At 37.4% G+C, this 144179-nt stretch overlaps 1 protein-coding gene and 1 long non-coding RNA gene across 3 annotated transcripts; one reads left to right on the top strand and one right to left on the bottom strand.

Moving 5' to 3' along the window:
- Positions 1 to 55296: 55296 nt before the first annotated feature.
- On the bottom strand, positions 55297 to 116601 carry AHR (aryl hydrocarbon receptor). The gene is made up of 11 exons (XM_063152554.1): positions 116513 to 116601; positions 108726 to 108913; positions 78245 to 78360; positions 74690 to 74779; positions 72754 to 72877; positions 68515 to 68645; positions 67460 to 67662; positions 65757 to 65866; positions 63437 to 63578; positions 61388 to 62663; positions 55297 to 58128 (listed from the first exon to the last, which is right to left on the bottom strand). The coding sequence occupies exons 1-11, from the start codon at positions 116566 to 116568 to the stop codon at positions 57973 to 57975; spliced, it is 2592 nt and encodes an 863-aa protein (XP_063008624.1). The 5' UTR covers positions 116569 to 116601; the 3' UTR covers positions 55297 to 57972.
- A 159-nt stretch (positions 116602 to 116760) lies between these two features.
- LOC134416185 (uncharacterized) lies at positions 116761 to 141252 on the top strand. Of its 2 annotated transcripts, XR_010027194.1 has the most exons (5): positions 116761 to 116846; positions 128478 to 128626; positions 132846 to 132985; positions 133847 to 133952; positions 135034 to 141252. It is a non-coding gene; the product is annotated as an uncharacterized LOC134416185 (long non-coding RNA). The 2 variants fall into 2 exon arrangements; XR_010027193.1 differs by lacking the exon at positions 133847 to 133952.
- Positions 141253 to 144179: the final 2927 nt, after the last annotated feature.

Here is a 144179-nt window from a genome sequence, read left to right as displayed (position 1 = left end):
TCAATCCACTGAAACAAACTAGAGATAGGCTGAAATGAAAGGTGTCAAAACATTTAACATGGGCATCAGGTCCTCGTCACCAGATGAGGGGATCAGCTACTCAGCAGACCCACAGACCCACTCCTACCAGTCTGTGCTGTTTCCTAATGCCTGATGAGTCAATGAGTCCCTTACATGACTCTGATGTTTCTTGAACTCACGTAAAAAACCTCAAATTCGTAACTTTTACAGAAAGAGTGGCTTGTATTTTAGTCAGCTATAAGAGTGCATTTAGGACACAGAAATTGGGGTTTTGCTGAAGAATTTCACATAAAAGAAGCACAGATAAATAAATACTGAGTAACAGTACCTGATAAAAACTGTACATTAGATAGATAGGCTATAGAACACTAGAAGGGATTACACCTGTATTTAACAATAAAATTTAGTTCAGATATTTCCATTGTCACTTAAGTACCTTAGGAAAGCTGTTGCACCATCGATAGAAATGGAAACACACCGAATACCAACCTGAATTTAAAAGAGACCCTCTCCATTCCCTTGTGACTGTCATAACATTTCTGGATTAAATTACCCTAAAATATGATAAAATAGCCATACTTCTCTTTTTCCAAGACAAAACTGCATGTCTGTTAAAGAATTTTGCATACTTCAAACAATAAACTTAATATTTTATCAAAAATAGTTTGTCACAGACAATAGAGATACAGAAATACAATATTTGGAACAATTATTGAATAAAAATTGGGGACTGGTATTATCATACATTTTAGATAACACAAATGTTTCCTTGGGATCTTAGTACCTATGAAAATGTTTTCTCATTTTCCAACAAGTGTGTAAGGCTTAAAACTTCACACTATTTCAGAACTTGTCTGAAATTACAAGGCTAACATCTGTAAAGAAAAGGCCATGCTTACAAAAAAATACCAACATCCTTATCCTGTCTTTAGAAAATGGCAGAGCAATAGCTGACATGAACACTACATGTAATGTATTTCCTCAAATGCATGTTATGAAAAGCTAAATATATTAAAATCTAATTTGCTTTTCTTTACAGAAAAAGGTGCTTTTTATCAGCTAAGTTGTGCTTTGTGCAGAGACTATATAGGGTACTGCAATTCCTGGAGTTCCAGTAGAAATCAGGACTTCATGATTAAATAATTCCTCTCTCAGAGCCTTCAGTATAAATTCAGTCTTGAAGAAAGAAATCAGTGAGCTGAAGAGATGTGCACAGGGTTACACAGAAGATCTCTTCAAGTGCCAGCTGGAATCCTGATAGTATTCTGACACACTGCAATCTTTGCTATGCATGGAGGGATTGTGGGACTGTCAAAGTATTTTGACAGTAGTATGTTTTTAAAAAAGCAAGATGGCATGAAATACTATCTGTCTTAGTTTTATTTCAGGGATAGAGCTTTTACAAAGCCAACACTGCCGTCTGAAAAAAAAAAAGATAAATCATTATTGAGTACCACCGCTCATTCAAGATGTCCACAATTGAATTTCTGACACTCTTTGAGAACTGTTGGTTTTCTTCAGATCACAAGGTTTTGCTTTGAACCATATTAAAGCTAACAGAATGTAAATGAAAGCATTTATTCTAATACCTTTGGATTGACTTGGAAAACTGTTTAATTAACTCAGTGTAACTGTCTGCATAGTAGCAGCTGGAATGAACAATAATGATGTAATAACAGTAACCAGCTGAACATGGTCTAGCATTTGTCTCTCAGACACCACAATCCTATGCCCCATAAACATCTGCCTCAGTTCAATGCTCCTTAGATGTAAAAACTGTATTAAATATTCTTTAGATCTGCATTTATACTCTTCGATGTTTTTTAACATGGCAGAATTGCACTCTTTGTGTATAAAGATGAGTATTGTTCTTCTTACAGAGAGAGATTGCACTATTTGAGGTGTATCAATTGTCTCTGATGTTCTCTGAGGACAAATGATAAATTTTTCATTACTCTTGACCTCCCAAACTACTCCAGGTTATACATCCCTCTTTTTTGCCACCTTAAATAGGTTTTCTGCCTCAAAGAACTCATGTTCAGACTTGTGTGGGATTTCTATGTATACTGAGTGAGTGTTTGTGTGAATTTTTTCTGGGTACTCCAACAGAGCTGTGTCTAATCACTCAAACCACCAACAATCTACTTATCTATGTACCTATACCTTTGACAGTGATTACCAGGCAATTTGGAAGCTGATGCTTAACTAGAAATTCATTATGATAGTATCTTCTCAGATGCTATCATAATATACACAACCATGAAATTTGTGTTTATGCGTTATCCAAGCCCAGCCAGCAATACGTGCAAAGCAAGGGATAAACTCCTAGAGCAGGGAGAACTATTCTTACTACGCAATTGACTCAGCAAATGTATCTATTTTCTCTTTTTTGAGTTACCTATTGGACCCTGCTGGATGCCTCCCAAACCCACAGAAGTGTTTCTAATAACTACTGCATACCTCTGGCATGAGAATTTCTGTAAGCACGTAATCATGACAGCTTCTCATCCCCAAAATAACTTTGCAGATAAAATGAACATAAAGTTTTAGAGGAAATGAATATAAAGTGACTTTCAGTGCAACCAACTCCATTGCAGTCTGTATCTAACCAACTTTCCTTCCACAGATATTTATGATGTTTATTACCTACAGAATACTAAAATAGTTATACAAGGATCATCCAAAACTTACTCAAGTCTACAAGAGTAAATGGGATGTTGTGGAGTTGCAAATGTCCATGTCTACACACAGCACAGGAGAGTGCATTGGTTAATGTCTCTTGTATTGAAGTAAGGCAATTAAATGTTCTTATTGTGGCCAAATCTTGCAAACCAAATTTTAAAAACAGACTTCAGAGTGGTTCTTTGACTTTTAAACCACAAAGTCTTGTTTCAATGTCAGTGTCTTTATCTTAGAAGTAACATTGAACACAGTGGGCACACTTCAAAGATGTTTTAATCTTTGCCACAGTGGAAAGCTTTTTGTTTGTTGACTGAGCTAAATTCGTTGCTTTGCTCACACAGTAAAAAAAGATCTGTTTTCAGGATATGGCACTAGTTTGGAGCTTAAGCTGTGACATCAGGGTGCCAGGATTTCTGCAATATGATATTGTCTTTTTTGTCTGTCTCTCCCCCATAACATCCTCTCCTTCTCGCCCCACCCTCCACTATCCAGAATTTCTCTCCTGTGTGAGGGGACAAGAAAAATAAAAATAAATGGTAGCAAATGGAAACAGTTCAACTAACCACAAATGTGGCTGATTAGAAGATTAGGGAAAAGTGTCCTACTCTCAGGGGCTTCTGTTCTTGGAAAACAGTGGGGAAGCAGGAGACTGTAGTATGTTTGTTATTCACTTATTACATTAAAATAACTGTCCCATTTTTGTTTGTGCCTCAAGTCCAAACGGATAGCAGAGTACAGAGAATGAAACATGCAACATACAATTAAATATACAAGCCAAGTTGGCCATTAATAGTTCACTCTCAAGCATCTGGATCCTGAATATGCAGTTATACAAGTTGAATTAATATGGTTGTTTACTCACATTCTTCCGGAGCATTTGCAGCCATCAGCCCTTTGCAATAATATTATGCCCAGCCAGGCTGGAGTCTGGTGACTGGTTATTCTTAACCAGATCCCCGAGCAAAGTCTTGAATAAAAAGATTAAAATACAGTATTATTCCTTTTCACTTCTATCTCAGATGTAAGTAATGCAACTTAAAGTCCATTTAACCTTGAGTTATCTGTGTCCTTAATATGTATATTAAGTATAGTAAAAAGTTGCATAGCACAGCAATGGTTTGAAGGTATTTTGATGTTCCTTCAAATTTTAACCCCATGGACTTCTCTAAATACAGTCTGTGTTTCAAATGTTAATTTTACTTGGAAGCAAAACTGAAGCTTATTCTTCACATGTAGAACTTAATTATTTTTAACTTTCCTGGATCTTTAGAAAGTACCACCCTTATGGGGGAAATTCAGTCAAGGCAGCTTTGTCCAGCCTGAGGATTATATTTGAAAACCCTCCTCATGAAAATTAAGCCACTGATACAGACTGTTTTTATTTTACTGTCCATTTTTTATTCCACATTTGAGAGCTTTCTCCAGGACTGTGTACAAGCTCTTGTTTCACTGGGCTTTCCAGCTACCATTAAAATTCTAGTTTCTGTGCTAGGAAGCCCTTACATTAAAATGTTTCACATTTCCCTGGAAGGTCCTATCATCAGAAATGAGTGCTACAATTATTTGCAAACTCAAAAAACTCAAAATTTTGTGATTTTCTTCCAAGTGGAATTTAAATCTGAGATCCATAGAGAACATGTGAAGACCATCTATTTAAAATATCCAAATGCCACACTATGTCATATACCGTGTCACAGTATATGCTTTGATCTATAAAAGGACATAAGATGTTTCAATCAGCACTGAATAACAGCTGTCTTTAATGGTTTTAAAGATAGAATAGACTATTTCAGCTATTACATAGTATCATCTTTAACATCTCAGTATGGAGGTGGTGAGCTGTGACTGTAAGATACATAGTATAGTATGAGGTGAAGTTAAAAGTATTTCTCTCAATACAGAAACAAAAATAGTATTTGAGATGAAGTTTGGAGATTCTGAAAAGAATCTTTATTCTAAAATAATATTTGCGAAAACATTTTTTTTAAATTTTCTAATGAAATTTCAATTTTCAAACAAAAATTATGGAAACTTCAAATTTTCTCATTACATAAAAATTCCAAACTTTGACGTTATGTACTAGGAAATGTGAAAAAAGACAGCTGCATGTCAACTTTCCCTCCAACATTGTAGGTAAGAGAGAAGACAAAGATGTGTGGACAAAAGAATCCCAAGTTGCTATGGTGTTAGTAAGATTAGGACTACAGTGCTATAACCTTTGAGTTTATATTGGGAGACAGAGTTCAGTAAAGTGCTTCTTGTGAGGACCATAATCATAGCAATCTATCAATTTAGTTCAGAGCAGAGGTTAACAGATAAATTAGTTACATGGATCTGTGAAAATCAGGTTTTTTACATGAAGGGGATCTCCAGTACAGCTGATGAGAGCTTATCAAGGTCACATGACTGCAAGGAGAAGCACAAACAATTCAAAGATAAGGTGAAGAAACTTGTAGTTAAGACTGATTATTAGACTGGCACAATTTTGTTTTGGTGCAGTCCCAGAAATATTTAAAAATGAATTTGGAACTTGTCCTGAAAGACATTCTGCACCTTCTTGGTGCATCCTCAAACTGTACCCAAAGAACCCTGGGTACTTTGCAGGCACACTGAGAAAAGCTGAGGACAGCCTTTGCTGTTCTGCTAATCCAAAATTGTCAGGGTATTTCAGATCACTCTGGGGATACTGGAGTGATCACAGAAGGAATTTGTTTTCACAGGGGACTGGTTTGCACTATAGTTAGTCAGGGACAGCAGAAATATCATGCTCTCCCCTTGCTTTTTTCTTCAACTTTTGCTCCTAAGGGAGGCAATTTTTTTTCTCACCAGGTTTGTTCACTGCTTTCTATGTCATTTATGATGAGATTAAAGTTTCAGTTTTTTCTCTTGAAAGCTCCCTCACACATTCCTTCACACTACACATTTTTTACAGCCCAAACACTTGCTCCCACCTTCCCTTCCTCCTGTTTCAGCTCTCCCCTTTTCTATATGTTTTCCTTTGTACTTGAAGAACAAAACACCCCACAAAACACAAGCCTTCTTCCTGTTTGCAGCACCTTCTCCAAAGTGAAGATTATGCCAATTTCTTTTTTTCATTAATTTTTTCATGAATTGCTGCAGCTCTGCACAGCGTAATGCATTTGCTACCCAGGACAATTTCCTGAACAGAGACACACAGCAGGATTTTTTTATGATACAGAGCATCATGCTAATGACATTTCTTCCCAGAGGGAGAGAGAGACAGAGGGAGAGAGGGAGAATTTTCTGTTTTCCTGCTTCCAGCTTTATCTACTTTGGGATCAACCATTCAATCCAAGCTTAATAAAGTAATTAGGTCAGTGCGAGGCGGTTTCCCAAGGGCAGAGCCTTTTAGAATTTTTTGTTCTTTCTTAAATGCAGAGATGTTATCCAAAATAGCATGGTTCCTACAAACAATGTTGTGTAATGTACATTTAATTTGTATATATAACACAGCACTGCAGCAAGTCACGATTACTCAAATAGAACCTGGCGACATTTCAACTCCAATTTCCCTTTCCCATTTTCTTTTTTTCTCTTATTTTTCAGGAGTCAAAGAACTTATTTTTCTTGAAAATATTCTTTTTCTCTATTGCTACCAGCAATCAATGGAATTTCTCTCAGCTCTGAAGAGACTGTATTTGAGCTCAGCTAAGTGCTTTATCACTGTCTAAATGAGCACCTTGTGGCAGCAAGTGACCATCCTCCCTACGCCGTGCACAAAGTTGTATCTGTACAGGATATGACAAAGAGCTCCATATTTAACTCACAGTGCCTTTAATATGTCCTCCTGTTACTAAATCCTATACTTGTCCCATGACATTCTCACACTGCATTTTTGTTTCAACTGTGTTTTTGTTTTCTTGATATGATTAACAGTCAGCCACTGTTTCTGTACTGTTTTCTGCACAAAGTAGAAATGCTACAGTGAAAAGGATACTCCTACGTCAGTTTAGCTATAAAGATTAATTGCTGGAAAGCCATAAAATACGTCTGTGCTAGCTAATCAGTTTAAGTAGCAATAATCTCTCTGAAACTAGAAATTCATTAATCAATCATCCCAACTGTAAATGCAGTCTTGGCAGAAAAATCAATGGAAACCCCAGCTACTCTTTTAAGGTCAGATGTTATCAACCAAAACCCTTCTGTTTTACTTATGCAAGACTGCACATCTAGTTAGAGATAAGGCAACCGCTGCTAAAAAACTCTGCATGTGTGATGAAGAATTTTCATAAAGACCTGGGAAAAAAACATCTTAAATTTTACTGAACTTGCTTTTTACCTCATCTTCTCACACTATTGCTGTTGCATTTTGAGCACACCACCAATAGCAGAAAAGTGAGTGGGATTTTCACTTAGCATAAGGGAAAAGGGCAGTTTTGATCAGTAGGGAATTTGTAGTTCTGGTAGTTACTGTTCTTTGGAAGGACCTGGGAGATTTTCCTAAGTATGAATATAAATTCTACTTGGTGAAAAGTTTTACATATGTTCTGAAAATTCATGAATGATTGAGCAACAAATTATTAACAGTTTTTCATAAGAAAGGATGGGGTGGGGATACTCAAAGATAATAGATGTAAAACTAGCTAAAGACATTATTTTTCACACATATGATTACAGTGTGGTACTCTGTAAGACAAGATGCACTCAGTACTGAATCCTAAATTGCTACCAGATTTAGCTAAATCATAAAGATTTATTTTACATGAGTATTTTGAAAGAAAAATCTATCAAGGATTATGAAACATATTAAGTGTCTCAAAGACAGACATTTTACAGATACATTAGACATATATTCTTACAGTTTTCATGCATCCTTTTCATAAATATCAGCTTCAGACCTTGACAGAGGCAGGTTCTTTGACCATTAGTCTTTCTTTAGCATAAGTATTTCTTATCTCTTGCCCTAGCTTTTGTGCTGTGTGACTCACTCATCCATATTTCTGTCAGCAGATGGCATTACTCAACACGACTCATGAATGTAAACAGAACAAAAGAAGGTTGATTGCTTCAGAAAAGGAAGTCTTCATCAGAGTAAAATAACAAAGTGATCTGATATATTTTCATTTTGGAAATTCCACTTCAAAAGTTAAGCAAAAGAGAATTAAATGGTTCTGAAATTTATTATGTTATGTAAAGCAGGAAACTAATTTTTCAGGAAAATATGTGAATTGGAATTGCAGGATTTAAGTCAAGTCTTTCCTATAAGAGTAAATGTAACAAACTTTCTCAAATTCTATCTCTCAGGTCTGTAATAAAAGTTTCTTCTGGTGAAACTAATATGTATTACCAACTTAAACAATTTATTCCATTAAAAAGGTAATTTTAAAGAATCCACTTTAGCAAATTAATGACTCATTTACCACTCATTTTACAAATGCCTTTCTGTATGAATACACCAGATGAAATGTATGTGACTGCTTTTCCTTATAGTGATGTGTGTAGACTTCATTCCTTTGAAAATTCCCAAAATAACTCTGATTATCAATGAGGAATGGCCATGTGAGGTGGAGTAAATAATCTTTTGGAGGCTTTTGGTTTTTTTCAGCAATACTGACAGAGGTTTTGTGAATATGTTGATTCCCAAAAAACAGACTAACTCAAAGTCCAGAAACACAATGGCAGCTGAACTGCATGAAGGATTGCGTTCGAAGCAGTGCTAAACCAGTGTGGCTCACCTCTGCCTAGACTGGCACAACAGCTTGTGGACTTTGAAAGAGAAACAAGGAAAACTTACAATCAACCAACACCCTTTTATATAATGACCAAGTGAAGTCAGTACTCTGTTTGTGAATCATTCCCAGACATTCTGATCTCCTCTGATATGTCAGAAACCTTCTCAACAAATGTGCAAGCCACCTGCAAGTTTACAGGTTTGCATAAACTGCCTTTTTTTTTGAGCATAATACGTTCATAATAAGCTTAAATTTGCTTTCAATCTGTGTTTCATCTTTAGTACTGCCTTCTTGGGATATTTGCATTTGGCTGTGTTGAACACTGTCAGTGATTAAACCATTTCAAACACCTAACAGGTACCACTGCTCATCCTGCCCCTTTTCCTCTCCCTGCCCTTTGAAAGCTTTCACATTTTCCCTTTCACTATGAGGAGAAGAAAATCTTCTGTTTTCTGAAACACACCTAAGCTGCACACTTAAAATGAGATAATGATCATTTGCTATGAAAATATTCTCCTTTTTGTAAACAACCAGTACAGAAAAAAGCATAGCAATTGCTTTTGAAAAATACACCATTAAGAACTGACAAATCTCTCTCATATCTCAACTCTCTCTCTCTATGTCTCTCTGGTCCCCTAAAAAAGAATTCTTTCATAGTGACAATTTTTCCAAGCAGCTTTTTTTTTCCTCATAAAAAGACCTCACTGAAAATTTAATGGAAAACTTTCAAAGGGATTTACTTATTTATGTCTTTTCAAACGTTTTCAGAGAATGAGCATGTTCAACAGCACAATGCCTACAAGAATGATTTTAAATTCCTGGGAAAAACTTTATGTGACAAATCATTAATGTGCTGTCATGTTTAAAAGCAGAAAAACTCTGATACCTTATCTTTGCTTCAAGCTGGAGTTCTGCATCTACAGATGTTATGCTATTCATAATGCAATTTACTTTGTTGTTAAAGTACTCCTTGCACAACTGAATGCATTTAAGGCTCCAGCTGGGCAGGATAATTTCAGTCTTCATTTAAACTTCATAAAAATTTGCATAAAAATTGCATCCTTACTTTGAGAATTTCTTTTTGAAAAAGTTTTTTCATTGACTTTGTGTCTAAGAATGAGATATATTTTTTTAGATTAGTAGAATGAAAAGAATTGTTGCTCTGCTTTTACATTTCTTAAAAAAGAGCAGTTCATTCAGATGATAATTTTATGTGTGTTTTGTTAAAACTGGAAACACATTGAGAATTTTTATTGCACCTACTTCTGTGCAGTTTAAGGGAAATAATTTTATAGAAATCTTTTTCATCAAGAAATAACAAAGAAAATTAATTCCATTGAAACATCTGCAGCATTTCTGCGTATTCCTAATTTGGCAGTTCTTGCAGGGGTGATTTTCATAATGTGCTTAGCACCACCCTCAGGAAATCTTTTAAGATCTCCCACATAAAACTGGAGAAATATCATATCATTACTTCCTAAAATATTTGCTTATTTCTTTCAGGGAAAGATAATTATATGTGACATATGAACAAGCATGAGAACTCATGCATATTCCAAGTTAAAAGAAATCTATAGCCTAAAAAAAATATTTCCACAGTGGGTAAGATGAGCAGCAGGTGAGAAAAAGCTGTATGAGGGAGAATCACATATTATAGCTACCCATAGCTAAGTGCTGTTTAGATGAAACATGTGCATCTGTTTTCAGCAATTAGTGTGGAGATCAATAGAAAACATATATATTTAATTAGACATATGGTTCATTTTACTATAATTGGAACCCCATGTCACTTCTGGCTCTCCATATTCAGTATGGTCTAAAATGTTTTCTGGGGTGTGTTTCCATCATATGGAAGGTGAAACTCAGACACCAGCTGATACTCAGACCTCATTGTCTTGTGGTGCTGTTAAATGTAGGCATTTACGGTGATTTAACCAGAGCAGAAACCAATAAAACTTTGATTTTGAATGTCATTTAACCCTTTCCCTGATGACTGACCACACTGCATGTCTTGTAACAATCACAACTGTTAACACCACATCTGTTTGCCTGTATTTTGAATTAGGCCATTTCACAAATCACTAAAAATTAAAGAAACTTTATAACTTCTGACAAACAGATGCATTCAGAATAAGGAATAACGGTCATGGAATGATGAAATTTTACTCACCGAATATCCTTTATTCAGTGATTTCAGTCTAAACCTCAAATCAAACCAAAAGAAAAAAAATCACAAAAATCTTCAAGCAAATTCTGAATTGACAAACCCACCCCAGCTCCCCAAATATGTGTATTTATATAATACTTGTTACTGTATGTCAGTCTCATATATATTAAACTGTAAATGAGGGGAAGCTTCCTCTGCAGATACAAACAGCAAACAGGAGGGAATTAGTAAAGCTTATTCTCAATGCCCATACTTCCTGTAAATGTGTGATATCATAAAATGTGTTCATAAGCATTTTGAGTGTTTAACTTCAGTGTTTATCCTAGACTATTTTATATGCTCATTTAAATATTCCAGGATTGCTTACCAGATTTCTTTAATAATTTAGCAGATATAAAATGAATTAAATGGGAACAATTTAGTGAAAATCAGAACTTTCATGTAGTTCTTGCTCAGAATGCCTCACATTGTAAACATCTGCCTGGCACAGGCTAATGGATCTATTTTAAGCAGAACTAGCTAACAGACAGAGCAAGAAAACTCTCTTGGAGGGGGTAAGGGAAATGGCAAACAGAAAGTTGCATCAACAGTAGTTGACTTACATGTTAAAATTCTGTGTTAAGTCTAATAAGAGATGCAGACACCAAAAAATGCAGCAGTGAAAGTACTCTTTGAAAGACAAATGGGTATGTATGACCTGTTTAATGACCCCATATCTAAAGCATACAAACAGAAACTAAGAGCTGAAGTAAATCAGATCTTTCATCTGGATGAAAGATTTCAAAACCACATTTCAATCGAGCAATTTTGCAACCAGATATGGGATATTCTGGGTGAGGGAATTTCCTGTTTTATGCTCTGATAAAGTCAGGAAAGGATTGGAGTTTCATGTGCAGAGAAGATGAACAAAAGCATTAAAGTACTGAATCTTAACTTTGGATCCCTTATGTCTGCATTTTCTAAAGTGAAAAATTCAATATGCATAAACCACCTTTGTTTCCAAGATTATGTTTCAGGAATGAGTATCTTTGAACCGAATGTTATAAACACAGGAGTCAAAAATTAATATTTCCACCCAATGCACTTCACTAGAATTTGACCATATGCACTAAAAATGTTACTTTTCAGTCTAGCATGAGTATAAACAAACAAAGCCTTCACTTTTCCTTAATGTATTTGCCTAAAAACCTCAGCAGTTGCTATGCAGCCTTTTTATATGAGGTAGAAGATAGAGATTTCACTCGCCTCAAGCTGAGGAAAAATGTTAACCTTTCTTTCCGTTTTTCAGGGAAACATTCTAAACTAGTATTAGGCAACATCACCACTATTTTTGAAGTGAAATCCGGTTTTGCCAGAGGAGGTCTGGGAAATTGTTACTCTCAGGAAAATTAAATTAAAAGATCTCCCTAATTAATTTGGGGAGAAATTAGACAAAACACTCTTCAAAGCAGAGCAAGGTTGGGTTTCGAGTACGTGAAGAATGTTAAAGAGCAAAGCAGTTGTGGATGTAGAACAAGTTTATCACAAGCTTCTAGGCTGCAATCTTGGGTACAGATCCTGAAACTCTGTCTATATCTCCTTTAAAATTTTAATTCCTTTTCTTTTTCTTATACACATCCCTCTTCAACTATACAAGCTCCCTAAGACATTTTTGGGCTCCCTCTTCCCTGTCTTTATTCACTCCATATTGTTAGAGGAGTCCATTTACCCAAGAAAACTTTCTTCCTAAGGTAATAGCTGTATAAATACATATTTCCAGCTAACAAAGGACTTGCAATTTTTTTGTCAGAAAGTTGTTCTTTATCTTAATTATATAAATGGGTTCAGAATAGGACAGCCAGAGAACAAGTGCTAGAAAAGCCAAGGAATATAATGTTGTTTCTTTCTCATGCATTGCTTCAAAGATCCACTTTGTCCTGCTTAATACTTTTTCCCTTCTTGACCCTTAAAAGTGAAAGTGTCCAGAACAAAAGTATTATTCTTGGACTGATGCCTATGTATATTGCCAGTAATTGCAGGAATTAATGGGAATTTCTAAGTATTGTTGCCATTGAATAAATTGACATCATTGTCTTTGTTTTACAGGGGGAAATTTCTCTCATCAGTATCTGAGTTCTTGCTTACCTCATGCTGCCTCGGATATTGGTACTGGACAGAGGCCTGGGCATGGAGTGCACCGAAGGCCAAAATAAAAAGAAAAACAAAAGAAGCAAAAACCCTACCCTGGTCCCTCTAGAAATCCATTGAAATTGAAACAGATTATGAAGCTTTGTTTTTGCAGAGTTGGCAGAAGCGTGGCTGGTTCAGCCAGGGAACAAAGGGAGCTGTGCTGGACTCTGGTGTGATTTCTTGTCTGCAAGGGGAGGAAGGGGACAGCTTGCATGACAGTACCAGTCCACTTTTTGAGAGATGCTAACAGCTGATTTCATCCTTCCCTGCTTTGTTCAAACTCAGGTTGAATAACTCAGGACAGCATCAGACATTTTGGCTGACAAGGCCAGGTTTATTGCAGGGGACACTTGGGATGCCTTTGCACCAAGGGCATGTCCCCATGCCCAGTGTTTGCTGGGCTGCCCAGCTGCATCTTGGCTGCACAGCAGAATGTATCCCACAGCTGGTAGATATTATAAAAAAACATAATCAGGCCAAGATACATGAGCAAGAGTATTCTTCCCAGACCTCAGGTGGTGACTAGCTCAGTGGTTTTGATGAAAGCACTGCACTATTTTGGAAGCTGTTTCCATAGCAAGCCATTTGGCAAGGCAGAAGGGCAGTTTCTGTGTGAAGCAGCACTGCCAGTGTCTCTCTGTTTTTGCCAGGAGCCTAAGCCCTCCAAAGACTGGTTCAACACCTTCTGTAGGTTACCACTCACACAGAGGTTAAGCCTCTATTCAGACTAAAGTGATTATGCTTTATCCCACACTCTGCCACAGAGTAGGTGTTGGCAAATAACTGATTTTTGTGCCTAGCCTTACCCTTAAGAATCAAAGAGAAAATAAGTCTAAATAAAAGTTTGTAACACAGTCATGATTTTTCACATTTTATGTGTGAATTATAAACTTTATAAGGAGTAATGAGCTTATCATCTTCTTTAGACTGATTTTCAAGTAATTTTGTCATCAGGAGAGTAGGTCAAGGCCAGGTGCATGTTTATGGACAGAGCTGCATTGCCTGGAGATCAGAAATCAGTGCCAGGGAATGCAAAACCCCGGCTGGCAGCTCAGTGAAAAGCCCACTGCTTGTAACCATCTCACTAGCAACTTCTTAGCTGCTCAGTAAAGTCTTAGCTGCTCCAGAGAAATGGGAAAATGCCATCCCCTCCCAGCCTGCAGTTATTTAAATGTTCCAGTGTCAAGCAATATTATACTGCTTTTATATTTTCTCCATTAGACAGCTGCTGGATCTGCCTTTATGGGAAAGCCACCCTTGAAGTTCACTTGACCTCTTGGTGCCTCAGTCAACACAGATGGAATATTGAATAACACCAGGATGTTGCTAGAAATCATATGACTCATTTGAACCAGGGAGGGAGGCATTTTTGGGAATTGGTTTTTTTTTTTCCTCCTTGGGCAAATAAGAGTTTGGCTTATCTAATTATATGCAAAGGTACACAGATTCTGTTTTGCAAGAATGTATTTTCACAGTCCAGCAGTCATCTTTAAAAGGTCAGCAGTTGTATAAGGAAAAGCAGCACACATTTTACTTTGAAGCAATATCCTGTACTTCTATTCAGATCACTGGGTCACAGGATCACTGCATGGGAAGTATTAGCATATAGATGATATCTGCTTTATGTATCAAGACTTATTTTATAAGTCTATTTAGAAGCTGAATTATTGTTACATATAAAACAATTTAAAAAATTGAAAATACAATTTTTTCTCAGAGTCAAGATGCCACAATCTACAGTGATGACTTTTTTGCTATCATGATCCAGCAGCCTCCCCAAAGAGCTGCCAGCAATTGCCTGAAGGTCATGAGCTTGTTTCCTTCCCTTTTTTTCTGGCCTTCTGCCAAAGCAGATTTGTTCAGACATCAAAACCAGCTCTACTTGCTGCTTCAATATACCAACAATACCTAATAATCATCCTGCTCTGCCAAATCATGGAGTGGATTTACTAAAGTACCATGGGAAGTAGGACTAAAGATATCATGTTGTAATGATAGTCATTCAAATCAAAAGCCCTGGCAACACAGGTGGAAGCAGTAAAGCTTGAAACCTCAAACTGGAAAAATGAGTACATTATCTATTAATCCATCAGAAGGACAGTTTATAACTGTTTTTCTCTCATCTTTTTGATTTATATCACTTAGGCATTTCATTATAAAGTACCTTACTGCAAAGCAGAGGCATTTGAACATTCAATTTATACGAAGCTGTCAAAAAGCGAGCAATCCCAGGAGGCTGAGTCTTGCATTTAGTTGTTTGCAATGCAGACTGAGAAATTTTGGAGGAGTATAACAGGAATTCTAGTACAACCTCAGTTTTATGTATCTGGAAACACAATATCTCTGCTTGCAAGCAAAGATCAAAGTGGTTTTGACTGGAATGCAACACTCTACCATTCTTCATTATTTAGACACACTGCAAGGCAGTGCACGGTCAGAAGTTTCCCTCTCAGGATGCTACAAGTTCTTTCTTTAACTTTGGTGAAGGAAGCCTTTTCCTCACCACTCCTGATATTTTTATTTAGCTTTCACATTTAATTTCAAGATCAGCAAAGATTACATTGAAACCATGACATTTTTACAGCTGCACATGTTTTTTAGGACTACTAATACATTATGAAAGGTTTGTGAGCTTAATGGGTCAGTTGATGGCCCAAGTCTGTACTAACTTCTGAACAGGAATAGATCAAATGAGGAGGATCTCTGGATACCAAAATATCTCTGATGCCATGGGCCTCTTAAAATTCTGACATCCATTTATTGGGAGAAATAAACTCCCTAAGAATGGTAGTAAAATAAATGTCTGCACACATACTATGAAAAAACTACATATACTGTATAACTTGAAAGTTCACAAAAGCAGCACAGAATAAACAGATGCATCAGTAAATCAGGAAATAAAGGGGAACAGTCAATTCTAGAGGATGGGATACAAAGGCAGTTGAAAGACATGGCTGGAAGCCCAAATTATAAGAGAAAGCCTTTGTAGAAAGGGTGACATTAGTTAGCATAGCTATAAAGTAGGAGCTGTGTTCAGTCTTGGGGTCTACTGGCTTCTGCTCACAGAAGGTGTTGATGGTGACACTGAGAAGGGACCAGCCCACTAAGAGGGACAGAGAACAGGCTTGCAGCTGGTGCACACTCCAAGTTCACACCACAAGCTCTGGAGTCTTGGGAAGCATTTTAATCTTGCCAAACTCCTTCAGGGAAGGTATAACTCAAGATGGAGTGGTGCCTAAGCACAACAATTAATCTCTGTCTGAACATGACAGATAGTCTTTAAGTTAAACATGCAACACAAATTGTATGGATAAGGCTGCTTGTTATTTACAGTGCACTCCTCTGAATCCCAGCTTGTCTCAGTTAGTGATGTGTCCTGCTAAGTACCCTATTCATAAGGCAAATAAAGTTATATTGACTATGACCACGTGTTTGTTTCATAACCCATTGCCTATTGTGTAGCACTGGTAGAGCTGTGTAATCCAGAGACCTCCCTCTTGACCTACTTCGGTGATAGCTGCTTTTTGTTCCATCCTTTGATAAACATTATTTCACATCTGGAAGACAGTCCCAGATATTTTAGTATCTGTAACAGATGTTTTGTATATAATTTAAAAATAGTGCTTAAGTGAAAGTTTAAAGAGCTGCTGCATATCAGTTTTATTGTTGCTCTTATTTAAAACAAATAATTTGTAAGTTTGCTTCCTCCATCATTACAGCAATAGAAAAGTAAAATGAAATTAATTTAAGTACAATAGAGTTTACCAGCTAGCAAAAGTAATTTAAATTAATTTTTTTAAATACCACTATTATTAATTAGCAATGCAAAGTCCTGCTGCAAAACTGCACCCCACACACATATTAGAAGTAATTATCTCACAATAAATCTCCTTGTAAGTTATTAAAAGCATTTGTACTGCTCACAATCTGTAGGTAACCAAAAGCAATTGTTTATTTACAAATTTCAAAAGCTGCTTAAACTCTGATGTTAATACTGTTCAGGGGTATTTTGTGTGCAGACATACACTCTGTATGCATAAAACCTCCAGTAGATTTCACCCTCCATTCTCTTTCATTTATATTGTCTCTCAATAACTTTTAAGCCCTTTTTTTTGTGATTTTGCTTCAATTTGTACGAAGGTATAACAGAAATCATGCAGCAGATGATGCCAGTAGGCCTTTCTGTTTGAAATCTCGAGGATGGGGTAAGTGTGGGAACAGCAGTACTATGACAGACCTATTTGGTCTCCATAAACCACAGCTGGATCACACTAATCAGTGGCTCTGTTGCATCTGCTCTGGCTTTTGAAAAGAGTTTCAATCCTCAGTGTGCTATAGGTGACAGACATTTTGAGTGAACTTTTTAGGAAACTCATTCTCACCCAACAGTGTAAGAGTCAAGAAAAAATCCTCTCTCCATGTTAGAAGCGGTTAAACTTTGTTACCAAAACACCAAATAAGTTTGTTCCCTTTATCTGCATCTCTGTCTCCACCCAAACATATGTCTGCAGAAATTTCTGGTTCATAAAGCTGCTGCATTGTTCATTAAATTAGTCAAAGTGATTCTGAACTTTATTGCTAATGGGACTGAAATATTCACAATCCAAATATTCACTTCCTCAAAAAGAATAAGAAGAATAATAAAGAAAGAAATCTTAATTTTGCAACAATAACAGCATGAATATATGCTGGGAATTTTATTACACCATAAATTGCGGTTATAAAAGAGTTTTCTTTGGAACAGTTATAAAATAATTTAAAAAGATAAACAGAGTGATTCATATGTTCATGTGAACTCTGCTAAGCTACTTATGAAGTGAATGAGGATTAGTGGTTTGTAAAAAGTCTCTGCTTTCTTAGCTACGAAATTTTGGTGTTTGACAGAAGACTCTGATTGAAAATAATGACCTCATCCACTGACTTACAATTGTCCATTCTGTTATTAGGGGTATAAAGAGGCTTTCTGGTAATTATAGCTTATTTGGCCTCATTAGGTAGAGACTGACATTTCTCATACAATAAGAGGGTATGCTGGAGGCTTGTATGTCTCAGCTACAGTCTGGAATTCTGGTATCATTTGAGGACTGCAATTTTGAAAAATAACTGGAGACCTCATGGGCTGCAAAGAGGAGGAAGCAGACAGTATAAAGGCTGGGCACTGTGCCACAGTAAATACAGAAGTGTTTGCCATCCATCACAACACTGGTCTGGGCAGTACCCAGAGAAATGTCTATAGGCCAAACTCAAAATCAGGTTTTGTGGCTCTCAAAAATAATTAACTGAAATAGGTATATTTTAACAGTTTATTGCTTATGGATCTTATATGAAATGTGTCCATACTTGAACAAAATCCCATGTACTGACTGATATTCATGTAAACTAAAGAAATTGGAGTGCAGAAAATGTTCAGATTAAGAGCTGTAGTGCTGAAAAATGGTTTTTCCTACATGTGGGAAGACAGAGTTAAAAAAGCAGAATTTGATCCTGAAATATTGCAAAGAGCCTCCTATAATCTATTACAAAAATGGTGTGAGGTTTTCATTTAATCTTCTGATTTCATAGGCACTTCCAAAAGCGACACACTTCCAAAAGTTCTGCAAGCCTGGTGAAGTCAATGAAGTTTCTCAGTTAGTTAACTGCTTTTGAAAAGAAATCTTTTTGAGCTTGGTCATAATTTCTCTTTTGAGAATAAACATAGACAACCATGATTATAAAAAAATTCTTGTCAAACTATTTGTATATTCAAATGTTTTTGTAATAGTTGCAAACAACTCTGTGAAGTTTTGGGCCTTCTTTACTTCTGATGTTGAGGAATGGTGCATACATAAGGTACAAATGTATCTCTCCTTCCTTGCTTCTGAGTAAAACAATGATTAACTATACATTCCTTTTCCTAACTGTGTAGAAAGAATATCTTGGCAGATTTCCCACGTTCAAGAATTTGTATGTCTCAGAGGAGGCATGTGGTCTGAGAGCACCTTTTAATATTAATATAAGCCTTGCCATAGCAACGTGAGCGTTGCCACAAAAAGGTCACTGCAATCACTTAGAAAAATAATTTGAATTACTGTGGGGAAAATTACAGATTAAAACCAGCTTCCCAAAACTGTTGTAACACACAATTGTTGTAGTCTCACACTCTGGCTTGGTTTTGCATTCTCTGTCCATTTACAAGGAAACTTGTAAATGACTTGATTTTTCATTAGATATAAATAGCAAGAAGTAAAATATACAGGACTCTAGATTTAGTTGTCAGTAATTTGCAGCACTAAGCAGTGATTTATACTGAACACAGATAATCAACAAGCTTTGTAGTCCCAGACCCTCAGAAGATGTTCTTTCCTGTCATGGCAGCTCTCAGGAAAGCGTCTGTAGGTGTGATAAACTTCCTCCAAGTGTTCAGGACTTTGGTGAAGGAAGGAAAGAACTCATCCCTCAGAGTGACTTCAGTCAGATGCAGAAATCAACTGGTTGCAATTGTCAGTGCATTAGGCTGATCCATCTGATCCACTGTAGGACACAGAAGACAGAATTCATAATGAATGGAAATTTATTGGGCACCAACAAATCTACCAGTGCAGAGCTGAGATTTGTGGCAGGCAACAGACAGCTTTTGAACCCTCTAAGTGTACCTGATTTTCTCCGACATGAAAGAAGGGCACTGATCTTCTCCTATGTGAGTCTGGCCACATTTCCATTACAAAAGCAGTAATTATAGTGAAAAAGGATAGCACAGGTAGATAATGAACAGTTAACATATTTATTTTAATCTGTCCCTTCATTCACTGTCTATTCTGTAAATCGCTGGCACAAGATTTTCCACAGGAAAAGCTGAGTTAATAGGCAAATTCCTTGAACTGAAGAAAATAACACTGAAATTTTCCAAACCCATCCTACACACTCCTACACACTCTGTGATACCTTAGTTCAGGCCAGAAGACAGACAGAAACACAATGAGAAACCATCTCTGGTTAGGCCACACTGTCATCCCTTCTTCAGACCACACTGTGGTACCATAAACTGGAGTATGGTACTGGAGTACCATAAGCTAAAGTAATTTCCAAGGAAATATTCGCTGTGTTTTTGTCTTAAGTTGGATCATGTATTAAAAACAGGAGCAAAGGAGATATAAAAACCCATAATGCCACTCCAGCTGTACTCTGAGATGTTCTGCTCTGAGGAAACAAGTCTTTTTGTGCTTTTTCTGGGAGAAACCCAAAGAAGAATGAACAAACTTGTTTTTAAATGAGAGGCACCACACAATTCAGCTCTTTTTTTTAAGCTTTACAAAAACCCAAATATCTTCATAAAGATAGAAAAAAATCTGGGTTTCTCATGTACAGGGAATAAGTTTAGATAAATTATTAGGAAAAAAATCTTCACTGTGTGTGTGATGATGCACATGAACAGGCTGCCCAGAAAAGTTGTGGATGCCCCATCCCTGGAAGAGTTCAAGTCCAGGTTGGATGGTCTTTGAGCAACCTAGCCTGGTTGAAGGTGTCTCTGCTCACAGCAGAGGAGTTGAACTTGATTTTCATGGTCCCCTTCCAAATGAAACCATTCTATGATTCTGTGAGTCTGTCCCCATTGCAGTAGTCAGCACCACGGAACAGCCAATTGTAAAAGCATTATTATCCAAGGTAATATGTGGAGACCCTTCTTTGGAGGGACCTTGGTGTTGAAAATTGTCCTAAAATGACCCTCAAATAACTAAAACAAAGTATCATCCTGAATCTGTTATATCACATAATCAAAGAATCACAGAATAAATTAGGTCAAAAAAGACCTCTAAGATCATCAAGCCCAACCTATGACTGAACACCACTGTGCCAACTAGATCATGGCAGAATGTCACATCAGGCTTTCCTTAAACCTCTAGGGATGGTGACTCCACCATCTCCCTAGGCAGCCCATTCCAATGTCCAATCACTCTTTCTGTGAAGAAATTCTTCCAATTATCCAGCCAAAACATCCTCTGGTGCAGCCTAATGTCCTCTTGTCCTGTTGCTGGTTACCTGGGAGAATAGATGACCCCCACCTGGCTGCACCCCTTTTTCAGGCAGTTGTAGAGAGTGATAAGGTCACTCCTGAGCCTCCTTTTCTCCAGGCTAAATTGTCAGTGCTCCCTCAGCTCCCTCACTGCTTGTCATCCAGGTTTGCTTCAGACCTTCCCCAGCTTCATTGCCCTTGTCTGGACATGCTTCAGCACCTCAAAGCCCTCCCTGAACTGAGGGCCCATAATCAGACTCAGCTCATAAGGTGTGACCTTACCAGTGCCAAGTACAGGGGTAGCATCACTTTTCCAGTCCTGCTGGCCACACTGTTCCTGGTACAAGCCAGGATGAGATTGGCCATCTTGGCCACCTGGGCACACACTGGCTCATGCTCAGCTTCTCTCTACCAGCATCCCCAGGTCCTTCTCCACTGAGCCACTTTCCAACCACTCTGCCCCCAGCCTGTAGTACTGCATTGGGTTACTGTGTCTCAAAGTTTTGTCCTGAAAAACAAGCAAGCTAGAAAATTACTGAGCTGTGATGTTATGAAGGACGCCAAATGAATCATGCAAAAGAATATAATGCAAAACACACACGTCATCACTGAGTAGGGTAATAGGGATTTTAACTAACTAGCTTAATTGCTTCCAAGAACTGATGACTTGACAAGTGTACAGGATAGCAATGAAACAGCTCTGCTGAAGTTCAGATCCCCCAATATCTTGTCAGTTGAGACTTAGAGGCATAGAGCTGCCTGTGTGCTCCTGCTTCCACTGAGCTGGGAAATATGCTGAGGGATCCTACATAGCCACTGTGGTCCTAGGGAGTACAGGAAAAAACAAGGGAGAAAAAACCAATTCTGTCTTGACTAGAATTTAAACAGTTTAAAGTAAAAACACTGGGGATAATACACAGAAGAAACTGATTTTTATAAACCTACTTACCATTCATCCTGAGCCCAGGACAGGGCAAGGGTGGTCCAGGGTCCTATCTTGATGCATAGGCACAAAAAAGCTAGATTGTTGTCACAAAGATACCTCTTAAGTCTATTCCCTAACTTCTGAATTATCTAGCTTTAGATATTTTGGTTTTTCAAGATAGGCTGTGTGTTTATAGTTTTACTACAGAGCTGCCAAAGAATGCAAATGAGCAGATCTAGCCTTTCTATAAACCTACGGAGAATTTTTCTCTTCATTGAAATGCACAAGAGTCTTTGCCATAATTTTTTGTTTGTTTGTTTCAGTGTCAATTTCTCTCTAGAGAACATGACTAAATCAAGACATCTTTTTCTGCTACATCTTCAATCTGGGAAAGTTTGGAGAGATTGATAAAACTTACCTTTCTGTTCATTCACCTCATACTCCTCCCTGACTTGCCTTTGATACTCACATTTTCCAGGGCATAAGTTCTTGCATATTTCTGCCTAAATCTTGACATCATAAAATGAGTCTGTAATTCACGACGAGGCTCTAGCATGTTACAGAAATATCTTGGTTTGCCTTCTCTCTCCGCTTTTAGGACCGTGGGTGATTCTTTTCAAACAAAGCACTCTGATTCAAGTCCATGCCTTCCCCGGTCATTCACCACTGAGAAATCAATGTTGGGAGGGCTTAGGCAGGGTGGAATATCCAGCTAGAGATCTTTCCTCTGTCTGATCTGTGTGTATAGGATTTAAGCCTAGGTCATCTAACCACTGCAAAGCAAAGCTAGATGTGTTCCGTTCTGATATCCTCTCAGTCTCTCTTGTCCTACTGTGCAAAACCACTTAATTATTCATTGAGCTTAGAGAGAGTGTAAAAATTACTATATTTAGATCACAATCTCTGCTCATACATCTACTAATGTTTGTGTCAAGTGGATCACCTTCAACAAACACAGACTTTGCTCAGCCTATTCTAAGTGTAAGGCAGCTCTCTTGGGAGAAAAGCAATTTTATTTCAAGGTGCTGCTCTAAATCAAATTTATGGGGACTTTAATTTTAGGAGTCACTGCTTTGAATTCAGCTGGGATAACAGACTTCCTTTTTTGGCTTTTTTTAACATTGCTTTTGCATCTACCCTACTTCTGGAATTGATTTGTAGCTGTGAAGTGTATGTTAACAGAATCCTCTGCCCCTCTATTAAAAAACCTGCAGAAGAACTACCATTTAAAAGTGAACTAAATCCTGCTCTTGCCTGGGAATCCCTGCTGGCCAGCTTAAGTTACCTCACATACATCTGGGTGTTTTTTCTGAGCCTCCTGGCTTCAGATATTTAAATGCACTCTATCAATCGCCTGGCACTAATTTAGCTGTTGAGAATTGCCCGTTTGTGCAACTGGGATCCATTTCCCTGTGTGCTCAGGCCAAACAGGAGGAAGGGTGATGGCTCCAGGGACTCTTTGAAGGTTGTGGGGACAGCAAGGGGGAAACTGCCTCCCTGGTGGGGTGGAGAGCCTGGAGACTCTGGGAAAGTTCCACTGGGTCCCAGGCCAGGGGATGGGCACAGCCAACCTCTCTCTGTGACACCACTGGGGGCAGAACCCAGCCCTCAACCTTCAGGCAATTGGCAAAAGCCCAGAAGAAAACATATGGAAAGAATGAAACCAGGGAACCTTATAAAAAGGCTGCATTTAGAAAGAGGAAAAACATGGAAAACAACCTGAGAGGCTTTGCCTGAAGCAAAGGCTGTGGGTACTGCCAGCCTTTTTCTGTGCAAATAGAAACCCTTGGCAAAGATTTGAGATATGAGGTAGTTGTTAGCAATGTTATGGTTAACCAGTATCAGATTGGTACACTTGCAATATTCTCATTTTAGAAGGCTGAGTTTTAAGAAATGGAGTGAGACTTCCAGAATTTCTTGCACTTGATAAATCTAGTGAAAATAATTTGGATTCCTCAGAACTGAGGTATTAACAGTTTCCTCTCCCGTTCCCATCCCTTCACATTCCCATAACAAACTGTGGTCTCCTAAATAATTTTCCATATGAAATCTTCAACTCAGCCCAGGTAAACTCTGTCAGGATATTAAGTCCCTGTTTCACTTGTTATTTCTCATTCCCTATATTTAAAGAGTGAGAGGAATGTGTCCCATGTGTCTTGCCCCAGGGAAGCTCCCCACCACAGTACAGCAGAAAGGCAGCAGTACACCTGAACCTGAATTAAGTTCTTCTCAAAACAATTTGCTGACCCATCATTTATGGCAGTGTGTCTTGCACCTTTTATGGTGATCCCTGGCAAAATAAGGGATGGCAAATGCAGTGTGCTGTTCATGGCACATGGGCAAGCACAGCCATCTCCTGTGTCCATGAATGTTTGTTCTGTGTGCTTATTGCGAATATGGGTGAGGAAGTGTCCTTCTTTGAATATGATTGTTAGTCATCCTTCAAAGCATAAAAATGTTTTGGGATGGAGTAAATTGTAAGCATGCAATTAACTGATTTTATTTTTTTTTCAGCTGAGTTACTGGTGGGATTTCATCCATGCTTATATTGCACAGGCTTTCATTATTTTGCTTCCTGGTTTATCTTTGCTTTATGTTCTGTAAATATATCACAAGGAAGACTGTTGCCAAGGGATACATCAAACTAAGAATTTCTAATCAATAGCAGGTTATACCTAATCTTTCTGAGAATTTGACTTGGAACTTTAAAGTTGCTAAATGTACAACATCAGTGAGCAAAGCTGACAATGATTCATTCACTTCAAATAAATCCTGTTTCTCTTCCATAGGCAAATGTAAGAACTTTGCTTATATAATAAGAACTAAGAGAAATTATTTATGAAAAAAGATTAGTTTTTGATAAAATACCACACACAGATTAAACAAATGAACTCATAAATTAACATATGTTAAAGAAAATGCAGATAAATTACATACTCCACCCCCGCTTCCCCAAACTATTAAAATTGATAATAACTTGTTCAGGCCAAAATATATTTCAGTCCTATTCTGTAGCAGACTTTAAAAGAACTGGGTAGTGTCAACATTCAACTTTCAGCTGTTGCACCTGAAATGCAGAAAAAATATTTTGCTATTATCTGTACCTGTCTGAACTTGCTGTACTTGCTACTCCAGGGCTGCTTTCCACACTACTATGTCTGATCTCTCTGCTCTGAAAGAAGCAGCCTGTGTTGTGGGAAACAAACAGGTCTGTGGCACACCTACTTAATTCTTTTGTTATGCCTGCATAATTGGAGAAGGAATGTACACATTACAACCTGTCCTGTTCTATGTTAATGTAGAGTGACTATAGAATTCTTTTTGGATTATTCTGCAATCTGCAAGAACAAGCAATTACAGTAGGTACAAAGTGTTACCTTTCAAACACCCTGTACCTATCGTGTAAGCACTGAAGGCTTACATGATCGCCATATTCTCTAACTTACTTATCTAAAGCCCTGTTAAATGTTTTAAAGACCCTTTCACAGGGTTCCCCACCAGTATAAAAAAAGTAAAAAATAACTTCAGCAGATGATATGTCACAGCCACAGTTTTAGCAGGACCGGGCACTGAAAAGCATGAAAGATAATGGTTTCTGAGAGAGACCTAAAACAACTCTTCAATTAAAAGCACAGTGGCCATTCTATTCACTCAATCAAACTAAAACAAAAACATTTGCATCAATAAAATAATTTAAAACATTTTTAAAAAGGCAAGTTAGCAATGTAAACTGAATGCAAGCCATCTTTGATTCTCAGTTGGACAGTTTAATTCTGATCTAAATTATACTGGGACACTTATTTTTTTATACACTCTACTGTTTTTTTCAATTAATTAAAAATAGTCATTAATAATCACTTTACATGTTGAAAGCTGAGTATTTATTCTTGCTTTATAACCAAATCTTTATTCATGATAGAAGTTTACCATTTATGCTGCTGACCCTTTGTTGAATTAATATTAACTCATTATCTTTAAAATATTTCTCAAAGGGTATTTGATTATTTATAGGCTATTCCATGATTTTTCTCAGCCACCTGAGAAAAAGCAATCATTCAGCAATCATATTTTTGTCTGATAAATTGAGTTTAATTTTCCATGTGTTTGAGATACAAATAGTTTAAACACAGTGGACAGACATGGGGCATGCACAAGAGATCAGACTCATGTAAAATCACTTTTCTGCTGTCCTAGGAATTGTCAGAGCCTTTTCTGCAGCATTTGTAACCCTTTAGAGCTGGGACTGACTAATCAGTATTTCTTCACACAGGTGTTTGTGCTCTGGGACTGGCAGAGGATTGGGCACAAGGAACTGAAAGATGTTCAGACAGAGAAGAATAGAGTGAGGACAGTTTACCACATTGTCAGCAGCTGACAGAAAGCTTGATCTTGCCCAAGGAATTCTGTGTCCCCTGTAAGGTGCAGGCATAATACCAAATATAATAAAAAATGCATAATTTTCAATGGCATATGATGCATAAAACACCTATTCTTGAGACTCCATTGCATAAAATTCTAAGATCAGCATCTCATCTTTATCTCAGATGAGATAACATCTGTCCTTCATTATCTTCACATACAGACTTCCCTCTGATGTGTTTGTGAATAGCTCTTTTTTTCTCTGATAAACCTGACATTACAGGACTCCCACTTAGATTAGAAAACAAGGGTTCTTTTTGTTGAATTACTAGTAGTGAGTCTTTCAGAGTTATGTTTTTAATGAAAGTTTCCATAGATGGTGGATTTTATTTGGATGGCATTACACTTCCATAAAAACAGTAGGTCTTTATTGTTTCCATATATACCTCTTATAGCTGTTTTTTGAGCTGGTCACAGGGAAAGCTGATGTCATGTAAAACTTCTATGAAGGGACCCTTCCAAAAATTTTTGGATCATTATCACAGAAACAGAATCAAGAACAAAAGTTTCTGAGAGGCCAGAGGAATTTTTACCAACCCACCTTCCTCGTATTGAGGTACAAGGCTCAGCTTAGCTGTTCTTGGCCATCCTTACACTCACATGAGCCACAGAAATACCAGTGAGTGTGGTGTTCTGTAGCCATGATTAATTTTAGAGCTAGGCTTTAATTTCACCTGTAGTGTCTCAAGATCTCTACACATAAAACTTCCAGTCATCTACATATAATGATTTCTAGGACAATGTGCAGCACAAACATAACAGAGATCTAAGTCCCATCAGCTTCCTATTCCCTTGACTAATCCCAGCACGAATCTCATCTGTAGCTTCAGCTGAGCACTAAGTGGGTGTCAACTCAACTCCATGTATCTGGAGAGAATATTAAAATATTTTCAAAAGTTTCTGAAGATACTAAAACAGCTGCATAACATAATTTTGATGTTATTAAGCAAGGATAAGAATTGTCACAACAAGATGAAATAAATGACATGAAGGAGGCAAGTAGAAATACTGAGTATACCTTTTCCCTATCCTTGAGATGATGTTATATACATAAATAAATATGTGTATATTTCAGCAGGAGTGTTCATGGTACTTTGCAGACATAAGAGAACTCTTTGACAATTTACCATTTAAGTTTTCTTGTCATTGCTTTACATGAAACTACTAAACTTGGCAGGATCCATATTATTTTCTAATATTGTGAGGGATAAAATAAGCAGCCAGGGATCCCATAGCCTGAGTAATGCTAAAAGAAGGTGTTTTATACTGTAAATCTGGCACCCTCCACTTCTGGATCTGGATGCATCTGGTCTCAAGATGGGCTGGAGTGGAAGTGGACATCATGGTCCTGTAAAAAATTCCTCAGCTTGAGAACTTGGCCGCTCCCAAGCTGCAGGTGGTCCTCTGCTGGGGACACTGTCTCTTGCCAAGAGCCCTTAGCTGAGATGGGAGAAAGGAAAGCTCCAGAGTTTCCTGGTTTTTTGAACTGAAGTGTCAATGACCATTATTTATTAACTGACAAAGGGGCCTTTTTTCCTCTGTTTTAATTAGAAACTACAACAACTTGCTTTTCAAAGCTGAAAATACTTGAAATGATCCCAAGTAATATTCCAAAACCACTAGCCTAAAGCTGGCAGTTAGAAACCTAATGAAATCTGATCGACTGGCTGAGCCCTCCTTTTCCTACACACATACTCACATGCACACACACGTTCCCCTTGCTCCAAAAACACAAAAAAAGACCCCAGACAAGGCAAGTGCATTCCTTTTTAACAGTCATCTAAATTTGTCACACATTTAGTGGACATTTTGGGATCTATCCATGAGAGATTACACTTACTGCTTTGAGAGGCAAAATCTCCTTCATGAAACCTCCCAGAGCAGAGTAAGAAAAGTGCATTCATTTCACAGGCTATATTTAATTTCATTTCAGGCTCATCACAGGGTTTTATAATCCTCTTCTGTGCAGAATATCTTCATGGTTTGAACTCCTCTTTAGCAGGATAGATTTAGCATTTGCTGTGGGAGGGGGGGAAATCTAAATGAAGCTGTGCTCGTTGCAGCAGCTGCTCCACCAGAGATTCTCTTCTTCCCCATTTAGCATGATCTCTATTCCAGCTCAGGCCTCTGCAGCACACACAAACACACACACCAGCTCACAAGATGTGAGGGGTTTGTCTTTTAATGGCAGAGTTTGACAGGCAGTTGCTGCTGAGGTTCAGCCAGATGCAGCTGGTCAAAGCAATGCTGCTCATTTACATCTGTCTCCCACACACTGAATTCTGTCAGGGTTTATTTGTCATGGATGGAGTTAATTGTGAAATGCTCAAAACTGAGAGAATACAGAAGATGCAACATAAAACAAGCATCTGTTCTGTGAGAAAAATGAAATGCTGACAAAAAGCAGAGCAAAAGCTCAATCAGTTTAAATGGCTGCATAGGTCTCATGTATTTGAGGGCTCCAGGATTATTTAGTCTGTCTCATTCAGTCCCTTCCCCAGTAAGTTCTTCTGTCACATCCTGCCCACAGAAACAGCTTTTGAGTCTGTATTTGCACTATTTTGCATCTCAAGGGGGATTGAACATTGTGATTGGACAGAAGTAATTACGACTATGTCACAGGTGTATAAAGAACAACCAGTTTAGAGATGCTGCATGACTGAAATGGTTTGAGGAAGGAGGACTTGGGATGGGGAGTGGGCAGAAACTGGGGACATGGGAGACACATCAGTAGTGCAGATGTGAAGTAGGGACTTCTTAAGTTTGGCTTGAAGAATGCCCACATCACCTCAGGCCTGTCTGGTATTGCTGGCCTGTGCTTCTTCTGCAGAGGAAGGCCTGTCTGCAAAGTGCTGATTTAAACTCATCACATCAGCTGTGTGTTGTCCACCTGTTCCTCTCCAGCAGCAGCAGGATCACTTGTTAGCTGGTCACAGAGCCTTCATGATATATTTGCCACCAAGCAGAAACTAATGTTTAAGACTTTTCTGAAGACATTATGGTGCCCAGAAGTTTCCACTGAGAAAATATTTCATCTCTCTGAAACATGGGGAAAAAACTCTTCTCTATAGATCTTCAGAATGAAATTGTGCTGGAGTATAAAACTGACATGTGGTGCTTTTCATGCAGTATAGAAACTTTTTTCAAAAGTATAGAGATTTATGAGAAATCATGTTTCATTTCCATTTTCACAATGTTTTATCATCTGTTCTCTATAGCTATGTTTGTTTACTTATTTGATGTCTCCTCCCATGAAAGCAAATCTCAAAAAAGAAATTTTCAAGGATAACCCTACTCAGTATAGTTGGGATATACTTTTTCCTAAGCTAGTTTTTATATAGGCACAAGAACATCAGTGTTTTCAAAATATTCACAACACATATTGCAAATGCAAAGAGATACACTTAAATCTTGTTGATTCAAGAGTGACTTCAGCATTGTAAGTTAAACACACACTTAAACTCTTTTCAAATGATGCCTCAAACAGTTGCTAAAACCTCCCTTTTTCATACCAAAGGGTCATAATAACTTGGAGTTAGTGCTGCCACTCTGAGTACTTTGATCTATGCAACAAACTCTTGTTGTCTGCTGCCCATCTGTTCATCTCCTCACCCTAGTTGCGCTCCATGAAAGTCTGTGGGCTTTCTGAAGTCTATCCCATTTAGGTGGGATACAGAAGAAATTCAGTCCTGATCTACCAGGAAGGCTAAAACATTGACATTTTTGAGTCAGGAGTGAGAAACCTTACCAAATGTGAAGAGGAACAAATTGCAGCTAATTGTAGAAAACTGCTAGCAACCTGTGGGAAGAGGCAGAACTCAAACAAGAAATTCTACAAATTTCGGGAACCCCAGAATTCCTCTTCCCCGGGATGTCCTTACAGTTTTTCTCTAAGCTCTTCCTCCTATCCTTTCAATGGCCAGTTAGCTCGCTCTTTGCTCCTTTTGTGTGCATCATTCTTTGCCTTTTTTTCACAATACCTTTCCCATCCTCCTCCTTACCTCCAACAATATACGAACAGATAAATAAGCAGTGACTGTGACCTCTCCCTGACTTTGCTCTGCTTCCAATAGAAACATGGTGCAGATTGATGCTTGAGCAGAATTCATGATAATTTTAATCCTTTTGAAACAAATGTTTCAATGTTTTTGTCATCTGGAGCCCTAGGGTAAACTTTGGAACAAGAATTTTCTGTCTATATTTGTTTGCATAATTTTCAAGATCTTTATGTCTATTTGGTTTTTATTAATATGCAGTATGGTGTTCACTACTAAATAGAGACAGTGAGGTCTCTGTGGAGTCATAGCTATCTGTGGAAAGTCATTCAGAAATTTGGACCTGTCTTCCATGTTTAGAGAGTCAGACCACTTCAGCAGATCAGCATCACCCTCTTCCAGGCCATAAAAAGCATAATTAAACCTGTCATGATCACTAACTTTTCTAACAAGAAAAGGTTTGTCCTTCTTCTTTGAATTGTCATCATATGGATGTCTGTATAAAGAGTAGATTTTATTTCTAAATTTTCCCATTCCTTTATGTCAACTATTCTCCATCCTTTGTATTTATACTATTTCTCTTACATCAGCAGTTCCAGAACAACAAGATCTGCCTATTGATATGAGAAATTTTGCTTTATCACATCAATCAAGCACTGGATACATGGTAGGTAGACAGTGCAAAAGATGTCACACACCACAACCCTGTGACTGAGCAAAAGGCTACAAATATTTCCATTCTACAGAATTCAGAACTCCATTCCAAATGCAATGAGTAATTAGTTTTGGACAATCTGCCATGTGTTTTCCAAAGGATCTTATAGATTTGCCTGGAAGAAGTGAACAGAATTGCTAGACTACATAAATTATTACTTTCTGTAATCCTTCACTGGAGTCCACATTGTGAGTCTATGCTTACAGGTTCTACTGTAAGATAAAGGAAGGCTAGGTCTCAGCTTGTCCAGCTGGTAAATGTCAGTATTTACACCTTTTTCTCTGCATTAGGAATTAATAACATTTTCATTTAGAGAACTTTAACGTAGGTACCCAATATGTACTGATTTCTTTGGGCCCATAAATGCCATTTATTTTAAGAAAACAGAAGGATTAAATAAATACAAATGTATAAATGTGTTTGAATTTCCCCATGCTTTAATAGTTGAAGAAAGAGCTTCAAACATGTAGTTATTTCTAGGACTTGAAATACCAAGTCTGAGATTAAGCAATTTTAAAGAACATAAAATTTATTGGAACCACGTTCTGCTTGTTCTTAAAAAACAATATTTTGGCTTTTTTTGTGGGAAATTAATGCTCACTGCTAATAAGTGGATACCATTTCTAGGAAATCCAGGAACAGCCTTCTGATAAACAATTGAAGATCATTTGTGAATTTATCGCATGGCCCAGATTTAAATTTGATCAGGCTCTCTACTGTCTTCCTTTACATTATTGAAAGTTAATTTTAGAATTAAGTGGTTTAGTTAGTTGCAAATTTTTGAAGGACAGTGATGATGTTGATCATTGCATGAACAAAGCCTAGGATTTTTGAAGAACTTAGGGGAATTAAAGACCCAGTTTACAGTGGAATGTAGACACCTAAAGCTCCTAAAGCTTATTTATGACTAAAAGATATTTTATTACAGAGTTACCTCCTTACAGACTGTAGTGCTAACTCTTGGTTTAGTTTTGACCTAAGACCTCTGTCGTAGGCAAGAACATGAGAAGTGCATGGCCTGCATGTAGCACCACCCTTCTGGACCTCCAGCCGCCACCAATTAATAAAAAATTTCCAGGCAAGGCAATGTGAAGAAATATCCTGTTTCAGGGAAAATCTCCTTCTTTTCACATCATGCTGTCTTAATAAATCACAGATATGAGCAGAATAAGGATATCAAAGAAGATGAAAACTCATGGTAATGGTCAGTGGCTGAACATGTCTGTTTCTGCCACCTCAGTAATGGTGTTAATAGTATCAGTTCTTAGAACATGTTACTGATATTTCTCCCATCCACCAAGAACTGCCTCAAAAAACCTTGGGATGGGATAGAAATGAGAAAATTACTAGGTTAAACAATTAAACATGAGAGACTGTATAACAAAAAGGCCTTCAATTTTCCTTTTTCATTTGACATGGCCTTGTGAATCCTTAAGTGTTTCTTTTAGCTGAAAACATGGCACTGTGCAGTCCTGTGACTTGGGTATTAAAAAAAAAAAAAAAAAAAAGGTGTTTTTTAATATCAATTTTAGCCAGTTTTAGTAAATCAATCGGTGGCATTTCTGTCTGGAACGTTACTGCAACAGCCTTCTGCATACGAGTTTGTGGTGCCTTTCAAAGCTCTAAAACACCATTCTCCTAAACTGTGCTGGCCAGGGCAGTGGGAGATGCAGGGTCTGGAACCTGATAATGGCTAGCAATGCATGTGGATGGACAAGACTAAAAGAATAAAGGTGTTCTTCCAGCTGTTCCTCTGACTCTTGGATAGCCAAGAAGAGACACAGCTTAGGGAAGTTCAAGGTCAGGCAACATTTCAAAATGTGGGGATCTGAAGTAGAGAGGGCAAATTACTTCCATGGGAGAATAAATTTGGTGATTGCAGGCAGGAGTGTGAGATGAGTCTTCCCACTGCCACTTAGTACAAAACTTTTTGAGGAGGGCAAGCTGTGCAATGTATTGCTTACTGCATTAAATTTAGTGCTTAGGTTCGCTAAGGTGTCATATGTAAACTTATGGTATTACTCAGCCTACACTCTCCCATAAAAAGGGACTTTTTTAGGTGTAACTAATAATTATAGAGCATTAACTTGGAGCTCCAGATGACAAGGATCTGCTAGCAGTAGCACCTCATGATTTGGCCTGGTCTGTGTCACTGATTGAAAGAATGAATAGGCACAACCAGTGTTTTAGACACATATTTAGATCATGCTTGGAAACCCCCAAAATGGTTAACATACACACTCTCACTTCAGATTATGTTTCAAATGGAACTGACACCTCTCTCTTTCCATTTACTTTCAAAACAAGTAAAACTTATTAAATCTTTGACTTCTCAAATGAGAAACTGGCTAGCCTTATTATTTTTCTTGAGATGAAAAAACCCCCACAAAACAAAACCTAATAACCAAAACAGAACTAGTTTAGTTGCAATACAATGAACTAAGTTTTTGGCTGTAAACCCTACTTGTGGTGTACTACGCCAATAACTTTCTTGGATAAGACAAAAATGTGTATGGTTGTTCTGAAGCATATACACACAGATAAAGTCCCAAACCTTATTCACTTTGGCTGTATTTGTGCTTATCTAACCATAAACTATGGTTAAAACTATTTTGGCAGTGTTACAGTGCATTATATAGTTTATTGCTTTTTGTTTTGGAAACGGAAAGCTGCTAAGATATTGTGGTTTGGAAGCTGCTTGCAGAGCATATACAGTGCTTCTCCCAGGCACACACTTTCACTGTATTTTTGTTTTGTCAATGGATTACAGACATCTCATACAGTTAGGCTTTTATGTACCTTTTCAAAGACCCTTAAAAAGCGTAGGTGGACTTTCCACTCAGTTTAATTTGAATCACTCCTATGGTATTAAGAGAGTTATGTGTTATAGTACAATAAAATATGCATTACACCACCCCAGAAGTTGTTGGTTTTTATGGACTATTGTACCAGCTTTTGATTTCTTACTTGCTAACTTAATTTTTATTCACTTTGCCTTTCCTTAAGGACGGTTTCCTACCTATAAAAATATTTCCCTTTCTGAAACTTATTGAATAAATAAAAGAGAATGGAATTCCACAGTCTTTTTTTTTTTTCCTATTGTGTGTACTGTCGGATGCCAAGACACACACAGAAGTAGTAAATAGATATGTAGGTGAATAAAGAAAAGGAATTAGAGGGGAAATTATGTCAGGGTGTGTGATGGGTGCTGATTCTGTGGGATTGCAACAGCAACAGCAGAACTAGGTTTTATATTGAGATGGATCATAGTGTTTATGGCTTCGGTCATTTTTTGTGGACACTGAATGTACAGAGAGATATGAGGGATAGTATCAGGATAGAGGTGGTGCTTAACATTTAATTGGAATTGAATCGAGAAGTTTGTTGAGTAGCTTTTCACACAGAGACACTGGGGCCATCAGAGTTGCACCAGAGTCCTGTTTTACCTGGAGACCTGAAAGGTGGCCTGAGGCTACTACTGCAGTGTTAATGGATTGTATACTCTGTTCTCACCAATACTTTCAGCTCTTACACTTGTGTTGTAATTACCTCTCATCTTTAAATCAGGATTGTTCCTACATCCACTGTGCTGGGTGGAGAAGCAGAAACTCCTTCTCTATTTTGCTGAAAATGAAACCAAGTGTGATGAGATTGCAAGGATTATTAAGGTAAAACCAAAGTGCTTCTGTCTAAAGGTTACAGCAGAGATACAAACTCTCTCAGGGGTCCATGGGCCAGATCTCTTAATTTCCAAATATTCTCCCAGTGGTAATTCCTAACTTGGCATACATAAGTTAAATTTGAGGAAAATTTCACTGAGATTTCTCTGTTTCCTCCCGTTTACAAATAAAATGGTGAACTATCATTTAAGTCCATCTCAGTGACTTTTTCATCCTTTTTACCTTCCACTTGTATATCACTATGAGAGGAAGAGTAGCTTAAGTATAATTAACAGCCTCTAAAAGGGATAAAAAAATTTCTTTCTTTGTTCACTTTTATCTCAGGACAGAAAAGCTGATAGAAGTACAAGGAAATAAATGACTAACTTATTAAAGAGCTTGTCAAAGAGAGAAGAGGTTCCATTTTGTATGGTCCAATTTCTGAGCTGAGAGGAAGTAGGGAAATATTTTACTAGTGGAAAAATACTGTCTCCAAGTAGTCATGACAGTGGGCAGAGGCTGAGTGGTGCCCAGGTTCCATCATCCTCCCACCACAGCCATGTCTCACAGGCAGCTTGCCTGGCTATGCCTGGCACTGTTCAACCCAAGCATGCTGGGGCAGGCACCCCAGATTTTGGGCTCCAGGTATGCCTGGAGCCACATCTGCAGGCACATGGCACATGGAGAGGAGTCTGGCCATGAAGAAAATCCTGATGCAAGACATGCACAGCAATTCAGAGCTAGAGGAATCTACCTGATGACGCAGTTTTTTAAAGACCACAACACATGGTGAAATACAGATTGCATTTATATTTGGTGAAGTAAAGCACGTACTTTATAACATAATCAAGGAGCTATTGCAGTGATTGTACCCACAGTGGTTCTCACACTATTCCTTTTTTATTGCCTTCTGTTACTTGTAACTATGCATTGACTTATAACAAAGATATGTTGGTGTAATAAATATTAGGATGCTCTCATTTATGGCATGCCACTGAAGGGAGTAAAATCAATATAGAAAGAGATAAAAAAGCAAATTAAAGGCTGAGGCTATAAATCAACATTGTGCAAAGTACTGGTCAGACTGATTTCATGCTTTTACTGTAAAAATACATAGCAATAGGAATTGGCTTGCATGGGACAGAATAACAGGTAGGGCACACACCCACATCCTTTGCTTTTGCTGCCAAGGTCTACCCCTGCCAACACAGCTGTGCTCTGACTCCTTTTTTGGAGTCTCCTTTTTTATATTAATGCATCTTCCATCACCTTGACACCTGCACCAGGGAGAGTGTCCCTGGCTGTGCGTGGGGGCCAGCAGAACCCTGTCAGACTGCAGAGAAGATGGTCTCACAGCAGTGCTTGCAGGCCATGCTGCCAGCCTGGTTCGCCCTCCATTTCCCAAGAGCCTCCTCCTCCCTGTCTCCACCATGGTGTAGATGTCCAGATTCCTCCAGGCCTGTACCACACACTGCTCCAGCTGAAGCCCACCTACTCCTACAATCGGTAGGGCCCACATACTCCTACAAACTGGATGCAAACTTATTTCCAGCACCTTTTCCTGGAAATATAGTTTTCCTGCTGGCTTGACAGGAAAGATAAGTGTAGGTCCAGTCTGGGTTCCCAGATCCTGCAGATGGCTGCTGGGGAAGCAGAGGTGCTGCCCTGCAGGTGGGGTGAGCTCTTTGTCCCCTCAGCGAGCACGAGTGCACTGCCAAGGGCCCCTCTGCTGTGGCAAGGTTTGAGGGGAATTGCCAGTCACCAGGGCCTTCATCCTGCTCTGCAAATGCCTCTCCAGCCATGGGATTTAGGGGGAGGAATGCCTCCATCCTCAGCTCCCAGCTGCTCAGCCCTGTCAGAAATGGGCCCGTTCTGGCCACGTGCTGAGATGTGAGCCCTGGCCCCAGGGAACTGTGGCAAAAGAGGAAAGCAGCTCTGGTGTTTATGTGTCTGCAGCTTCTGCAGCAGCTGTGTGCTCTTATTTGGTGCCTCAGTGCCGCATTCACCACTCAAATCCTGCTTGAGAGCCCCAGGGTGAATCCAGGGTCTGGATCAGCTCCACTTGGGGTGCATTAAGTGGCACACAGGGTAATCCCTGCTCTTTCTAAAATGGAGTTTTCTAAAATGAGTCTTTTCTTCTCTGTTTATCTTCATTTGTCTCACCTCTTGTTGACTCCAACCCTTCACCCAGCCCCTAAACTGGCCCTCCTCTTTTGACCTGCAGGTCTGGTCCCATCCTGACAGGTCCCAGTCCAGCCTGCCAGCACCTTGCCCAAACCCAGGTTTTTCACTCGGTCACCATCTCCAGGGCCTTTCTTGGCTCTGGCCAGGCACCACACCTGTGGCTGCTCTGCCTCAGACTATTCCACAAATATCTCCAAGTTTCTCTGAGGCTGTAGACAGGGTCCTTCCATGATCTACCAGTCCCAGTGACAACAGCTGCTCTTCACCAAAACAGTGGGGCAAACTTTAGTTTCCATAAGAAGAGGATGATTTTATGCATGAAGTGTAGATATTTTTTAAGTATTTTTTTCCTTATTACTTCCTTCCTGAAAGTCTTCTCTGTGAAGGTGCCCACAGGTAACACACAACGGTGCATTGCATAACCTGGTGCAATAATGTGTTTGATCTGGTAAACAAACAGGGTGTAGAACCCAGGCAGTTCCCAGATTTCATACTCCCCCCAAATGTTTTCACAGGAAAGAATTCACATTTCACTTCCTCTGTTATTGCAAAGGTTCAAAGCATTCATACTTGGCATATGGTTTTATTTTATTTAGAGCTTTATTTATCCTTGTTTTCCCTGAGTATAGAAGCCACCATAACGAAACTGTTCTGTAATTCAAATATATGTATAACTACGTAGTGAAAAAATGAGAAGGGAATTTAAACAAAAAGGAAGTGAACTCAGTACTAAACCACAGCATATTTCCAGACGAAACCCTACAGAATCATTACATTGCCTGTGTGGTGGGATAAAAATGAAAATAACCTCCATGAATGTTTTTTAGCAAAATGACAACCACAATATAAATATATTTATAGACATATATATCAATATATAGGTGTAACATAAAATTGGCTAATATCACTTGAACTTTATCCCTCTCTAGAATATCCTTGTTTACACAGTGATCACCTTTTATTTATATCAATCAGAATGAGAAAAGGCATACCTACCACTTACAGACAGTCAGACCATCATAATCTTAAATGCAACCTCTGTAATAAGCATATTTTCCATTAATTTTTTCTTTGTATATTGAAAGCTTTACTTTGTATTTATCTCTGGATTTTTTTTTTTGTTTCAAAAATTATTCTTATGTGTGAAGATTGACTGACCTAATTTCAACAGCTGTTGAAATTTTCAAAAGTAGAAGAATATTCATTATGTATTGTTTGGAAACTGTGTGTAGCACAAAGATATCCACTTCAAACAAGATCAAAATAGATAATCCCACATTTTACCTTAAATTTTAAATTTAGGGGAAATCTCTGTGTGAAGTGAACTCCATACTTTAGAAAGAGAATGCTTTTTGGTTAAAATAACATTTTACATGGGATTTATTAGTGCAGGCAGATATCAGTCACTTACCCTAGCTGTTATTACTCCTTTGAAACTAAATGCTCAATGTAGATTAATAGACTTCTTAGCAGTCACAGAAACCACCACTCTGCAACTGGAGAAGAAAATGTTAACAAAATATAGGAGTGTCATAGTTAATCTTATGGAGAACAATGAGTTCTTCAATAAAAAAGGGAGTATCTGCACTGCAGTAATTTTATATCCCCCATTTAAAATGAAATAATAATCAAACAATTTGCTGTGCAGATGCATTCTCCTTGCATTAATTGTGGCAGGGTGAACAAGTTCTAACAATATGGTAATTAAAACTGATCATATTTCAATCCAGAGCTGGAAGGTTTCAGTAGATATGTACTGCATCTTTCATCTTTTTGTAGCTGGCTGGAGTAACCCAAAGGTTTTATTGTCCTGAATAAAGATCTGCCAGTCTGTTTTCTCGGCAAAATGAAGCAACAGTTTCAGTTCCGTGTACCAGTGCAGCTCCCACTGTCATCAGGGGCTTTGTGGCTGTCCCAACACACTAGCAGGAATTCAGCATGCAGAACACTGAATTTAGACCTCACCCCTGGGAATATTCAACTGAAGGACAGGTTGGGAGAGCTTGCTGTGGGAATGTGTGAAGGAACAGACACTATTAAAGTCACCCAGGGTAAATTAACATGAGAAATACACAAATTGTTTCAAATACGTGTACTTTTTTAATTTGACGTGTTGACACCTGCTACAGAGCTGCTGCAGATTCGCTGAGCATCTTTAGAGGCTGCAGGAAATATGCTTACTCTAAGGCACATGCTGCATGATCTTAACATCAAACTGCAAAGCATAGGAAGACTGCTTTCTCTGCATCTTCTGCACTCTTTTCGTTGGTTGGTCTTTTGTAAGAGTTATATTAACACTCAGTGACAACCTTATACTGCTTGTGTCTGAATTTGAACCAGTCAGGAAAAAGTCTGTGCTATATTTAGAGAGAAAGCCTCTCTTTCTTTCTTTATTAATGTAAATGATTTTGCTCTGAGTCAGGAGCTGCCAGACTTACAGGAAATGATAATTAGGCCTCTGCTTTACATGCAGGAGAAAAAAGCAAGAGGGAAAACCCCTCTTATTTGTTTGTATGAATGATAGTATATCTCTTTTGCATAGTGCTCGAGATAGTCTCGTTAGGGAGCTGATGATCCAGTTTTGGAAATGACACTGTAGTGAATCTAGGCAGATCTACAGAGATCTACAGAGCTGGTGGCAAAGAGAAGGATGGCAGTAGTGCAGATCCCTGTGCAAACAGGTACAGGACTCCTGCCTCAGTAAAATATAGTCTTGCACATGGTGGACTCACTGAAACAATTTTTTCACCTGATCTTGAATCGCCCAGGGCTATGTAGATGTTATTGCTCCTACTGAGAGCTTCTCTGTGGGACTGCTCAGGCAATGACTGAGTTAATGAGTTAAATCTGGGAAACTGAAGCATATAGTCAATGCAACAGAGAGAGTGCAGGTCAGACTCAGCCTGCTTCGTTGAGTAGTCTAGACAAAGACATATATAAAACCAGTTTGGTGTGAGGGGGAATTATTTTCTGATTGTTCTGCAACCAATCAGTTAAATTTTTGAGCTGCATGCCTGGTACTCACTTTATTCTAGCTTCAGTTTCTGTAAATATCTTCCCAAACAAAACAAGCTTGTATTCCCACAGATCTAAGGATGCTTTCAAAAAATTACTGTAAAACATCACTTGTGGAAAGAGCTCTTACGACCCTCTGCCCTCCAACTTCAATTTGAATTTAACCCTGCAAGATTTTCCCATGTGCTGAGAAAATCACAATGTTCTAGAGCAGACTGCAACTTGCCCTTTTGCTTTTGTCTGTGTCACACCACACCATGTGCCCTGATGACCAAAGTGGGGCAGCTACAAAGTTAATTCTGTAAATAATATATATCTTGCAAGCATCAAACTTAGGAGCTTTAGAGACAGATTTTCACTTCTGCCCTTGAACAGTGACAAAAGAACAGTTTGGAATAGATGATCTACTTGACTACTTTCAAAGTTCAAAATGTATTTTTGGAGAGTTGGGAAAAGAATAATAATAACTCCAGGTTCAAGAAATTTAATCTTTTGGAATATAAGCAAAGCCCTGAAAGTCTTGAGAAACAAAGATGTTTAAAAGAATAAGCCAAACTGATACAGAAACATTTTTGGAAAGTTGCTTCTCGTGCTACCAAAAAAGATAAGAAAATCAGGAAGTCACTTTGCACACAAGACTATGTCACTTTCTAGCAAGAAACTGCAATTGATGAAGACTTTTCAGTCTGAAGGCAGGAGTCTGAAGATGCCTTTTTATTGTGAACACAAGAAGCTTAACCTTGGCAAGCATGAATTTGATTATAAGAAAGCTGACTAAAAGGCAATCAGAACAATTAGAAGGACACAAATTAGAACTGTTCTTGCTGCAAATGAACTACAGTTTGAAACTCTAATGGATTCTGGTTTGTCCATAGTGTTGTGAGCAAGCTTGAATTGTAGTGTTTTATGTACATGTAATGGTAGGTTAAAGTCATGCGTTTATTAAAACAAAAGCTACAAGGCTTAGCAAATATATGATCATCCTAGATAAAAGCTGATTCACTTTGGCCCAAGGGCAGAATCACTGGGCTAAATCCTACTAAGCATTAAAATCAGAAAGAATCAAAGCTACAAATCTGGCATGCAAGAGCTTTAATCTAGAAGCACTATATACATTGTGTTATAGTTTTGATTTTAATGTACTCATTGCTTGAGGAAAAACCATCTGCTTTACATTATGCCTGCAGCGCAGAGTACATTGATTTCATCACATCTCTGTACAGAATAATAATAAATGGACTGTGAACCATTCTTCAAATATCTTCTTTAAGAATATAACAACCAGTATAATATTTCAAGGTTTGAAAACGCAAAGAGAATGAAACAGAATAATTGCAAAAATTCACTTTGAAAGAATGTTTCAGAATGGTTTTGGTCATGTTCCCTTTATTTTATTGTCCATTTTGACAGTTGGCCATCTTCAGCTGTCACTGAAAAGATAGATTCAAAACTTTCACTTTATTCTTGCTTTAGGGATAATAAAATAGTAAAAGAGCTCTTATATTTGGAAGATATATTTATCTTCTGAAACATGAAAAGTGCTGGACATGTTCTGTGCTTTTTTTTCCCAAGAAAATTGTTAGTTAAAACACTAAGGAAAAAATGTACAGAACTTCAGATTTTCAAGAATAGATTAAGACAGAAAACTTTTCTAGTCTTTACAAATAGCTGGGTTTAGTAAAAATTGCCAGGCTGATTTCTGGAACGGGACTTTCATAACAAAATAAAACAATCCAAAACAAACAGAAAGCATGGTGCTCACAAGTGTTTTCTAAAAGAAGTTAGTAACCTGTTTTTACACATAAGTAAATCTATCAGGAACTGTCAGAAAAGCAGCATGGATGTGATGATGATTATAAGGCTACACAAGCAATATAGCTGTGCAAACATTATCTACAGCATGAAGTGACATACATGGTTATTATGGTCACCAGCCAGCACAAAGAAAGTTCAAAGGATGAAGCAATGAGGTGAAAGTAAATACAAGTCAGCAGTGCAGTTTTCTGCTGTTTTGGTGAAGAATGTAGGCTTGCTCCATGCAGTGCAAGGCAACAGTACTACAGCAGGAACTCATCCAGAGCTGGTGTCAGGTAAGAGCCTGAAAGATCAGTAGCAGCCAAAATAGAACTGATCTGGGACTATGGGACTGCATGCTGAGAGGAGCAGGCCCTTAGGTCCTGTTCTTCCATCAGTGTGTGATTCCCCTGCTCTGGAGGATAAATGATCATTGCCCAATCACAATTAGGCCAGTAATTAGAAAATTTGTCCTAACTATCAGAAAAAATGCAGTGGTGCTTGATAACTTTGTGCGTGGGATGACATGACCATATTCCTTTACCACCAAAGATCTAGTGCTGGTGACCTGGAAGTCCTTCTCAATTGATATCAGAGAGTTTTCTGATTACAACAGACCAGACTCCAGTGTCTGAATCACTCTCCAGACTTCACTTGACTGTAGGTTGAGTTCTTTGCTAATAATAATAATTGAAGTACTGACATTGAGCTCACAAGTAGATTCTAAAATTAGGCTGGTGCTGACTCCACACCCTTTCAGTCTGCTGTTGCACTTTTTCAACATGTGAGTCAAGATAGAGCTAAATAATGGCCATGCAGACTAGCTGGCACAGATCATTCTGATTCACCCATGAATCTGTAAATCAAAAGAAGTTTTAAATGCTCAATAAAATAGTCTCACTCATATGCTGAGGTCTGCATACATAGAATATGAAAACATTTTTTTTTTAACTCAGCTTTAATTAAATGGAAGGGATGCATATTTAAGCAGGGACTCTAAAAGGAATTACATTTTATCACTGGGATAATCTCCCCTGCTTTGGGCCAGCCCCATTACATGACTCAGTGCTTCACAACTGAGCAAGCAAGAATGCAGGTCTCCATTTCCATCGAGATCTAGTCACACTTATGGGAGAAGGGGAATGGATCACTTTGGAACAAAATCTGCCATTGCAAATGCAATGCAAGAAAACAAGTAACCTTTTCCATGGAAGCCCATTCATTGTCCATGCTCAGATCAGAAAGATCCATCTATAGCAGCTTCTATGACTGCATCTGACTGTGTCAGGGGAGAATGGACTGGAGCTCTTGTGTGAGTGCATCAAAGAAGTTACATTTCTTTGAGTCTATTTTGACATATTTGCCAAGACAGAAAAACCAGGAAATGCATAGCAAAAAATGAAATACAGGAAATGGGACTCCAAAGTAATTTACATTTACATTTATTTTTTACATTTTATTTTGGTCTGGGACTGAAAATTATTTGGATGCAGGAGATCATAGAAACATATCATATCTCAGGTTGGAAGGGACCCATAAGGATTATGTTATATCCTAAGCCTTCATTTTCCTGTTTGTGGACAAAGTACACTTCTTCCACTGCAGTAAGCAGAGGAAGTGACCATACATTCTAGTTCCCTTTTTGGTACCTAAAAGAAGACTATGAAACTAAATGAAATCATGCTAGCACTTTGTCTGATGTGACATTGTGTATATTCTTTTCTTCCTCAATGTAATTCAGTGGCTCTTAACATACAGCATAATCCAATTAAACGTAATAAATCATGATAAACATAGATTCAAGTAGAAAAGGGGGCTCCCCCAAAACTAATCAAAGCAATAGAGAAAGACTACTAAATGGGTCAAGGGAATAAAGCAAAATATTATGCTAAAATTACACTAAATATAAAGAAGATGTCAGAAGACCTGACCATACCTGGCATCTGTTGGGACTCAGCTGTCAGAACATATCTGTAACGTTCTGCAATGTTTAGAGTCTGGCACAAGTGGTCAGTGGCTCTATGACTTCAAATGACAGTCATCCCCAAGCAAAGTATGTTGTACAGGAAAAAAACCCTTAAGTAAATGACCTTTCTGGAAAAGATCATGTTGGTATTTCAGGTAAATCAGACAGTGTTTATAAAGAAAAAGGCAGTAAAACTTTATAGAATGCCTCTGCATTTGGCAAAAAGCCAAAGAAAAATGCTGCACCATTGCTTTTCAGAGAAAGTGAAGTTATTATTCTCTTCATGGGTGTGGGATAATTGCTCTGCGCTTCTTTGAAGCCAAACTTTTTCATAGGCAATTTAAAGCATCAAGTAAATTGCATGTGTTTTGAAAATAAAATTCCTCTTTTATTGACAATACAGACATTTGGCCAGGAGGAAATCTATAAAAGGAGCAGATTTATTGGAAGAAGCGATAGGAGGATTTTCTAAATATTAGAACTCTATAGCATACAATTATTTGTTTTTGTTGATTCTTACTGCAACTATACTAACAAGATTATTTCAGCGATAATTTGGTTCTTATGTATGTATGTATCTATCTATCTATCAATTTATTTAAAACTGCCTAATTCCCCTATTAGCCCAGACCTAGATAAAAGATAATTCTTGGCCCTATTCACTTCATAGTGGAGATTCTCAGTACACTCTTTGAAACCTCTCTGCTCATATTTTAGTTTTATTTAAAGTTTTCTTTTGGATAGATAGTCTGAATTATTTAATCACTTACAACAGCTAATATAAGAGTTTACATTCTGCACATGTCCCAGGTGAGTCTTTTCACATGGTTCTCAGAATTTTTTGAGTCATAGATCAGTTAGTTTGTAAAACTGTGAAGAACTGTCCACAGAAATTTTGGCCTGGTCAGCAAGCTTTTCTTTAGCCAATTACCTCATCTGCAAACAGAAAGTCTCTTTAGAATGAGAAATAGGAGATAAGAGGGGAACAGTTATGGCACAGCTTCTATTGGAGAAGTGGATGCATCATCTGTGAAAAATATCCAGCACTGTCCCAGCTGGCTGATGCTGCCCAGAAACATGCAAGACATATTCTTAAGGGATTGCAATCAGCTTTAAAAGACTTAGCTTGAAAAATACCTCTTAAAAAATGTTCTTCCTCCTCACCAGGCCAGAGATCTGAAGAAAAAACAGTAAGCACAGAAAAGTGAGCAGAGTGCCAGCAGTTCCAGCAGAGCTGAAGTGCTGGGATCACTGTATCTGGCTCTCATGCCTGCCTAAGGCAGCCTGTGCTGATTGCTGTAACACCCACTGGTACTGGCAGACAGCCTCATCCCTGTCACTGTGAAAGCTTTCAACTTTCATATCCCCTGTCACAGGGAACAGGCAAGATGCCACTGGCAGCAACAAATGGGTGATTCCCAAGGACTTCTGCTCACAGAATACTTAGAAGCAGGATGCAACCTAGCTGAATGTGTTGGGTAATTAATAGAGTGAGCTTATATCGAAGGTTGAGCTCCAGAGGCCAGAACAAACACGCTGTTGTGGGGTCATATTTGGACATGAATTCTACATTTTCTGTAGGAAGGGGAGATTTCTTGTACATAAAAATATATATTGCTTCTGCATTCCAGATGCTGTGGTGATACAATTAAGTCTTTCCAATTTTAAAAAGTTTTATCACAACAATATTGACCAGCTACAAGCAAAAAAGGATGGTGACCTGGGGGTGGATTAGAACTAATAAGAAATTAAATTCAGTTTTGCCCTCCTGATTTCCATGTCTATGAGATGGTTTGTAAATCAAACTGATTGCCTATTAACATGTTTAAAAAATCCACATATTGATCATGTCAGAATGAAAAAGGAATGTAACTATTTATCAGCTTTTTTTCTCCTAAGTGCTTCTCAACAACATGCAGATGCCTCAATGTGGTGGTGATTCTTATATCTGGAATAGGCACCAATCTCCCCTGGCCTACCAGCTGCTTCTGTAAAAGTCATGGAATTGCTTATGTAGATATTTTGGATAGCCCATAGCTAAAATGGCACTAGATATCTGTGTTTTAGTCCTTGAATATCTTCCAGTGTGTCATTCATTGACATGCATAGGAGATTGAATTTAAGAGTTCCGAATTTTAAGATTTGTGTAACCACTAGCTATGTATACTCTGAGTAATTAAATAGCTGATCTTGATCTTACACCGTAGTCATGCTCTTGCAATTCTGTAAAATACATCTAGCATTACATCTGGTAACAGATCTGTTCCATTTCCAACAGTGAAGTATTTCAAATAGTCACTTTTCATTACTCTGAGTTAAGAGTAAAATGGATGATGACATTATCGCTGAGTGAGGAGGAAAAGATGCATACCAGTAAGACTGTGTCAGTAGATTGCTAATTGCTGTGTCAGTAGATTGCAAAGATTTCAGTTTCTCAGTGAAGGGCAGGGATTACATTCTTTGAAACTACACAGATGCCAAGGAGAGGCTGAATAGTTGAGAAAAAATAAAATAGAAAGGAAGAACAACACAAAAGCTGATTTCTCCACCTGTAGAAAAGATAATCTTCCAAAGGTGTTTAGAAAATAAACTACATTTTTTGTTCTATTGCCTCAACCTCTTAAAATAGTATATAATAATTTATGAAAAACATCTGCCAATTAGTAGCAGGAATGAAATGTGGAAAGATCTCTGGTTTTGTGCTATTGTCATTATTTTCTACCTTCCCTTCTTTGATGCCAGAATAGTTACAGCACAGGTCAGAAAACTAAGATAAAAAAAAAAAAAAACCCACAGTCAATGCTTTCAAAGCTATAAATATTGATTTTTAAAATAGGCATAAGAGCTTTTCCCTGTTTTGCATGAATGACAATCATCTCCAGCTTCAGAGGCAGTAACCATTCCTGCTGGGATGGGAGGAATGGTTACTGCCATTCCTCAGTATGCAGGAGGAGACCCAGAGGTGACATTCATAGCCAGAGACTGCCAGAATTGTTTTAGGTGTATATGGACTGTACAGTTATTTTTGCAAATATGTTCTGTATTTTTCTACATGAACAGGCAGAAGTGATCTCTATCCTGAGGCACAGAGTTCCTAAGTATGGTAGGCCACTTCTAAACTCACCTGACAACTTTAAACAAGGTAATTTTCTTACTTTGCAGACTGAACTAAATCCACTGTGACTGGGCCTCCAGGTGGGGAAGAATAGTCAGGGTATAGACACTACAGAGACAGAGGGGAAGACAGAAAGTGAGAGGGTAAATATATACTTATCTGTTTGTTTGTTTCTCCCATAGGCCAAAAGGATTCCACAAAACATTGTCAGAAATATTTAGATGTGGCAGATACAGGATTTCCCCGCAGTTTTTGCAAACAAGCCCAGATAACTTATGCTGCAATTTGACAAGTTCCATAAGGTAAACGAATATCATGAGCAAAGAAATATGTGTGTTCAGCTGCTGTGAAAGCATCTTGATGATAGCTGAGAACACCTGCTGCAGGCTGAGATATGACACACAAAGGCTGTCAGCTAGGGAGTAAACACTTTCCTTTTCCAATTCTTCTGGATGGATTTTGAAATATTTGTGTGAGTCATTTCCAAAGGTTCTGTAAGAATTTCAAAAACACATGAAACCAAAATGAAAACTCAGTTTGGCAGGCAGCTATGGGCCCTTTAAAAGCACACGAGCGAGCATCCACTCTTGAGCTGTGCACACATGTTTCTCCCACAGAATGAAAGGCCCCAGTCATGGACCAAGCAGAGTCATGAATAAAAGATGGGAGAAATCCAGTAAGTTATATAAATTGTTTGCAGAGTACAAGCTAGCTCAGTCTAGATCCGAGTGTCTGACACAATGGCACGTCGAACTAACCCCCAAGGGCTGGATGTCCTATTACTCCCAAAGCTTCCTCAATATTTTGGTCTTTCTTCCACAGTGTTATCTAGCAGCTCCCTGTTGCATCCTCTTCAGTTAGAAAAGATCTCCCTTTTAATCTCATTTTTTGGGAAATGCAGACTGGCAAGTCTTTCAAAGTATGAATAAAACAAGGAATTCTTAGTGATGGAAAAAGAGACATTGGATAGGCATTTGACATGAGTTTTCAACATAATGTTTAGCAAAATCAAACCAATGTAAATCTAGCATGCATAAGGAATTATCTCATACAAAAAGGAGGCAAGAGATTTTCCCATATATGCATGCTTCTAATATAATAAACAATAAATTCAACTAATGTCTCTTTGTCCAGCGCTGACATAATGGACTACATTCACTTTGAGAAAAAAATAAAAACAAAAACCCCAACGCCCCTGAAGACCCAGCTTGTTGAAAGAAAAGGACTTCAAAACACAATAAAAACAATGGGTTTGTGTTACAAAGGGAGGTTTTTATTGAAGAATTACCTTGCCAAGAAAAAAATAATAGCCGGTGACCCACCACTTCTGCTGGATCATTCTATTTCTTTTTAAATTTTCTCTTCATACAAATTATTTTATAGCATGGTATATGGAAATACCAGTCCCTGAATACAAACTGTTCCAGTTGACTAAGGGTGATCATCAAGAAATATTTCGTTGTGAGCCTCTCTGGAAGGCACCTTCTTGAGATAACTGTATAAAGACTAGAAGGAAGAAATAAAGAGGAGAAAAATTGAGGATAAATGAAGGGAAATCCTTCTCACAGGGAGAGCTTTTACAGGCCTACTGAGATCTTGCATGAACAGGATGTACCACAATCACCCTAATCAGACAGATGAAGCTCTTCTACAACAATGAGGAACCCTGTTCTGTCAGTGTGAGGAGAGAGATGACGTAAGAGATCTTTGAATCATTCTGTGATCCATTGGTAATGTTTCTGTTTACTGATGCAGCTGATTGAAGTTAGTCAGATGATGTACTTCTACTACAAGTTCTGCAGTGAAGTAGCCATTTTGAAGGTTCCTGACTGATAAGCAGAGATTGAACAGTTTGATCACAAGCTATGGAAAACTCTGGGTTCATAGCTGTTTATGCAGCTCCCCAGGAAACACTCAGCAGAATGATGACATGACTTTTCATGAGCAGGGGAAAGAGCATAATATAGCTATAATTCACAGCACTAGGCTATTTTTAGTTTCTAGTGCTTAAAAAGCAGGCTTTGAGACATTAAGAATCAAAAAATCAGAACAGGATGCAATTTATCCTGCAAGGCCAAAAATGTTAGCCTAAAGATCGCTTTAATGTGATCTTAATGGCACTGTACTGACATTCATCTCATGTGAATGATTTTATTTAGGCAGACTAACAAAAAAAATCTTGAAAGCCACAGAGCCTTCACTGTGGTTACAAATGAATATGATCCCAGAAGCAGACAAGTAGCTGATTTGCTCCCAAATGTGCAGGATCTCAAAATACATTAATGGTGTGTGAGACTTTTTTAATCTCCAGCCAAGAGTTACTATTTTTTCTCCTTCTGCTACCAGGCAAAATGTGCCTGGACATTTTACAGTGTGTCATAAATTAAAGAACACCAAAGGGACCTTTTTTCTTTATTATAGCAATCTGCAAGAAAACCACAGTCAGATTTTTTATTGTAAATAGAACAACATATCTGGTTTCTAATTCCAGCAAGCTGAGCAGCTAGTTGTTAATGTGGCACTCAAAAAGCATTTCATGCATGATTTAAGAAGCTGAGTGTAGGTAATTGTATCTGAAATTATACCACTAAAAATATAGTATGGTAAATGAAAGGTCAAATAGTAGCTCTTGAAGGATGGAAGAAGGCTCCTTCATCATTTATTGCATGCAATTTTTCAAGAAGTGTTTCTCAAGTTTTAGGTTACAACTAGGAAGTTATAAAAGGCTCCAAAGACATAATGGGAGGAAGAAGTATGTACAAGTTCTATTCCTCTAATGTGGGGAGTGACAAGGGAACATGAGTGGGCTGTAATACCTGGCTGGGTATGTTTATCTTAGCCAGGGAACTGCTACCTACCTCTCACTGCTGGCAGTGGCTTGATTTCCCTGGGCAGGACAAATGACTCAGGGCTGCATGAAGATTGACAGCCCAAAATGTTGAGAAAGATTGCTTTGAGGGAAGATGTGACTCAGAAGAAACTGGAAAAGAGAGAGCAGAACTACTGCCATGTTCTTAGCATGCAGGGGGCAGAGGAGGAAGAGTGATGACAAGGGACAATCCCAAGACAGGTATCCTACTTGCCAAGTCTGCTGTAAGACAGATGGTCAAGGCCTAAAAAAATAAAAATCAATCTCTCCACTAAAGCAGAATAGAGGACTGACATGAGACAATTCCCTTCCTGCTGCAAAGCAGGAAAAGCTGTTTAAGCTAACACACATAAACATGTATGTTAGTTATGTGTGTTATTTTCAGGGCTCTGAGCTGTTGTAGCAGGAACCACTCACTAATGTGCCATGGGTAAAGACAGCAGCCAGAGCAAGGAACAGAGAGCAATGAGAAGTTGCAAAGAATGGTAGCAAAGAGGATTGGAAAAACTACAAAAAGCAGATAAGCAACTTAACAGCTGTTCAAATTGGGTCATGTTACCCAACAGATTTTATCAATTGAGGGCTGCTGCTTAAGTTGTACCTCAAAGTGGACGAGAGCTGACCTAGCAGATGCCACATCAGACGAAAACAGATTCTAAAATAGTGTGGTATTTGCTTTAGGCATTAGGTGTTATAAATCATCCTGTTTAACCAACCTGTTGGAATTTTCTTTCTCACCTCCCCTCCCCCTTCCCCTTAAATAACAACGGCTTGGTGATCTGTGTCTGCCAGCATGGGAGTCAGCTCATTTGGAGCAGTGAATAATTCCCATGAGTTATTCCAAGTTCCTGGGTGGAAGCTCAGCTGGTGTATTAGTTGTGAGGATCCACATTTGCATGCAGTCCTTCCTGCTGCCAGTTGGGCCCTGGCAGAAGGCTCATCCTAGAACGACAAGGCTGTTGCATAAGAAGGAGTCACCAGTCAGACAAGTCTGGTCTAGGAGCTTACAGTTGGCTCTAGGCCCTGTAGTGTGAAGAGCACTTAGCACTGCAGATCTCCCTGCAGTGCCTGTACAGGAGTTAAGAGTCTTGGCAGCAATTCTGAGCCATATTTGTCCTTTGTATATCCTATTAGTAACTTCAGCTACTGTGCAGTGCTGCTGCAGGAGTCTGGATACCTTGTTCTCTGACGAAACAGGCAACTGCTCCAGCCATGAAGCAACTGTTCTTGCTCTACAGACTCCCACAGGCTATGTTCTTCACCTGCCTCTGCCATCTGTCAATGAGATTTCAAGAGTATATTTCAGCCCTTACTGCAAAAGCTACACAGTTGTCTTTCTTCAGAACCAGCAGCAACTAAAAACTACTATCTATATCTAAATAATATCTAAACAATAAAATCAAATCAGTCTCATTCTACTGGTATCTGTTGGAGCAGGTTCTGTAAGATTTATATGACCCCTGAGAGTGGGTAGGTAAGTGTGTCCATTAATACAAAAATACTCTAGTTCTAAAAATAAATAAAAGCAATGAAAAATGTTCCAGTGGTAAATCTACTCAGATCTGAATCTTTTGCCACATATTTTACTTTTGTCCAGATTCTAGCAATGGGCATGCTGACTTCAAAGCACTTTGAACTTCCACAAGTTTTGAAGTCACAGCTGAGTCAGAAAATCTGTGTACTTCTCATCTGTAGCAAAAAACATTTTAAATGCTGGTTTTAGATATCTGCAAAAAAAGGAAGGACTGGAACAAACTTGACAAAGTCACTTCAGAGTTATATTTGAGGGGAAAAGCCAGAGCTTAGAAGCATTTGATGAGGTTTATCTACATTCTTTAAACTGATCATTTCCACATTTTTGCTGCTTAATAATAATATTCTTGGTCTGAAGGTCTATGATTGTTATTTTACTTTGCAATATTAAAATTGAAATACAAAGTTAGCAAAACTTTTCTTTGCCTGAGAACTTCCTTTTATTTATTTTATTAAGAACTATTGAGGGACTGAAAGTGGACTTGAGCCACAAAGCTAAGTACATAAAAGCTTATGTACTGATTATAAGTCTAGGTCTGAAGTTTAACGCAGATCCTTCTTCATACTGAACGAGGTGTCACAGGCTCTTATTAGCCTTTCAAGTTCTGATTAGATGCCAGTATAATTAAAACATTCCTTGGCACATGATCATGTGCCTTCACGATCACAGGCTGCTCTGTGTGCATGCATGTGCACGTTACACAGCGCTGCTGCCACCCCCCACCAGGGACTCACAAATGCTGCACCGTTCTGTTCCGCAATTTTGGGCACTTCTGCCAGCAAAGGACTGCTCTATTTTTTATAGCGATTGGCAGTGCTGTGAAGTCCTGACCAGCTCTTGGCACCGTATTTGGAGCTCCACTGGCAGAAAATCATTCTGCACTTACTCTACAGTTCCATTTATAACTTGGAAGAGCAACTTGCACGTTCTGTAAAAAAAACTTCTGGGAGACAGTTATGATCATAATGCTGAAGAGAACTTTCAATATTTGTGCTTTAAAAAACATGTATGTCAGGATGGACAGCTAAAATCAAAGAGAATAAACTCTCCAATAAGGCCATTTGTAACATATTTCAGTTGCAGAGATCCTTCATCTACTGCAGATGTAAAACCAAGTATGAAGCTAGGATTTTTTGTTTGCAGGCTTTTATGTCTAAACCTCCATCCAAAATTGATTACATTTCTCCCCTCAAGAGAATGAAAAAGATGTTGATGAAGAGCTGAATGAATGTCTTAATTGCTGGGCCACAGACTATCCTGGGAATCTAGCATCTCCTCCTGAGGAATCCAATTGTCTTAAGTGCATGTCCTAGATGCTAGACCAAAGGATACATCCCTTGCTCTCTCACTCTCTCCATTATTCATGAACTACTTATTCCAAGTGGAAGACCTAAAAGGAGAGACTTTTTCGTTTCAGAATATCCTACAAACCACTGTGGAGACCATTTGTTTCACATCCAAACTCCAAACAAGGTAGATGATGAAGCTAACATTCATGTTTGGTTGCACATTAGCTCCTTTTGACAGATTTTCTGGCTGCTTTCTGTTGGACCATTTTTCTCAGTATGTTCTGAAAACGTGTACTGGTTTGGGCCGCACAGAGATGCAGGAAACACCTGACGTGCAACTTTGAGGGCTTGGTAGCCAAGTATCTTGGTATTGCCAGGATTTGAGCAGTTATGGAATAATCAAGGCAGCCAAGTAAGGACGCTGAAGATTTAGATTTTGCTGTTTAAAAAAGCATGGATTATCATTTAGAAAGTAGAAAAGAATACAAATACCTTCAAACATCTTTTAAGTCCACTGAGAATGACACCATCCTTTCTCCTCCTAAACCTCCCCCTCAAAACTTTATGACAAGTATCATTAATTAATTTCATAGTTTCTTCTAATTTAGCTCTTACTTTTACAAACAAGGAGCTGAGTTCTTCAAGTTGTTCATACCAGGTACCAACAGATGCCCAGTATTGTGTGTTGTCTGAATGTCCATAACCAGGAAAAACGAGAAAGTTTGATCAAAAATTTTCATTCTGTAAAAATGGGAGGAACTTTTACATTTATTACTCCTGTTATGCAGCATGAAGGATTCCCATTAGTCCAAACATCCCTCAGGCATCCTCTACTGTTTTTATGATATTTTTTTCAATACTGAAACTTCTCAAACTTACTTTTTATAGATTTCAGACATCCAGATGATTATGATCATATACAGCCTTCAAAATGTGTTAAAATATATGTTGAAGTTATTAATTTTTAAGTTAATTTAGTAATTAATAAAAGCTATAAGCAACATTGCTTATACTTTTATTTTCATCCAGGCCAGATTCAAATGAAGATAACAGTCTGTTACCTTCAGCATAAATCATAAAAAAGTTTAAGTTTGAGGGAGCTCTTCTTTTCTCAAAGACTGCCTACTTTGGAAACTAAGTGTATATAACTTTACTTAATACTAATAACATTGTGTGTTGGACATCAAACAGAAAAGTCGGATTATTAAGAAGAAAACTCATTATCTCACAAGACCCATCACATTTTTGATTTCACATATTTGGTTGGATCTTCAAAATTTTTCCACTTAGATACTGATGCCTTACTACTGTAGTTCTTCTTCACTTGTCAGGAAGACAAACTTCAAGAGATAAGAGGATTTATAGAATGTGGGTTTACCAGAAAAATCAATGCACCAGAACTTACTAGACTGAAAGAATGGATGTCTCTCTGCAGACTTGGATCAGATTCATTGACGAGCAATCAAAGCAAGCATTGCTTCCTGAACGGAGCAGGAATGAAATGGGTGAAACTGAACAGAGCCCCACACTGGAAATTACATGTTGAGATTGTTAAAAGTATACAATAGGGGGAATTTCATTTTTAGTTTTAGATGTCAACATACATTTGGATGTCTAAAGATGTTTTGGTCTTGTATTACTTAGTTAGAACTACAAGTGTCAGCTAGTAGGGAAGAATGCCTGGGCAGAGATGAAAGAAGGCAGGAAAATAATTAGCTAAATTAATCAACGACAGAATAAAAATTTTAGGTGTAGAATCGGGCTCTTACTCTAGCTAGTAGAATTAACTCTACTTAAAAGGCCAGTTCTCAGATAAACAAAACCACCCGAGAATAAAACAGCTCTCAGATTAAGTGAGTGAGTGGGAAACATGGTTCCTCACCAGGAAGATCTCCAAAATAGCTATTTGGAAAAGCTCTCCTCTGACAGAGCCTTGACTAAGATTATGACTTCTATCAACAAATTGCCTGAGCTTTCAATGCGGCACCCTACTGCTGGTTTGGTATACCATGGTTGTTAACTTTCATGCTGATTACAGCAAAGAAAAAACTTCATAAATCTCTAAGAAAATGGCTTTCTCCAGAAGAAAGTATCTCTCCTTCCTTCAAACAAAAGGACAGTAAGGTCCTATGCTGCTGGGAACAGGTTGATATGTGGATTGAAGGTGTACTTTTAACAAATGCAACAGACTACAAAGAAAAGGATAATCAGTGTTCCTTATATTATTGCTTGATTATTTCCAGATGTTACCTTATAGATTTGCAGTCTTGTTGAATTATACTTGTACCTTAGCATGTCTCTTTGTGCAGTGCAAGAAAAGTCAACAATAGTACTGACACACAGAGTTCATAGCCTCGTATTGATTCCGGATAAGACATTTGTCTTAATACACTTTACAAGACAATGGTGTAGTTCCAGCCAATTAAATTATTGCCCATCATGTCACTAAACTGAAAAACTATCGTAAATTTGGTAAACTGCATAGGGAATTACAGTGAAACATTTGCTTTAGCATTACAAACAATTTAAAAGATTATCATGCAAAGCCAAAAGAGCACACAGGAAACAGTAATATTAGCAAATATTATTAGAAATAAACAAATTGTTTTCTTAACTTAATGTCATTTTGAACTAGCAATAATCAGTAAATACCAGTGTAATGTAAGTACTAATGGCCATCTCCAGAATCACAAAAAAGAACATGCTTCTTTTCAGCAGCATCAATGCAGAAATCTGTTCCTGCCTCAGTACTGTTCAACTGTGAATTTACTGTGAGTAAGCAATGAATATAAGAGCCTTCCAACTACTAATTGTGGCTTGCTATTTACAAACTTTATTTATAAACTCATTTTCATGCAAGTATAAAATACTAATTCCATGGACAAATACACATTTGTTCACCACTCTAAATTATATACATTGTATTTGCATCTAATATTCAGAGAAGTGCAAAGTCCACAGTGACGTAAAGAACAAGTTTTGTAAACTATTTTAGATGACAAGCTCTCAAAAGATATTAGTAACCATACGATAAGGTATTTTTTGTATACTGCTGAAATCAAACATTTTTGTAGTAAAAGAACATACATTTCAGCTACATTCAAGTGAATATTTTATTACCATGTATTATGTCTTACAAACTTCAGTGGAGATGAGCAAGAGCGCTACAGAACCATACCTTAACGCAAGAGGTGTATTGCATGGTATGTGCAGGCATAGCCAAGGAGAGAGGAGAACTGGAAAGGAAAACAAGGTAAGAAAACTTGTACAAAAATGGACAGTAATACTGACTAACACTGGGTTATAATCTTACTTATAACAGACCTGAAGGGCTAATAGAGATCCAATTCAGAAACACCTGTGCACTGTAGGTACAGTTTGGTGCAGATCAAGAGTGCACTAATACAGTCAATGTTGTACGCATAAGATAATGCACAAAAAACGCTGATATGCATATAAACAACTAACTTGTTTACATTAAGTAGGGCAGCACTGTTGTAGTACTTCATCCTTGGCACTTAGTGATAGGACAACATGTATTTGGTTTAACTAAATTCATTAACAGGATATATAATGGTTTGTAAGATGGAACACGTATATTATCCCTTTCAACCTTCTGGTTTTACAGCATTTTTCTAATTTTCCAGTTCAAATGCAAACATGACACATTAGCTAGATATGGAAGACATTTCAGATGTTGGCTTAAAACATCACCTTCAATTAAAAAAAGACAAAATCAAGGATTAATTCAAATTATAGAAAGTGAATTTTTTAGTATTGTCTTGTGCAGAAGACAAAATTGGAAACATGGGGAAAAAAGTGACCTTATAATAAAACCCACAATGTCTTTATGGGCTTCTCCTGAATAGTAACTTCTTCCTTAATGTCCCTTTCATATATGCTAATTTCACTTAAAAGAACTGCTGAATTTATTAATCTGAAAAGTTGTAACTGAGATAGAAGTTTGGCATCATGTATCACATCACACAGAATGGAAGAAAATATGGTCTTCTTCAAAGAAAGCATGTTTCAGCTAGGAAAGGATTCCAATTTTAAGTGATTGTCCTTTATTAAACAATATTAACAACTATCTGGAGGGAGTCAATTTACTTTTGCCTGTTTCAAACAAACTGGCTAAATTGCCATTTTACATTATATATAACAAATGTAATAAAATTGTTCTTAACATATAACGATGTAATACTTTAAAATTAGCTGTTTAAAATATTTTACAAAGACATTTTATTATATATGAACTATACAACACACAAAAGTATGACATATTTTGAACATATACACATTTCTGTATTTTTCACATAGATTATTATTTTGCACCAAACATTGGTGTCTGCAATTTTACAGTCCTCAGTTAAAAGCAAAACAAAACCCCAGAATGTTTAGTGGATATGTTTAGTTTGGGTTTTTCTCCTGAAAATAAAACCTATTGCAAGGAGAATTTCTCTAACGATTTTTTTCTTTCCCCAATTTCATAGTTTACACAAAGCTTTCCAAATGGATCAACATACACAAGAAGAATAACTTCTCTGTTCTTTGCAGTGCAATTTGCCAGGGATAAAACTGAAACCAAACTGACCCTTTCCCCACTATTAACATTGAAAATTGCAGTCAAAATATATGTCAATGCCAATCACTATTGAGACTCCCTTACCCCTTTTATTGAAAATGCAATCCTTTTCAATATCCATTTTAATGAAAATATTTGCATAGAGCAGTCTTGTATTATTTCTAAAGAACATTATGAGCGTTTTAACACAAGATAAGGCACATGTTTTTCAGCATTAATAATCTAAAACTAATCCTGAGGATCTGCTCCTCCCCCTCAGCAAAATCTGCTTTTTTAATATACCCTGTATTACCTGAAGAAAGCAGAAAAGCAGTATAGAATAAACTCAAATTCTTTAGCTGAACTAAATTCAGAACATTAACAACTCCTGATAATAGTGTAAGAAATCCACAGATGAATTAAGTCACTTTCTAAACAAATAATTTTAGAGGGAAAGAAAAAAAGATGCAGCCAGTTGCACTGTTGATGTTAGCTAAAAGTTCACATACTAGAGATGAAATTTATAGTGAGTTTTGCTAAAATAAGCTCCCATCAGAAACAAGGTAGCTAAATTGTGAGGCACTTAAGGTTGACATGAAAAGGAGGAATGCAAGGGGTCTGTTTCATAGGAAACCTGAAGTTGCATATCATATCCTTGTATTAAGCCTTCTATTAAAGTGCTAGAAATGGAGACTTAAAACAAAAGGATTCAAATATAAAATAAGTGATTACAGAGCTTAGTATGCATTAAAATTAAGTGCTTTTGATTCTCATGAATTTAGAGCTTTTTAATAGTTTTTAAAAAATAAAGTCTGGAAATAATCCACATGTGAATCACCTTCCTTGTGCCATCAATGCTATTTGTAAAGTGCCCAATTATTTTCTAAACAACAAAACCATTTGCCTTATCTTATGTTGTATAGCATGACATAGTCTGTAGTATGTATGTAATCCATACTGCAAGGACACAGTCAGCCTGATGGAAAACAGCACATGCATACTTTAAATCAGAAGATTTAATTCCACCTGTCATTCTAAGAAGCCAGGTCTTGAATTACATATCCACCCGTATATAGTGCAACCAACCTCATATTCTCAAAATGTAATTTAGCTGTTCAAGTCTGACACTCAAAGAGAGACATATCAAGCTTTTCCTCAGAGCAACCTGATGCCCAGACAAAATCACAGATGGAGCTCTAGGTCTGAATCACATAAATCCACTAGATGCCAAATCTGAGAAGGATCTGGGTTCTTTTGGATGATGAAGAGGCTGAAGATGTGTGGCAGTCTGTGCATTACTGATCACATCTAACTGAGAGGGATATGATTCATTTACATTTCCTCCATTGAAACCATTTTGGAACTGGCAGGAAAAAAAGAGAATATAAATGGTTAGTATAGGAACCTAATTTATTAATAAGTATTTAAAAATCCTCCTAAAGACACACTGGATGAAATAACCTTTAAATATATTGATTCGCTTTGTTTTTTTAATGATGATTAGTGATAATATCATTTGCATTAAAATATGGACTGAATCATCAGTGAACTTTATGCATGTTGAAGTCAATGGGAGCCCTACTTCTGGCTAAGCAAAGAAATAATTCTATTATCTAAAGTGCAATAGAGTTTCTATTTCTAGAAACTACAGTTTGAGAACTCCTCATTGTCACATCCAGCTGTTACACTTTAAAAGCAACCTATTTACATCTTTCCGTGCCTGCAGTGGGATCCAGACATAACAGCTCCTCTAGGAATGCACATGCAGTCCCATCCATAAGCTGAAGCACACTGTGTGCAATCCACTGGCTGAAATGTTGCAGGGTGGGCTTTTTGACAATCTTCATATTGACAGTGCCAAGTAAGAGCAATGAATGGCTTTCATCGGTCTTAACATAATTGTTCATAGGATTATTTTAATCACCTAATGTAATGCTTCCTGTCATGCTGTGGACTTTATCTACAAAATACTCCATTCGGTCATGCAAAGAAAATACAACAAAGTATTTTAAACATTTCCATCATCTCTTTGGGAGTAGCTTATATAATAAGTACTCATTCCTTCAAGGTTTGTCTTTAAGAACATCTCTTATACATTCATTCATCTATTCATCTATCAAATTATGCTGGGTATTAGCTCTTTTTTCCTTCTATGCAAGCATTGAAATTTGACTAACTGCACAGTTCTTCTAACTTTTTAACAACAAGGCTATAGCCATGTGAATTATGTTTTTAATCAAAGCTGACATACTTTTAAGTGTACACACAAGGATTGTTTCTGACAGAAGCAGGTTATTTCAATATTCTTCATTAATAAGATGATCATACTCATAAATATTTTTAAGAATTAAAAATATAGAATCTAGAACATAGATCTAACTATACAACAATAGAATCTAACTCCCATTGATTTCTCCATGAAAACACTATGGAATTAGAATAATAAGATGACCATAGTACTTACTTAGGAAGGTTTCTTCTGCTTAATAAAGGAATACTGATTCTAAACAAGCAGCCAAATGATCACAGGCCTTTCTGTTGTTCTCCATCACTGAAAGTGATTTCAGACTGCACTGGCTATGCTCCTACCACAATTACATGATAGGCAGAAAGTCAATGCACATGAACACAACAGAACCCTCTGACTTTCTAATTCCATAGTCTTTTCATAGAGAAATCAATGGGAGTTAGAGGTCTGAAAAGATAACAATCAAGGCTTGTATAGTGACATCTGTCCTCTCTCTGGACTCCAGCCACTGACAGGGATGTGAGTGTGCTAAACCCAGCCACCAAGGCTGCCCTGCTTTGGTGTGTCTGTATGAATGTGGGCTCAGACAGCAGTATCCTATCTGCTTAGTCACATGAGGCTTCTGCTCATGCAGTGGTGCTCAGCCCCATGGAGCACAGGAACCTAACAAGAGGGGCTGAATTTGCCTCTGAACAGCTTAAGTAAGCACAATATTTCCACAAAGTGGCCTTTGATAATTTTTCTTTACAACAAACTAAAAGTCCTATTATTATTTCAGCACAGCATTCTAGTAAATAGGAAGTAATAGACATCATTTTTTCAGAGGTGCTGTCTTAGTCATTAAACTTTGTATAGATAGATGTGAAGTAAATGCAGGGAAGAATATAAAAAAAAGGGTCATAACAAAAATTATTAAGGAAGTGTAACAACAAAATAATCTGCAAAATAAATGCATTTGAAACCAGCCATTAAAAATAAAAAAATGGAATTGCAAATGTAATGGCTGTTCAAAACTGATGCATCGCATTAGCACAGCTTTTGTGTAAAGAGTAATGCTTTGTTATTGTAAAGACAAACTTGGATGGCCCTGGAGCTGCTCTGCAGCCCTATTAAGAAGCACTGTGAAAGACTAAACATTGAGCACAGCCAGGCAAGGCACAGCCAAGTCGTGCTCTAGTTTGCACATTGCAGTTTCTCAAAGTCACTTCATGCAATTTCAACCTCAGGAAGAATCCATTCATCATGCTGAACTGTGCTATAATTTAGGTAAATTTCTGCAATTGCATTCTTTTCAGCAGTGAAGCAGTTTTAAAAAGGGAATATTTCATACTTGTATAAAGCATGTAAAAATGGATATGCTCTAATTGCATTCCTCACCTTTGTCTTGCATAGGTTAAATGCCACTTTAATACTTTAATTCTGTAAATGCTTATGCATGTGCATAAGCATTTGCATGATCAGTACTTCAGAACATTAACTCATTGAGATACAACAACAAAAAATAAGAATTGTGAGTCTGTACTGTAGAAGCTTAACAGAAATAAAGGGTACAACAAAAATTACTGCAACAAAGATTATTCAGAATCAGGAACTAGCAATTGAATTTTGTTTCTAAGTTCATTTTACCAATGAAGAACAGTGATTACAACTGTAGTCTGCACTACAGCCAGGATCCTCTCTTCTATGACTTTTATTGTGCATTCTCCTTGGTGAAAAAGGACCAGATTATTTTACTGCAGCTATAACTTTTTCTTATTTCTTCTGCAGTTAATTTAGACAGCAGCTTCAGGAACAAGGTGGCTTTCACTCATAGCAATATATAAAAATTTGATTTTGCAGTAACATTGTGTATAGGAGTGAAACAGTTCATATTTCAGGCCATTTTTATGATACTATAATCTAATGCTTTCACTAATCCTAAAATCATTGAGGAATCTGAGTAGCTAGACAATATTCACATTTCAAAACCTTTTTTTTTTTGATCCTTACAACATATTTAATGAAAATGAAATGAAATAAGCAAACTCAATTCCTCTATAAAGGGTTTATTAGCAAATTCCAAGACTTGGAATTTGCTAATATATTGGCTCCTATCAGGAAAATTACTGGTATAGTACCACAGACTAGTTAATTCATTCTTGATTAATACTGCTAAAGAGAGTTATCAGACTGCAGGTATACGTATATATAAACTTGACCAAATGCACTTCTCTTCACTCTAATGAACAAATAAAGCAAAGACATCCACGCACTGCTAAGCCATCCATGTCAAACTCAGCAATTCAGTCAAACCAACTCTGCCCCCCAGCAGTCACCCAAAACAATATAAACTCGATTCAAAGTGCAAGCAGTGTAGCAGTGCTGTTTACCATACCTTGTTCCCCAAGGGTTGTTGCTGTTGATTTGTCATCACAGGATCATACTGCATTTGATCCACGCAGCTGGGCTGTGTCTCCTGCGTGCACGGGTACATGGAAACGGCGCCTGCATAGCAGGTTTGAGGAGTCAGCATAACCGACTCAGAGTTTATCCCACACTCAAGGCTTTCAGGGACTTGCTGCAAACGACTGAGAAAATCCTCAAAGTTGGAAGAAGCAGAATAGGTCGATCCATCAAAACCTGCTGCAGGAAAATCCATTTGAGAAAAATTAGAGAGCTGTGGCATCATCGCTGTGGGTTGCTTGTAAGGAACAAAGTCTTGCCTACACTCATAAGGGGAAGCGTTAACTTCTGACTTGTAAGAGAACTCAGATGTACTGGCATGCATGCCAGGGAACATGTATTGCTGGGGCTGCTGCTGTGAGCAGCTAAGAGGCATGCCAGAGCTCCAATTTGTGAACATCCCATTGACTTGCATATGTTTCATCTTTTGACACAGCTGCTGTTGCTGCTGCTGCTGCTGTTGTTGCTGTTCCACAAGCTGCTTCTGGTGCTGATGAAGTTGATGTGGACCTAAGTCTTGCTGTACCATGCAACCTTCATTCTGGACCAAGGGCTGCTGCTGGTTACAGTCTGAATATAAGAAGTCAGATTTATTTAAGGAATCCTGAACATAAGTCAGGATTTCATCAGTTATGTTGATGTCCCCAATATCATCCACATCAGATAATTCAGTTTTAAAAAACTCCTCATCCTGCTGAATACACTTTAGATCTTCAAAGTCAATACCCAGATTTTTCATGATACTGTACAAATCACTGGTTTTGTTATCCTGAAAGAGTGCTGCACTGTCTTCAGGAAGTGGAACAGTAGTGTCCTGGGAACACTCCATCAGCTCCCGTTTGAGAATGTTGTGATTTCCAGCAGGTAGGAGATTGTCTGTCCAGCCACCGCTAACAACACCACCCAGCTCATCCCTACTGTCTGCAAAGAAGTTCCGCTCAAAAGAAAGTTTATGTGAGGCTGGAGGGCAGAGATAAACAGACTCGTCTTGCCTTAACATGACACCTAGGAGGGAGTTTGGATCCACAGAGTCATCGTGTAGCGTTGCTTTGGCTCCTTTTCCCACTGTGCTTTTACTCTTCGGTTGAGAGGGGTCCATAAGGCTTGACATAGGGAAAGATACCTCATACAACACAGCCTCACCCGTGGCAAACATGAAGGGCAACTTCATGTTACGCTTCCGCAGATGTTCTGCCCCTTCTTCATCTCTGAAAATAAATCAGATATGTAGCATGGTACTGCAGTAATAAACAGTTATTCTAATCTTTTTGTCCCATGGAATTAACATAAAAAATGAACTATTCTATTTGTAGGCATTTTTCGAATTCCTACCTATTCCAGCTCAACTTGGTTGAGTTAAACCAAGAGGCAGATTATGAAATAAGGAGCTTATGATTTTAATACCACATTTACATATTACATTTGTAATTAAATCTAGACAGTATACACCATTTTCTGTGCATTATGGGCTGAAATGAAAACAAGTGGGCTTTGTTCCATGCATTAAGCTTTTCTTGGTATAGAAAGTAAATCAATACTTGAAGTCTCAGTTTTTCTCCACTTTACAGACTCCTTAGCAAAAATTATTTAATCTATTTAACAAGGCTGAATTCCATATTATGCAGAGCTTTGTTCAGTACTAAAATTCAGGACTAAATTTGTTATTTGTTACTACTCCTACACAACCGCAGTTGGATTTCTCAGGTTTTGCTCATTGGGATTGAATATAGTGCATAGAATAACTTCATGCTTAGACCTTTTTCTTTCTAAGAAATATATTTGTCTGAAGTTTTATGCAAAAGAACTATGCCACAAGTTCTGAAATACCAGAATTTCCTACATGTTTGTTAGCAAGAAAGAATTTGGGGAATTTGGAATATAAAGGGTAACAATTTAAAACCAGAAGTTCCTTTGTAAATATAAACAGCCTCAAACTACTTTTCATTTTGGAAGCGTACTACTTTATGAGCTGGTGACTTACGTAAGAGGTCTTTGCGTGGCAATGATGTAATCTGGTCTTCCATTTTTGTAGACAAGCCGTGCATTTGCCTGCACCCAGGCCCATCGATTTTCTTTGGTTAGAAGCCTAAATACAGTCATTCCACTCTCACCTGTCTTCATCACTAAAGAGTAAGAATACTGTTTACTGTCCAGCAAATAAATCATGAAAACATGCATGTCATGAAAGAAATCTCATTTATAGAAAAATTTTACAAATCTCATGTCCTCAATCGCCCAACCTGGTGTGGCACTAATGCATCCCCAGTGAATCAGGATGACTGATCACTTCAAGATGTCTAATGTACTCATAAAATAGAAGTCAAAACTGCAAGATATCTGCTACAGATTGGCAGCATTCTATATGGGGCTTTGTCCATTATTTCTTCAATAACAGAAATTAATAAATACTAGAACATATAAATGACAAAAGCCCAAGTCTCTTCACCTTCATAAAGCAGCTATTACTTTAACATTTAGAAAGCACATTACTTCTGAATGCAATCCTTTCACATTTTAACTGGTTTATGCAGAGGTACTTAAAAACCTTTTATTTCATTCCCACTACCACTAGCAATGCTTCATAAACATACTCAATTTTCACAGTACATTTCTGTATTGGGTTTGTGTGGCCAGGTTTTGGTAGTGACAGGGAGGGCTACAGGGATGGCCTCTGTAAAAAGCTGCTAGAAGCTTCCTCCATTTCCAGCAGAGCAAATCCCTAGCAGATCCAAGGTGGACAGGCTGCTGGGCAAGTCTGGGACAATTAGAAATTGTGATAATGCCCCATTATCCTGTTCTTTTGTTAGTAATCAATTAAATTAATATGCCCAGATGAAGTCTGTTCTGCCTGTAACAGTATTTGGTGAGTGATCTCTCCTGTTGCTCATCTCAATCCATGAACCCTCCATTATATTTTCTCTCCCTTGTCCAGTTGTGATGGGCTGAGATGGAGAGGCTTTGGTGGGTGCCTGGCATGCAGCCAGGGTCAACCCACTAAAGTAATTTTGGTGCCAAAACCCAGGATCATGAGGATGCTGAGATATGGAGGGTAACCAGGAGAGGTAAAAGGCAAAACAAGTACTGAACAATCTGAGAGAGTAAAATTATCATGGGGAAGTTTTGTTGCAATTGTGGTGAAGGGACAGGGGCAGATTTTGTGAAAATTTTCAAATTTTGTTCTGTGTTTTGATGAAGTTATCTTGGTTTTTGTGTGGGGAGCTTTAGTTTATTTTGGTTGGTTTTTTTGTTTTAAGTGAAGGTTGTGTGATGAATATGAATTTTAAAGATAATTCTTAAGTATGTGATTCACAGAGGCAAGGGGTGGAAGTAATACAATTGCTCAAAAGCCCTGCACTTCTAGACAGAAAAACTAAATAAAATGTATTAGGAAAGTCTAAGAATATAACCAAAAATCCTTCCTACAAAACCTATTTTCTTTATTTTAACCTTAGCATAAAAAATGTAGCAAAACCAGTTTTAAGAGGAAGTTTCAAACCATTCAAGTTTCATCCCCTTCTAATCTGGAACCATCTCTTTTTCTTTATGAAAGAAACAGAACCACTGATAAGCAACAGTGACTGAGCTACACCTGAAGCAGAAAATATGTTTAAATAGGCTGAGAACAACCTGCTGAGGGGCATTATCCAATTGTCTACGAGGGGATAAGAGAAAAAAATTTGAACTTTTTAAGAGAAGTAAGTGGAAAGAAGTACCATAATATTCTGAAGATGATTCTGTAAGTTCCAAAGATAACTCTGTTATAACTAACAGCAAAAGTAAAAAACATAGTCCCCTAAATAGTTATACATCAGATAGCTGGTGCTTATTTCCTCAACACTATACTTCTCTCCATAATTGTTACTTAAACCAGATCAAGCTGCCAAGAATCAAACCCAGAAATGTTTGGAAGCTAGGATGTTAAATCAGAGATCAATTTGTGGTAAAAATCTTACACTAGTATCAAAAGGAAATGCTTTATTTATCTTGTTAACAGGAAAGCTATCCTTGGTAGTCCCCTTGCCCAAAGAAAGTTTTTGAAATAGCAGAAGTTGAGTTGAGCAGAGAAGCAAGTAAGAAGAGTAAGATGTGACAGAGACTAGAATATTTATCCCAAAAGAGTCTAAATAGGAATATTAAACATTTCTTTAATCAGTGTAAGTTTTTAGAAGAACAAGTAGAACATATGAAATGAACAGTGTTCTTTTTGTTAAAAACCTCTTTTTTTTCTGTAATATTGCATTCATACCGAAAAAATCCTCCATGCTTTGATTTTACAGCCTTTTTTAGGGAATGAAACTTACTTCGGATGTGATTTTCAGCACAATAGAGCATGTCAGCTGCATGAATAAACTGGTATCCTGTTCCTCTCATACACAGCTCTGCTTCAGTGTATCCCAGGACAATTTTTCCTCTGGAAGATAAAACCAAAAAATTGCAACACAGCTGATGAAGCAACTCACAGAATGAACTTCAGCAAGTTAATTATGGCTAGAGTATTTCAGATGCAAACTACAGTTTGTGGCTATATCAATTGTACACGGAAGCAGAACAGCTCCAATAAAACACAGAGTCAACAAATCATAAAACTTTAACTAGTCTGCCAGGTTGCCTTCAGTGACTAGGAGTGGGTTCACAAAACCATTAGATCATAAAAAAGAGTGGATGCCTACAGCCAGACTCTCAGTTCCATACTACTGAACATATTCACTACTAGCAGGCAGCTCCCGTTACTTCTAAAGAAAGACACTGCTTTCTTAGCCCTGCTTCTTATCATTTACCTATAGGTGCTTGTGTGCAGAATTAAATAGGGGTTTAATTTCAGTCATCTAAAATTTCTTGTCTAAATTAGAATTTTTAGTAGCTTAATGTATCTCAGAGCTACATCCCCTTTGCTATTGAGTGGTATGAGACCCCTGTGTTTGCATTTAAACAAGATATGACTCAGAGGTCATGATTGACCCTGCAGCTAAAATCAGAGTACTTTACTAGAGGCTGGGGAGATGAGACACTTAACAGAATTCATGTGATCGCTGTGCGATATCTGATAAAAAGACATGGTCAAAGAGAGACTTAAACAGGATTTGAAACAAAGACATGGAGATGCAAAGACAAAAGGTAAAAAAAGGGGGAAAGTAGAGATGGGAAACAATATACATAAAAGTATTTTTTTCAAGAGAATAAAAACATCAAACAGAGAAAAGAAACACTTGTGTTAACATTTTGTTGTTTTTTACTTGTATCAGCTTAGAGAAATAAAACATTTTGGTCTCTCAGTAGACAAAACACCAAGTAATTCAATTCTGTCCTGTAAGTAGGTATGGAAACCCATGTGAGAGACTCCACTGAAAATCAAAGCATTCTCAGTCGAAAGCAGGAGGGAGAGGAGAAGGAAGGAGGCCAGAGGCTCTTATTTTGATAAAAAAAAGCATCCTAATGGGCTTCTTGCTGTGTTGAAACAATATTTTGATCTAGTACTGCAGTAGTGTTTCCAAATTTTACATAGGGAAAAGAATGGTTTGGAAGTGGGTAAAATCATACTATAAAAAAAGTATTTAAATTCTGTTGAAGGAAAATACATTTCCATTGTATTTTACACGTATTTGAACTGAAGGAGAAATGTGGAATGAAATTAAACACTTGCTCTATCAGTTCTAAAACCAAATTTCAAACCAGATTTAATATGAAACTTTTCTTCTTCCCTAATTCATTAGTATCCCGTCTTTCAGTTTTTTATTTTGCATTGGTTTTGCAGGTATTTGCTTTGTTTTTCTAACAACTGAGAGTCAGAGAGCAGCATGCCATTCCAAGGAAATAGACTATGGCAAACCCATTTCTCTTTACCTGATAGCAGGGCTGGAGAGAAAAACTTCAACAGCTTCTAAACTGCCATCACTGAAACAGTTTATATAACAAAAGAGTAGCCTGCCTTATATTTCAAATACCTACCTGAAACCTATTTCATCAGCAAATTATTAGACAATTACAGAGAACAATTTACACCTACTTTGCATCACAGCCAGTGGGTGTGAAATCCAGTTTGTGTTTAGTTCTGAAGATGAAGTTTTTGGTTCGTATCTCAAGGATGGATGGTGGCTGCAGGGGAGTAGCTACTGCAAACAGTGCAAGCTGAGGAGACAAAGCAGCACCATCCTTCCCTTTCTTGTTTTGCCCATGGAGAAACTTCAATCGTCCTTGAAAATTCATAGCCTTAGGATCAGGAAAAAAGTAATTATTACATGCTGGAGATATTTAAAAGCAAGATATTTTTGTTATGATGTAAATATGTATTTTTCATTTTTTTTAAGATCCATCAGATTCATTCATCCATTTTATAGGATGGCATACATAAAAGTCAGCTAACAAGTACAGAACACTGTTCTTAGACCCCTGACCATGTCACTTCAATATCTACTAATAAAGATACTGAAAAGTTAATTAATGGGAAGACTATTCTGTAAAAAACAAAAAAAAAAATAAACATATAGTATCACATATCAACAGGGGCTTCTAATATTCTAATGAACATACATGCATATAATTATATAATTATTTCTCTTGCAAATTTGTATGTTCAATTTTGTAATTCTAAAGAATTCTATTTTATAAGATACGACATAGGGGGTGATAAACCCTTACTTGTTTTAAAATATAAATAATTTACTAACAAAAAAATGCATTAAAAAGAGCAAGCACAAACTTTTCCAAATAAGGAAAAACTATGGTCCTCTTAATTATCATAATTTATTGCATCTCAAGATACTCAACTTGCTACAAGAAAATACTCCTGTGATGCATTTTAATCACACAGCATTTTACAAAAGCAGTTGCTTATTTGCATTTAATTGGGGAAACTTGGCCATGAGAGAGAACTTGCACCTGGTTGTGACAACAGTCTTAAAAGAGGAGACATTCAGTTCGCTAACTGAAACACTGTGGTTCAAGCAGCCCAGATAGCTTTGGAGACTTACAAATAAACTAAGTTGCTGCACCTCTTGTTAAGAGGGGCAGATTTCCAACTTTTAAGCATATGTGGAGGTTTTTATGGAACTCCATACTCACCAGGAATCCAGATGAATTATCCAGGAGGCATCGTAACCTGCAGATGAAATTCCTTTCCATAAAGGAAGAATTCTCTGGAGGAAGTTGGTCTGGGTTATAATAGGTTGCTGGCTGTGAAAAGCCATTATCTCCTGCAGGAAAGGATTATTTATAAGGACTATTTTTAGAAGAACACCTAGAGAAGGCTATCTATAACAAACGATCTTCCTTCTCATAAACAATGCGTTAGGTCGTGACCTGAGCAAGAACAATGTAAACTGGAAACATCCTCAGAACCTATTATTATTGTAACACTGAGGTTAAATACCAATTCTTCGGATGGGATTATGTTTTACAGGCTACGGGATTTGAAAACTGAATGTAATTTCAGGTTTTGGGTTTTTCTTTTTACATTGGGGCTTTTGTTTGTTTGGCATTATTTTATCCACGGCCTAGATTCTGGATCAGTTGCAAAGAGCAGAGTTCTCAGCAGAGAACACACCAGTGTTTCTACAATGGTAGGATCTCCAAAAAGGCACAGCAACTGCAGGAACTGAGTACTCAAAAACTCAGTATCAAACTGTGAAACTTACTTTCCAGACAGCCAGGTGAAAGCAGAAGTAATAAATAAAAATCAGCAACTTTAGGAAAATGAGCCTACTAAATAGTGAAAATATTTCTGGGTTCTGTTGATCAAAACACCATAGTTACCTCTCCAGGTATACCTGGAGTACTTGTGTTTTGCAGTTATTTGTTTCATAAAATACTCAAAACCATGATTGTAAACTAGGATACCAACATGGTATCCTTCCACCTTGTCAGGACAAGCATTTGCTGCTAAGTGGTATTTACAAAACAGACTTAAACATTTGGAATATAAAGTAAAAACAGAAGGTAAATCAATAAACCTCTGATAAAATACATATGTACTACATGAGACTACATATACAGAGATACCAGAGCATGACTACTCACAGCAAATTTAGCAAAGCAATCTTGTTTGCAATACATATAAAAAACCAGTCATACCCTAGGAATTCATACATGCAGAAAACTGAGAAAAATCCAGCTTAAAAAGACATTTTATAATAAAATAATCTTTAATTTAAAAAAAATAGTCCATGTACTCTTAGAGACCGGATTATCAAGTATGGACAAAAATAATACTACAGATTTTAACAACCCATATTGACTTTCCAGACATGGAGATGAGGACAGGGAGAGCATGTGACTTAATAACACACCACATTATATTTTCTGGAATATAATTCTGTCTCATGAACAGCTGGAAAAACTTACAGATAGGCTCAGAGGTTAGTACACTAGCAAAACAAACCCAAAGGTAAACAAATCATTACCAAAAGCCAGTTCTATTTAATCTCCTATGAATTCAAGGGACTGAATTGGAGTCAAATGAAATTGCTGATATCTTACCAATAGGCCTTCCAACCTAAGGCCATCTAAATCCTACAAATATGCTGAGTTATCTAGCTTTTCAGATAAAATTAGGAGATATCTTTTTTTTTTTTCTTAAAAGAACTGCTATGCAAGGTCAATTTTTGCGGAATAAACTTCAAGGTACGGAGAAAAAGAAACCTTTTTCTGTCCTAGCCAGTAGTGTGATGAAAAGGGATAATCTGAAATTACAGCCATGTAAAGAACTGTATTGGCCAGTCACCATTATGAGCAGATCCCACAGGCAGATAAACTCAGGTACTTGTAGTCCAAGACAGTAACCATATAACTTTGAAATTAAAAAATAAGAAATTCCCACACCTGTCATATGGACAGTTCTCAACAGACAAAGCAAACTTCCTTACTTGCTACAGCTGCAGTTTTTTTATTATTATAAATTGCTTAACTGACAGTGAGAATTTTCAACACTTCTGAGATGGTCCTTCTCTAGGAAGCTCTCTGAAGAAGCACTGATTAGGAAGAAAGAGCATCAAGGAAACAGTATGCAAATCCTAAATAATATTTCAAAGATGCCAACCCTGACTGGGTGCAGATGTAGTATCCAATAAGCAGTGCCAGGGTTTCTGCTGGCATCCTCAGCACTGTTAGGTGTGTCCTTCAGCCTTTCTGCCACAGGAGAATCTCAGTGTTATTCTTTGGGTAAGTATAGAGCTGAAATTTGAAGGTTCAGCCAATCCAGCTGGATGCTGTGGGGTTTGTCAAGTTCCATAGTAAAATGCACAGTTCTCAAGAGTGAGCAAAGCTGTTGTGAAAGAAGTGGCTCCCAACAGGAAGGGGAACAGAACTCAAAACAGGAGGCAGTGGGCTTCAAAACTGAGCCTCCTACACTTGTGAAAGCAACACTGCTGCACTTTTCCAGGCAGACAGAAGGCAGGAAGGTTTTACTGACAGGATCTTGAAGTGACTCACTGTAAGAAGGCAAAGAATCTTACAGAGCACCTACAATCCCTAGAGCAAAACTACCAGTTAGCACTACAGGGGTTAGAAGCCATATCCCTCACAAAGCTCCCACTAGATCTCATCAATTCCATGGAGCAACGTGCAGAACATGCAGTGCATTAAGTGCTTGCCTTTAAACTCAAGACCATATGGTTGCACAACACACCAAGTTCAAAAGATAATCCAGACTTAATGCCCCAAAGCAGATATTTGGGACTGAAAAAATCAGAATTTTGCAAACTTCTCTGGGAACAAGTCAAGGACCGGGAGGCATGTCTGGGTAAACCAGTGGTCTAGGAGCATACCAGAGTACTGAGTGAGAAATAACTAGCCCGGGCTTACTGAAGCAGAATCAGTTCCCAGACTCAGGATGGAATCTGTGCCTGAGTCTATAAATATCTACATAATGCCAGTTGACTGTATTAAAAAAGAAATAGATTAAATTAGCAAAAATGGAGGGGATCCTTATGGTCATAGCATTATCCTTTGCTATAATTCTGAATTCAGTTTAAAATCCTCAACATTCAAACATTTTATGCCACTTGAGGCTCAAAAGTCATCATTGAATTATAGAATGGTTTGAGATAAAGAGACCTTGGAGATCACCTAATTCCAACCCCCCTGCCATGGACAGGGACACTTTTAGCTAGACCAGGTTGCTCAAAGACCCATCCACCCAGTCCTTGGATGCTTCCAGGAATGGGGCACAGTTAGCAGCTTTTAGCAACCTAGAAACACTACATACAAAACAAAAAATTGTTTGTAATCCTGCTCAGCATATCCTAATGTTCAGTCAAATCTAAGGCCAATTCAACCTGGTGTCATTCTTTTCAAATAACTTTTTCTAAATTCATAGGCACTTGCTTAAGGTCCATAGAACACAATTTCTTTCTGAAGTAAGCAGGGTGAAAATTTGGTTTCTGAGAACTGCACTCTTTGCTGTACTGAACTCTGCTATTACCTAGCTGTGCAGCAGACCTGTGGAGATTGATATAGAGATGATGGAACAACGTTGACTGCTAAATGAAAAACTGAAATATACTGAGGTGTGTTACAAACACAGTAATCTTTCTGTACTAAATCATGGCATTTCCGTACTCTTTTTTTCAATTACTTAAAGATTTATTTTAAAAAATGGACTTTTTATGGATTAATAAATGCCTTATAGTCATGTCAAAGTAACAGAAGATTTTATCTACGTGTTTAAACAACTGTTGTGCAAAGGGAGCATTAAAATGGAGCAGTTGTCTCAATGGCTTTGTTGTCACTGTGATGCAGGCACATGCTTCCTGGATTACACATTACCTGCACATACACATCTTTGCTCTGACACATATGCAATATGTTTCACCTTAGCTGTTTCTCAATATAGCAGCTCCCTTAAGCATCAGCCAGTAACATGTGACAACTCTGCTCTAACATGCACATTTCTTGATCTTAAAGGCTCATCTATTTCATTATTTTATTTCTCTTCCCCTTTTATCTCCAAGAGAAGTATTGCTCTATGTGGAAATGAATGCACTACTCCCTATAGTAATACTGTAATTAGAATATCCTTGGACTGATCAATCTAAGAAACATTGTCACTTATACTCCAAATTAAAGTCTTCCAATTTAAAGTATAATTAGTACTTTAATGCTATGAATAACAGTGCATATTTAAAGTGCAAAAAATAGTAATTGTCACTGTTGACTAAATGTGCCCATAAAATTAAAACAAATTTGAAAGATGCTGTTTCTTCTGTTATTAATCAAAAATTATCTTTTTTTTTTTTTAATAACAAATTAAAAAAGCCCAAAAGCAAACAACTAATCTGACAGGCAAACAATAAATTCTGTTCTCACCTTGTACACTTGGTCCAGAATCTCCTGACTGGGCAGGATTTAATGCCCAATGTAGCTGTCGTTGAAACTCAGGTCGGTCTTCTGTGTGAATCAATTCAAATACACTCTGGTGTATAATATCTGACTGTGAACAATAGGACAAAGGTGAGAGAGACCAACAATAAGAAAATTATATCACAATATGGTACAAGTTGTCTCATTGACAACACTGTTATGGATACAGCAAAATCCATTTTTCTCAGGGATAAATACATACAACCACATGCAGGTGGCAAAGCTTCATGAAACAATTTTTAGCAGCACAGAGAACAGCTCAATTACACACATGACTATAAGCATGGGAAACAAGAATAAAAAATATTGCCTTAGAAAAAGAAGTTCCATTATGTCAACTATTTCTTTACCCACTTCTACCTAAGAAGGCCTGGAAATGCTATGCTTAGGTTGTGCTTAAGTTATTTAACTTCATATACTGGTAAATAAAATATTTACCACGTAGTATTTGACTTGACCCACTATAGGTGCTACAGGAATACAAAAGGAGCTAAAGACCCTGAACCAAACTACCAAAACTAAGCCAAGCAGATTATAAACAGTGAATTTGCCTGAAAGCTTTGTCCCTTCTTAAGGATGCGTTCAAACATGTAATTATAAAGCCCTTATTCCAATACCAATTGTGTGGTTAGGAATGTGATCTAAATGGCAAAGGCTCAAGAGCAAGGATTAGTGCTTAAAGGAATTTAAGGGGAAAAAAACCCATCCAAAATAGTCAAGAAAAGACTCAGTTGACTGACAAGAGTTAAGATCCTGTTTCTTGGCAAGTTTCAAAAACTCAACCATTATATAAGCAGAAAATACTTAAATAAAACATAGATCTAATGTAATTGAGATGAACTGGCAGAAGCAGAAGCCTAGGTCAAATTCTGCTATGACGAATTTCATGAAACAATCAGTATTTTCCAGAATAAATTGCCAGAAATGCTAATTTTTGTAACTTTAAGACTTTACTTCTATATCATGCACTTGATTTACTAGCATTACCTCATGAATGTTACGATCAATTTGTTTTCCAAGCTTTTTTCTTTTTTTACTCCCCAGCACTGAAGTAATATGTATACCCAGGAATAAAAATGGGGTTTTTTGAAATATTTTCTTTTACACAAACTTTCCCCAATCTCTTATCAGTTATGTGAAATTGAGGACCAAGCAAGGTTCCTTGCTATGTTTAGACAGCAGCTGAATCTATCAATATGCAGTATTCATGGATATACTTGGAGAACTATAACTACCATCTTCATTCTATCATCTTCACATAAAGTAATCCCAGGAGTTTTCTAACAAAGGCAGAATTTGCCTGCTATGCCTCAGTCTTTAGTACTTTGGCACCTGGTTTTCAAGCCCAGTGAAGTTGGCCATATGTAATCTGCACCATAAATAGTAAAAAACAAATGCTTATCTTGAAATTAATAATTGAATAAATAAACATGAGCAAGAGAACAAATTCCAAAAATACCAAAATCAGTCACTTGATATTTATAAATCTCAAGGCATATGGAAATAATTTTTCATGAAAGGATTCTATTAAAATAATTACCTTCCCATTGAATTATGTCTCACTCAGCATCATAAACTGGGTAACACCACAGTATAAATTTCAAACAGTTGTTCCAGTAAAGAATAATTAAGTGTGAAAATTTCCTATCTTGCCTAACTCAACTTTGGAAATTATATTCCTGTTGTGCTTGGCCTGACATCCTGGCTATGGAAGCGGATAGAAAATGTGGTTTCAGAAAATATGGTTTAAAAGTAATTCAACCTAAAGTACCTAACTGAGAGTTTTATTACAAAAAAATTTTAAGGCCCTAAATATGAACACTGATGTTCCCTGAAATTAGGCAAAACTTTTGAAAAAAATAGAAGAAAAACATAAACTTACTTGTTGGAATCCCAAGTAGTCTTGGATAGTGGAAGAGACGTAAAACACCAGAGCATCTGCTGTAACGACTAACACAAATCCATTTAATGCCTGGGGAAGAAACACAGCAATCTGTCAGCTTCAGAGATAAAATTCCAGACAATTATTGTGTCTCTAGGTCTACCAATAAAATGTGAAGCATGCAAAAGCACATCATTATCTGACAGCACAAACAGGATTCCTCATTGCATCTCTCTATAGTGTAAGTGTTAAAATGAAGAAAACCGGATCTAACGAAAAAAACCCAAACTTTATTTAAAATTCAGTGGAGAAGATAATCCGTGTTGATGACTTTTCAATACCCTTGATTGAAGAAAACAAGGGACATATATGAAGAACTATAAGTTTATCTAACATCAACCACATTTCACAATGTTTGTGTGCCTCAAGGCTTGGATACCCCCAATGCCCACAGCACAAATGAGAGCCATGTCACAAACCCAGTCCCAAAACCCATTCTATTCATAGTGCAGACAGGCCACTGAGGACAGGAAATCAAGCTATCAAGATCCCCTATATAGTCCAAGAAAACATTTTATAGTTTACTTAAAATAGAAAACCTCTGCAAAAGCAGACTGTTGCAAGTAAACAATGTTTTTGAAGAGATTTCCCCCTCGGTGGAGCAGCAGACCAGGCGGCTCCACACTCAAAGTCACGCAAAGGGCATTTATCTGCACTCCAATCAATAGGGTCCATGGCAATTGTTGTGATAGCAAACAGTACATTTGTGACTTGGCAGCTCATCTGAAAGGTGCCGATTTACTTCTATGGATCTCAGTCAAGATTTAACAAAAGGCAGTCTCTAGGGGCTGGATTGAGTATATTGTGCCACTTAATTTCCTCAGCTGCATTCAAAGGCAAATTTGGCCAGCATACTCAACACTATTTTTTTTAAGAAACCTCTTTATTTATGCAGAATTTTTGTACATAGAAAATGCAAAGTAGGTGAAGGATATCATATATCCTACTGCAACAAAGTAATAATATATAAATGAAATATCTTGTTAAATGACTGGTCTTTAAATGCTGTGAACCACTCCAATTTTATGTGTAGATATTATTTATTCTGCTCTCATAAACAATTGTTAGCTCAACAAAAACTCCTTATAAGTTTAGTAAGTTTTACACGAATAAAGAATGAGATAAAAAATCAATAATAATAATCTGGAATGAAACAGCATGGCCAATCCAAGAAATGTTGAGTGGCTACACAGAATCCTTGGTTTTGATGAAGCTCACAGTAATTCCATGGTTGGAGGATGCCGCAGCGGCAGGTGTCCTCTGCTGACCTGTTCTGCAGGGCATTTCACCTCAGCTGCTTGACACAAAACATCTGCAAGCTGCACAGCATCTAACTTTGTCTCAAATGTTAAAATTGGTTATTCTGGTCCGTTTCATACAGAGCTACCTACACTTTCTGTGCCTGGAATTCAATCATATTTTGCACTGGCCCTGGTACACAGGTCATCTCGAACCAGGATTGTTACTGAGATAGCAATAAGCATTATTTAAGCCAAACATTCTGTAAAATGCATATATCTGGATAGACCAATAAGTGGGAGAAGAGTTCTAATGGAGGTTTTTGCAATATGCAATCCAAAAATAATTATCTGAAAACACATAATGAAATTTCTCAGTGAGTGCATTATTCTGGAGAACTGAAGATGATATTTGTGCCTATAAAATACTCTCAATGCTCCTAATAAAGAGGTAATTACAAAGTTGTTCATTACTGTTGAGAATTAGGTTTTTAAAATTTCTTAAAGGTCATAATTTTTCTTTCACTTTTTTTTAATAAACTTGTTTGGGCTGCAATGGATTTTGTATTTAAAATAAGAATTTGAAATAATTTAAATGATTTTAAAGGAAATTTAGCTTGCTTTTAAGAAAGACACATTTATGTATTTGATCTCTGCTTCCACAACATACTGAATTGGTAAGACATTTTCTATGTTGGAAATTAAAGACAATTTTCTGTTTGTTAAGAAGCAAGCAAGAACAACTGATGAACAAATAAAAGCAATTACAAACAATAGGGTGTTTATTCATATCACCTTGGAAAAACCAAAACAAGTAGGGAGATAATAAAAGGAAAACATTCATCATCAGTTATCATTTATTCACCTGTGTAATGCAAAACACTTCTGAGCATAAGTGGAAGGGAAGGACTTTGCCAATATTTACAACTTACTGCTTCCCACTATCTTCTGGAAAATAGTGGGAAGCAGTAAAATTCCCAATTTCATCACACTCATGACTTGTTACATAACCTAAGAAAACTCTATCTGCATATTCATTCTCATAAATCTTTTCACATATATAAAATATTCACAAAACAAATTCATTTAAGAAATTCGGTTCATTTACTTCCCAAGAGGGGCAGAATTTTCAGTAATAACTCTATCACACACTTAATGTTCATACTGGAAAAGAGTTCCCTCATATCACTTCCAGTCAGAAGTCATAATCCTCCCCCCCCATATTTCAGATTAAATAGATGTCTCCAATATAAATCATATATTTCAGCTTTTTAGGTTCTTTTATGTTTAAAAGAAACTGCTCACTGGCAGTAACTCCACAACAGTTCTTTGTCATACTCTATTAAGGCTAGAAATAAATGTCCTAGTTTTTTAAGTTGGTTAGGAAAAAAATTTCAATTAGCAGCAATTTAAAATAATTGTTTTGTGGGATTCTAAGAACCTGTTTTTCATTTCTAATCTTTGAACACTGAAATTCATTTTGTTTGAAGGAAACAATTGGCTATGACTGAACAATTTGCCACTTCTGGTAGGTACATCAGTGAGGAACCTGTGTAGAAGACAGAATAACAACATATTTCAAATGGAGCTGCAGGTCTCCATAAAATCCATTCTGTGAAACTAGTTAGAACATAATAATACCTATATTTGTAATTTTTTGAGTTTAATCTGGACATGGTAGTATAGAATTATCCATAAGCTTTGACCCTCTAGGATATTAAAACAGGCTAGACAATTAAAAAAAAACCTACCATTTTTAAATAAATATTTTCAATTATTTAATATAAAAGCTATTCAAAGTATTTTAAAATTTGTCCTGAATCTACACTGTATGCTGAGTTCTTTCAAACCACTGAGAAAGCAAGAGCTTTCGGCAAGCCCAAGGTCTTTGAAGTTAAAAATTGTTTCTTTCAGACAATTAGTCACCAAATTTAGAGTAAATCAGTAACTTATCTGTCCCTTATAAAAACTGTTCCTTTATATTAACATCTTTATTAACAACAGATGCAAAGAAATGGGAACCTCCCCAATAAACTACTTAGAAACACTGAAGAGGAGCCCATATTCTAACATACACTCTAAAAGTCTCTGCTACCAAAAAAAAAAGCAAATAATATTACCCTAAAGAAAATGAGGAAAGAATTTCACAATAATAAAACTTCTTCTATCTTATCACTGAGTATCTAGTATGCTAAATACAGGTGTTTGGTTTTATAAAATTTAAATCTTTGAAAAATATGTCTATTGCAAAACATACCTGCAAGAGGAGTTCTCCTTCCAGGATCTGCATCCCTTCTCCACACTTTCCTGTTCTAGAGGTTTCCTGAATGCCATTTCTTTCTGGTCTGGTAGAGCTAGATGATTTCAATGCAACTAGAACAAAGAGAATAAAAAAAATTGAGTGATCTTTGAAAGGCTCTATAGAAATTTAGGTAATGATCTGCTATTTTGTGTAAGAAAAAAATGGATTTAAATATATGCATTTTTATAAATTATAAATACAATCTAATGAAAGATTTTTGTTTCCATATCAAACTTTTCCTTACCTTAAGAGTGAGCCCTCCAATTTTGTCATCTTTCTCTTTTCTATATATAATACTTTCACAACAAAATCATTATTCTTACAAATCAACCCAAGCATCATAATTTTATACCTTTTCTCCTTCTTGTCCTTCTCTTTACTATAAGACTCACTTCTAGTTTGTCACTATTGTGACAAATAAAGGACATTTTTGTTTTCATAGACCATCCTCCCATGACGGCAACAACTCTGTGTTAAGGTAGGGAAATCTTATCCCACCTAATTTCAGACATCAAACTATGGTTCATCAGACAGGTAAAGCCTGCTCTAGACCTAAGGCTCTTTTCAGTGTAACTTTTAAACAACTCTTTCCAGCTGCAGATAAAATACTATAAGAATGAATCATCATTATTCAGATCACAAATATATCTAATTGAAAGAAAAAAATACCCAATGACTAAGAAATGAAGAATCAGATCATATTGCTGTGAAGTTTCCAAAAAACATTCCCATCTCTGCATCCTTCTAATAAAAAGGATGCTGTCAAATAAAGCTACATACTCAAAGATCATCCATAACTCAGAATTTCCCTACTCTTCAATGCTCCAAAAGAGAGGAGGAAAAGAAAAAAGTCTTCAAATTAGTCTGAGTGGGTCTGTAGTGTCTAAACAGCTTCAAATTACTTGAGCAATTGTACCTTAAACCTTTACCATAAAATTAAAGGCCACCACCTCCCAGCCCCAGAATGCCTATGATGCAAAGCAAAGGGAAATTTATAACAGAATAAAACTTATAAAAACAACCACACTTCTGTAAAATACTAGTTTCTCACAATGATGGAATATTCAGCCTAAATTTCAAATTATTTTTGAATCTGCCGAAAAACTTCATTTTTCTATTGTTCAGAACTTTATTCAAGAATCCTGAAGAACTTCTGTTCACTCACTTTTAAATTACATTACATTATATTTTACACTATATATATTACCTGAAAGATAAATGACGCCTTTCCAGTTTTTTGAAGCTATCATGGTAGCTAAGAACTTTCAAGCCAGACAGCTTTCATTAAAATATACCTCAAAGGCACCACAGAGAAAAAATGTGTTTTAAAGAGACATTAACTGATTAATCAGATCAGAAGGTATCTAAAGGTTTGCTTTGAAATGAAAACCCTAATGCTGTTTTTCCTACAAGGTAGTCAAAATGTCCTGCAACAGGCCACAGGGAGGTACAGTCACAGCAAATTTATGTGACTACATTACAAAGACAATTTTTTTTCTAGCACTATTTCAAAAGTATATATATAGAATATTCACTAAACATCCCTGAAGCCAACAAGCAGTAGAAGAAAACGTTTCAAAATGTATCTTATATGATTATTGAACAAGTCCAAATTCAGCTGTGAAAGCTGCAAGTAAAGATGCCTAATCACCCTTGCCATTCTTCAAAATACTATATGTCATTAAATACAAGTGAGTTTTTTCTTTTATAATGTCTAATAGGGTTAAATACTGTCTGAGAGATAAAATCTGTCAGGGTTCCTGACTCAAACATAGCCAATGCATTGGTGGCTGTATTCCTCCTAACTTTCAAGGTGCACAAGAGGTAAGTGTCATTTTAAACATTTTCCAGAATTGGTATCTACACCTTTTGCAGAAATCAGAATGTGCATGGAATCAAGCTGTTTCCAACTAAGGCCCATGGAAAATCGCCAATAATTGAGATTAGAGAAAATGGAAGATACAGTGGAAATTAGAGCTGTATATCCATAGTTTGGTATGCAATTAATGTAAAAAAAATGAAACAAATCCAAATTTTCCCTTTTCTGACAGATAACTCACAGGTCTGTCAGTGCCAAGTCCGTGACACTGAACAATCCCAGATACCAGGATGCACACTTGTAATGTGTGCTTCTACACTGTCAAAATGAAGGCCACCAGAAACAAGGAGCCTTATATCATGGGAGGAGCACCTTGCTAAGCAGCAGTTCAGAACAGACTTATCTAGGCAATCAGGTGGTCTCAGAAATACCAGCTAGAGACATACTAATAGGTAATGGAAAGGAGAACTAAATCTTAAAAAGCATAACTCATCAAAAAGTAATATTACAGTCAACATCACACAACTTTAACCAGCCATGTGTGTTCTGCTAGTTCTCATAGTCTGTCTTACTCATGTCATCAGACAGAATAATCTCAGTAGTTCATTACTTTATAGTCTTTGAATATCTGAATTAAATAGAATGCATTGTGTGCTATCCTTGCTTAATTTTCTTACACAGGAAATTAAAACATGAATACCCCACAGAGTAAAGAGGAAAAATCTGTACACATACTCTAGATTATATTCACCATCAAATTACTTCTCATAATTTCCCATTAATAATTTTAAAGCATCAAAACTACAGCAAATTTGCTTATACTTGTAAAAAAACTCAAAACCAAATGAGCAAACAAACAAAAAACCCCAAATCAAAAAATATCTGTTAAACAGCTTGAGCAAGAGGGTCGCATTGTAAGCACCTCCTTTCCAAGTAGGTTAATGATTGTCATTTAATCCTATGTCCTGCAATAAGTATTATTTCCATTGCCTAGACTTCCCTGATTTGAAGTACAAGTTAAATCTCAAAGACAACTAGATAGTGACATTTAATGGATGTTTCTAGACATAAATATATATATATTCTGATACATTTGTTTTATGATTGTGAAATGCTTTAGAACACAAGCCAGCAAATGTAAAAGACAGTTGCTTTTAACTTACATCTACAAAGATAAATTCAATAACAATGGTTACATCAGTATATGCCAGCTTCTTATCTCTGACTTTAACCGTTACATTCAGGTGATAAGAGACTTATATGGAGATGCAGTGTACTTTATTAGACTAACAGTATGGAGTGGGGGGAAAAAATGTTTGACATACAACTACTTCTTCAGGTCTGAAACAGTTCTAGCAATTGAGTTCTAACTGCTGACAAAAGCCATCTTTCATTTTAAAGCCATAAAAGTACTCATTAAAAAATCATTTACGTAAGGAGAACAGGTATTAGGTGGCCTCCCTTCTTTCCAAGGTCCAATAGTCAGTATGAGAAACTGCATGAGTTATAAGCAGTCTGCTGAATCAACTAATAATTCATGATAGATTAATTTCATTAATTATCGGCTAAGATATTTAGAAAGTAATCTAATATGAGGAAAATGATTTTAAAAATAATTCTATCTATTGTCTCATTTAATTTCTATGCTGTTCTTAAAGACTGCCTGTAGTCCAAGATGAAAAATGTCTTTTTTACCTTCAAATACCTGATCTCTAGTGTTTATATTTGGTAGGTATGCTCTCCTCAAGCTCCAACCCACAACCAACATCCTCTTCCTTCCAGGCTGTCCCTCCCGCTCTCAATAAGAGCCCCTGCCACGAGTTCCTCACTTGACAGGCTGCTGCCCTGAAGTCCCAGCTCCATTATTGCACCCACTTCAATGACCAGGCAGCCATCTGTAGCTTACAGAGCACCTTCAACAGGAATCCCGTAAATGATGATTCCATATTCTCTTACCAGAAGTTAACAACAGCAGAGAATTGCAAAATTGTCACAGAGCAAGTGCAAATAGACTCTAATTGATGTAATTGAGAGGGCCTTACTTGTGCTAATTGTTGCAAAGTTAATAAAGTAAGTAGAGATGCAGAGAATTCATCATAAGGCATAATAAGGCATCGTGTTAGCAATTTTATAATTATTAAGTTTCTGAAAAACATTTATGCAGAAGGTTGATTTAAGACATACATACTTGAAATTGTTGAATTTACTATTACTTTAAGAATACAGTTTAGATAGTTAAATTACTTAAAGACAAAGGATTCAAAAACTCTTCCACTTCCCCCATTCATAAAAGAAGGGAAAACCTACAGCACTTATACAAATATTCAAAAGAAATATCAATAACAACAAAATCTAATAAAAATACCTTTCACCTCAATGTGACTAATATTTTATGTAATAATCAGTTGCCTGACCATAAAAAAACATAGCAGTATCCATCCAACATAGTGGGTATGAGGACACTGTCATTACTCAACTTGGCCAAACCAAGTTTATTATACTGTTTTCCTCAAATCTAGAAACTACTAAATTGGGTAAAAGGTACTCTTTTTTTTCCAAGTACTAAGTAAATAAGAACTGAGTAAATAAGAAAAATAACTAGAAGTTCTTTTTTTCTGTTTTGAGTGAATAAAGAAGCTTTTCTGACACAAATACACATTTGCTGGTGTTCAGCTGTGAAGTCTGGAGAGATTTTTCTCCACTGAAACCTGAGCATTCGCACACCAAATGTCTCCTATTTGATTATCAAAGGAGTGAAAAAATGTATGATTAAGCTTTCCATCTCAAAATTCATCTAATCCAGCCACGTGTTGTTAGAGTGCTGAATAAAACCATTTCAGCAACTGCTGGCTGAAAAGCTTTATGGAAACCATACCCCAGTACAATGTGTTTAGAACATTTTCCTACCTTTTCTCCCCCAAAGAAAAAGCATAGCAAATTGTTTTGGAGGAGCAGGGGTAGCTCACTACTAAGAGGTGTAAAGAACAGAATATCAAGATGCCAAATTTTAAACAGACCTTTTAAAATCATACTGAGAGTCAACAAATTTCTTTGAATCAGACTTGAGATAATTTTTACTTTTAGGTGAATGATCTGTACAAGGCTAAACATGTATTGAAGCAACACTTGTCTAATATTGCAAGTATATCACTAGCACATCAGTCATGCAGGGCTGGAATTTAATCTTAAAGAGCTTCCCAGAACTGCTTTAAATCAAATTTTGGCACAGCTTCCAAAATCCGGCCAAACAGGTCAAAGTTTGCAGTCAAAGCCAACTGAGACCGTTTCATAACCTTTTCAGCAGATTTATAAATTCTCCTTGTCTGTTCTAGATTACTGTACAAAAACAACAGTTCTCTTGAGGGGGGTGGTCTTGCTCCAGCAACAAATGCTGAGCTTCAACACGAAGGTCACCAGCTAACACAAGACAAGGAGGGCACTACTGAGAAAACAGTAGTTTAATATTAAACTCTTGCCTAAATCATTAACATAGGCTAAACTGTTTATACTGGTGGAAGATCCATTTTAAGTGGGAGAAAGCATTATATATACACACCCATGTATCTACATGCAACTTTATCTATTTCTATTACTTAAGATATATAAAACATTTTGCACCTGCCACCTCTGACACCGTCAAGGCAAAAATGTTTATGAAAGTTAAGTAACACAAGGAAAAAATGCAACTAATTATTTTTCTAGGAAGATAAAAGATGCATTGACTGCATATTTTGTAAATAGCTACACTTTTAGATAGCAAAACCTATAAATTTTAGTAATAAAATTTGTGAAGGATTGCTCTGTATTCAGAGATACAAGAGAAAATAAATATCATAACTAGTTCTAAAGTCAGTTATGTTACATGAGGCAAGATTGACTTCTGTGTAGCTCCATTTACAAGCAAAACACATTACATATAGGGGAGAAAAAGTCTTCACTGTGTTTTGCATCCTTAAATTTTCCATTTTCTGCCTTTTCATTTATGATTCTGAATAATTGTCAAGATAGATTTACAGTGGGTCTTCTTGCTTACATGTCTGAAGATGAAATAATTTAAGAGCAGTCTTCCTGGTAAATGTATTATAAATTACAGGTCAGCTTCTAAATTACAGTAAACTGTGCAATGTATAACAACTTGTGTTCTCCATTACTACTGATACACCAAAATGTAATAAATACATTAATAAAAATGTAAAAATACATAACTTTTCTGATGTGCAGAGCGACATCAGAAGATTTCAAAGCAATATCAGAAGAAAACAACTTACAAAAGTAGTTATGGAAGTTGAATAACCAGATTTTGTAAATATAAGCAAAATGAGGATGAAATTGTACATTTGGTGGTAATAACAAAGGATACATTTTTTATGCCTTAAGCATCAACGAATGAACCTAATTATGACAATACTGAAACTGCTTTCAAATAATATATTTTAAAGCAGAAAAATTACCAATAACACATACTCAGGAGCTGCCTTTACTTTCTAGAAAAAAGCCCAATATAGTTTAAAAACTAGTTACAACCAACCTTCAGCCTCAGAAGCCATGGTACATTGATTCATAAGCATATTTTCAGCTAATGTGGAAGCATATAAATATGTTTACATATTTAGGAAAAGCTACTGAAAGAACCAATAAGCTACAGAAGACAGGTATTCTTGGTTTGGCCTCAAAGAAATTATTCATGGTTCAAGAGAGAGAAAATGCCATGAAGCAGCTATCACAAGAGGATAAATCATACCACCATGAATACTTTAAAGAAACGTTAGTAGGTTATGGTTGGTGCAAAAAGAAAAAAAGAGTCTCAGGGGAAGTAAAACTTTAATAAAAAGTTTTAACTGAAAAATTATTTCCACTACTTAGAAAAGGAGAACGGTATGTGGGTACGTGGTCAGGTTCTGGGCATTTCCTGGGCTTTTGAGAGTCAATCACTTATCTGTTGTACAGATACAGATTGCTTAATGATGTTACAAATCCCTAGAAATCAAACATTTCCAGGTGTGCAGATTTTGTGACTGCAACCAGAGCGCAGCAGTGCCACAGATGCACTGGATGCACTACAAGCTCTGTGCATGTGCACCCCTCCATTTCCAATCATCCAGTACTTCCTTTCTAGCCCAAATTCAAACCAAATAAAATGCACACTCATCAGCTATACAATCAGACACAGCAGAGAGCACAAGTCTACCCATCTGCGACAATGCTCAAGTATAAAAAAAACTTTATTTAAGGGAGGAAGAAATGTAGGGCTTGCCCAAAAATGCTTAGGCTAAGAACAGGAAAAGGAAATTTTCATCTCCAAAGCAGATGATTCCAAAGGTTAAAAGTTCCTTAATACAAAGCTTTTCAATAGAAATTGTTGGGAACCTATAGTGGCTGTCACCAAAGCACTTACTGCAATATAGCCATATGTATTTGCTAGACTATGGGGAAATATTTATAGTTTTGGCATAATCAAGATAAAGCAATTTCAATATTAAGTTTCTAGTAAGAATCCTACTTGAACATTTCAGAGAACATGGATAAAAGCAGACCTACAAACCAAAAATAAACCAGTAAATATTTTGTCAGCATTTGACTGAAATTACTCAAGGTACGGCTCCAGAAGGCTTCCCAAGGGCCCTGCTGTACTTACACTTCAGACATGTCTTCATACATATTTTACACTCAACAAGAGAAAAGTGCAGAAGTGGTACACATTACTTGAATTGCTGCAGGAGTCTAAAATAGTCTCTTCATTGCAATCAATATATAACAAATATACACGAAGAATAAAAGCAGCACGCAACATTTTTCTCAGTACCAAATACCACAATTTTTGAGCGTGTGATATTTCAGACTGACCTAACAAAACCCATCTAAATTTAAAATGACCTTGTGTTTGCCCTACCATACAAAAAAGGTCCAAAGTGAAAAATACTATTTGTCATTTATCTGTGATCAACTAATACACTTAAATAATTTAGCGTGAAATCTATTTTTGGCATGAGGAAGTCTGTTGCTTGCCCTTTCAAAATGGACATGTCTGGAGTTCAGATCAGTTCTACTTGGTTTCCAGGTCTATGGCAAGGATACGTTTCCAATGTTCAGAGTTATAAATCATAAAACTGACAAAAACTTGGCAGGAGTGTCACCTTTTTTCCTACCTAAACTTCAATCAAATTTCATTGGCCAAGACTCAAAGGGAGCCACAAATTTGCCAGAAATTACATTTCTGAATCACAAAATTATTTATAAGATAGTAAATGAGTACACTCATTTGTTCTACTGGGGGAAAAAAAGAAACAATCTTTTCTCTGAATCTAATTTTGCTACTCAGTAAAATTTACCAACACTAACAACAAACAAAAGCAGAAAAAACCTTTAAAAAGTTTCAAAATTCTACAGCTTTTGCTGATAAACCACCATATCCTAGAAATACTGTACTGTAGTATTTTAATTCCCCTTACTTTATGATATTTTATACTTGAACATACTATTAAAATATGTATATTTTAGTGAATAGGATTTTGATTTAAATTTGCAGGCATTTTTCATTTTAATAATTATTAAACTACATACATATAAAAAATAATACAAGGCCATATCAGCTACTTTTCAAAATATCTTGTAGTTACAAATGGTGAACTAGCAAGTTGGTAACTTATCTGCTGTTTTACAAGTTGTGGGTTTAGTGGACCACAATTTAAATCCTAAAACTCATTTATAATAAAACAAGGAGATATATTTTAAGAGTTGGTTGTACTGAAAAGTTATGTTCTGCTAAATGCATGACTACATGTGTAAATTCTAAACAGGAGGAAGAAAACCATAAACTTTTCCTTTCTAGCACCTGAAATATGGGAAAGCCTGTATGAAAAATTTCTAACTCTTCCTGGCATTATTTTTATACCACCAAAAAGCCTCTTAGAAGAAATTAACTCTAACCTCAGTCTCCTATGGAAAGCTGAATAGGTAACAGCAGGTAACCAGGACAGGAATTAGATCTTACCTAATGAGTTTATTTATGATGGGCTAAATGTGTAGCAACTTCCTGAGCCAGAATTTGGACAAGATATTGGGTCTCCACTGTTATTTTGGAGAAATATCCAAAACCTCATCTTAATATCCTAAAAGAATGATGATTTAACTGCAACAGCCTGCAAAAGCGGCAGCTGTCTTTCTCCATGGCTTCAATCATGGCAGCACTTTAAGACAGCAGAAGTTTACATCCAAAAATGAGGAAGGCAATAAAAAGTGCAGAATCTCTGGCTTAGGTATATTTTTCACACAGTACCAGCCCCTATTATACTTCTCAAGCAAATACATAATTATAATATACACTATAGCATATACATGGGGCAGGCTGGGTGGTAGGCAGGCAAAAAAGAAAAAGACTGAGAGGCTGAAGACAATGAGGAAGTTATCAAAAATATGCCTAAAAGTTGAGAGGAGGAATGGTTTTGTGGTTCTGACATCACCTTCCTGTGCATCGTGGTGGAAATCATACAGGCACTGTACACTTTATTTCCTTAACCATGAAACCGGAACGGGAGCACTTCAGCTCCACCAGCACTGCAAGGATAAATGCAGTAAAGATTTGGAAGTTCAGATTCTCTAACTGGGAGAGATTTCAGTGCTCCATGTAAAAATCACATTAGATGACACAAGGCTTAAAGCTTATAATTGCACAGTATTTCAATATCATCTTTCCTGACAATTTTGGTTTGCTATGTCAAACTACAAAACTTATGAATTAAAGACCTATGAATGGTTATAGTCTCCATATAACTAACAAGGTAAACTTTTCAATGGCTTCCTATAAAGAAAGAACAAAAAGGGAAAAAAGGTCAGACTGGATTTTTTTCCCAGACACTTTTATTGAAGACTGTGCTTAGGAGGTCGCACAGGACAGAGGTCTGTGTTTCTGATCTAGCAGAAATACAGAAATAGCAACAGCGAGCGTTATATAACTTATGTTGCTAAGGGTTAGGCTGTGACGCAAAGGAAAACTATATTTTATTCATTACAGCCCCAAAGAGGAGGCAAATAGAAAGGCAAGGAATGCTGCAAAGAAGGGGAACTGGAGCACACAGAAAAACTCTGGAAGAAGAGGACTTGGGTAACAGGAACCTCTGCCTCTGTCATCTGCTCTGCCCCACAGGGATCCATTTCACAGAGGGCCTGTTCCAGTCTGTCCATAAGTAAACTTGATAGAAACAGTCTGATAAAACCACAGAAAAACCATGGTGTAAGTTTGCAAAGCTTATTCCAATAATTCCAGCCTTGCAGGATTTTATATAATAAATACTTTAAATATTTAAAACTCTAAATATTAAAATACACCCTAGATACAACAAGCATTAACAAAAACTTACTACTGGAACAATTTATTTATTCATCTTTCAGAAACAACTGCTAAATTCATTCAGATGTGTATAACAGTAAATCTAAAGCAAAACAATATTTTCATTAATATTTTACTAGGTGTGTCTACAAGCTTTCATAGACAGAACCTTTTCTTCAATACCATAAAATATTTTAACATATTTTATGGTTTTAGGATTCTAAAATTAATATAGAACATTTTACTTATTGTTGTAAAAAAGCACTCTAGTAAAGGTTCTATTCCCAACAATACTAAATACAGAAATGATATGTCCCCTCCATAGCACAAGCTTTTAGTAAACCAAAAGGTAGGCAAAATTTTCTTAATATTTTAATGTTTGCATTCTACTTTTAATAAACTGCTTCAGAAATCAAGACAGATACTTAAATGCTATTCATTAGACATCACCACTTAATTTTACCCACAGATACCCATAAATACAGAGAGCTCCTGCTTGATGAGATTGCCCTGGAGGGCAACCACACACACAAAGAAAGATGAGTGATAATACCGTATCAAGATTTCAGTTTCTTGTTGCTTGTTCAGTTTCTTTTTCAGTTTCATACTTTAGAAGAACTATGTGGCTTGTGTGGACTGGCAGAATTTTTTCAGTTGGGGAGGAGAGGGGTTGGGGGTCTTGAGAGTTTGGGGGTTTTTGTTTGTTTTCTGTTTGTGCTGTGGAGAAATTTTGTTTGTTTTGCAACTGTCTAGAAATACAAAGATTGTTCTGAGAATCTGACAGCAAAAGGGACCGCTCTGGAGTTGTGGCATTACCTGGCCAAGGAGCTCAGAGACACCCAAGGTGTGATGCTGCAGTATCTTGTATCTCTGTACTCAACAACACTGCAGCAAATTTAAAAGGGATTTCCATCTGCTTCCACATAAGTTAGTTCCACAGCTTTACAGTAAACATGAGACTTTGCTAGATGCTCAGAAAGAACAGCTCCTTTTACTGACTCTTCATTTCACATGCATTCCTTTCTTGTTTGGGAATTCCACAAATTCTTATTTCTAAAGAAAATACAACATTGGAAAGGCTGTACATAAGTAATTACCATTTCCTCACAAAATGCTCAACTTTCACTGCACCTAAAATGCCATTTAAAAGGTAAGTTGGAAGATGCAATGTCTTAAAGGGGACAAAGCAACACTTTAAGGCAATAACTGCTGCTACACTGCATCACCACAGCAAATATTTAGTTAAATCTGAATAACACTTACTTCTTCCTCTTTTTTTTTTCCTCTTTCTCCCCTCACTGACATTCTAGTAAGGCTTTCTTTGCTTATTTTACTAGAAATCCTCTAATCACCAGCGACCATTTTATCATGTCCAGCTTATATCCTCCTGTGATAACACTGTCCATTAGCTTCAACAGTTCTTCTACCTTTTTTGTATTAACCTACTTGGTACATCCACAGACAGCAATCATAACCCCTAGCCTGCATTTGGCCATGCTAAACATGACAAATACAGTCATCTCCTCTAATGTGTACTCTCTAGGGCTTCTTTGTTCCTGTTCCTGTGATATTTGTAAGACCCTAACTTGATTTGACAAACTGAATGACAATCTCAGATGTTCTGGAGAATCTCAGTTGTTTTAAATTCTTTGATAAATGAAGTAACCTTGTTCTGCAGGAATGTACCCTTCAATACTACCTCCAAGACTGCTCCAAGAGAATCTACCAAAATCTTCGGAAGGGAGATACAAAAGACAGCTAAGTCCAGCTTAATAAAAAGTCTTCCACATCACTTGTTTTAGTCCCACCAGAAAAGCTGGGACTTTGAGAACGACTACAAGTTTACAAAAATACTTATCGGTATTTATCAACTGCAGCTACTGAAGTGAAAAACATTCTCAACATTTTAGTTTGGACAGTTATTGTCTGGCTCCCAGACTTCTGAAAACAGTCATATAACAGGAAACATTATTTTAACGTGGACAATTGCAGCAGATATGGATATGGCTATGGGCCAGAGTACTGCACAACTCCAGAAGGCCAGATCCATATAAAGGATCTGATACATGAAATTTGGGGTTCTATACCCAACATACTATTTAGAAAACTCCCAATTTAAATACCATTTGTCCTTCAGTTTCCTAAGTTCCACTGTAACCTCACCATGCATAGCTGCTGCACTTCCCTCTGGATGGGTAAGAATGGCTTGGCACTCATGTCACCCTGACCCCTAAGCATGGTGCAGAAATGGATTTCTCCCGACTGTTCCCCAATATGGCACAAATCCAGCTTCTTCTGGCAGCTGGCAGTCACTGATTCTTTTACAGGTCTGAAGAAAATTACATAGCTCTTTTTTTCAGTGTCAGAATATAAACCCAGGTTTAATTCACTCCTCTGCTACAGGTGGTTCCCACTCCTTCCTCTTCCACCGCAGTCTAAAAGCTGGGGGTACAGGTAATACTCTTCCTGCTGAAAAATTTCTACCATACATAAAAGAAAAACAGTTTCTCAAGTCTGAAATATCCAATCAGAAAGCATATTCCATCTGGGACACTGACAAAAAAGGGCAAGATTAATCTCTGACCCAGTCCCCATTGGAAAGGGACCACTCTGTTATGGGATGAGTGTTTCATGGGAAATGCATAACCTAGTCCACACAATTCTGTTTTCAAAAGACTTTAGATCCAGTAAGGTGATAAAGAAAAATCAGAAGCCAAGTAAATAAGAGCATACTGAATTAATCTTGACAGAAGATTTTTTATGTTGTAAAAAGTGTTTTTTATAGGGTAGGCTACAATATCATTAAGGCTACTTGCCCACAGAGTGGACACTGCAATGGAGAATTGGCAATCACAGATATTGGCCTTCCCATAGAAAAGAGAAACAGAAATAAGCTTAAAGCCAAAATTTGATTGCAGTTTTATTTATAATAAAAGGAATAATGTGCACATATTTTCTTGTGAACACCTGCATGATATTAAATTTGTTTTTACAGTTACATAGATTGTTCATGTTCTTACCAAGATAAACGTACTTTACTTCAAAATTTTAGTTTCAAGTTTGTGCCATGCCTTTATCAAGCATATTCAGATTCATATTAGAGTAAGCACAAATCAACTCATATTTTAATGGTGCCATCTGTCAAATTTTTTTGTATTCTACTGCCAAAGCAGCGAAAGATCAAATGAAATAAAACCTAAACATGAGGTTTCATTTACCCTGCCACAAGAAATAATTTTCAAGGTGGCAAAGACAGATCTGTTTGATAATTACGTATTTTCTGCTAAATTGTTCCATATGCTTAGAATATTTGGGATTTAGCCAAGAAGCAAAGCAAAATCACTTCTCATAGTTGAGCAGTTCCTCCCCAAAATACACATCAAGTTATCCTTTTGCAGTTGATTCTTAGGTAAAAAAATTTACATTAGCAATTTATTTCACTTTGTTCATCAGAAAAAACACAACACAAAGTTACAGAAATATATGCATTTAGTTTAACAATTTAAAATGTAAGCTAAAATAGTGCAAAAATACTTTGAAGCACTCTAGTGACAATTTCACTCAATTGACTCCATCTGCTCCACTAAGCCATTTGAATTATTCATAACACCACTTACAAATATGTTCCTTTGACAGCTGTCATTAAAGACAAATATATTTGTATATAAAATAATCCAGTTGCAACTATTCACCATATTTCTTTAATCTTTAAATAGAAACTAAATTTCGCTTCCACATTTACTTCAGTTCTAAAATTAATCCATCGAATAAAAGCTTTGATAAACCAGAATGAGAATCTATTATTAGTTTTAATGTGTTAGTGAGGGACATGCATATAGGACAGATGAAAAGACGACACAGAACTCTCTGCAGGATTCAGATGGTGGCTGTTAGTGAGACAAACCCCACTTCCTTCCTGCATCCCAGCCCTTTGTGCAGCAGGATGCTGAACTCACCAAGAGTGTTTTAATTTGAGTTTATAAATTACGGCATATTCTGATAATAACTTTTTTTTTTTCAAATATACTGCTGCTATGAATTGTTTTGTGGAAATAAGTCCAGACTGATTCCAGGCACAACTTCATACTAATTTCCCTGACCTTACAGCACAAAAGAAGGAAGAGCAATACAAGCATTCTTGGCAAAAGCTGTACACAAACTCCCTCACTGCCTTGCACATCACCATTGTTGTAACATTACTGCAAATCATAACTTAAGGATTTCATTTTGCCATTACATTTAATACATAAATTTATGAAAGGACATAGATGTTTCAATTTCGAAGCAGTTTTCATCTCTGCTGGAGAAGAGCTTGCTTACAAACACATCCTGGATATAGTTTATTAATTCTGCAGCTCAGCTTCAGATATCTGCATTCCAAATGAATACAAAGTTGAGTGACCCTCATTCTTGCAGCAAAACACAAGTAATAAAATGGTAAGAAATGCAAGAACAGAAGAAGAACAGAAGATTTTGATTTAGAAAGGTGAGCCAGCCCTCAAACACTTTCCCCCAGCAAATGCCTTCCAACCCAAGAGAGGACACGGTTCACTCTACAGCTTGGATGAGTTACCACAGCTCACAGCATGCAGTGCTCAGGTAAAACAAACCCAGTGATCCTCTTCCACACAGTGAGCAGTAAATCACCACAGCTCAACATTCACCACCACCAGCTTCAGCCAGGGTACAGAGCTCAACAGCTAAAACAAACCTGGAGCCTCAATAAAGTTTAGTAGAACATATAATAACACATATAGCTGCAACCTCAGCATTCTATAAGCCTCCTTTGCATACATCAAATATTTTCAAATGTGATGGCCAATTATTAAATGTCATTGAATCTAACATTACATTTAACAGAGTACAAAACTATCACTACTATCTTTTCATTGCAAGTTTTATTATTCCATATCCAGTTCTTAACTCTTTCTGACCCAAACATTCCACTAAAACAACAAGGCTGTGCAAGACTATTGGAAAAGTTTGATTTATGTTATTTTACCATTATAGGAAAAGTGAAATGAGTCTATACTGTTTCAGCTCTGTGGTACACATGCATGAGCTACTCAGCAAAATAAAATAAAATTCACCCTGCTAAAAGCATAACTGGTTTCTCAGGTATGTTTAAACTGACAAAACTCAAGTGCAAAAGGAAATTAAAAAGGCATATTACTGGTGATGACTATACAGAGGAGCAGAGCAACTATATTGACCTGTAGAAAGATAAAAAGACAGGTGGGATAGACATGGTCTGTTTTGCACAAAGTATATACACTGATGCTGAGATTTAACTGATCTTGTTCAGTCTCACAAAAAGACTGAAACCAAATTGCCAGGCATTCCTTCTTCAGGACAGCTTGGCTTTGCAGAGAAGATAAAAAGTTAATATTTCTATGAGCTTTCCTATTCTATTTCTAGCTCTAGCAACAAAATAAGTTATTAAAAAAGTAGTAGTAAATGTATCAGATTTATTTTCCTGCTCTTCATGCAGGCTGTGAAAACTATTGATATTCATCTCTCTCCTCAAGCATAACTGGAATAATTTAGGGGTGAATTAAAAATAAACTATATGTAATTCAGTAATGTAGTTCTCATGGAAGAAACTATGGATGTTTAGTCCAGTTAGGACTGTAGTAATTTACAGTTTTTTGCTTTTATGTACCAAATGGCATTTCCATTCTTAGATCCTAGTGCCAACAAAAATCTACTATTTCATTCCAAACATTTAGTAGTATTAAACTTTACATATATAAATATATAGCTGCCAGCCTTGCAGAATAAATTCAAGTAACAAATATTTTACATTCAATCTGGAATCAACTCACTCTGCAAGCAAAACACCAAAAGCTTCTGCTATAAGCAACTGATCCTGCTCATAAAATACCCAAAAGAACCAGAAGTGATTGCAACTTCCACTGTTGCTTGGCATAAAAATACAAAAAATAACCAGCTTCTATAAAATTATTTATTATTTGGATTTCTTAGCTCCATTTATCTTATGCATGTAACTTTTTATACAGAACCTTTAAGTGGGGTGACAATCTCTAAATTCAAGTAACATGTAGTCTATTATCACATTCTGAAAGTAGACAGCAACATTTATTTTCAGAGATGTACATAGAAAAGGTGATCTTGCAGCAACATTATATTTGAAATTACTGCATCAACTAACAATTTACCAGGCTGAGATTAATTTTTGAGTTATTAGAAATTACACAATTATCATTTAAGTGTAAATTTGTTAAGGCTATTATCAATGTCTTAAGAGGAAGAAAGTTCAGTGGCCTTAATAAAATCTAAATGAAGCAGATATCCCATTAGATAGACTTTTTGTTTTATTATTATTTCCTAGGTTGTTTTTACAAAAGTAAGTGGCATTTTGGGAAACTTGTTAGTGGTTTGTCTCCTATGGATTACAATGTTCAATATCAGAAAGAAAACCTTGAAGCTATTGAAATACAGAATTGAATCCCTAAACATCTCTCAGGGGCTGCCACATGAGCTGCATCCTGTTAAGCATTAAGTTTCTAATTAGGGGAGATTAAATTGTCCGGTGTGGTATCTTGGAAAGTGATAATCTTGAGTACATATCTTCCAGAGAACCTTCCAATACATGTAGGCCTGAAGTACATCTGTGCACATTAAATTGTATCTTGCACATTTTAAAAGTTCCTTGAATGCAGAGCTCAAATTTTTGGTGCAAAGAAGGTTCATAACAGCACCCACTGGGTTCTTCCATCAGAGAAGGCAAACAAAGGAGAGAATTTGGTCATGACATACAAAAGTCAGTAAACACCTCTACAAAGGCAGGGATTCCCACCAGGGAGTCCTAGAAGGATCCCTGTAAGAATCACATAGCTGAGCAGACAGTGCCATCATGAAACCTTGAGTCAAAATATCTGAAAGTATCCAAAATGTAAGTGTATTCTCACTTTAGTACCTTCATTTTAAAAAGCTAAAAAAATTGAAGCAATTTTTCCAAATCTCTCTTCATTGTAGTTATCGTGTCTCTACTTTGACATTTATTTTAATACAGCCATAGAGTGGGGTTAGCTAATGCAGACAAAGAATCTTCAGAATACTTTAAAGATACCTCAAGTATGAAAGTATTTATACACACTGTAAATTCCTGTGTTTTATTTTCATTTTGAATGAAAACATGACCCACTTATGAACAGAGCAACTGTGGGCTTGGGGGGCATTACCAAATCCAAAGAGAGACAAATCTTTTCCTGTATGATTTCACCCACAGAAGAGTTAAAAGCAGCACATGGCTTTGGACAGCACTGAAAGAGTCTACGCAAGTAATTTTCTCCCAGATGGGTTTAGAGCAGTAGTCTTTTCTGAACAGTTACACCACCTAATAGTGTATCATCAAGATCTGTCCCCTTCCACTTGATCTTGCCTTCCCTCCCCATTCATTTATGTTTCTTACTCAGACAAATCCTCTCCAAGAGATTATAAAATAATTTACATATGGGTTTCCTGGGAAAGAAGAGGCAAAAATGAACGTGGTTACATTCTTTTCTAGGACACTTAAGAGCTTAAAATAAGGCAAAGGGTTAAAACTGAAGGACAGTCTCAGCTATTTAGGTTAGTCTGACCAGCTTAGTCACTAACAGACGGGTATCCTCAGTTAGAGGAAGGCACAGAGGACAGCAGATAGTTTTCTGTTGTAGTAGGCTCTTTGTCTTGGTGCAGGGAAGGCTTGAGACTTTTAATATGAGTGTTCAGCAAGCTCTGTTTATTGAAGAGAGCATTAAACATTTATACAGCAAGTAATAAGCTCATGAATATTCTATAACAAACTATTTATTAGTTACACTACAACATTAGCTCTTCTCTATTCTTTAAGAGTTACATCTCTCTTTTCTTATGTGTCTAGTCTCTCAACTACAGCACTTTGTTATAGCAACACAGCTATGCTCAAAGACAGTGTCCTTACAAGTGCAACACTTAGAATTAACCACAGCCTTGTACTTTTCTAATTCCTAGCTACTCTCTTAACAGTTTTCTGCCTTTTAATGGAGAGAGACATTGTCTTAATGGACAGAGACACTACTTGAAGTGCAAGGGTGGGAGTCCTTCCAAAAACATGCCATTGTACATAGAAGCAGAGACTCACTTAGGCCATAGTATTCCAGAGAGAAGATGCATTTCACAGCATTAGCTGCCCCTCAGCACTGCTACTTGACCCCATGAATGGAAATGTAAGTAAATATGTGCACAAGAAACACAAGTCCTTTGCATTATACAAACACAAACTGGCATGGATGTTACAGGTGACGTGAAATGATGGCAAAGTAATTTGAAGTTGCAAGGCATGGAATGAAAACACTTGCTAAGGTTCCTCTCAAACACAGCCATGGTTTCTTGATTTTGCACAAGTTTTTGTTGTATTCTTCTGTTTTGATCTTATTCAGATGGATTCAAACTCTGCAAGAAACTAGCTTGTAAGACTGAACCAGCATTCTTGCACACAACAGGTGGAACCTAATTCTGTCATTAGTATCTCTAATGCTTTCTTCTCTAGTTACAAGAGGCACTGTAAGACCCATTACATTTTTCTCATTGTCCATTACATTCTTTTGATTGTTAGTAATCCAATCCTTTGCTCGAATTATTTTTTCCTATATAGTTTATAATGTTTATTACAATATTTCACTGTTTCCCAGGCTTCCTTATTGCTTAGTGTAAAATGTTCTTCTTTGTTATTTTAACTTTGCTTTTAAGCTTCTCATTTTTGCCCATTGCTTTTATAGCTTTCTCTCTTTTATGAGATGTGTGTCTTATTTAATTCTCTGATACGGATTCTAAGGATTTTGTAAGTGTTCTCTATTTTCATCCAGTCTTGCATGCAATTCCATGTTTTTTAAATTCTATTTTATTGGGAAAACAAATTAGGAAGAGGTCAAAAATACAACTGATCCATATCATGCATTCATCACTTTTTTAAAGTTTGCCACAACTTTTGATTTCTAACACATCCTAAACCACACATTATGATGAGTTGGCAACTCAGAACCATTTGGTGAAGGGTGATGTGCTTGCACACTGAGGCCCACTCAGAATTTTTTTGTTTGGGTTTTTTTTAACTATCAAGCTTTTTTTATTGTTTTCAAAAGTTAGCCTAAGTACTTGATCTGTCCAGCAAAACCAGATTTTCTTTTTTAAGCCTATTCTCATTACAGCAAGCACTTTTAATTAAGTAAGCAGAAGTTGTGTCTGAGAAGGAAACCACCTAGCACAGCATAATACTCATAAGTCCAGACAATTAGCCACCTTTGTTTTTCCCAGCATTTTCTCAATCTGTATTTCTTTCTATATCACTAATACAAAAACATTAAAACAGCAACAGAAACACCCAACCTTATCTTGAGCTGAAACTGCCTAGCAACCTTTTCTTCCAGTAGGGTTTCAGAGAAGCAAATGTCTATTTTGCTATTGAATTCTGACGTGAGTTAAATATGTAAGCAGTGGTTATAAAATGTTTTCAAAATGTACAAATCAGACTACATGCAATTGTAAATCTTGTCAAGAGTGTTCTGCTGAACTACTCCTAATTCAGCTCAAACATGCAAATCTCATAACATAAGCAGTTTATCCTCAAAAAATTTCTTAATTAAGATCTCTTGACTTTTCAAGTAGTAGAAATGTCATGTCTGAAAGACCACATTCTAGTGCTAGACCCACTAAAATGGAAAGCTAGCATGAACAGCAGTAGTTTCATGCCTGATCTCTTAATGTCCTATTTTTCCTCCCATTCCAAAAAATGCACAAATTGTTGGCTAAATCTCACTCCTCAATTCACAGTCCTTATTGTCCATAAAATTTACTACTAACAGTAAATTTGCATTGCCAACTACAGAAAAATTATGGGGAAAAATAGCTTGCTGCATGCTTAGAGCAAAATGCTTTGCAAAATATTTGTCGTACAGTAATTGAACCCTTTTCCCTACAATATCATACCCATGCAGAACATGTTTCTTTTAAAAGCATTGACAGTAGCTATGACACTCTGAAATTTGGCTGAAGTAGTAACATTGAAGCAATACACTTACTGGTTTTAGAAACATTTTACCAAATGAAGACATTAGAATTTACTAGATTTGCCTAACATATATACCATAATTTCTTTTAAAACATTCACCTAACCCAAGAACTTGAGGTTTAACCAGATTGTGTGTGGAATGATTTTCCATAGCACTTTCTTTTGAGCCATTCCCAAAATATAGCTCAGCAAGCCCTAAAATGCTTGTTCAACTAGATTAGTGTTTCTCTTAAGACCAATAAAAGATTAAAATAAACAAAATATCTGATTTTAAAGAGCTGAAAAACCATTATACAGCACAGAATTGCTCACAACACTGATTAAAACGAACCCAAGCTCTGCTACACAGGTCCGCTGAACTCAGGTTTTTATATGTTTTTAGCCTTTTTAATGTTGCTTTTTAAAGGAAGAGTTAACAGCATTATTAAGGGTGGAATGTTAAGTGTTTATGCAGTAGTCTCCCTTAAAGGGAGGACATATCCTCAGCCCTACAAAGTGGTACTTAACACAACTCTGTTTTCTTAAGTAGAAGGTAAAACCAACAACTAAGCTGTGTGTATTTTTTTTTCCGTGACTGATACTGAACTTATTTCACAGCGTGATAATTAATTAGTCCAGAAACCCCACACTAAGTCAACATGCACCAGCCTACAAAAATGAGAGTTCAGTCACTGCATTTGGAAGACTCAAGCCTTTGCTCACACAGTTGCATTTCCTATAACAGAGGTTCCCAAACTGTGCTATGCATTAGGAGCCACTACTCCTGATCTGGGTGTGAGAATGAAGACAAAATAAAAAAGAATAGAAAAATAAAAATGGAGTCATAAATAGTTGCAACCACTATGGAATAAATGCTCATTCCCTTAAAAGCATGTGTATGCCTCTTGCTCAAAATACCCCGTCAGCCTCCCAGATTTAGAGAAGGTAAAGGGAAGGCAAAATGGGATTTCTATGGGAGATGAAAGGCAGTTTGCCATTTCTGAGAGCAAGAAGCGGGCAGGTTGCAGGACCTTGTAACTGTAGGATCAGGAGTAAACTATGATGTCTTTGTCAGAGAGGGTCAAAAGTGGGTGGGAATTTCTAAGCTTCTAATGCATCAGTGGTAGTTCTCAACTTAAAGTTGAGAAAAATACAAGCCTCAAGAATGACTGCATATGAATATGTATAATGCAGCAGGAACAGAAATAAGTGTGCAGTGCTTTTATGGTTAGCCAGTTGCACCTAGTCACCTGATAAAATTTTAGTTCAGATTTTTTTTTAAACATACACAAGGAATAAAGCTTCACTTTTGCTTTTATCTGGTACTTAAAAACAGAAAAGTAAATCGCAGGAAGCATACAGTTGCTCAAATTTGTAATCTCTGACTTGGGCTTTGAAGCTTAGCAACCACATAACAAACTGCATACTGCTTGTGGTTTCAAGACTTAGAGGCAATGAACTCTTGTCCCCTAACTATCGCAGAGGTGACAGTCACCAGCTGAATCACCAAAACCATATCCTGGCATACACACATTTCTTCTGAGCTATTTCCCATTCAGTTGCTTCTCTTGGTACATCTTCTTTACTTCTTCAGAAAAAACAGGTCAGCAAGAGGTGCATGGTGGTAAATTATAACTTATCATCAGACCTATTGATGTGAAATCAATTTTGTGGCTTTAGCCACAAAAAAGGGATGGAAAAAGGGCTTCCTAAATTTTTTGAGGCAAGGCACAAAAAAATCAAAGATGAAAGTGAAGTAACTTAATTCTTTGTGGAATGAGATCTCTGGGAAGTTGAACCTAGATTAATAGTTTCCTACCCTGAGCCTTTGGTTCCTAAAATCAGAGTTTTTTCTTCCTATAACAATTTTTCAATATGTTAGAACAAAGCAAAAGCTAATCAAATATTACATATTGTTTCAACTGCCATTTGTTAGGCTTTTGGTTTGTAGAAAAGAAGACGGTTAATAACAACTAGAAAATGACAATCTACTACCATAGATTTTTATTTTTTAATAAATCACTAGTTCTGTAATGGTTAAACTCTTTAAGAAAAAAATCATTGAAATAACTGTTCCTTTTTATACATCAGTATTAATTTTTATTATAAAGCCTAGGAATAAAAAGTGGTTTTTAAATTCCCTTTACAGTTCCCAGTTATTTCAGTTACTTTCTCATCCATCAGTTTTATTAGGGAACTCACCTCACGCAAACTTGGACCTAGTACTCAAACATTAATTCAATTTTTTTTTTCCCTAATGAAACAGTGTCTTAACTTTACCATCACTGAACTGATGGCTCAACAGCAACTTCATAGGATTTTTCCTAGGGAATTTCTCTACCATTTTAATTGATAAAACAGAAACTGTCAATTATATTCCATACATGAGGGAGGACAGTTTATTCTACTGGTAAAAGGCAATGTTGAGTTTTGCAACTACTGCATTAAAAGGATATGGAAGTGAGTTTGGAAGATTTCTTTACAAGACCATTCAATTACAAACCTTGCTATATAAAAATATTAGTGAATAGGTACTTTCTAACAGAAATATCTCTTATTTAAATTGAGAGAAGAAGAGATGAAGTTGTATTTTTATACCAATCCATAACTTCCCAGCAATTTAGCAGAAGGCTTTCAGAAATGACTGAATTATAGCAAGGGAATCAAGTGAGCTTTTGGAGGATTGCTTCCTTTCCAGACCAAGACTGTCTTTTCTCTACTTGGGATATGGGAGTCACTCACAGCTTATTCCACTGCCAGAGCCTATGGGCTTATCTTGTTAAAAGCTACATGCATGTCCTTGATCTGGTAAAAGTAAATCAAACAAAAATTGTATAAGCAAGGAGGAAACAGGGGGCTATCCTTATTTTTTCCTCTAAATAAGTAAAATACAACATGCTAAAAAATGCAGCATAAAGAAAAGCATCAATAAAGGAAAGACATCATCCTTCAGTTTGTAGCTCAGATGGAGGCACCAAGAGGAAAAAGGGAATTCATTCACAAAGTCTTGTGTGGCCCCACAGGAATTGTACTGCTGAATATGTGACAACAGAGTTTGATGGGGCAGTCAGATTATTTGACCAGTCAGGCAGTGGATGTACTCCAGTAATCCCTACTTTATGCAATCAGTTGGAACTTGTCTTGGGGGGCCAAGGATGTATATATTTCAGCTCATTAGATGTTATACAATGCCATGCACAAAGTGTGCAGTACTGTGCAATTCAAAAAGCACATGGGTTGAATTTCAAGAGGCAATTATTCAGTGGAAAAAAATGAGCATCTCTTTGTTCAATTAAAACCAGAGTTTAGCATGCATCACTAAGGACAACTAATTCCTATTTGTAGGTCCCTTTTAATGTTCACAGCTGGCAGGCAGTAAACCTACATTTTCTTAAGGAGTTTCAGATAACTGCTCATTCTAGTTCTTACAGTTTAGTTCATTTAAGTTTCTAGAATAACTATAGTTAAGTTTTATCATTAACATAATACCTTCTTAAACATGCACAGATTGGACACAGCACTGATGAGCAGGAACTCCTGAGAGACTTTTCCCAGGAAACATTTATCAACACATTACCTGAAACTTTGAAGAGCACATTTGAAATTCATTATTTTTCACCTCTTTAAAAAGAGGTAAATAATTTAATTTATTATTTTTTATAATAAATTAATAAATTAAACAATTACAATGACCAAGGTCTGGTAAATAGAATTAGCTTCTAGCTGGATCTCCAAGACCATTCACAAAGCAACCATTCTTTAAGGGAGTAGTTTATGAAAGCTTGTACGCAGCAGAAACTGTTCAAACAGAGGTGAAGCTTTTGTTTACTCAGGAAAAACAAACAGTGTTAGAACTAGCTAGAGCTGTAAACATCTACAGAACTCAATCATACATGTCTTATTTCCTGTTGGACTGTATTTTATTCTGATATGGCAAAACTAGGCATTTCTCCCATTGGCAAACACACAGCAGGAGGAAAACTGCTGAGTCACAAACAGCACAGACAGCAGCAAAAACCATTCCAGTATTAACAGATTATTTGTACACGTTTTTAATTTGTATTCATACTGAAGCCTTAAATAACTAGGACATATTTCTAAGGTCATTGTCAAGCAAACCATACTTCTACAAATTCAGATGGATGAATCATGAAGCCCATGGAAGACAGATGTTGAGAGCCCAGTGCAAGCTCCAGTTATAATTCTTCACTTAAACTGTCCTTGGAGGAGGGAGCAACAGTTGTGGTGATTTGTATTACAAAACCAAAAAGCTCCAAATCCCTTATCTTTAGGAGCTACAGTACAACAATAACATTAGCAAACATTACAAGACTTAGAATACACAAGGCCAGAGAAGCAGTGGTACTTCCTCAGGCTAGGTATTTTATCTTGCTACCTGCTCTAGGTTTCACTGTCATACAACAGTGTCAATCTCCAGAACACTGATGTTGCTAGAACAGGATAAATTATATTTTAGGCTCTGACCTTGCAAACAGGAGTTGGGAATCCTGAGTAAAACCCAGAACAGTATGCTTAAAACTAATCTCCCTATTAACAAGGCCTACAGAGAAATAACAAATGCTCTGCATACTGGGACAGGGTTTTTAAGTAATTTTACAACAGCTTTGTGGAACATAAGAGGCTCCTACAGTGACTTTTCATATGCCTTTGATTAAATAGTACACATAGGGCAGAGAAGAAGAGATAACCTTTCATTTCTCTTCCTTGCAAAGGGAGTTCTAACAATGATTAACATCAATCACTGAAATACCAGAATGTAATAGGAAAATAAAATCCAAAGAATTTATTAACTGTTAGCACTTGTATCTGGTTTCTCCTCTTATACTACAAATACACTAACATTTTAAGTTCTTACTTTGTTATATAAACAGAATTTTCAATCTTAGATGTTCTGTTTGGGTTATATTAAATTGCATCAATCCACGGGGGTATCTGATGCTGCGCAGCTGCATCAGATGTTCAGTGACACAGCACTCCTAAAAATAAAAGCCAAGATTGTGGAAACATACATATTTTGAGATTTAGAATGATGTCACAGCTACATAGTTCTAATCATCATTTTTGAAGATCAGAATTTAGGACTTCAAAGCTTAAATCCCTACTTATCATCTGTTACGTAAAATACAGGCTAAAATAGTCTGTAGCAGACAGTCCCAAATGGTCAGTGTGAATCTCAGGGGATTGGAGGGAAGGGGGGAGGTTTGGAGGAGGAAAAAAAAAAATAAAGAGACAAGCAGTGAAAGAAGAAGCATGGATTAGGAAATAACATGAATGGTATGGTAGCCTGATACTGAAATAACTATACAATTCCAAGGTTCACATTTTGTATTAATTTTGTATTTGGGCCAGGGGAAAGACAGTACAAAAGGAAACAAGAGTTGGTTTGTTTGGGTTGGGGTGTTTTTTTTCCCAATATTTTTTTCCTCCAACTCTCAGAGAAGATTCAAAGAATTGCATTCAAAACTGTGAAAATTATTTAATGTGCACGGTATAAAATACCAGATACAGAAAAGTAATTAGAGAACAACCAAACTATGGGGTATTTTCTACCTTGGGTGTAGAAAAACAGCTCAAGATAGTCATGAATAAAGTAAAACCAGCCAGACCCACTAGAAGCTGCAGGCAGCAGCAAATTCCTACACAGCATCCACATAAACACTCCAAAGCAGTAAGTGCAGCCTAACTCCACTGCTCTACAGGGCTGTAGCTTTTCCTGGTGTGGAGATCAATTATCTATGTATGCAACAACAGGAGCAGGGAAAGGAGGTATAACATGAAAGGGAAGTCACACCTTCAAATAATACATGAGGAAAACTGCGTTAGACACACACAGCAGGCAAAGATGGTAAATGTCTAAAATACAAGCAAGACAGGACAGAGCTACTGTATTATCCTGGTCTGACTGGGCTGCATTTTGATCATTTTTGTGCTTTCAGGTTTCTGTTCCAGACCACTATCTGACACTTGGTAGAAGGGCTATCTATATCTGCTAGACTGGCAAAATGTTGCTGCCCTTCTCAGTGTGACAGAATAAACATAGTCTCCCACTCTGCCTGCCTTTCCCATTTCTGCATCTCAGCCATACGCTCCAGAACAGGAACCACGTGCAGTCTGTTCTCTCCAGCACAGAGCATGATAGAACAGTGGGCATGACAGGAAAAATACATTATCAAAAAATATATTCTATGTGATGACAATGGCTGCACTGCAAATTTAAGCCATATGATGCCAAGGAATGTGTGTTAATTATATTACAAAGTTAAAGAAAAAAGGCAATGCAAACTTAGTGGAAAAAATAAATCTTAATTATTTTGTTATTGCGGTTCTTGCCAGAATCCCTAGCATCCCACATAAGAAACCAATTCTGAACTAATTTTGAGCGGAAACTTTCTTCTATAAATGCAAAATACTGCCCAATAAGCAAGAGAGGGAAAAAACCCAAATACTTTAAACCACAGGAATTCTTAGTGAAATGGATGAAAGGACAATTAATAAGCAACATGTTGAATTTTGCTTCTAAGGTATTGATATGCACACATAGCACAACTACTTCATTTTAGATTCTGCAAGCCTCTCCTTTATTCTCACTACACCTTTAAAAAGAAAAATCATGCCCCTAACATTAAAAAAGTGATCAGTCATATAAACTCTACTTTTAACCCTTTAATCTGTTCAACCAAAATCCCAAGAACAATTAAGAATGCTTTTCTTTACCACAGTAGAGTACTTTAATGATTATCAATTAATCATATAACCAACAACCAAAGCTAGAGGCAAAAGGGCTTTTTCCTCTAGTATGCATGGGGAACACAGGCTATGCCTAAATGATTTTCCAGTTGTGCTCCAGATGCTGAGCTCACACTAACCTGCATCCACACAAAGAGCTGTTGTCCCACATTCTACTTTATATTTTTCACTGCTGAATGCACACATGCATGGGCACTTAACAGCAAAATGAACTGAAATAATACCAGGACAACACACAAAGGCTTTAGTGATTGTCAGCAGACACCTGCCTGATTCATCCCAGTCTCTTATATATAAAAAGCTTGCCTTAAGCCACTTTCAGAAAGTATCTTACATGCACAAAATAAACACTCCAGCAGTGATTTAAGCTAACCTGCTTGACTTTGAGGACTGCTAATCCACTTCAGTACAGCAGGTAGAAGTGCACAGCTGAGAAGTGACACCACCTTAAACCATTTTTTAGCTTTGACTTGCCACACAAGACTTTATAAAGAAACAGACTTGAGACTCACTATTTTACTCCACTATTACAATTTCCTCCTTGAGTAAGGTCAAATCTGTACATATAAAAGCGTGCCTGACATGGGCATACAGAAAGCCTGCTGACATCATGGAGACTTGAAACTACCCCGATCACACCAAACTATAGTGTATGTAAAGAGTCACTTAGCAGCACAATAACTTCATTAACAAAAAAACAACAATCAAAAGCCACTGCTCCAACAGCATACAATCACCAACACTAAGATCATTTGCGGTTGTGGAAGAGTAAAATGCATGCAACTATTTCCTACAACCTGAAATACTGCAAGCATGCAGAGGTCTAACATATTTCAGTAGACACTATAGAAAAACTCACCTGTCTCTAGCTCCAGAGAACATTCTGTACCACTCTACCATCTTAATAACTAGGGGAAATGAAACCCCTACTCATTTATTATATATATATATATATATATATATATATATATATATATATAAACACACACACATTTAGCTTTTAAGTAACACCAGAAAACTCTGTAGATATTTAAGTGAGGCACATTTATTCAAATTGATGTAACTCTTTGAGATGTCTTTCACAAAACAGTTCTTTTTCTCCCCACAGACTTCCGCCTTCAGAAAACAGACATTCGCTGTAAATTATTTAAACTTGGAAAAACGCAAGTGTTTTCTTTGAAAAAAATATCTATTGTTACAGCAAAACCTTGGGTTTCCTTTCAAGCAAGATCATATGATTACGCGTTTATATTTTACTTTCCGCAGGAATTTACACACCCCCCATTTGCATCCTGTTATTCATTTAGCGTTTCCCTTCACTTCAGCATGCTGCGTTAATAAAGTGGAGCCTTGGCTCAGCCTGGGCACTCAAGGTGACAATCAGTGCTCCCTCCTACATTTGTCAGATTTATTCTACAGGGTTTTCCACATATATCCAACCACACAAAACGCTCTTTCAAAAAAAATCATTCTGAGAAGCATGGCACAGAGAGAGCATGAAAATCAAACCTGCGGCTTTTCAGGGCTTTTTTGCTAATTCTGTTCTTCAAAGTAGTAATTTTTCTTTTGGAAGGTGAATTTTACTGAAATAGATTCCATTTTATTTACGACAACTAAAAGAGTATAAACATCGTAATTTTCACTCTTCTGTCTGTCAGTCACAAATTGATTGCTTTTGTTTATCTTCACTAAAGTCATCGATGTTAGTCTTTAAATACCTTCAGGTGGAGACTGATACTAACCTGATTTGTAGTCCTACAACACAAAGATCTGAAAAGAAGTAGCAAAAAGACTTTCTGCTAATAAAACCATTTAAGACAGCTTCTACTGAAGGTATCAATTCTTTTTTTCCCTGTAGAGAAATCATAGCCTTAAGCTCTAAATCATAGCCTTAAGCTTTTTTCCAGGACTTTCAAGTGCAAACTGGGGGGAAGAAGCAGGAAGAATAAAAATCAAGCAGTCCCATTCCACAAGAAATTGGAATGAGAAATTAAGATTTACTATTATCACTCCCTCCCAAGTAAGACAAAAACTTGCAATTTTGGAATTATTTCAGAAAACATCACTAAAGCAACCACAACAAAACACATTTCATTGAGATGAGAACTTCTTCAATTCACCAAGAGAACACAGACAAGTAAAATAATTGCTTTTACAGCAGTCTACCTGAGACAACCTCTTGCAAAGATTTTCATGAAACTGAGGTGCCAAGAGAATTCTCATTTGATGGGAGAAAATATTTGCATTTGAAAAAAGCACAGCTAGAAATATTTGGCCAGCTCTAGCTTTAGAGGTTAGACTTCATACTAAGAATTGTCCTGAACAATCACAGAAATCAAGACACTTGGATATATTCTTCAAACAATAAAACAGAATATAAATTCATATGCACTAATAAACTGAAGCCAGTTGACACAATAAATGAAAACAAACATTCTGTATTCCTGCAGGAAAATGGGGAACTATTTCAGACAGGTTTCTAGAATCCTTTTATCCATATTTTGGAGGCTGAGACAATCTTAAACTGAAGAGGACAGAGGTTATTTTACTGTCTAAGAAAACTTGAAATTTATTATCAACTTCATTGCAATCAAGATTCTTTAGCTACAGCTGATCAATAAGATTTCATCTTCAATATTATAACTGTAAAATCTCAGTGACTGATAAAAGAAAAGGACAATTAATTAAATACAAGCTCCTTGCTTTATTCCTGCAATGAATAGGATCAGACTACTCCTGCCTTTTAAGATACGGGCACGAAGCCAAGCAGTGCATCCCACCAGACAGAGCAGCTCAGGTAGTGAAGGAGAGAGGACTCCTTGGCCAGCTCAGAGGTGACCAAGGACACACACTGCTGACCCCATGACTACTCTGAGTGCTGCTGTATTGCCCTGGCCAGGACTGGGGTCAGTGCACACCTGCCCACATAACTGCAGAACCTTAGCTGTCGCTTTAATGCCTCATGTCCTGCATTAATCAGGGCTTGGACATGGGAAAGATTTTGTCTCTATCCTTTACAAGTCACCTTTGCAATAAACTGTAGGAAGGGGCACTATCAATTACTCCGTATCAAAGCAAAGTCATTTTTGATGAATCATTAAGCAAAATGCAGCTGGATGGGAAATCCTATGACATATTTTGAAACAGTAATAGTTTTACTAAGGCAATTTTCAGAGGGGGAAAAGAGAAATCTCTGGGGTATCTTTGACAGTCTGATGAAAAGTATTGAAGGACTCATTAAGGGCAATATTACTTCCAAATGCAAAGCTTTGAATGAATGGTGACCTAAGTGAAACGTAAGTAGTTACATTTGGTTTCAAGAAAGTGGAAAGCTTACTTTACACAGTTACATTGTATATATTCATGCAACGGGAGGTTCCATTAAAATGCAGATAAATTTAACAGTTTTAAGCACTTAAACAGCTGAAATCAACATACAGTATAAACCAAATTTTACAAGCAGTTCAAACCCAAATAAATTCCCAATGCTTACCATCAAAAAAGCTTTTTGCTCTCAGGTAGCTGACGCTAAGCCTAAGCACAGAGAGCTTGTCCAGCTTGGCGATGACATCCTGCGGGAAGGGCAGCAGGCTGGCCAGGCGGTCCAGCTCCGCGTTCAGGCGGTCCCTGTGTCTCTTGGAGGGATTGGATTTGGCTCCTTCAGCTGGGGACGGCTTCACACTGCGGCAGAAAAACAAACACAATGTAAAACGCCAGCTCCTCTCCAAAATGAAGGCAAATATTTGCTGTGCCTAATGTTACATATTGTCTCAAACTGTAACAACCAAAATGGTTTCCCGAGCGACTTTGAACCATTTTAGGTTATTTTTTTTTTCCTCCAATGGGAAACAATCTCCCCTCCAACACACAGTGAAGCAGTTTGACTACAATGTCTATTTCAACTTTTTAATGAACATTCAAAACCTTTTAGGTTCAACAATTTTTATAAAAATCTTCCTATGCTTTCAGTCACGTATCACTTGAGTTCTCCCGAATGTCAAATTCCAAATATACCGATAACTTTCATTGGTATTTGTGTACAAATAAATTTGGCAGTATACACTTTTTCACTTCAATAACAATTTCTCACGGATGTCCTTAATTTTTATCAGTTTGGAACAGGCTAGTATTAATTGAATATAACAAAAGTTTTAGTAACTTCCTAGGCCTCCAAAATTATACTAAAAACCATGAGATATAGCTCAGCCAGCAGGTAAAATTTTTGCAAGAAACACTGTGAGCTCATCCCTTAAATCATCTTGCAGTTGAAGGCACTTCATTTGAGTACAGCACGGGAAAAGCATGCCTTTGTACAGTACAAAGAACAAATTAAAAATCTTTTTGTTATGAACTACATAATGAAGTTTTTGTAAACTTGCTATTTTCCACTCACATCCACCCTGAGCTCCAATTCCAGATACTTGGATATTCACTCCTTCCCACATACCAGAAGTCTGGGAAAAGTTTTAAACCCCTCCTCATTTAAATTACTACTCGTCATTACAAGTCAATACTGAAAACAACAATTTATCTGCCTAAGCCTTAGTACATTTTATGTTCTTTATTAAACAGTCTTCTAATTAGAGAGTGAGTCATTGTCACTTTTTCAGTACTGCAGTTCTACGTGAGATCTACAGCAGTTATCAATTTGTGCTGCTCTCACAGAAACTTTGGTTCTGGAAGAGGCATCACTCAAAAATACTGAGCAGAAAGACATTCAGAGCTAATTTCTTCAGTATTTCATTTAATCTGCTCCCAACTGTCATCCTTATATCAATTACATGATGAGCAATTGCAAAACTCCAAAAGTTATTTTTGCCACTGCTTGAAGTAAACCATACAGAAAAGTAATTTCATCTTGTATTTTCAGTCAAATGAGTACTGATAGAGTGGACACTCTTATTTTAAGCTTGCTTTTACTTTATGTTTCAATTACACCTCTTGTTAGTTTAAATCTAAGCCCTTCTTTTTACAGTCATGGCTTATTCAATAGTCACTTGTCAAAAACTTGCACTTCAGTCTGGCTGCCTGCTCCCCAGCACTACAACTGCCCTTTTCCACATCAAAGGAGCTTTATGTGGAGCCTGGAAATGCAAAGATGTTATAACGCACAATATTGATAACAGAGAAATATAATGTATCAGCAGAAATTACTTCCCAGATGGATAAAGTTAAACTTGCTGCAGAATAAATATTGTAAATTAGTAGTGCTTCAGCCTAAAAACATTTGAAAAGTGGGCAAAACAGTTGAACCAAGAATTAGGAAAATTCTTTCTCTTAAAAAAAACCATAGGTTCATCATCATTGTCAATGGATGATTCACTACTTGGTTAGATGGATGCTTCAGTCACACATCACGACTTTGACACCAGCAGTTCACCATATTCCCAAGTGAACATTAAATAATTTAGCAAGGTTTCCTTCATATTCTCTTATGCTGGCAGAAAATTAATTTGTACAAGCCATATAATTAGCAAACTTACATATAACCCTAAAAAAATAAAGTTAAAAATCATTGAACATTAGCAGCAATATTAAAGGGTATTTCTTAAATATTTTTATGTATTAGACTGTTTCTAAATGTAGAAACAAAAAAACAAAATTCAAACATTCAGCATTTAACAGCTGTATAACAACCAGTGAAAAACTAGCTACTACTAAATCAAAGTGGTCTGCTTATTAAAAGCAGAGGACCTCATAGAAACCATTTAAGACATGCAAAATTTACAAAACATATCAGCACTAAGTAACAGGCTTTTCTATCCTAACAACTGTCCCCTGCTTTGCTTTAAACTTGCAAATTGACAAAGCAGCTAAAACTATGTTCAACTTGCAGTCATCTCATCAGATTGTCAGTTAGATGTGATTGTTTTTCTACTTTTCATTTACTTTCTAAAGATTTATCTTACTTTAATCTAGCTGAAAGCATTTCTGACTACTAAGTTACCCATATTTGCATCATAAATCTTGCCATATTCTCTCCCCCAAATCAAACACCGATTATCCCTAATTTTCCCCTTTGTCACCCAACTAAAACTCATTATATAAAAATGGATCCTTCAGTGACAAAGGGAAGGAGGGCAGAAATGCTGGGGGCATAAGCAGCAACTTAACCATTTTCCATCCATTTATATAAGCCCTTGATGCTAAAGGCAGCCCAGATTCAATGCAGAAAATTGTCTTCAAGGCAAATTATGTACTATGTCAAGATTAAATCCATGCATGCGCTTTATTTAAAAGAAATAAGAAGAAAAAAAAAGACTAAAAGAAGGAATGTATTTAAGCTGATCTTTCCATTCTTAATCTTCTACCTCTCATAGAAAATCTGTATTCTCTAACAAAGGCCAGAGGTCTCTGTACACTCCGTGCCTCTGGACTTATCTACAACCCTTGTCACCCAAGAGCTGCAAGGCAAGCAAGAACACTTAATTTTTTGATTTAACAATTTTAAAGCATTTCCATCACAACACCAGCTGACTGCTGTTTTCACAGGTCTGCTACAGCATAATTAATTAGAAGTTTTCACTACACATGCTCATCATGTGCACCTTCACAGGCATTAACCTCAAATGTTTAAAAAGTGCACAATTACGTGAGTCTTAATTATTATCAAAAGGCAAAATTAAGTTTCAATATTTGCATGCTAATTTGTATTATTTTAGAGGGAAATTTTAGTAGTTTCTGAGAAAATTCAAAGAGAGAACAAGGTTTTGTTCATAACAACCTAAAACACTGGGGGAAAAAAGTAGAAAAGCCAAACATTGAAAAGCATGATATCTTAATAACAAGACTGAAGTGTGAAATGAAATCAGAGAACAAAGGAATATGCAAAAAGAACACTACAGAGAGAGACACATTTTAAAAAGACTAATTTTTTAAAAACCCCTGATTATTAGTTCATTAGAACTATCTTATTCCTTAGGAAAGAGGGATATAAGGAAAAACATACAAGCCACCTAACTAATAGATTTCATCTTCTCAGCTTTGAATATTTTTCATCTCATACTTAATAGTACATGTAATAACATATCTGTTTCCTATGCACAGGTTTTCACTCAGTGGAGGCCAGGTATATAAAATCAGTTGTGAAACTAAGCAAGTAATAGAATCCTAAAAAATATATCTTTATTTACTTTAGCAACTAAAAAATACTTCCAAGGATTTCGTTTTATTTCCCACACTGAATTTACAATTGCTGAAAATTCAGCTGATGGTTCCTTTGGAAACAACAGATAAGAATTACAGACTATCAACCTGTTAAAGTTATTGTCAACCAATCTTAAAAGAGCAGAGACCCTTTCCATGGCTCTTTCAGCAGAGACTGAAACCAGTCAAGATTCAAACTGACGAAGGTATAAAGTTGTTTTATTAAAAAAAACCTCAGTACATGCTACTCATCTGGTGCTGGGCTACTATTTTTCATCCAGTAGCAAATAGTTCAGGTTGGTTTGGTGCATTAAGGATTGAACCAGAGTGATAGAAACATCCAGAACACCAATTAAGGATGAAAGTCTGACACTCAGTTTTTACATATTTCACAACTTTCTAAGATAACAAGCCAGCATTTATTGGGAAAAAAGAAACAAAAAATTATGTTCCTGCCTACTGACCACGTTACTTATACATGTATACCTCCATTTGATGTAGATTCTCTTTCTAAAAAGCATTCTTTTGCAAGAAACATTAACCAAAACCAACCAATCAAAAAACCCCAAAAACCTTAAAACAAGAGACTTTTAACATGTAACATAGAGTTACCCCAAGACTGACAAATATATATATATATAAAAGAAGTTTATTCTATGTAAGACAACAGTCTTACTACCTCCAATTCAAATAAGAGGTGCAGACTGCTTTGTGACAGATACTTCTTTACACAAAGCAACATTTTAATGATTATTTTTCTTTTCTGATGTACTTCCTTTTTGAAAGCTTATTCCGGCACTTCTTGTTTGTTTGCCTTGAAGGAACACATAAATAGTTCCAATTTTTTTAATTAAAATGTGTTTTCTGCTTTCTAATACTACTATGACTACTCATTACTAAATATCAATCAGTCACAACTCTGGAGTACTTAATGTCTCAAATACATTTAAGATAACAAAGAAGAAAACCCTATCATATTTTTTTTAATTTGATCTTCTAGATAAACAAATCATTATGCTTTTTGCCTCTGCATAGCATGAAACATTTAGAACTCCCCACCCCATTCCTTGTCTATTACATTCATCCAGTTATACAAAACAATTCTTATCCAAACACTGAAAAAAAAGAAAAACAAACTAAATCAGAGCTAGTAGGCAGAAAGATATAAAAGCTGCAAGTTGGAGCTGTACTTATATAATACCTTTCATCTCACGTTAGAATCTATCTGCAGTAAACCCCACTTCCATAAAACTTGCATTTTTTCCCTCCAACTACAATGCCACTATATTAGTTCACGTTTAATCACTAGACAAAAGAAGTTGAAGACTTGGAAAAAAAGACAAAAACAGAAAGCAGGGGCCACGCATTGCCCCCAAGGCTCAGTGGGGAGCGGAACATCCCCCAGCCCTGCTGCCACCAGGGGGACTCACAGGGTTTAAACCTTAAAGAGGGAGGAAATTGAAAGACTCCAAGGTAGTGAGAAAGTGATTTCTGTAGCATATCACAAGCAATTGCAGTGCACGTGTTTAGCATCTTTTTCTTCTCTCCCCTTACATGACAAGATAACAAGATGGATTGCAGGAACAATTGCCTATTATGTTCCCCCACAACTGTGTTTCTTTTTCAGCTGCAGTACTGTAATTCCCAACTGAATCAAAAAAAGGACATTTCAACACTTGGCACAGTCAGACAACAGCCTGTGATTCCCTCTCAAATTCAGCTCTCTACAGGGCAATAGTAGAACCTGGGAGCCGAGTTGTAAGGAGGAAGTTTCTTAAATTGTTATAGAGTTATGACCATGGCTTTCATGAGTTATTTGTACCTGAAACAAGAACTATTTCTTCTGTTTAATTTTTTTCCCATGGCAACTGTGGCATAGACCTTCTTCCATTTCTATAAGCTGTCTACACTCTTACTAATTATGATTCTCCATTAAGATGTACATATATGACAAATAAAACATTAGAACTATCAACAGATATAATTTCTTCTACAAAAGATATTAGTCCTAGTAATGTATCACCTCTACCTTTTTCTGTTCTCTTTTTTTCTTTTTATTTTTCTGAATAACTGAATTCTATTAAGGGGAGGAAAAATTGAATTCAAACAGATTAAAATGACTAGTGTCAAACCTTTATTAGCCAGCACTAAGTACATCTTTCCTCTCTCCTGCAATCAGTTAAAAAAGGTTTATTGCCTGTCTCACTTTTTTTTTTTTTGGCCTAAAGGAGTGGTCTGTATGTAGTTATTTGATAAATCAAAGCCCTCTGACTCACTAGCAACATTCTCCAAGGCTGGCCCAACAGAAGCAGCAACCAAAGAGCACAAGTTATTTTGAGAATAAAAAAAACCACATGAACCTGATAAATGTGTTAAAAACAAGATAAATGTCTTACATAAAAATAATTTCCAGTAACCCAAGCAAGGTGGGTTAATAATTAGCCTCCGCATCAATAACAGGTGAACAAACTGTTTCAATATGAATGCGTTTATTTTGAGAAGAAACTTCTCCCTGTGATCCTAAGGCCAATAGATAAATAGTTCCCATTAGTAATAAAGCTACAAGTTCAACTAATCACAGCAGTTCAGCCAACTTAGATAACAAGAAGATACAGGGAAAAGGACTACTTACGTAGACATTACAGCAAGGTAAAACAGAAAGGTTTTACATCCTCTATCCAAGGTTAACTAATATTTAATAATGAGATCTTACCAGCAAGGCAGAACACCTTACCATTCACAATCAGTACCACTTGCCTATAGCTATTAGTAAGCTACAAATGCCACCGGTACATTTCATTTCCTCATGAACAAACACTGATTTCATTCTTAAAAATCAAAAACTACAGTGTCAATTTAAATAGGTACCTCTACATTTTTTATTTGGAAATGAATAGTCAAAAAAGCAGGCACTGATGTTTTCATAATTAATGCATTTTCTAGCAGGGGCTACTGTTTATACTCAATTATATACATATACACACACATGTATATACACATACATACACATCCACACATTTTTAGGCTTTTTTTCCTAATTTGTGGGTAAAAACCCAAGCTATGTACATGCATTCATTCTAACAACTCCAAACATAAAGCAAGCACTCAAGCTAATTCCCTTCACCCCAAGACTGAGTTGTCTGCTGTGAATCTAAAAACATATCATTCACAACACAATTTCATCAAATATTTTCCATTCTCTCCTTCTATGCTTTTGTAGCCCCTGCAGTTATTTTACACCTACAGAAGTAGCCCAGAAAATGCACTTGGATTTTTTGAGCTTTGCTTATTTTTCTTGCAACTCGGTAGTTTACCTTTGCTACTTTCTATGACCTAGAGATTCTTGACTTTCAGTTGAAAGTGCAAGTTAAGCATCTCTTCTAGCCTAAAAATTCCCCTCTCCCGAAAGCAAGGTTTCAGTGAATCATATAAAACCTAGCATGCCAACCTAAAGCAGGTGCAGCAAACAAAATTACTCGGGCACTAAACTGTTCCCATAGTTTCAAAAATATAAATTAATAAACAAAAAGCCACTATATAGCCAGGGTGGTTTTTTTTTTCCTTTTCAGACTGGTCTACAGCACTTGGGTTTCTTTGACTCTGCACAAATAAGCGCATCTCACGCGGTACCGGAGGGTTCAAGAGGAGGGCTCAAGCCGGGGGTTCAGCCCTCCCAGGCAGGCCCTAAACCGGGGATGGGAACCGGCCAAGCCTTTCCCGACTCCGACCCGCGTTCTCCGCGGAGACACCTGAGCGGTGCGGGGCGGTGCGGGGGGAGCGCGGCCCTCGCCCACGGCGGCCCCGCGCGGAGCCGTCACCTCAGATGCCTCCCAATGTAGGTCAGCCGGCTGCGCCGCGCTGCCGGCACCGCTCCCTCCTTCCGCCGCCCCGACCCTCCGCGCCCCGACACTCCCGTCTTCTTTTTCATCGGGGTGGGGGGAAAAATCCCTAAAAGCAGTAAGAGTTCTGCCGGCACCCCGAAGCAGCAGCAGCAGCGCTCCCGGCGCCCCTGTCCCGCACCGCCCCCGCCGGGCCCCGCGGCGCGGTGCGGGGCAGGACGGCGCGGCCGCGGGAAGCCCGGCGCTCGCTCTGCCCTCCTCGTCTCGCCCCTCGCCCGCCCCCGGCGCCGCTTACATTTTCTGCACAGGTTTCCGCCGCTTGCGACTGGCGTAGGTGACATTGGGGTTCATCCTGCCGCGGGCGCCGCCGGCCGGGGGCCGCCGCCCCTGCTGCCCGCCTGGCCCCGGCTGCCGGGAGCGGGCGAGCCCCACCGGCGCCGCAGCCCTCGCCTCGCTCCGCCCGCGGGCCCCGCTCCTACTGCCCGCGGCCGCCCGGAGCTCGCTCGCTCGCTCGCTGTGGCGGCGGCGCCTTCCCCGGGCGGGCGAGGACGGGAGGCGGAGGCGCTGCGGGGCGGGTTCCCAGGTGATCGGCGGCGGCTACACCCACTCGCCGCCCCCGGAGGGCACAGGTATGGGGGCGGTCGGGGCTTTCCAGCGCCGCTCGCGCCGCGTCTCCCCGCGTCTCCCCGCCGAGGCGACGCCGTCTCCCCGTCGGCTCCTCTGCGGCGGTGGGAGGGTGCGCGCCGGGCTCTGCACCCCGGCGCGGCCGCCGTCTGCCGGCCGAGCGCCTGTCAGAGTGCGCGGCGCCGGGACCGCCCCGCAGCGCCCGGCCCGGCCCCGCGCCCGCGCCCGGCCGGGTCCCGCCCCGCCCGCTGACAGCCGCCACCGCCCCCTCGCCGGGGAGGCCCCTCGCGGCGGCGGCGGGCGCAGGAGCAGGGGCGGCCGCGCCGCCATGTTGGGAAGGTCACGCCGGGAGAGGCAGGACCGGCCCGGCGGCGGGAGCGCTCCGGGCTGGGCGCGGGGATGGGAGACGGAAAAACTCCGAGCCTCTGGTGGCCGGGGAGCGATGCGAGGGGGGCTCCCGCGGCCAGTGGGAGGAAAGGTCAGCTCCGAGCGGTCATGTAGCCCCGATAATAGAAAATAATCGGGGGAGGGAGAATCACAGCGTTAAGGTTGAAAGACAAATGACACCATCTCAGTGGCACCGTGATGTCCGTGTCTGTCACTCCACGTCCCCCGTTCCCCCCCTCTTCCCGCCTCCGCCGGACTGACACCGTCACAGCCGCAGGTCGCCCCAGCAGAGAAGCCCAGAATAACAGGCGACCGCCCAAAATAGGGAGTTATTGGGGGAGAAGCGGAAAGGCACCGGGCTCCACCGAGGACAAGGACAGCAGGACACCTGGGGATAGAACGGGAATCACTGGGGGCAAGGTTGTCGCTCGCCAAGCACCAGGAGGACCGGCGCGTCTCGGTGACCGGGGACGCGGCTCATGTCCCATTAGGTGACGAATCTCTGAGACATTGCGCTGATATTTTCGGCTAAACATTAGTTTCAAATGAAACGAGCTGCATGGGAAAGTTACTGCCAAATTGCTGACGAGTAAAACTGTCCAAGGAGACCCCGGTGCCGGTCTGACCCGCCGTCGCTTCCCCCGCCCGTTCTCTCCCTCCGGTCCCTTTCACCGTCGCTGCCGCAGGCATCGGAGCTCTTCCCTCCCCTGGAATAACTGCAATAAATTTTGTCCCAGCGCTAAACTTGAGAGCCCCAGGAGTCGCCCTGTGTAAACACAGGTTGTTCGCGGTCAGGCTGAGAAGACAGTCGGGAAGAGCACCCTTTTCTCCCTTGCCGAGGCACCCGCGCCCCGTGGGGACGGCCCTGCCCCGCCGCCGGAGCGGCACCGCAGCTGCCGGTTCGGCCCCGGCCCCGCGGCGCGGTCCCGCAGCCGGCGCTCCGCTGGCGGGAGGCCGAGGCAGTGTCCGTGGTGCTGCTCTGGCTGCCCGTCCTCAGGGCCGGCCGAGCTGCCGGCATCGCTCCCCGGCGCGGGGCTCGCCCCTTCCTCCGCCTCTTACACGGAGAGGAGCCCCGCTTGCACCGTGTTTCTGCTGCGCCCTGCCCACGGAGGAGATAGCGGTGGTCCCGGTGTTACCGTACGGCAAAAACCTGGGGCAGAGCGCGGCGCCCGCCCCGCGGCCCAGCGGCCTCCCCGGGGCGGTGCTGTCGGGCCCGCGGGTCCCTCCGGGCCGGGCCGGGCCCCGCGGGTCCCTCCGCGGGCGGCGGGCATTAGGCGCACTTGGTTATCAGTTAATGGCTCGGGTTTAGCTCCCTGCCATCCTGTGCCAGGGGCAAAGTGCACTGAAGCCTCAACAGGCAGATAAAATTAATTTGACTAAACCTTAACGATGCTAGTGGGCATGTCAGATGCCAGGGATTTGTCAAATTATGTTTTGAAAAAATAAGTCTTCAGAATACAACATTTTTGGAAAAATACAGAAAGAGGACCTTACGCCTTATGAGGTCAATTCCTTGCAGTCGCAGTCCGGCCAACTTTCTGACCTAACATTTTTGCAGAGGACGCCAACTTTTTGATAGCTTCATTCCTCTGTCCCTTTCCTCGTCACTCTCATCTCTCTTCACAAGATCATACCAGCATCCTAGAAAAAAACAAGTGGATAATATTGTATGTTTCTTACTACCTTCTATTTTCCAGCCCCTTTAGTCTTTTGATTTTAGAGCTGAAACTGAAATTCATGCACATTCTTCACTCCAAACATATCCACCTATGGAAGCACTCAGATTCTTCCAGCCCAAACTTCCCAGTCCCTTTCAGTGCTCTTTTCAGCCTGAGCCTCTTCCTATTCACTGGTTTATTTCTCTGTCAACACAAGTGGGCTGTGATGACTCCATACAACATAAATTGCTGCTCTGCTTTCATTCTTCACTTACATTATCTTTGTGTTGAACAGTTACTGTCATTGTTCATGGCTCCTCTTCTTCTAATATTTAATAAATTGCTTTCAGTCCTTTATTTATTCACTTTGAGATTGAACAAAGATTTCTTATTCTCCGCTGGCCTCAAGATCACAATGCTGGATCTCTTGTGCTACCTAGGTAGCAGAGAGACACTCATGTTGTCTCATATGCTACCTCCAAATCTCTGGGCATTACAAGAAGAAGGAAGTGGCCTCCCATGATGGGCTGTATCTCCCAATTCCCTTCTGAGGCCATGGGAATTGCATAGCACTAGCAGAGTACTGTGGGTACTATTAGCTCCCTAATTTGGAAGTAGAGAGTAAGGGAAATTCATGTTGCTAGGCAGAAGTTGCATCTTCTGTACATTTGCAGTCAAATCCACTGCCTGTTGCTACAAATCCTCTCCAATAAAGGAGACAACTATTTAACAGCAAATATGAAATTTCAGATGTTCAGCACACAGAGAATTGCAGAATGCATGGAGAATGTCCTTATACATCACTGGGGCCTTTTAGGCACTTAACTAAACACTTTAAAAAATTACCCACAACTTCTGCAAATCATTTATCATCTGATGTTCTTATTATCTCTTTCCTTAATGCACTGTCTCAGTATTTTCTTTTCTATTTGATAATTTGGGTACAGTAGAGATGTTGCCTCATATTGAGTGTAGAACAAGAAAAAACTATACAACTGTGATTCAGCAGTCTTAGATACACTGCTTTATAGTGTATTATTTTTGTTGGACTTCTTATTATTTTTCTTTTTGAACTTGTATTTTGTCATGTTTAACAGCAGGTTTGGTCTTGCAAAGGATGACTGTGGTTAATGTCATGTGGACTATTAAAAAAGGTTTAGTTCCTATGGAGATCACATTCATGCATATAGTACTCTCATCTCTTCTCATTTTATCTTTAGGCTACTACCCAGGTGTTTCACTAGTTCTAAACCAAGGAACAAATTTTCCTGTAATAAGTTCTCTCAAACAACTAGTAATCACTTTTCTTCTCCTACTCAAAGCTAGCATTTTTGCCCTTATAGATATGACTTGTCATGCCAATCAGTGATGAGATTTTTAAGAGAAATATGTTTGTGCATGTAGTGAGCTGTGCCTTTCCCCATCCCCAGCATGTGTGAGGTCCAGTATCCAGTAAACTTTGCAGCTATCATCCTCTGGAACTTCCAGAGCTCTCACTTGTCAGCAGTCACACCTGTTGCCCTAGCTCCAAAATAAGCTCTGTAGTTTTGTTCCACACAATTCCACATTCCGCCCCATTTCTGCATCTCCTGCCTGAACAGTTCCCTCCTAAGCTCTGTCTCCTGGCCCCTCGCTCATTTCATAGGGTAGGGGCTATTTGGAAGAGAGGACTTTTACTAAACAGACAGAAATTCCTGAGTGAGCTGGAGATTCACAGGGTCACTCTGAGACCAACAAAAATCTTGTCATTTGGGAGGAATTTATAAGAACTATAAACACTGCTTGTTATCTTAGGGTCATCTCTGACTCATTTCTAGCTTTTACCCTACTCTTTCTGTCCGTGGCCAAAATTTCACTTCCGTCAGCTTAATTCTGTGTGCTGACTTGTTCTGGCTGTTTGCAGTGTAAATAGCACAGAAGAAATCTAGTCTTGGTATCTGTGATTTCTTCTCTCCTTCCCTGGAGACATGGAAAGAAGACTGGGATTTAAAATTGTGATTTATGCATCTCAGGTTTTGTTGATATACAGAACTGTTGCTGATTTAGCTGTTATTTTCTGTGTTCTGCTGAGAAGGAATATCTGTGCCAACACAAATAATTCTTGTCCTACTCATTTCAGGGAAGTAATCATCTGTGGAAGTTGAATGAGAGTTAGTGAATTGCCTATATATATAGGCAATGATTGTTTGATGATTGGAAGGGACATACAAACCTATTACTGCAAGAAACGAGAATTGTTGGCAGAGATTCTACCCCACTTTTAAAAACTTTAACAGAAGTAATTATATAGAGAACAAAGAAAGTCAGTATCAGGATTAATACTACAAAGGCCTCACTTTCAGGTACTTATTGAACTGTCTACAGTTTTAATGAGAAAATGGGATTGACAATAAACTTCTCCCTCCCCCACCCTGCTATTTATATTTTTGTCAACATAAGACAGAAATACCACATTCTTATTTTTTGCTCCCATCCAGACCTGCCTCCCCACTCCCACTACCCTTGCAGGTGCTTCTGACGTGTTAGTGTTTAAAATCACACTCAGTTTCATTGAATTATACACCCAGTATTGAATGTTTAATTTGGGGAGCATTTCCAGAAGTTGAAGTGCCATATGAAGGATGAAAAATATGAAATATAATTATTTGGGAAAGGAGAATATAATCCTCACATAGAGGTTCCTGCTGATAGGTCTTGGTTAACGATTAAAATAATTAAAATATTTAATTATTTTAAATTCATTGACTTGCACTAATCCAATGTAATCTATAATCTTAATTGTTCCAACAGAGCCCCCAAAAATTATTGAGTAGATGAAAAACACATTTAAAGACTGTGTTCAAGATTTTTCAACTTGGAAAAAGTTTGGGAAATTAGTAAGAATCATCTTTAAGGCAGGATCATGATTCTACTCAGATCCTATGGTATGTAAACCAAAAAAGCATATTGCACTTCTTAGTACAGGGATAAAGGAACAATATTAGTATAAGTATAAAAGTCTTAATATTCTCAGGGTTTTTTCTCCTATGCAGAAACAAGTAGAAGAGAACAAATTTATACAGAAACTGCCTCTTTGCTCAAGATAACTTTTTTAATCTGAAACCAAGAGGTTCTGGAGAGCTATAGATATATAGCAAGCAACTTAAATGAAAGTTGCCTGCCTAAAACATTCATCAATCCTCTTTTTCCCACAAGCATTGAAAGTAAATTCTATATTATAGCTAAATATTCTTCCATTATTATGGCCAAGGACCTTTGTTTTTGTCCAGAAAAGTAAATAGCCACTCATTTTCATCAACATAATCCACTCCCAATCAAGTACAGGAAGACATAAAGCAATCAGTGATAAAAAGTCATCCTTTCCCAATGGCAAGTCAGGATGACCCCAGAGAACCTCTTAAGCAAGGCACCAGCAGTTAGACACCAGTATGACTGACAGCCACTCCTTCCTCCTCCCCTCCTTCCTCGTTGATGGAGTAAGTTTATTTTTGTTACATGAATATACAAAGAGTTAGGTCTGCAACTACAAACCTAGAAAGAGAAAAATACTGGGTTTGCACATATTATATTAAGTTTCCTGCAGTCAAAACACCGGGATCAGCAAATACATTATGTTCCCAAGATCGTTCCCTGCCATTGAGGCTCTCTGGCACAAAAGGAATCAGATCCAGACTATTATATTTTCTTAGTTTCCAGATTAGGGTGATTGCATGCAAACTGCAAACTGCCTGTGCTAACCCGTGGACTGCCCCTGGGAATCATGTGGGAACATGTTGAAGCTGTCTAAATGATGATTCTAACAATTTAAATCTACCAGTGATTGTTTTAGCATCCTGGAAGTTCCACAACACTTGTTAAATTTACTAGTACAGATTGAGCCTCAGAAAACACTTGGGATGCTTTTGGCCGTGAATGTTCCAAATAGCCTAAAACCACCAGGATGCGGGAGCAGGAAAGTTTTGGTCACAACAATAAATCACCATGACAATCAGCAAATCTGGGCAGCATATGATCCAGCTGCACCACAAATACAATCTTGTTGCACCGAGACCTTCTGTTCTTACACACACCACAAATACAAGAAGAGCTGATCATTTACTTCTACTTTACAAACACTACTGCACTCTGTTCATTAACAGGGCTTTGTTGCTAAATTGGCTTATAATTTTAACAAAACCTGTGGTTTGAGAGGTCCTAAAACAAGCTTACAGTTATGATGGCTGACTCAGTAGGCTGCAAATTCTCTTTCTACTCTCATGAAGAGGAAAGGAAAGACTAATGAGTAAAAAATTTATCTAAATTAGACATGACAATGCTGTTTCTATGCCAGAGTTGTATTTCTCTGAAAAGAAACTTGAGCTAACTTTAATAAATACATTTAGGTGTCATGCATTTTAATTTAACCTTATAAAACCATGACTAAGATGTGCTACAGGTATTGTATCAATGGCAATTGTATTATTTCTCATTCTGGGGGACTTCCTGTTGAATCTAGTGGGTATACAAAGAAAAGAATATAACGAAAATAGCAAATAGATACACAGATATCTAAATGCCAAAGACCAAGGCTAAAACTAATATGAGATCTGTATAATTACACAGAGATTTCCATAAACATACTGTATAATTAATAACAGACAAGAGCAAACAAACAAGAAAGCTCAAACACAGTGATTTTAATACCTGCTCAGGAAATAGCTTGCCTGAGAATAAAACTGTGGTCTGTGTTAGTTTCATTCAAATTATTTTCATTGACATGATACAAAATGTAGTCATTTTTTGAGTCCATAGTTTTCTAAAGCACAGTGAGCTGAATCTGTGTCATCCCTATCAGTTAACTGCCCTACCCATCATTTAGTGCCTTCTGTCACAAGGGCACTGCAGCCTCCCCAGCTAACATGCTCAGGGCATACTCCTAGAGACTTTTTCTCATTGAGCAATTCCCTTTTTATAGGCTTTCTAATTTAGACACCTAACTACTTTCCCATCCAGAGTGACTACAGTTTTCTGTTATTCCAGCAATATTTTTGTTTTTTACTTTCATCTCTGACTGAGCCACCTGAGGAAGTGAAGAGAGGAGAGAAGACAATGCATCTTGTTAGGGCAGGAAAGTAGGGAAACAACTGCCTTTGAAGAATTAAAGCCAGCATGGATCCTGAGAGCTACCACATTACATAGAACAAACAATAACACTGGAGAAAGGGTAACAGGAGCAGGTATCTTTGCTTAGCTTTCTTTGCTGTGCTTTCCACATTCAAGTGGGAAAAACTTGAATGCTTTTATTCTGCAAATAGTAGTCATGGCTTGTTATTTCTTCTCAGCATTAATGGAGAACGTGCATGTACTGAAAACTGCCCACAAACCATTTGATGTATTGTTTGCTTTATCCTTTCTATTTTTTCCACGTTTATCCTGTTAAGTGTCCTAACCAGACTGTGTTTACATGTATCCCTAAGCAAACCACAACTGTTGCTAGCTACATATCATCTTTATAGTCTCATTATCTCCGATTCTCTGAATTCTGTCTGGCTCACAGACTAACTTTAATATTTAACACTTGCTTGTAATGAGTCTTCTCAAAGCCTTCCAAATCAGTGTGCCCTGCATGCAAGATAAATGTTTAGCTCCTCAGTGAAAATGACCTGCATGTTCATTTTCCCAACTAGCTATCTAGCATCAGCTTCAGAGTAGAGCCTCGGGTGTTGTCTGAAAAGTAAGATTTTAACAATCTCAGCTATGCAGAAGCTGTCTCTTAAATATTTTTAATGTTATACACATGCAAAAGCACCACAGACCAATGTCTAGTGTGTTCTTTTGCAGTTCAGAGCATTCTTTAAGTATTTTTCTGTTTACAAAAATAAAGATACTGAATAATGAACATACTGAATTAGAAAACTATCTGTCCAGTCGAAAAAAGAAAGCTGTTCTGTTTCTTCTAAGGAATGCTGCCTCATTTATAATTTGTATTTTGGATTATATATATATATATATATATATAAAACATTGTAAATAAATGACAAAATACTGGAGTGGATAAGAGATACCATGGGCATTCTTTTCAATAAAAGGTCTTTTAAAGAGAAGTGCTTGTTTTTAGTCCACGTATTTAATCTTCTAAAAAACGCTAGATTAAACCAACTTTGATACCTGCTCTTTACCAGTTTATGTCACTTTTCTTAGCAATTGTGATGATCTCAGCACAATAGTGTCAGAACTGTTTCTTCAGTGTTTTGCACAAATATTTTTATTATCCTGGCACTACAATAGATTGTGTCATCAAGATACCATGAAGTTTTAGAAGTTCACCGTTTTCCCTTAATAGTCAATGGATCTGTTATCTAAACTATCTGCCAGAGATTAAAAGTTCCTCATTTCAGAGATATAAAATACTTGTTATTACTGAAGGTGTATACCAGAGCCAGTTCACAGCTTCTTTCATAAGGAAAACTCACCAAAAGGGATGTCCTAGAGGCAGCAAAACTCCAGCAAACATTAATTTTTCATCCAGGATTCCTTTCATAGGAATTCCCTGAGTCCATACTTGGTAAGTTTGAATCTGGGCTCTTTCATCTTACGAAGTTAGGGGTGAGGTTTCCCTCGTAGTGTGCAGCATGATAGATGATCCTTCAAAAGTTGTTGACAATCCTTTCAAGGCACATATGACAATATTTTGGGTAGAATAGGGTTTGAAAAGAAACCAAACAGTAAGCACAGAAATAGGGTGAGATGATCTCGTCAATGTTAAGAAAGACAAGCAGCTGCATGTTAGTGTGTCTGAGCCTTTCAGCTGGCCTTCAGGCCGGCCTTAAGGTGGCTTGTGGTCTGCATAATGTCTCAAGGCCAGTGTGATATGTTTTAAGTGAGTTTCCAAAGATGAAAGAAGTAATTCTTGTATTTGTTTCTACCTGAAGCCTAAAGAATCAGGAGTTGCAGCTGAAGGTTACTTCAGTTATTGAAGTTATCTTATTGAATGAAATGCAGCAACTGTCAAATTTTCTATTTTCTGTTTTGTTTGCTTTTTTTCCTGGTAAATATTCCTACTATATCTACTGAAAATATGAATAGTTATAATAATATGAAGTGAATTGAGTCTATGTTGCATTCAGTTCCCTAATTCCATCAGATCAGGATATCTGGCATAGTGTTTTGCATGCTAAATAATAAGACAACACTGTGTTCTTGGTGCATTTATTCATTCCTCATCTGATAGAAGTAATTAAGCATCTATATACAATTTTGAGATGTTTAATAACAAAAAGTCTTGGCACAATTTATCAAAGTCACAGAAATGTTTCAGTCTCACTTTCTGGAGGTGGGATTCCTACAGTACTTTTCTAGAAACGCAACCAGAATAGAACAGGAAGGTAAAATTGATGAAAAGCAAAGAGAATAAGTACAGCAAATAAGGAAAATCCAGAAATAATAATAAGCCAGTAGTTAAAAAGATGGGTATTGAAGAGAAAACTGAAAATGTATAGGGAGCAACTTGAGATCAAAATGAAGACATTAAAAAAATCTGAAAAAAGAGACAAAAGAGAATATTTTTGAGTTCCACTAGTACCTCATAGAAGCATGGAAGCTATTATTTTGTAATAGCTCATTTAGAAAAGTCGCTGTAAGTGATCAATATGTTGTTACATTACAAATAAATTTCTTAGAGCTTTTATGCCAGTAGTTACAGTGGCAGAGAACCATACGAGGAATTCTACAAATTTAACAGACTATGTATGTCTGAGCAGCAGTGTCTGGGTCATTGCCAACATCTAAACTCTATTTAATTTCCTAGGTATTTTGCCTTTCACACTCATGTTCTAGAATTAGCCAGTCCAAAAAAAATGAACAAAGAAAGGGAATGATATGGGAATAATCTTCAGCTTGTCCCCATAGAATCTTCTTTTGCCTTTTGGCTCCATAGAGCATATTGTGGATTTGCAATTATTCTTCCTCTGTGAAGCCCTCAGGGAAAGGCACACACAGGGAAACCTCCGCATTCCCCATCACATGATCCTTCTGCAATAAACTGAAAAAAGAAAGCCTTTCTAAAAGGAGACCTGAAAACAAATTTCTTTGGTATATTAGTCTTCCTGTCAGAACGTCTCGCCAGTAAAAATTGTTTCAGCAATCCATGTGCCAGAATGTTATGGCTAGATAGTATTTGTTAAAGATGTATTGCTACCCTTGTATAAAATATTTATTTTATTCCCATAACATTCTCAATAAATAGCAAATGTATATTTCTTGGTCTCCATTTTTTCAGGCCAAAATTTGAAGCAAAGTCATGACAACATTTAGAATAGACACAATGAGGCAAATATCTTGATCAGGGCAGAACCTGGTAGATACCTGTGTGTGTTTTCCCCTTGTTTTCCTTCCCTCTGTAACTATACTGATGGAAGAATCACAGCTCAGTGGGGTTTTTTTCCCTTCATTTCAATTTTTTCTATTGTAGGCAGATAAGAATAAAGAAAACTGCCATTTTAGGATTTTAAGCCTGAAACAGTACAGTTCCTGATGATTGGAAATAAGGTTACCTTAAAATCATGACTGCAGGTCACTTGAACTGCATTTATAAAAATGAAAATAACAAAAATTTCAGGTATATTTGTGTCATTTTACTCCTGTTGTGGTAATTGATGCTCTGACAAGGCTGAGTTTGTCCCTTTAACACCTATGTGCATTCTATCCACAAGCAGCTAAATAGTTGCTTAGTTGCTTCCCTTACATAACTCACACAGAATGGCATTAAACCTGAAGATGATGTTCTGGATTGTTTAGGCTCGTGGTGGCTAGAACCCACCTTCTGTGATCCTCTCCAAGCTTATTACAGCTGCATTATATATATATATATCAAACTATCATACAATTATTTATATGTACCTAGTCAGATAAAATAATAATTTCTTACACCAAGATATATGCAAACCCAGAGCAGAATTTTACATAAATTAATAACCACTTCTGGTTTAAACCACAGTGTGTCATGGGGAAAAGAAAGGAAATATTATTATATCCTTTTTGCTGTTGAGTTAATATTGTTAAAACTAGGCCTTTCATGGAAATTTTTGGTATTCACATGGTGTAAGAACATCTAGTATTGGTAACATTTGAAATATTTATTTATTTGAGGTTCTTTCACACAATATATTTGCATGTATCCAAACAGCAGACATAAAATGTGTTTTCTGAAATACTTGATAAGGATGACATAGAATAAGAATAAGCTTTGGAAAGTACTCCATATTTTTAAATCACCTCTGTTTTCTTTATGAAATAAAACGTTACTTTGAGTAGCTAGGTCATTTCCATCTTTAAAAAAACAGAGAAATCAGTGGTTTGTCTGATAGTATTTTGCAATCCCTTCAATCTATTTAGCTTAACAGATGTACGGACGCACACAGATGGAAACAACTCAATCTTTTTCAAGCCTGATGCTCAAGAAAATAATCAGGGCAGTGAGCTGGCGATGCTATGCCTTGTGTTTTTTGTAATTGAAACTATTGCAGTGGGGATATTGGAAGAAAAGAGTATTATTTTTTAGAAAACTATGGATTTCATGTTGGTTATCTAATATCCAACCTATGTCGTTCCCAGAAATCACTCCAGCTCAAAAGACATGGCTGTCCTACTCAACTCTGAGTGTCATGCTGCTTCTGCTGGAATGAATGGTTCATCCAAACTGCAGGTGCTGTTAGACTCTGAGCCTAGGTGCAGGCAGTGGCTGCATTCTGTGGTGGAATAAGGTGAGCTGCAATTCAATATAGTTTTCTCTCTTCCTCTATCTTTATTTTCTGTACTCCAGTTTAGACTGGAAGACGAAACATCCATAGGGAAGAAAGTCAGTGTGTGCTGTGCATGAGGATAGCTAACCTGCAGGATCAGTTACAAACTGCTCAAGACTGTTAGTCTAAATGAAGTCCAGGGAGAGATATAAATGAATATAAATTCAATAGAATATAATCAGTTAAGGCTACTTTTCCAATTTCATCATACTTTTGTAAGGAGTGATAGGATTCAAAATAAATCTCTGATGGTGCTCCTTGGTTTAATGAGCAGCCACCTGTACTGCCAGATGTACAGATCCTCAGGCTTTTCTACCTTTCAAGTCAGTATTCTGCAATCTAGTCACTCCAACCAGCAGTCAGGTAGCAAACATTCAGCATGGCTCACTCAGGAATTTCAGCTGGGATTTGGACCCTACAGGACTTCCCTTGGGGGAACTTGTCACAGCATGTTTGTGCTGACACAGGGTTTTAGAAACAAAGTAATTTATATTACTTTTTGCAAGGTAAAAAGCCTTTGGGAAAAGTAATAAATAAATAAATCCTCTTTGTGAGCAAATCCCTCCACTGAAAAGAAAACAAACAAAAAATCGTCCTCTTGTTTTGAACTGATATCAATGGCACGTTTTGGATGGCTTTTTCTTTCTTCTCAAGCTTCCAGCTATTTGCAGGATTTTTGATATTTGTGGTTTCCCCTGATCAGGGATTACTGACTTATCTATGTTTTATTACTGCCAAGCACCCTTATCCCAATCTACCCAATATTCAAACACTTTTATCTATTACTCTGAAGAGGTAGAGGGAATTTGTACCAGTATCATTATTGTACCTTTCTATCTCACTTTTTAACGTCTTCCTTTCTTGCTCTCCTTTATCTAATGCCTTGCTGTTGAGCAGACAGGCAACAATACAAAGCCAAACACATTAGTCATTGAAAGTAACTCCCTCACCCTTCATCAGAATCTGTTTTGTTTCTTCTGCAGCTGTATCTTACACAAAGACACATTCATGAAATCACACACAACTTTGATTATTTTGAAGACATGGACAAAACAAGGAACAGGAGAAAAACAAGCAAAAAATCCAGAAGTAGAAGTATCTTCTGTAATTGCTTTCATACTGAAATTAAATTATATTCTTTAAGAAAATGCTCAGGATGTCTAAACCAAATACTTGGGAAATGATATGAGATGTAATGAAAACAAGTACTTTTTTTTTTAATAGTTCATCTGAAAATACTTACATGCAATTTTACTGACAGTGACACTTACTGTGTTGGTAGACAAACACAGAGGTTGAAATTAGTAGATATAAATCATTCTGACTTGTAAACACAATGGAAAATTGCAGGTTTAGTGTGTAAGTTGAGACCTGTTCTTAAATATAGACTCGTTTAGTTTCCAAGAGGAGAAAAAGAAAGCTGGGAGAGAATAAGAGAAATTATTTATTTGGGTTGAACAGAAACAGCAATAATTCAGACTTAGTAGAAAAAATGAGCACTTCCACATCTCTGAGTTTTTTCTATGAAAGAAAATTCCTTCCTTTGTGCATGGGTTAAGGTTTCCAGCCTTTGGAGTAAACACTTTAGAAAGCACTGCAATCTTTTTTCTTTTTCAAATGTCAACTGAAACAAAGTCAGGATTAGTGCTCAGTGGATTTTCTGAAATAAGTGAGTCTCACACGTAAATATACTCCTTGGATGCAACTCTACTCAAAATGGTTATAAACTTGCTTCATGCACAATGACTACAACACAGTTCAGGCTCAGATTTTGATTGGAATCTCAGGCAGATTTACCATGTGTTATATATTCCACTTGAAGCTATCCAGACTGAATAACTACACATCAGTTTATATTCTGCATAGTAATTAATACAAAGATTTGAATTATCCTAAGAACCTGCGCCTTGAAAATTCAGAATTAAATTGACCGTCTTGCCTGAAATCTAACAGTTATAGAATACCGTGCATTCCTTAATACACCATATTACAAACACAAACACAGTGAACAACAATACAGGTAATAACAATATCAAAACCTAGTAGCAATATACTGATACCCAGTTACCAAATTTCTTCTGAAGAACTGTTGTTACTCTCTGGAAAACAATACAAATCACAAGAGTTCCCAGGGAAGTGATGTTAAGGAATCATTGCTCTTACATGGTTATGTCTCAAGCAAGCATATGGATAAAAAAAAGCACTAATTTAAAAAACTATTTAGGAGGTCATGAAGCATAAACACACTGCATAAGCCCTGGTTAGGCAAAACCCTAAGTCACCCCTGTTTTCTTTCATTCCGTATTTTTAGCCGGTATGGAAATGAAGTCAACACTCTCTCTCAACTCTCCAAATAAAACTTCCAGGAATCAGGTGTTTCAAGCTCAACAGAGGCAATGAGAAAGAATGAGGGCGTAGGGTTGTTGTAAGAAACCACAGCAGGAAATTCACATCTATAATTTCAAGCACTGTAGTAAATATTTAAAAACTTCCCTAACAGTAAGCTAAGATTCACAAATCCATATCACTTTAGTCTTAAGGGAAGTTCCGGTGGCTCTGGTTCTGCAATCAGCCCTGTTATTAACAGCTGTTTGTTCACCTCAGTTTGTGGAGAAGGAAAGAGATCATTATTAATGCCAATGCAAATTCTTTTTACAAATGGTACAACCAGCTAGTTACAAAATAAAAAGTTACAAAAATAAAGGGAGAGAAAAATCTTAAAATGTAGTGTCTAGGTAATGTTATCCTCATGGAATCAAGACATATGGTGGGAATGGGCCTATAAATATTAATAGAGATAAATAAAGCAATAGATAATATCAAATAAATATAGTATAATGTCAATAAATTAGAAAGAGTAGCCTGGAAATAGCACACAAACTGTTTCCAAAATCAAGTAGAACTGATGTAAAGCCTGGAGGCAATGAAGCCGAAGAGAGGTTAATCTGATCATGCAGCAATCCTTATGACCTCTTTATGTTGATAGGATCATTCCTCTTAAGCAGAATTAAAACTTATGGAGGAATAAATATGCTAAACTGTGCTGAGATGAAAATGATTATCAAGTTATATATTGCTGAAAATAGCTGTGATGTGAAGGCTGCCCATGAGACAGCACTTGCCATCACTGCATCACTACCTGCTTCTGAAGGCAAGGTGCTGATTTTGAATAACCTGCTTCTGCAGGAATCTGTTCATTTGCCCAGTGTTGCTTCGTTACTTCAGCAGTCTTCTCTCTTCTCCAGCAGTTAGCAGACCACCATGAGGCACTTATGTTTTACATTTGCTTCAACTGAAAATAATGCTAATGAAACATCAACCTGCTTCCATTCATGATAGGTCTAATTTTGGCAGACTGAAATTAGTAAGTGCTATTATATTTTTTTCTATCACAATTCATACGCAGACCTGGATGTTTCAAGAAAAAAATAAAGTAAGATGCCTATTATTTGAAAGAAATGCAACAAATCCAGAATTTCTGATACAGATTGTGAACACAATATCTTGTGTAGTGTGTATAAACACTGAAATAAGGTTAAAAAGCTCAATCAGCTTCCATACTTTGAAACATCTGGAAGTCCAGAGACATTTTTACAGGGATGGCAAATGAACTGAATAAAAGGGAAAATAGATTTAATGAAAACGCTTAAGAAAATGCTTATCTTTAATTGCAAAGTATTACTGTTAACAGCATTCACGTCAAGCTTTTACCTCATTGCAGTTGTGTCTTCCTTTGGACACAAGTAATCAAATTGTGTCAGTATAATTTAATTATTTTGGGTATAATAAGCTTAATGCTTTATATAGCAGTGCTAAACCTAACAAGTGCACAGAGTCCTGTAAATGCAAAGAGCAATCCTCCATGGCATAAACCATCATGTGCAATCACCCCTGTTCAGACAGAGCCACAAACACCTGCAAGAACCATTTCAGAGGGGATAGCACCTGGCACAACACAAAGCTATTTGTGCAAGAGAATTTTCCTGTCACTAAAAATGTATTTACAAAGCATGGATGCTTTTTTTTTTTCATTTTGAAAGTCTTCACATTATAGCAGAATATGCACTGCACTCTACACACACTGAAAGCTCAGATGCAGTTTCAGAAATATTTTAATTAAAATGAGTTATCAATTACTTGAAAATAATTGCCCTCAAATGTTTCCTTACTCTCTTTACAGCTGTGAAAATTTCTGAATAATAATGCTTTCTGGGAGCAAGATGGGGGAAGGAAGACACCTCATATCATAGACTCTTTTTATTGTAATGCTGAAGGCTATGTCCGTAGTTGATATGTGGCATATAAAAAGACAAAGTATAGGTAGGTCTGATATCTTTTTTTTTAAACCTGAGGTGACTTCTGAATATAGATAAATCTCCTATGGAAAAGCAGCCAACCTTCAATTTAAATTATAGAAAAATATTTTTATATAAAATATTGTTTTAAAGTTGTGTTTAACCCTAAGGATCAATATTTGAATTGATATAATATGATTAAATTAGCTATTTCTTTTGGAGTATAGCTACTGTTATTAAGATACCTACATAATATCTTTTATATCCAAATTTCTTTTCCTAAAATGTTTTCCCAAATTTGCTTAAATTGAGGGTTCCCTCTGCTTGACTACTATAAAACATCATTCCTGGCAGAACTACTTAAAGTATTAATTTTAAAAACTTGCTTCTTACACTAAGTGAAGACATAGCATGTGAATTATTAGAAACAAAACTACACTCTCTGTGGTATTTGCTGTTGGCTTTTTTCTAATTAAAAATGTCTTCTAAACCAAATCAAAACAAAACAGTCAAAAAACCCCAAACAAACATAAAAAAGCTTGCTTTCTTTCTCCTATACAGGAGAAAATACCAGAGCTCCGAAGAGCCATTTCAGGATTTGGTGCCATGATGTATTCATTTAAGTTTGTGTGTGTGTGAATTATTTCCCAGGGATGTGAAACTCTTTTGTATGTTTCTCATGGTTATGTAACTTACTGAACTGACATTTGAAAAACACATGTGACTCATATTATCTCCAGTTTTGGGGAAAACTTCTGGATTCCCACAACTCCCAAAAGAAGGAACCTGTGGAAACCTTTTGATTTGCCTTGGTGGTGTGACCATCTTCAACCACTTCTCATCTCCAAGCAAGACATCAATTGTCTCCCCTCTTTTGCTTTTGCAGCAATTGGAAACTAAATTTAATACACAGGAGAAATATTGAGCTTCAAGGTGCTTCCAGGGAGAGAAGCAGAGAACTGGATCCCTCTCTGCATTATACACTTGAGGAGGTACTGGATGAAGACATGAACCAAAATATAGTCCTAAGATTACTGTAAGGGTGTAAGAATAGTGCCATGCATAAGCGTGTCAGCTCTCTTGAGGGTTAAGGAAAAAGAAGCAAAGGCTTGCACCATCATGAAAAATTGCCTCTTCTTCAAAGAGACACTGTCCCACTTTAGTAGTCATGACAGTACCTCTGTATTTCATGTACATAGATTTTCATATGCTTCTGATTATTATATATGCTTCTGATTATTCTGATTATTCTGATTATTCTATTCAAACATATGCTTCTGATTATTCTAAGAGTTCAGTTTTCTTAACTGTTTTACTCAGCAAGGAGTGGATTTTTTTTTTTCAAATGGCACTATAAATAGTCATTCCTCTATTCAACTTGATACATATGGTCATTCTATCATTTTTGCCAAAACAAGGGAAACCAAACAAAGATTTGGGGGAAAAACTGGAAAGAGGAAGAATAGTGAGGTAAAGTGTTTCCTGCACTGTGTCAGACTTCTTTATTCTCAGAATTTCTTCATCTTTTTTGCACAGAATCTACACAGAAACATACTCACAGTGCTGACAAGTCCACTCAGTTCAGGTTTACTTCTCTTTTCCCTTTAAGATAATAAAAATCATAACAAGAATAACAAAGATGTTATAGTCCACTAACTTGACAAGAAATTGAAGCAATACTTAGGGTGTAAAGAATAAAAGTTTGACCGTGCACTTTTATATTATAGCTGTAGTTTTTTCTTAACTTTGAAAAGATCTGTACTATTGCTTCACAATTAGTTCATGAAGGCCATTTTTAATTTTAATTGGTTTTTTTTTTTGGAGCACCAAGATAAAAAATCTATTTAGAAAGATGGGTAAAGATGTAAAATTAAGATCCAAACCTGAGATTCAAACACTCTCAGGATTTGCACACATTCAAATCCAGACAGAAAAACATCTGTATGTCTACTGGCTCTGACCTAAAAACTCACACCAAAAAAACTGGTGGGCTTTTTGGCTAAAGCCTGTCTATATTTAATAATCTTTACTATACATTTGAGAATCTAAATAATTAACCTTTTTTCTTTGCAGGAGATCTTTCTAAAGCTGTGAATGGAAACAATGCATCCATTTAGGAATACTGATCCTCTACACACTGACCTCTGAGGAAAAGAAGAAGCATTGTAAAAAAACCAACATCTATATGTGGACTTACACTCCTAGGTGGGGATAGATTTCAAAATATTTTCAGGAGTTTCTCCAACAGATGAAATGTCTCAATGAGCATGCCATTTATCTGTCATGCCTGGTAGCATGTAGGACAGAAAACATTATTTCTTTTCCCACCACCCAAGAACATTCTGTATTTTCATACCAATACAAATAGCAGGTAAACTCTCTTCTTATTTTCTGTGACTAAAACAATTGGATGTAGTTGACGTGCAGGGCTGGGATGAAGACTGAACACCTGTAACCATGCTGTTAGCACTGAGGAAGCTGGACCCTGAAGCAGAAGAATCAACATATAAACTAAAGAAGCTTTATTTGATAATTTTATTTAGAAACAGAAAGAGCTGGTTATAGATTAGATTATCCAACTTTATGTTAATGCATTACATCAGATAAAAAACAAGTTTTCTATGTTAACTCTAATTAAATTCACACTAGGAAGAGTGTCCTGTAAATTGAATTGAAATGCAGACAGGAAAATGAACAATAGTAGTTTTTGGCAAGCTCTACTTTGATCCTTATTTTAGGGATTATTCAATGATTTACCCAACACAGGTGTATATGTACATCACCTATGGGATTCCTCTATGAACTTTTCACTGAATGAACACTGTCAAATGTTATATTCTGGCCTTTAATCAATCCTTCTGTGTAGTTCCTGTGGCTGGAACCACAGGAGGGATGGCCAGCTCCTCAGCATCTTGCTCTAATCATCACTTCTCAAGAGAAAGCAGCTCCCTGCAAATCAGAAATATTCACTCCTCAGGTGCTTTCCCACAAAATCCTTCAGACGGGAGGCTTAAAATAAGCCCTTAAAGGGACCAGATTGTGCTCCTGGGGTGTAGTTGTTTGTGTTCTCTTCTTCTTCTGAGAAAAGGATCAGCAAAACATCTGCTATAGGATATGAAGTAGTTGGAAAAAAGAGGCTTTTAAAGGCCTAAATTAGAATAAGGGAAATGAATCCAAGAAAACTGATAAGCAGTATTAATAATTTGTAAACTACCAAAGATACTTCCATCATATCTACCACTATTACATACAAAAAATATGATAAATTGTAGCTTGTAAAGACAGTAAAAATTCTAGCAATTACAGTTGTTTGAGAAACTTTACATCTTCCTTTGTATGTAATTCTTGAGAGACCAGAATAAACATAGAGATCATGACCATGTAATTGAAGGCAGGGTTGTAATAGATATATACAAATGCAGCAACACATTACTGGTATCTTTTTCTGCACTATAGAGTTTTTTCCACTAGACTCAGTAATGTGTAGCATTTTACACTAAGCAGTCCTATCTTCATATTTTTCAGTACTATGACTTATAAGGTGTAGAAGAGCCCTCAAGATGTCACCTGTAAGACACCTTGGCTATGGAGAGAATTTGAAACTGTTCTGTTGTTTCGTATATTTTTCATCTTCTGAGATAAAATTTTAAAGGTCCTGATAGGGAAGCCAAGAAAGAAATTTCCATGAACTACACCTACAGTATCATATAAGTTTGAATAATTTCTGAGAAAAATGTAATAAAAGAAGATTACTTAGGACGTAAAAGAAGCTGTTGAAATGTGGGTCTCAGAGATTATGAAAGCCACACGCTAGCTCTGCAGCAAGTTCTGGCTTCCACAGTTACCTACTGCTACTAAGGTTTGGTTGCTCAGCCTTAGAAATTCTAGGACAAATACATGAGAAAGGGATTGAGAATTTTTTTAAATTTTGTGACAGTAGTCACTGACGCCTGGACTGTTTCCAGTATCAACTGCCTTGAGGTAACAGCACAATCAACAGTTACGAAGTCCAAAAATTAGAAATTTGTTTGGCATAGAAATCAGTAATTTTGAGGAAAGGAGCCAACTGAAGAGTACTTCATGCATCTGGCATCTGGTCAGTAGCTGCTCTGTACAGTGTGGAAGGACATTGTAGGAAAAGATTTGAAACAAACTGGAAACAAGAAGCTTAAAACAAGCCTTCTGGGGACTGAGAAAGATTCTGTGTTGATAACAATAAGGAAAAGATAAAATATGAAGCTTCTGGGAAAAGGGTGAACCACAAAATAGGCATGACTTTTAATATGACTGAACAGAACCCTAAGCATCACTTTCCAAAACCTTAGTCTCCAGAAAAGCTAAAAGCACGTCTCTTAAAAATGAAAACAACTGAGCTTATTAATGTATAATTAATTACATGACAAGTAAAATAAATGTTATTTATAATTTTCTAGAAATACTAATATTGATCCATCAGTTCTTAGGCCATTTTCAGTGTGAGTGAGAAAATTGGAACTGCAATCTAAAATAATAAAGCTACTCTGAATAATTATTTACTACAGGGTTTTGTCTAGTGCTAGATGAAAGAAGGCTGTGAATAAACTAATATTCTTTAAGCCTTAATGGGATTAAGGCAGCAACATGATGCAATTTGATTATTTCCAATAAGAAGCTGAAAGCATTTGGCTTTCACTGTCATAATAGAATCACTCTTTTCTAAGCACTTTTAATTTTGATGGGATATCCAATATAACATTATGTGGATCAGCTTAAAGACAGTTATGTTTGATTATTTTCCTTTCTTTGTTTATTATGTTCCTACTGATATTTTAAATAAAAGGGTCTCTGCAATTCAAAGGCAAACAGATTCAAAAGCTGTAATTAACAAGCTCTAGATATGAGCAACTCTAAATATATACAAATACAAGAGAAGTCTTGAGCCAAATCTGAGCATGATGAATAAATTATTCTAAGAACCATTACTTAAGTATCATCAGCAAAGCCAGGAGCAAATTGTAAATTGGAAACATGACTTTATGTTTTCCCAGCTGCAGGCAACAAAAATTTTCACAGCCTGACCTGCTTGTAATTGTGCATCCTTAAATCTCTGTTAGAGAACCTTTGACCACAGGCAAGTGACCAGGCCCACAATTCCCTTTTGTAAGTCCTGTGGCCACATTGGGTTTGGGTTGCTTCTGCCACCACACTCTAGGAGGTGATGCACTTGCCAAATGAGTCTACAAGGCTCCTTTGGCTTTAGCAGGAGCAAGTTCTCTACCTTCTCATTCCAGCTCTTTGTTCAGCTCAGCCTCTGATTTTAGTATTAGCCTCTTAACCCTATGATCACCAATTTTCTCAAGCTTATCATGAAAATGTCTGCTTCACTCATCATCGTCTGAGCATTGGCACATCAACATTGCCCTGCATGTTTGCACTGGATAGGTGCTAATGCTCATCTCAGAAATTCACCTATCTGCCAAAACCAGAAGGTGTTATTTCTATTTTGTCAGATCACAAGTCAGTGGCTTCACATACACAAGAAACAAACAAACAAAAAAAATGAAAACAGAATGACGATGTGGGAGACAGTCTTGTTCAGTCATTCCCCAAATCCACAGCTTCTGTATGGGTTGAAGGAACTCAAAGGTCTCTCTGAAGTGCAAAACATTTTCTAGTGGCAAAGAAAAAAGGAATTTTGCCTTAGGACATTGCAGTGTAAAGGGCCAGGTCAAAAGATTCAGAGAGCAGAGCTTTTTGCTACTTTCAAGTTGTCGGGTTTAGTTTGTGCTAAAAGGCACCGTGGTCCCTGGTGAAAGGTAAGAAGCTGCTTAGACCTCACAGAGAAAAGAAACTACCATTCACTGTGGTTCATGAGACTTTCCCTGCTGTCAGAATCCTTCATAGTCCAGGACCTTGTTTACCTGCCCTAGCTCCCAGGGCTTTGTGCTGGGGACTCCATTGCCCTCCTGAGGGGGAAAGTCAGACTTCTCCTTTCATGTGCCAGAAATCTACCTGAGTGTTGAGGGAATTCTTCCTTCACCTTTCCAATTACACCCTGTTTTACCAGACTTCATAAATAAGAGAAGCATTTATTTCTAAAGCCTCCTTCTTTAAAACAAATGCCCCCTTTCTTTGGGAGGCAAGGTGGTTATTATTGTTACATTAAAATTAATACTTGAGTGGATGTATAATGAGCAGAAATTGTTAATCTTTTAAGGCAAATTTGCATTCACTGACATCATGTTGACACTGAGGTCTCTCTATTGCAGCAAAGCACTTTTGTTTTGGTGTTGATATTTCAATTTGACATTCTTAGGCTCTAAAACCTCTCTAAAAGGGCAGCTGACACCACCCTCCCTCCTTTCCTTTTTATACAGCCCTGCCACTGCACAGTGTGAATTTGGCTGCAAATATATCAGAGAAGTAAGGCATCTAGTAATGCCTTAAGTGTTACTCTTGTGTTCTGCTCATCCCTTGAATTTAGACAGGGGTTGTTCTCTTACTATTTTTGTCAGAGTTAAACACTCAGGTACATCAGTGCAGAAGTGAAAATTTCTACCATTTATTGACATTTATACCACAGAGATATCAAACTACTTGATAGACAAGACCTTTCTATGTTTGTTAATCAGATAAAACGATGGAAATCCAACCACAACTGAAGAGTCATGTTTTTATTTCAATACCAGGTATGGATACAACCAAATAGTGAAATATAGATCTGAAACTACATCAATTGTTTCTGAAGGTGACAAAATCTTCCATGTAATTTCTCCTCCCACTATATTTTTCTGGACTCCTCTAAGAGGCTTTTTGTCTCCACACAGAGACACTAATGAATCATTTTCCCTCCCAACTAGCCCCATATCGACTAAAAAAAAAGGAAAATATTTTAAAATTGAATAACTGGAGTGTTAGCCATTATGTTGTCAGCAACTGAATATCATGAAGCAATTTGCTCACCACCCCCTACCCATGCTGGGATGGGAAGGAGAATCAGAAAAGAGTTAATACTTGTGGGCTGAGATAAAAACAGCTTAATAATTGAAATAAAATAGAATGTTATAATAATACAACAGTAATAATAATAATGGAAAGGGAGATAACAATTAAAGAGAGAAATAAAATCCAAGGAAGATAAGTGATACACAATACAATTGCTCACCAGTTGCTGACCAATGCCCAGCTTATCCCTGAGCAGCTATCTGCCCCCCTGAGCCAATTCTCCCAATTTATGTATTTAGAATGATGTTCTGTGGTACAGAACTTCCCTAAGCTAGATGTCCTGGCTATAGTCCCTCCCAGCTTCTTGTGTACCTGCTTAACAGCAGAGCATGAGACACTCAAAGGCCTTGACTAAGAGCAAGCAATAAATATGAGTGTGTTATCTACATTATCCTCACACTGAATGAACAAAGCACAACACAGTAGTACCAGTTACTTCGAAAGAAATTGTCTCTATCCCAGCTAAAATCAGGAGCAGTTTGTATAAAAACTAGAAGCAAACAAAGAAACACAACTTCTCAAAATGTCACCAGCAATGTAAGCTTTGTAAAGGGCTTTGAATCAGGTCACAGTTGCATGTAGACAGCAGTGCTGAACAGAGTGTCAGTTCCCTGTCCAAGGGAGCCTCCCTCTTAAGAGCATCTGATGACTTCCATGAAAGAGCAATTCCATTGAGGTAAGAGGAATATATGATTGTCAAGCTTAGCTCAGCTTATTAAAATGTCAGACAACAGGGGAACACCCACTTTCCCTCTATGACTTCTTCCTTCAAGCATCTCAAATCAAAAGCATTCTTTTAGTGCTGGCTAATATCAAGAAAACATATAGGATACGCCTATAAACTGTGCAAAACTGAGCTCCATTTCTAACTGTGAAAAAAGAAAGAAATCCAAAGAATAGTAGTCAGAGAAAATCATGGTACAGCACCACTGATGAAAGTTATAACCAATGATGAAATAGTATTTCTTAGAATCACAGCTGAATGAATACTTCAGTCTTTGAGTACCATGCTGTTTGTCAAAAATAATGCAGATTTCTGCTTTTCATAGTAGGAAGCAGCCAAAGAAAAAAAAATCAGTCTAGAAGGAGATAAAATATCTGTTACATTAACTACTTAGCTGTGAGAATACATTTTCACATGTTTTAAAGAACCAGACAGGGTATATGTGCACATTTTAATATGCCATATTCTCTACAAACTAGAATGCAGTTTAATTTTAAGAATTAAGAAATGAAGATGAGCTCTTCTATGGACAAGTGAGCATACTATATGTAACATTGATTTTAAAAACTTATTTAAATGAATAAAGGACTGTTTTCAGACACTCCATTTTTCTCTCTCTTCTTGTTAAAGAAGTTTCTCCCGTGTTGCAAAACATTATCACTATATTGGGGAAAATTTATTTTCAATTGTGTTTTATATTATACATTTAGCACGGAGAGCATGTACACCTGAGGTATTTGGGGTGGGAGGGATTGTGAAGACCTGTGAAATTTCTGTTAAGTGTGTGAAGCTGAAGAAACAGGAAAAAGAGAAGGCTGAGTATGAAATTACCCATGTTAGGTTAGTGGATGAATATTTATTTATCTAGAATGATGTATGTGGCAAATATTGCAGTATTATGCCTCTGGTCTCAATAATTGCAGTGGAGTTGCTTGGGATACCTAAAAAAGCAGATGAAATGCTGGCCTTGGTGTCTGCTGAACAATGGTTATACACCGAAAAATTTGTAATGTTCTAGGAGCCACCACGCTAGTTATTTTTTTCTGAGAATTCACACAAGCTTGATCACATGAAGGGTTTGAAGGGGGCCACTCCTTCTGGGAGTTGTCCCCAGCTGAGAAAGGGAGCAGAGAAGCATAGGGATGCAAAAGCGTGGATTTCCAGTCTGGATGTATGAACTCTGTTTGAAACCTTGAGAGATGCCAGCAGTAGTAGGGAGCTCCTGCCAATGAGTACTCATGTTGTAACTTGATAAGCAGTTCCCACTTCAGCCTAATAAACTGCAACTGGATAATAAAACCTCTCTGCTCTTATGACTTAAAATTGAATTTCCAGTTGAACAAGTGTTTCTTGGTACTGTAAGGAGGATTTGCTCTATGTAATAAAAATTATTAGATTTTATGGAATATCAATTTTGATTATAAAGTGTTAAATAGTAAAAATAGTCTTCCCTGCAACAAGAATAATGTATGCATCTGCAACCTGGAAATGATGCAAATGACACATATATAAATATCAGATGACACCTTTTTTTCTAAACAGAAAAACTATTTGATCATTTACTAGGGGATAATGTGTCAAGAGTGCAACTGTGAGAATAAGGTTGTTACTTGTGATGAGTCTGTCCTTACAGGAGGAGGGTATAAAGAATACATATTTCATCCACACACCACAAACTATCTACGTTTCAGCAGATGTTTTCTCACAGCAGAAATTTCGGAAACAAAAAGTCAGTCTTCCTAACCACAAGATATGAATCACACTGCCGTAGCATGGAAACCAAGATGATGCACACTCAGAAACAACAAATAAAATTAAAGATAGTAGTTCATTTTGATAGCTATACTTCTTAAGAATTTCTACTGGAAACCTTGTCTGCTTTATGAACAAATCAAATTCTATAGTTTACTTATGAATGACACAGATCAAATTCTTCTGCCTCTGAGTAGTTTCCATTTATATTTAGTCTCTTATTTTAAATTATGACTCACTGAGTTGTATGGACATGAGAGGTTACTTGCAGTTAAATTTTACAAGAATTAAGAGTAAATTTGCTTTTCATTTCTTGAATCCTTCCATCACTTTTTTTTTTCTCCATATCTTGCTCTAGATTATCATTCTTTTTTTCTTGCAGGGAAAGTGAGAGCAAGGAGTCATGACCTGATTCTAATCTGACCATCAGGTGCCTCTGAATTACAAAATGATAATTAAAATAATCTTAATTTCTGGGCATCTTTACTATTACATAAGGTTTGTTGCATCCCAGGTGCTACATCTGCAGATGGATGCAGCCTTGCAGGGAGGTGTGTGACCCAGGTCTGACACACCTGGGTCTGCACTACGGCACAGGCAGCAAGGGCAGCACCAGTGTCTCTGCAGCGTGGTTTGCTGGGGAGCTGCTGGATCAGCCCCTGCTCTGCTGGCACATGTGGCTGTCCCAGCAGCTGCAGAGCTCCAGCACAGGGCTCTGCTGGGGGCTCTGCACCTCACTGAAGTGTTCTCCACTTCCTTTGTGCTCGCGCTGTGTTCAACACTTCCCTCTGTTCCCCTTCAGCAATACACTTATCCTGCTGCCCTTGAACACACAGTACTCTTTCTCACTCTAACTCCTGGTAGTTACTCAATATTAGCATTGTTTGGATGTCATCATACAGTCTGTGTTGTAACCATGGCATAGGTGGGTGAGGAGAGAGACAAGGCCCTCGAGGAGATGACTCCCAAATGTAGAGTAAGTTTGGTATGTCTTGTCTTCATGAAGGATTTGCAAACCTGACCTACTTGGGGTTATTATCTTACCTCCCACAGGCAGCTAAACCCTAACACATCTGAATGTGCTACAGACATTTGCAAGAGGTTGGAAAAGATAGATCAGCCTGTCACAGAAAGTAAATGTATAGATGTAAAACCTCCCCAAATATATGCATTTTGTTAGTAGTCAGACAATATTGATGCTAATAAAATTCATTCACTCTGTCAGAATTATTAGAAAAAGCACTGCTCTGGATCTATAGCCTGATCTCATCACAAATTTTGAAATTTTGGCCTGTGAAATAGAGGGCAGTTTGGCAGAATGAAGAATATGTTTACCCCCCTTTTCCCAGCTCTTCTTAAGCAACTCTGAATTATCTTGATTTTAAAGACTCTGAATGACTTAATAAGCATGTATATATTTAACAAAATCCTAATTGAAATTTTAAAAATTAATTACTAATATTCTTTATTGTTCTTCCATACTGCAGGGCAGAAACCGTGCAAATAAATAAAACTGAATGCAACAGAACTCTGCCTTCAGCTAAAGTTGAGATTATTAATGCATGCAGACAGGTCAAATACTGTTGTGGTTTCACATCAGTTTCTTCTGTTTTACTTCCAGATTTTTGAGAGCTTCCCTTAGGTAAGGAAGACATCTGTTTATGTCTGAAAACAATAGATATGCTCAAGCTGGAATGTGGAGGAGGTTTCTCTTCACAAAACAAGCACAGCACTCTCCTGGCAGGCTTGCCAGAGGGCA

Source organism: Melospiza melodia, chromosome 1 (genome assembly GCF_035770615.1).
Source record: "Melospiza melodia melodia isolate bMelMel2 chromosome 1, bMelMel2.pri, whole genome shotgun sequence".
NCBI lineage: Eukaryota > Metazoa > Chordata > Aves > Passeriformes > Passerellidae > Melospiza > Melospiza melodia.
This window is presented reverse-complemented; position numbering and strand designations above follow the sequence as displayed.

Coding starts and splice junctions, on each gene's coding strand:
- AHR (XM_063152554.1), bottom strand. CDS start 116,568: ATGAACCCCAATGTCACCTACGCCAGTCGCAAGCGGCGGAAACCTGTG. Junction 78,361..108,725: donor AGCAAAAAGCTTTTTTGATG/GTAAGCATTGGG, acceptor TCTTTGTTCTAG/TTGCATTGAAATCATCTAGC. Junction 68,646..72,753: donor TTCTGGACCAAGTGTACAAG/GTGAGAACAGAA, acceptor CCTTTCCTGCAG/GAGATAATGGCTTTTCACAG.